This window comes from Perna viridis, chromosome 11 (genome assembly GCF_037379345.1).
Source record: "Perna viridis isolate PV_CMFRI_1.1 ecotype Kerala chromosome 11, ASM3737934v1, whole genome shotgun sequence".
In the NCBI taxonomy this organism is placed as follows: Eukaryota; Metazoa; Mollusca; class Bivalvia; order Mytilida; family Mytilidae; genus Perna; species Perna viridis.
The window spans coordinates 9,829,340-9,973,518 of NC_142455.1; the positions used below are offsets into that span (position 1 = coordinate 9,829,340).

The following is a 144,179-nucleotide window of genomic DNA, read 5'->3' on the forward strand; positions in this document are numbered from 1 at the left end:
TGGTCAAATTATCCAGTATGTGTCATGACTCTTTTTCCTTTAAAATATGAAATAACATAAACTTCCAGAGAACAAATAAAAAATGAAAGAACATTTTTTTATCTGAACATTGATTTCACCAGTGCAGGAAGTTTTTTTTTTGAATTCTATCAAACTTCAGTGGCCTGGTCACGTAACTGAAACTTGTACCTTGGGCTATTCCAGTTCAAAAAGGTCAGAAGTCACGGACAACTGGCTGTAATAGGGTTTTCATAGAATGGTTTATGATGCGTCTAAGAATATTTGCATTAATAGGTAACTTGAATATATCGACAATGAACGACTGGTTTGATCGTGTAAAAAATAGAAACGGACAGATCAGATATATAGCACGCTGTAAAAGTGTTTTATTCAAGGGCTCGACCGTAATAGAAATGCATCAACTTTTGTTATAAGGTTGGCTATATATATAATTTGTTATTTTCTATGACAAAGAAATATGGTTTTATTTCTAATTTTTTTCATCCGCCGGATTGTCATACATCGTAGACACTAAGCTAGTATGCTAGTTCAGAGAAGTGGAGAAAGGTTGAAGAATTAAGAGGCAAAATATGTTGCGTGGTAACACCATTGGTGCCTATTTCTGATAAGCATAGTTACTGGGATCACGGAAATCCTTGTAGTAAAACATACTGTGAAATGAGCCTCATCACAAACAATGTTATGAAAATATCTTACTGTTCTTGTGTTACAGGTCAGTACCCAGGTTGTTTTTAATGGGAAAAGGGGGGTAATTACAGATCTAATACAATCTTCTTATGCCACGTTATAAGACGGAGGGAACTTGGTAGATTTAAGTCATACAGAAGGCGGATCCAAAAAAAATATGGAAGGGGTAAAATTCCAATCCATTAATTTATAATACGGATGCCCCAACCAATCATTTGCCAAATTTTGTCAACATTTCGTAAAAACTTTACAGTTTTATCGATCGAAAAGGGTTTCAAAAATCCGAACCCCTTTGATCCGTCACTGGTCACGTATAGTTGTCTTGCGATAATGTAGGCCGTAACTATATTACACAGAGTTCTTTCTGTTTGGCGGAGGGGTGGGCGTTTCGTAATTTTTTTAACTAAGGATATTTTTTTACCGATTTAATAGCATTTGGTGTAATGTAAAGACCTTTTTTTTTAACTGTTTTTATAGTTCACAAATGAAAAAAAAAGAAAAGAAAATTACTTCTTGATATAATTATTGACACTTATTCAAATTAATTTTACTTAACACGGTAACTTGCCAGTAATGTATGTTTTTGTTAAAATCTTTTTTCTAATTCCATAGACCGGTAATTTTAATTCTTAAAATATTGACTTTTCTAGCTTTAAAGTCATCTACATCGAAATCACCTATTTGACCTGAAGACTCATTAAATTTATACATATTTTTTTAGACTTTCCACCCAATTTTCTTAACATACTTAATATTTTATCCTGCTGTCTATTTGACATATTCACCGTACCCATTCTCGTTATAAATGTAGATATATAAATCCTTGATATATATATATTTTTTTCCAATAGAACCCCAGCAAAAAACTGTTATTGCTTCGCTTTGTCCTTGTGACATATGATTCCCTAGGTTATTAAAGCGTGGAATTCCATTTTTTTTTATGTGCAATAAAAAACAGAAAGACTGTTTGCATGGAGTTCTATAATTTTAGTATGGTTTATTTCATATACATCCTTTTTCATGAAGCTCAATTATGCTTTTATACGGGAAATTCTCTGCTAATGCTGATGTACCTGAAAATACATCAGGTTTTTAACAATCATAACTGAAAGGCTTAACAAAGGGAAATTACGTTCGTTATTACATGCTTGTACATCGTATATCCAGATCAATGAACCTATCGCTTCAACTAGACAGACCTTAAAATGATGTCAAACCCTAAAATTGGATCTCCCCACAAGGTGATCATGCAAACTCTTATTTTCCAAGAACAAGTTCCTCCGTTCATGCACATCTACCCATGATGAAAGAACATTTTTTAAAGTTCGATATGAATGCACAATAGAGCAACTTTTATCACACTAATCCTTTGCCATCATTGTATTGTCAAAGCATCATCTCAAGGTTAAAAGCAATTCATCATCAAGAAACAAAATGTGGTGCATGAAGATCACTATACACTGTTTACTTCTTGGGCAAGGTTTAACAATTAATTTGGAGTGCCTTTTAAGACATTCCTTTTGTGTACATACAGAAAATTCAAAAGATGGGTGGGTGAATGGCATCTGAGGGGGTGCTCCAGTGTCTTTATGGGATTATCTATATATTTTAGCATATTTCCATCACAAAAAGGGATACAGCCCCCCCACAACCACTATTGGTTGGTTTATGGCATAATAGCAACCATACCTAGAGCATGTGGCATTGCTGTTACCAATGAAACAATAAAAACACAGAAACTCTTTTATATAAAGTTAAAGTATCATTTCACTGAAAATCAAATAAAGTAATAAATAAAAAGACTGTACACTTCTGACAGCTAATACAGAGAAAAGAATCTATTTATTACAACTTGAACTTAAAATATGAAAGCCATGACATTAATTTGTCAGGTTCTCATTGTTAACCTTATATATAAATAAGTAGATTATTTTATATCTATATTAATATCTAACACTAAGGTCCATAATTAGAACTTGTATCACAACTTACACTAAATAAAGTCTCCACTATCCACTGGCATTGGATAGTAATTGTTTTGACTTTAGATGTAGGATTCATGTACAATGTTTCCTATAATATTTCATGTTTATATGGTTTAAAAATTGAGATTGATTAAATGTAGTTAATTGAAGAAAGAGGTTTTGTCACTGAGATAGAGATTTAGTTAAAGAGTCTGTGTATATATAAAGTAATCATACATAGGTATACATTGTACTAGTACTTGATACACAAATACATGTACATGAAGTGTAATTTTTAAAAAATGCTGCCATTAATATGAACAATTACATATTTCATACATCAGTAGTTCATGAAGTGTGCCTCTTTCATATGTTTAAAAACTTGGAAACATATGCTTAGGACCAATATGGAATTTTATGATTTTGTGCCTATAAAATCACATGAAAGCAAAAGTTTTCTAAATTATATGAAAACCATACCTTTTTCATACACTAAGTCCTATTGAAGACATATAATGACCACATGACTTTTATTATTTTTATTTTCATGAAGTGTTTGTTAGTGATTTATGTTTTTTTATATAGTCATACGTTTTTCATGTTTTCCATGGCAGTCCTAAACATATCAAAAACATATGAGAAACATGTGTTTTTAAGGTGTTTTCAAAACATATGAAAAACATATGTTGCAATTTTTCCTGTGAATTAATGATGCAAAAAAGTCTTCTTTGTTGTTCTAAGAAAAGACAACTCTTGAGGATGGGAGATAACTCTGTATGCTGATTTTAGCCATAATATACAAAACTAATGGTTTGACTTTCAGGTCAAATACCAGTAAAAACGAATTCTTAGAGAAATAAATTGAGATTACAAGGTTTATTAGATATTGTTTAGATATTTCTTGCATTTTATTAGAGGAGTATTGAATATTTTTTTATTTTTAGCGCAACTAATTCTCAAATATATATATTACAAATTATGACTAAGGCAGTGATTCATGGAAATGTATTTCCCAATGATTTTATTCTTTGAGAAAGACCAGTAAAATTACATATTGTAATTCTCCTATGATAGACTGATTTCTCTGCTCCTAAATCATAATGAGGTATTTCAAATTTCTGATGACTTATTTAAAAAATATATAATTGTGACAAAAATGACTACTCTGTTAATTCAGAAGTTATAAAGAATATCATCCTCTCTAAAAAAAAAATAAACCAGTATATTCTAACTTGGTGGAGAGGTTTCTATGTCATAATTTTTAGACCGTTTAAAAATACTATGAATTTCTGACAATGAATAAATGTGATCAAAGAAATTAAAATTTTGAAATCAGACTCACCCAAAATGGTAGTTTTGCAAATATGCAGTTTTAAAAAAATGTACAAGAATAATGCTGCAGATTCTTATACTAAAAAAAGATAGAAATTAATGTGATATTTTCTTACAGATTGTAAAAAAAAACGTTTTTGACCATTAAATAACTGTGACCTTTCTAACTACATTAAGTTCTGAATTTACAATTTGTCACAGGCTTCACAAGTTTCAAAAATCTACATTGCATGAAATCATAGTTACAATGAAAACATGCTAAAATGTTTCATTTCTATTTACAAGATGACTAAGTTAAAACATGACTTTATGACTTGAATCATGATTCTATGACAATAAATGACAAATGTCTAAGTTCTATGTCAGTCCAAATCGTTCTGCTCTTTTCTGTTTCTTAGCCTGAAAATATACAAAATGTGTTTTATTTATTTATGGTTTCAAAAAAAAATAAATATGATATATTATATAAGAAATGATTTCTGTAAGTCTTTTTTGTAATTATTGGTCTAATATGAATAACAGAAACAAGATTGCTACACGTTACCACAAAACATCCCATGATGCGGTAAAATTCAAATTTGAGCAGCATAGTGTGCATAACAATAATCATAATACCAGTATCTACACTACATTTTCAGAAGACTTAAATGACTAAGGTGTTCTATTCATGAAAAATAATAAAAATTGTCTATAGTTCAAAAACTCCTACAAAATTATAGTTTCTAACTTTAATTTTGTTCATGTGATTTTGTGTCAGTTTATAAGTCCTGAAATATAATTTTGCCCATGATTTTCCCCTCTTTTAATTTGCACTTTGCTATTTTCTATTTCCAAAATATCAAAACAATGCATCCTACTAAATATTTATTGAATTTCAGAGGTGCAGCTAATATATTTTCTTGAAGTTCTGCATTCTCCTATCACGAAACATTTTAAGCACTGTTTTCAGACATCATATAGAGAGTCTAGTGTTGTCATTGATGCTAAACGAGGTATAGATAAAACAATAGTTTAACATTACCTCTAGATCTGAACTAACTGCACTTGAACTTATTGCACCAAATCTCTGTTTTCGTTTCAGTATTTTCTCCTGTTCTTCACTCTGCAATAAATAAAACAAAGTGATAAATATAACTTCAAAAGTGCCATATATGAGAATCATGTGGTTTGCATAATATGATTTTCATACTAACTGAGCATGATATATTAATAATATGCCTCAGTTAACATATGATCATCACATAATTATTAACATTATCATGTGCTTTTCAAAAACATATGATAATCTTATGTTTCCAAACCAACATTAACATATGATAATCATATGACTATCATATGTAAATCATCATATAATTACCATATGATTATTTTATCAGGCACATTTCGTTGTGTAAAGTGTTGAATTATGCTTCTTTGTGAAATTACCAATTTCTACAAATTTTTGACTGTCAAGTCAAGTCTTTACATTCAAGTACTGCATAAAATTTGTAACTTCCATTAATGCATTACGATTTATTCCAAAATTTAATAAACTGCTGTACTTATGCAAATGCATCTGAAGTTCCTCTTTTTTACATGAAAGACCCATAACTTGGAAACAAAAAAAAATAAAAATTGGAGATACCATCCTTAAAGATAAAAATGCAATTATTTTTTTTTAATAAAATTGCTTGAAGCATTTTTTATGTGTGATTGTAAGAGGCCTGGACAAAAAGACAGACAGACAGATTCATAGCAATATACCACAAAACATCTGTTAAAAAGAAGTATGTCAGAAAAACTCTGTCTTCTTCCATATGCCACATCCTTCACAGAGAGAAAGCAATCACCAATTTTAAGTCCTTGGTACACAACCAAATGAGCCCCACATGACAAACAAACATATGATGCTTGATTTATACATTAATCATATGATTCTCATGTTAGTTATGGCTTGTAAACATATAATAATCATATGTTTGTGAAAAACATATGGTTATCATGATTATCATATGATAATCATGCACTAATCATAAATAAACTGAAACATATGAACATCATATCATGCTCAATACATATGATTATCATATGTCTGCAAACTATAAGATCCTCATGCATGGCACCTTAGGCTGTGATGTGGAATGAATCAATTATTAAGGTACTGGCAGAAACAAGTGCTTCAAGAACAAATTGGCTTACTGTACTGAGTGCTGGTGCTACAGAGCCTCCAAATCTTTCAGCTCTTTGCTTTAACTTTTCCATGTCAGATACCTGTAATTTAAAAAAAAGATCAATATAAAATAATCAGAACACTCAAATCTTAATTCTTAAAAAAAATTTCATATACAGTAAAATCTGTATAAACAGGCACCTTAAAATTGGCTGGTTTTAGGAGTGACTGGAAGTAAAAGGAAACCAGACTTCAAGAAACCAAAACAAAATTGGAATTGCTCAATTATATTTTAGCATTTTTGTTTAACTAATCTGCAAATGTCCTTTTTCAAGTGGATTTATGCAGTATGTATGATACAGATGATGATGTCCTTCGGTTGTCAAATCTGCTTTGTCTAAAAATGCAAAACATCTTTCATCAAGGTAATCATTGTTGTTATCTGCATCACAGAGCCAAATGTACCACATGTGATAATTACATGGTACCTGATTTATATGATGATCATATGATAATTACATGATTATCATTTGATTCCAATATGATGATTTTGGCTTGAAAATATGTTTGTGAAGAACATATGATAATCACATGATAATTATATGTTAACTGAAAAATATGATTATCATATCATGATCAATTCATATGATAATCATGTTGCAAACTATATGATTCTCATGTGTGGCATATTTGGCTGTGTATAGGTTCATGGGGGTTCCAAACTCCATACCAATATTACAAAAACAGAATACAAGGTTGCATCTTTCTTTTTTTTCCACAATTGTGCTATCCAACATATAACATTGATCATGCAAACTTTGCTACTTCTTTGTAAAAGAAAGTCCTAAGCTAACAGATAACATTGTTAATTTTGGTGTAAAATTTTCCTCCAATTAAATTGTGTGCAAACAGCATACTTTTCTTTTGGCAACCACTTGATTAAAGGAATATAGTCAATTTTTCAAACGATATTTAACCCAAGAGCTAAATCATGTTTTTGTACATGTTTTGATGACATTATTTAAGACATGTGTGCAAATTTACTCAGTTATTGTAAACATTGCATATGAAATGACTGTTTCCAATTTGTGAAATGAGTTCCATCATCATAACTATTCTTCCTATTTTGCTGAACTGTTGATTAAATGATAAATAGGAACTACTCATGGTCACACTTTCTGAACACCTGATTTTACCCAACTATTAATGGGGTTCATGCTGTTATTTTTACATCCTTTGTGATGTATTTGTAATTTGCCATGATCTATCCACTCAATTAAATTACGTTGGCTGGAAAAATTACCTTAGATAATGCTGGAGCTACTACACCAAATCTCTCTGCTCTCTGTTTTAATTTGTCAACATCCTATAATTGATAAAAACTTAAAATAAAAGTGTAATTTGGCAGTACATGTATCAGTCAAAACTGATCAGGTATAGGGTAGAAAACTGATTGCCATTTTTGATACCGTGATAGGACTTTCATTCATTGGTATCAATTCTCATGGTGGGTGGCCTCGATCTGATATATTTCATCCAGGTGGGTTGTTGTCTCTTCGACACATTCACCATTTCCATTCTTGTTATATTTGTCAAAATTTAGTTAGTTTGGGGAGGTTTAAACTCACAGAATGCAGAAGCACATCTAAGATCTTTTTGGGGGTTTTGTCATACATCCAGCTATCATATTCCTGGATTATTTCTATCAAAGGAGGGAGACCTGGGGTAAGGGACACAAATCTTACAAATCATTGGAGTGTTTGTATGCAGAATTTTACATCAATCTCATGTAACCATCAAAATAACTTGGATTGATTTAATCTGTTTCAATTGAGAGGCTTTGGCAGTATTGAATATAATACACACATATCACTCATTCAAGAGTTATGTCCCTTACCCTAGGTCTACCTACAGAAAATATTTACAATCACTAATTTCAAGGTTTATAAAAGCACAAGATGTTTCCTTGTATTGAACGGATTTTCACTGTATTTTTCATGTTGTTTTGAACACCAAGAAAAATTAAACTAAAGGCTGACAATACTTTCTTTACATTATACTTACAGGAGCGCCACCTGTGGATTTTACTGATGAGACATTGGATGTTTTTTCTGTTAAACCAAATCTACATTATAAATAAACAACATATATGACATATAGTTTACAAACCTATTACAGATATCTCAACAGATAGATCTGTATGATGTTAATTTTGGGACAACAGTACTGAGCAGACACATTTTAAAAGATCTCAACCTAAATCAGTTTCATTACTAACTATGACTGCAGCTAAAGAGCCATCCAATGAAACAATATGGTCACAATGTGAGCACAATCGTCAAACAAGAAGTTGATGTAACTTTGAGTCTTAAAATTAACCCAACAAAATGGCAAACTGTTATAAAACTTCAGCAAAAATATCAGACAGCTGATAAGTAGGTGCAGAGAAAACTGTAATAAAAACAGGAATAAAGAAAGGTGCAGACAGACAAATGGATGAACAGACAAATGGATGAAATGATCACTATATACCGCCCACTTTTAAAGTCAGAATAAAAAGAATCATGCTTGAGAAAATTGTTTCAAAATTTGTCTAAGACAAACAAAACAAGTTAATCATATCTTTTCTCTCTTCATTACACATGACGAGAAAATTGAAGCTATACATGTATTTATCTTAAAGGAAAAAATCTTTAAATAGAAATTATAAAGTCATATAATCTTATCTTAAAATGACACCACAAAACACAGATAAACTTGAAATAGTATCTGATAACAAGGAAGTGGTATGTAAACATATACAAAATTTGATCTTTTTAAAAGTAAGTCAAGATAAGAAACAGATAAGCTAACATAAATTGGTAGCTCAGTTACCTGTGCATGCATGACCCTTTAACATCAAAGCAATATGTATGAAACGCCATAACTGCCTTATGTTAAAAATTTCATTATATGATGGTACTTTAACATTATACGATGGTACTTTGACATTATATGATGGTACTTTGACATTATATGTTGGTACTTTGACATCATGCGATGGTACTTTGACATTATATGATGGTACTTTGACATTATACGATGGTACTTTGACATTATATGATGATACTTTATCATTTTGTAAAGACAAAAAGAATCATGGGAAATAGAAAAAAACAAAATGGAGGAATCACTCATGTTGAGTGTACAAAAGAAGGTTGATTTGAAACATGCATTTGTACATTTTGAAAGAGAAAAGATAACACAAAACATTGTGGGTATGCTTTCGAGACATGAATTAGAAGCTCTAGGAGTTTCAAATACAGCAGACATGATGAAGCTTCAAATTGAGTGTATTAAATAGTGTGGTTTAATAGTCTCATATTTAATACTCAATTCGAAGCAATATCAAAGTACTATCATATGTCAAAGTACCATCATATAATGTCAAAGTACCATTGTATAATGTTGAAGTACCATCGAAAATAATGTCAAAGTACCATCGTATAATGTCAAAGTACCATCATATAATGTCAAAGTACCATTGTATAATGTTGAAGTACCATCGAAAATAATGTCAAAGTACCATCGTATAATGTCAAAGTACCATCATATAATGTCAAAGTACTATCATATAATGTCAAAGTACCATCGTATAATGTCAAAGTACCATCATATAATGTCAAAGTACTATCATATAATGTCAAAGTACCATTGTATAATGTTGAAGTACCAATGAATAATGTCAAAGTACCATTGTATAATGTTGAAGTACCATCGAATAATGTCAAAGTACCATCGTATAATGTCAAAGTACCATCATATAATGTCAAAGTACCATCATATAATGTCAAAGTACCATCATATAATGTCAAAGTACCATTGTATAATGTTGAAGTACCAATGAATAATGTCAAAGTACCATTGTATAATGTTGAAGTACCATCGAATAATGTCAAAGTACCATCGTATAATGTCAAAGTACCATCATATAATGTCAAAGTACTATCATATAATGTCAAAGTACCATTGTATAATGTTGAAGTACCATCGAATAATGTCAAAGTACCATCATATAATGTCAAAGTACCACTGTATAATGTTGAAGTACCATCATATAATGGCAAAGTACTATCATATAATGTCAAAGTACCATTGTATAATGTTGAAGTACCATCGAATAATGTCAAAGTACCATCGTATAATGTTGAAGTACCATCATATAATGAAAGTTTTTAACATAAGGCAGTTACGGCGTTCCATAAATATATATCTAAGTTTTATGTACAAGTACTTGAGGTTTTGGTAGATAGAATTTCCAATAAGGTTACAGACCACCAATTCAACCAATGAGCATTTGGAACGTACGCAAAAATAGTCCTACGCAGAAATTACCCCTGTTCCTCATAGTGCTGTGAAAAAAGTTCTCATCTTATTTAAAAAATTTAAACAGTTTCTGAAAGGAAAAACATTTTTGTACATTTTATAGGTGCATTTTGTTTCTTGTGATGTGAAGCCTAATCTCCACAATGATTTTTAAATATACCCCTATCTTGTGAAAACACTGGGATTTCCCATGCTATTTATAGACCCTTCACTTCCAGTGACCAGTACTGCACTGCAAGTCTGCTAACCCCACATGCCATTCTGAGGATTGTGAGCTGACATATGTAGAATCATGCTGATATATAGTCCTCTGCAGGTTAAAGTTAAGGTAAAGTCCAGAGAAGCCATTGAATATTGTGAAATTAGCATAGAAGCCTATGGAAAGTGGAATTAGTGGTTTTTAGCCTTAAGTTGAAGCCATGGCAAAATGAAAAGTTCCTTGAAATAGCTTTAAACTACTTGAAGATCTTGTTAACTTTGCCATGAGAGGAATACACTACAAAAATCCTTCAAAATATGCATTTTTGTTAAGTTATAGGTCCAAATTATGGAAAATTGGTCTTTTTGGCTGATTTTTATGTCCTATCTTGTAAAAAGTGTAGAAAATTTAGTAAAAGTATCAAATATTAAACTTTGAGGGCTATATTTACCTAAATATGGTGGTAATAAGCACTTGAAATCAAGTTTTGTGTAGATTTGAGCAAAAATTAGGTTAGAAATGAGGAAAAACTCACTTTCATTACTGCGGTTAAGGCCATATCAGCATTCCCCTATGGCAACATGGAAAATCCATTATTGAGTACTTTTTTTGCTTCAGGTGCCCTTTACTGGTCATGTTTTAATGTGAAAACACTGTATTTACAAATTTAAAGCCAAATATATCACCTTTTGTGAAAATTTAAAGATTTAGGATTTTTGACATGTGATCAAGAAAAAGGGGGAGGCATGTCAGAAATAAATTTTTAAAAATAGACCAATTTCTCAGAAAATGATTACTTTTAAAACTATTTCTTCATTAATATTGTTAAAAAGCAAGTTGTGATTGATATTTTTTATTTGAAAAGTCAGAAAAAGTTCTTTGCAAATATTTAATGCATTTAAGTATGGTAGAATATTGTCACTTTTTAACTCGCACAACTTGGTTACCCTATATTTAAAAATCAAATATTTAAAAAAGTGCTTGTCACATTTCACTGAAACTTTGCAAATGCATTCAGCATGTGTGTAGGAAGATACCTGTATAGTTATTTATTTTTTCTAAGACAAAAAGTGACTCTTTAGGTTACAGACCACCAATTCAACCAATGAGCATTTGGAACGTACGCAAAAATAGTCCTACGCCGAAATTACCCCTGTTCCTCATAGTGCTGTGAAAAAAGTTCTCATCTTATTTAAAAAATTTAAACAGTTTCTGAAAGGAAAAACATTTCTGTACATTTTATAGGTGCATTTTGTTTCTTGTGATGTGAAGCCTAATCTCCACAATGATTTTTAAATATACCCCTATCTTGTGAAAACACTGGGATTTCCCATGCTATTTATAGACCCTTCACTTCCGGTGACCAGTACTGCACTGCAAGTCTGCTAACCCCACATGCCATTCTGAGGATTGTGAGCTGACATATGTAGAATCATGCTGATATATAGTCCTCTGCAGGTTAAAGTTAAGGTAAAGTCCAGAGAAGCCATTGAATATTGTGAAATTAGCATAGAAGCCTATGGAAAGTGGAATTAGTGGTTTTTTCATTGTAAACATTTTGTAAACCACTTACCATAAAGAAGTTGGTTCGGTAAGGACAAAATTGGCCTCAAAAACAAAGTCTACATGAAAAAATTTTTATGTTGTTTCTCCAAGTCTTTAATGTATTTTATAGTTGATTTGATTGGTTTATTGTAATAATTTGAACATATACAGTCATATATGCCCTTCAAACTTGACTGAGATTGGGTAAATCTGTTAAAAAGGCTGGAAAACACCAAATTTTGTGGCAGTTTTTCACTCTTTTAACAATGGCCACATGCGTGTTGACTCACGTGCTTCATATATTTTGTGTATAATTGTCAGTTACAACTCATGAAAAAAAATCATGAATCAACAGATGTGTGGCCACTTCTGTTCCACATAAAAACCATCTTAAAAATTGCAGAAATGTTTAAAGATAAAGGATTTTGTAAAAGTTACAAATGTACATGAATGCATACTGTTATTTTTGGAATAACGTCATAAATCTCATCAAAAATTTCTTCTATTCAGTGTTTGTGACCATTTCACTATACTACTACCTAGAAATCAAAAGAATAGGCTTGCAGCAGCGCTAAGTTTGTTGTAAAAGGTGACTAAATAGTGCTCAGAAACCTAGCCAGAGGCTAGGCGCTCTGCCCTCAGAGCAACTGGGATGTGTGCCCCAGGTGGTGGAATGGGGTACCCCTGGTGTGTTACATGCTGGGGTTGTCAGGCTATAATACGGAAAACCTGACCACAAACCATAGTGGTGCCTGTGTTGGGAAGATGCCATGTTCCTCGCATGTTAAAGTACTCCTGTATTCCATAGGAGTAGGAACCTTTGCGCTCCGCCACAGGAGGCTAAATTGCCCAACACTACACATCCCTACCTTTTTCTAGTGGCAATCAAAATTTGTTGACCCTATTATCCTTGTGTCCCATCCCTTTTTTCATTTCATCATCATCGTTTCATTTTTATTTTGTTATCCATTTCATGTTCATCATCTGATTATAGCTGAAATATTGCTGCTCGGATGTTAAACCCCAACAACCAATCAATCAGAAATCAGCTTTAATCAAATTTTCAAAAATGCCCAAATTATGGGGCCAAGAGGGATCTTTACTGAATTTTCTCCTTTGATGAGCATGTACATTCAAGTTTTAAATTAATAATATTATATTCACTAGGAATAAGAATATATCTGTACAGGAGTCTGAAATTTTTTGTGGAACAATTCAACTGAAATTTAATTTCATTTACTGCATCTGAAGCAGTATCTCAATCAAGTGGTAAAATTCATGGAAATCTTGAAGACATTGATTTGATAGATAATGGAACAGTCTACAGGTAAGGAATGCTGTTTAGGTGACTTTGAAAAGATGACATGTAAAGTTCACAAAGGTCAAGAATGCATTTCATTCTGTTTAGATTGTAAATTGACAGTTTGTTCAAAATGCTCATGTCAAATACAAGCAAATCCCAAGCTGGTACATTTGAATAAGCAAACAGAGAAATTGTCAAAAACTCAAAAACAGCATGAAATCGAAAAACAAATTTCTATTTTTGAGGACGAAGAAATAAAGCTGTTGAAACTATTGTTGGAGAAACGTAAGGAGTATGAAAGTACTAGGGAAAATATCATTGTGCGAGAAGAAAGGATTATTTCGGCCGCAAAGTCTCATTCAAAAACAATCTCTGAGGAGCTACTCAAAATGTTCACATCATTAGAGGGTGAAATTAATAATGGACTCTCTGAATTAATTAGATCCAAAGAAAATATGATACAAAATAGGAATCAGATAGAAAATCGTTTGCTAACACAAAACGAAAATGAACTTGTGGGATCAAGTGATTCCCCTTATGAAGAAATACCCCTAAGTTTTCCAAATGGAGTAGCACACAAAAAATACAAGTTCATTCTAGGAGATTTTAATGATTTCAAAGTGAAAGAAATGCTTGGTCATGTTTTTGACACCACCAAACTGAAAAAAGTGAGATCATATCAAACTAACTTGAAAACTGTTACAAAAATGGTTTGCAGTGGCAATAATGCAAAATTGATTGCCAGTTACAGAAGTAATTGTATACAAGTAGTGACATTTAATGAAAGTGATAAAATGGCTGTACAACGCATTGTGAATATTAAAGTATTTGACATGGCTGTGAATGGAATTGGAGACATTATCTTCTCCACTTTGGACAAAAAATTGAAAATATTTACAAAAGACGGAATGATGAAACCATACAAAAGTTTCCCTGGTTTTTTGACATTAGGCATACATGTAAATAAGTATAATGAAGTTTTTGTTGGATTAAGTGAGTCAGGATCTTTGGTGCTTAAGAAAGACAGCATTAGAAAAGTGGTTGTCTTGACCCCGACGGGAGAGATAAAACATACTTATGACTATGTACCAGTCATGTCTCAAAACCAAACAGGGGACACAATGTGTACCTATGAATATGCCAGGGACAATGAGAGAATATTTACAGCACCATGGAGAATTGTAACCTGTCAAGACACTGTCTCTGTAATAGATATACAGAAAGATTCTGGTGAAGGGAGAGTTGTGACTCTGGATTACTGGGGAAATATCAAAGGGGTTTACAATGGGAGAGGGCATGGAGGAGTGGCAAGTTTTTACCCTAAAGATATCACAGTGACATCTATGAACACAATTCTTGTTTCAGACTGTGATAACCATGCTATACATGTACTGACCTCTACAGGACAGGTCCTGGTGTGTAATCAGGTCAGGGACCTGGATGTCGAATACCCATTTAGTCTGTATATTGACAATGAGGGATTAATTTGGGTAGGGTGCTACCCAAAGGATAGTTTTAGGAAAGCTATGGTTCATGTACTGCAGCAGGCTGAAGAACCAACAACTTTATAGACTATTTTGTATATTTGCAAGAGTCATAAATATGGTTAACTATAGACTCTAAAGAGCCTGAATCGCTCACCTGGTTCTATAAGCAACATCCAATTTTTGTAAAAGCTGCCATATTTTTCTTGGATAAATGTTTCTAATGCTAAAACTTAAAGAACAATCATATCAATGTCCAGCAGTGTTAAAGGAGAAGATTATTGTACGAAATAACATTTAAAATAGCGAAAAAATGTTGAAAAAGTGCAATTAATCCAACATGGCTGAACAGATTTACATGAAAATTTAACCACAAACAGATCTTATCACGCTGAACACATGTCCAAATTTGGCCAAACCTAACAGTTCTTGAGACATATGAGAAAAACTTCTGTCTAACCCCTATGTTCTTTTTTTAGTAACAGTGACTATTTTTTTTTTCGATGGATAATAAAAATTTGCTCCTCAATTCTATGCACAATATCCTAAGGAACATTCATAAAAAGTTTGGTTCTAATTGGTCAAGTAGTGCCAGAAAAAAAGAGTTATGAAAAGTAGTTAATGACAATGACCGCCAGGTGAGTGAAAGCAGAAAATAAAAATTCTGGATTTGGAAAAAGTGGAATTTCATTTTAAAGTAAAAATAAAAAACAATCAAAGTGCTGTCATCACTGGAGGTTTTCGAATATTGTGAAAATTGTAGCATGAACAAAATTTCAAACATTACATGATATAAAATAAAATTGTGATCATACATTTACATTTTTCATATTTGATATCAAGAACTCTTTTTTTCCTAATATGTATAATATGTAACGGGTTGTCAATCCATACTTCTGATCCAACTTCACACACATATACAAATTTTGTTCCATTTCACCTGTCCAAAAGTTAAATTGTATTAACATTACAAAAAAACTACAGTAACAGATTATTTATTATACATTTTACTAAATAAAAAAAATTCCTTGACATTTTTATCAATTTGAATTTTCCAGCCAATTTTACTTGGTTAAAATCACTGCTCTTGACTTCCTGTCTTTTAATGATAAACTATTAATTAAAGGCTAGAGAATTTAACTGATAAGTGTGTTACATGCTTAACACATTTTATGCTTCTGACACATTACTGCAGAACTAAATTTCTAAGATACAACTTTATTACTAAATATGATCTTTCAAGGCCAAAAAAGAGTCCCTCAAATCCTCAGTTGATATGAAGACTAGATCTAAATTCTATTTGCAGAAATAATAGAATATTATTGAGCTCAAATATTGCAAGAAACATTTACTGGTTATAAAAGAGGTATTGCATGATATAAAAGGAATTACATATGAATTATATTTTTGTGTAGTGTTCAGAAATAGTAGGGAAGTTCCACTGACAGACCGGCGACATAAGGAATTTTGATAAATCAAAAACCTAACAAAAAAACAAAAATCTCGAAACCCAAAACAAGAAGGGAGATTATTGACAACATATACATAAATTAAAAATGTATTTTTTAAGTTTGGAAAGCAGACAGAGTTAATTGTTTCAATAGTAAAACAGCCACCCCCTGAGCCACACAAAAAAATGGATTGTTTGTAGAGGGCATTGAGGTCAATAAACTTATCAAGTTTTAAAACGTTTCAGGAGTTGATCTTTGATACTTGGCCAACTAGAAGCTTAGATAGCCTCTGACTTCCATCTTAATTGATCAAACGGAACCAAAAGTACATATTTTGTAGAAGCTCTTGCACACATCATTCCTGCCAAGTTTGATTAAAATTGGTCTAGAGGTTTTCATGTTCTCAAGCAATATCTTTACAGATGATGGTCGCAAAGAGATAGCACATGCTCAGTGGGACCTTACGGTCCAGGTGAGCTAAAACCACAAATACAACTGAATTTTATGTGAAGAAATACCTTTCTGCTCTAAGCTTTTTCTTTGCATCTGCACTTAATGCACCAAATTTGTCTGCTCTTTTCTTTAATCTCTGAAAAAACAAAGAATAAATGGTATGATGAACTGAAGGAGAAATTCGAATTTTATTATAGGATTAAACAGCTATTTTCAGTCGTTCATAGATGTATGAACAGATCTCAGAGCTCCCAAACTCAATGAAAGGCCAAAGGCATGGAAAAACAAAAATGCTGTGAGCAAGCTAGCAAACAGAGTACCCCTAGATACTTAAAAAATGGAAGAGGAGTTGCACTTTCAAGGTTTTACATACAAACTTTAAGTTGGATTATCTCCCTTTGGAGTATAAGACAATAATTCATTTCCTCCATGTACAGCTACACATGATATCCAACATTCCTATAGAATTTTAATCAAAATCCTTGAATGGTTTAGGAGGAGTTGTGCCTATCAGTATGAGGCCTTATCATGTAAAACCTGTAAGTTAAATTATCAATCTTTGGAGATTCCAACAATGAGTATGTACCTTCATGCACATTTAAATACATTATATATTACGATGATCAAACTTAGTAGAAAACTTCATCAAAACCCTTTCACCAGTTTACAAAGAATTGGTGATACAAAATCATTAGCAAACAGACAGACATATGGGGTGATTTCTATAAATCCCTAGAAACTGTGTATGCAGGGGTGTAATAAGTTTCGCAAAAGCATGCGATACACCTTTCCAGCAATAACACAGTGTTTCCAAAAATCTGATTCAAAGGCCTCTAAGAAAAAAACCTGAGTACCAAAAAGAACGACCAGCCTAAAAGAACTTTAAAAGAAGGATGGAGTGAGGGATGAGATTGGCTGGTATACAATGCCAAAGAAAACGTAATGACATGTTATTTTAGTATATCTATTCATGACCACACTCCTATTAAGTCCAAGGCATTCAACTCAAAAATGAAATATCGCTCAACTTTGCATTTGAGAAATGATTTGTGTGATCATTAAACTTAAATGAAAAATGCCTAGATGCAACAGCCGTCATTTGTACAAATTTTTAAATAAACATATATTCCTGACAGTATGCACATATTACATAGGTTATATTACATCCCAAGAAGTTTCATAACAAGGCTCCAATCTGCGTAGAAAATAATACGGATGGACGGATAGACAGGGTGAAACCATTACCCCCCAAACTTTGTTTGCTGGGGAAGGGGGCAGTAATAAAGAAGTAAAAGAATAAACTTTATTAGTAATCAAAGAAATAAGTTCTTAAGTGTTAGTCTTTTTAAGAATCTGGCAAAATGGGAAAATCAGAAATATGCATATCAACCTACTGATCTGAAAACGTAATTCCAATCAATGATAATTTCTCTAATTGACCTCTGCATCACTGTATTTTTTCAGAAATTTTATAATATAATGAGAATGGAAATGGTAATTATGTAAAAGGACAAGAACCCTACCAGAACAAAATGTCAGCTCAAGGCCACTTCCAGGTCTTCAATTAACTATGAAGAAAATGTCACAATACAGGGCAGGCTGCAGCTTGTCCCAAAACAACATTATACACAGGTAAAACAGGTAAAATGCAAGAAGAATGAGATTTTTGACAGAGTTATCTGCCCTCGAAATAGTCACTTTCAGTGTATTCCAATGAAACTACACCTAAATATATCTAATCATATCATGGAAAAATCTTTTCTTTTTTTCTTGATTCTGACAATGCAATTAGTCAAATTACACTTTCAAAATGGCATGTTTTTTTCATGCCACGTTTTACCCACTCCCAGATTCTTAAAGAGAATGATACTTAACCAACAAGGAAGAAACACGTAAATATCTTAAAGGTAGTAAATTTGTATTAAAAAAAAACACAGGATGCCAGGTTCCAAATGACAGTACAATAATTTGCATTGTTTGACCAATAATTCTGTCTTGAAATTTGAAAAATTGATTTTACAGGCAAAATTGTAGGTCTGGCAGAATTGTTCTGGGTTTGACATGATTTTCCTTAGTGTCAGACTTATATATACATATCTCTAACAGTAAATTCTAAAGTTTTGCAAACTCTGTATCTCTGCAACAAAAATTCTGAAAATGTTGAAAAACCACGGAAGCTTGCTTAAATATAGACATATATTGCATCCCCGCCAATTTTTTTTTTAAATTGAAATACTTCAAGTTATTTAAATAACCATACATGGGAATACTATGTAAAACACAAAAAACTCTTTACAACCCAAAAATAGTGTTTACTTATATGTGTTTATGTAGTTTACTCTCAAAAGTGTGACAAAAGAAAATACAGTGGATTCCATTTAATCGCATATCTTAATTGCATAAATATTTTTCAAAATTTACTCAAAAATGCACTTAAATGAGTAAAACAACAATATATTGTTAGTGAAATACATCAGTTTTCTAAAGTATTTGGTTTTTACAACAACATTATCTCTATCTTCTGACAGGACACTATGGCAGGAATCTAATTAGACATGATATATGAATATGTGCCAATCAAACATTGAAAATATTAGGTATTTTCCCTTTAAATGATAGTTTCTGTTAATTGTATATGTTTTCTGACTAACAGGCTACGCCATTAACAAAAGGGTATTCCTGGGGAGTGAAATATATATACATATATATATATATATATATATATATATATATATATATATATATATATATATATATATATATATATATATATATATATCTATCTCTATCTCTATCTCTATCTCTATCTCTATCTCTATCTATATCTCTATCTATATCTATATCTATATCTATATCGATATCGATATCGATATCTATATCGATATCGATATCGATATCGATATCTATATCTATATCTATATCTATATCGATATCTATATCGATATCTATATCTATATATATATATATATATATATATATATATATATATATATATATATATATATATATATCTATATCTATATCTATATCTATATCTATATCTATATCTATATCTATATCTATATATATATATATATATATTTTCTATCAAAATTCTTACCTCTGCCTCTGATAAACCAGATAATGAAATCTTCTTTGGTTGACTGTTTTCTTCTGATTCTTCTTTGATGCTTAAATATGAAAAAAAATGAAGTTAACTAGAAAACAGGGTTTCATGGCCAGAGAAGTCCTTTTTTAAAAAAAAAAAGGTGGAGTGGTCAGACAACTTACAATTTTTTTTTATTAACAGTGCATTTTTCTGCTGAAATTTACTAATTTCTGCTCGCTAGAAACTCATCATTTTTCAAATTTCTTACCTTGAAAAATGCATGTCAGCTTACAAAAAAAGACTTTTTATTATTTTCTATGCAAAATTTTGAATTATCTCCCTTTATAAAACTCAAATGTTTAAATTTAAGGCTACATATAATGTGATACCTTTTAAAACAGTTTCAATGGTTGCTAATTTTCAAACATTCTGTCAAATGAACATATTCCTGATATCAATTTCCATTGTTTTAAAAAAATTATTTATATTTCACAGTGCAAAAAATAAATCAATTTTGCAAGTACTACTTTTTTGCCCTTTTGCAAAAATGTGAAAAAATTGAGCTATTCTTCATAAGAATCAGGCAGTGGGTGTATCATGGTGGAAAAAAACCTAAGTCTTTCCATGAAATCATATTCAAAATGTCAACTGAAATGCAGAAATAGCATTCATTTCTTTTTTTAAGAGGCAGTAAGTCCAGGTACAAATTTTATGAAATGCATTGCAAGTTCATCCTCAAAGGGAGATAACGCACTTTCCTCCATCATTCTACAGTAGCTTTAAACTCACTTTTATGCATTCTCTGACATTTCTAAGACAAATGAACCATCACTTTGTCTTCAACAGACCATATACAATATGCCCACATTGTCAAATTCATGTGATTTTTAGAGTATAATTCTTGCCTGATCCTTATAGATCCAAGGCCTTACATACATCACATGTAATATGTTTACAGAAAATAATTTCATTACAAATCAACACAAATTATACAACATTGTCAAACATGTTCTGAATAAAAGATCAGTGTTCCAATATCCCCCCGGAAAAAATGTGAGGAAAACTTTAGATTCACTGAAATTTTCTGAGTCCAAGTGCCATAACTTCCATAAAAATCAACCAACCGTAACCAAAGTCAATCTGTAACTTCTCATAATAAGACTACATACAAAATATATAAAATCAATTGGTTGAAAGCATTACAAAAAAGAGTGAGGAAAACTGTAAATTCACTGAAATTTTCTAAGTTCAAGGGCCGTAACTTCCGTAAAAATCATTCAATCATAACCAAAGTTGAACTTAATCTGTAACTTCTCATAGTAGGACTACATAAAAAATTTAAAATCAATTGGTGAAAGCATTACGAAAAAGAGTGCAGAAAACTGTTGCGGGGAACAATAAAAATTCTTCTTCTTGTCGTTTGCCATTACACTTGAATGCCAGTCTCCTCAACATATCTGGCCGTCTTCTGTAGGTCTTCCACAGGTCCATACAGTTTCTCTCTAATGGGGGTTGGTTTATCCCATACCTTCTCTCTCTATGCCTGCTGTAACTTGCAAGTGTTCTGTATTCTGCTCTGCTTCTCCACAAGGACATATAGGTGATGGTATGACCTTCAAAACTCTGTACAAATGTTGGTTGAGTCTGTTGTGTCCTGTCCTGAGCCTGAAGATTGTAGTTTCCTGAAATCTTTTTAGTTGATGGTAGCTATCTTGCTTCTGAGGGGTATTGTGCAGAGACTTGATGATGGTCTTCATCTCTGTGTAGCAGGCAGGATTTTCATCTTGCTGTTGTTGAGCACCTTCCTTTGCTAGCTTATCTTCTTTTTCATTTTCGTTGATTCCACAATGTGAAGGTATCCACTGTATGGCAGTTTTAAGGCTCTTGATGGAATAAATAGCTCTTTCAAGTTTTGGTAGTTTGTTGTTGGTCAGTGCTTGTATTACGGAGAGGGCATCTTTCAGGAATACTACTTGCATATTTTCTGTGTTTTCCTTGATGTAATTTGCCGCATGTATGAGTGCTTCTTCTTCAGCCTTGTAGTTGGAGCAATGTAAACCTGTCGGTATTGCCATTGACTATTGTTCTCCATTTGGGTATTCTATGTAGATACTGGCCCCTCCTTTTGTTGTCACAGACAATAAAAATGATTGGTAGAGTATTTTAAAAGTTACCCAACACATGTAACATGACATAAATATCAAATTATCTACCATTAAATATTCCTCCGTATAATAGCTTAAATTCTTCAAATGATTGGTTGAAATGTTCTTTTTTTTTAATAAAGAATAGGCACAAAAATGTTGTGTCAGGTGTATACCTATTCTTCTGTGTAGCAGAGGCTGTTTCAGCTGGTTTACTCTCTGAGAGGTTTACATCTTCCTCTACCTCTTCTTCCTCCTCCTCCTGAAGTATCACTTGCTCTACCTGAAGAACAAAAACTAAAGGATTGATTGGCTAATTGAATTATTGCAGTTTTCATTGTTAATAAACAAAAAATATTTTTGCTAATTGAAAATGTCAATAAAGGTAATAAAGATGGTTATCTCCCTTTGCAAGCTTCACTACCTGAACATATACATAATGTCTGATCTTCCTATTATACTATATCATCATAAGTGTTAAGTCTTTGCTGGAACCTCCTGAAATTTCATAAAAAAATTAACAACATCCCTTTTCCTTGCCTGTGTCATAACAGTAGATTACGCCCCATTTGGAAATTTCTCCAGTCTTATCTGAATTTCGGGTTTAAAATGGTAGTTAATTATTTCTAAACAAATTAAAGTGATCTAGAATCTTTGGTAAAACCCATTACTATCATTGCAATTTGTCACCTTTCAGAAGAGGGAATGTCAACCGAAATTGTCTACATGTAATTGAATTTTAAGTTCAGATAAAGTCTGTAGCTAAACATAAAATAATATGCAAAACAAACCTCTGTAAATCTCCCGCTATGAGAAAATTTTGGAAGGGAGATTTCCCATTTCAGAATTTTTAAAGATTAGCACCTATGAAATCATTGAGTGGAAATTACAAACAGAAAGTCAGACAGACAGGATGATTTCTTCATGTAAATGCATATGTGCCAAACTTTTGTCTGCTAGGTTTTAGCAATAATTTTTAAAAAGCAGCCACAACCTAGGGGCAGATAACTGTCAAAATACATAGTATTTCACCATCTATTGAAAATTCCTAATGTCTTCAGATAGGTTTAGACCAAATGGAGATCAACAAAACAAATGAAAATGAATCAGCAGTTAAAAGTAGCACTCCACAAAAGAATCATGCAAAATGTTATTCATGGCAGGAAAGCCTACATTTTTATTTTTGATCTTTTCTTAAAATGTCAAAGTAAACAGAAAGTGACATGTGGTTTTTCATATAACCCATGTTCATACGGATAAAAAGTTACTTAGAATGTACTGTAGAATTCAATATTAAGGGAGATAACTCTGTAAATGACACTAAAATACAATAGAAGCTATTGGATTTTCCATGTGGATTATCTCCTAAGAGCAGATAGATTGGCATGAATAATTATACATTTTATCATATAGACATATAAAGCAACTTAATAACAAAAATAAAAATATGTGGCCTTTTTTAGGTGTATCACATTTTACAAAACTTGCATGATTCTTAAAAAGAGTGCTACTCAAGTAGGTTTCAAATAGTTTGGGTTTTATATAATATTTGCTTGTTGTTTTAAAAAATGAAATTAAGGTATACAACTTTCAAAAACAAACTAACCACTTCTTCTGTTTCTTCTACTTCATCTACTGGCTCTGTAAAATGGAAGAATTTAATAGTATTTTTCCTTATTTAGATTTGTATTATCATCAAATGTAAGTAAAAAAGTTCTTCTATTATACCAGATGTAAATTTTCAATGCATTTTTTGTCTATTTATAAGAGTAGCTACTTTTCATTAATTACACATAGTGCAGAGTTTACCATGGATCAAAATTCAAAAGGGGAGGGGGCAAATGGACCAATTTTCCACATACAAACTCCATGAGATCTCTGACTCAAGTTTTTTTTATACATTTTAGAGTGATGTAGATCCTTTTTTATGGGTTTTGTTTATATTTGGTGATTGATGACAGCAATTTTGCCACTTTCTCGCTTAAAACTGCCAATTAATAAATTTCATTTTATTAGCATACTACTGTCATACTATTTTTCATGGATACCAATTTTCGTGGATTTTGCGGGAAGGCCAAACCACAAATTTTGGTTCCCAATGAAAAGATTTCCACTGATGTGTATACTGAAAACCTCCAAACTACAAATTCAAGAATCCATGAACTTGTGTTTCTTCTCTAATCCACAAAATATGGTATATAAGAATTCAAGTTCTTTTAAAGTATTCAAAATTTAAAGATGAATGCGTAAATTCAGGTGCTGCGCTAGCTAATATAAGGTCAGAGGAGCTCCGCCTTAAAGCCTGTGGTGATCCCTGTTGTGATACAGTGTGAGAAAATGTTTTAGTCATCCATATTGCATAATTCATTGCATATTTGGAAATTGTAAGTGTGCCTTTTAGTATGGGGCAAACTAATTTTTTTTTCAAATCTATGTTTGTGAATTAACATTTTATACCTTCCAATTCCATAGCAGCCTTCAATCTTTTTAAAAGCTCCTGTTTTGAGCCAGTTACTGACAACCCCTTTTCTTTCAACCGTTCTTTCAGATCCACAACCTACAAAATTGAATATTTATGTACAGTTAACTTAATGATTTAAGGCCAAAAAATAATATGTCTGTTTCTTGCTACCCTACATGTACCTACCCTAGTTTTTTTTTTGCTCACCCTTAATTTGGCTAAAGCACTTTTAAAGTCTACATTGTTGCCCTATTAAATCAATATAAATGTTTTTCGAAAAAAAATAATAATAATTTCCCTACCAACCTACCTTGTTTTTCTTGACGGTAGCAGGAAACAAGACTATTTTTTTGGCCTAACATACATATACACTAAAATGTTCTTGATTGTGCAACAACTAGTTTTGGCTCTGTATTAATACTATACTATGTCTGTCATTGAATTCACACCATTTTAGTTTTTTTTATTGGTACAAATGAATAATTTATTTAATACTTTAATCAGACTACTGCTTCACTTATTACTGCTTCTAATGTAAACTAACTTTACCCTGTAATACCGACGCATTTTGACAATGAACAGAATGAAAGACAAGAAAGTCAAAGACTAAATAAAATATTGTTTATGTAAATGCATTAATGTTTTGACTAATAAAATTGTATGTATATGAATTTTATTGTACAAATGTACATGAAAAACATATACCGGTAGTATGTGAATGGGCATGCTGCTTAATGGCAAATAACTAATATACAGTAGATTCCACTTAATCACACAACTGTGAATTTCTTGTTAAATCACATAGGAACTAAAAATAACAAAACCATTTCCCATCTTATTGATGAAACAAAGTCCTCTTTTTTTTGCATACGATAAGACCAAAAATTAGAAAATTCCACTGAATTGCATAGATACTTTTCACAATTAACTGAGAACTGTATCTAAATGGGTAAAAAAAAACAATACATAGATAGTGAAATCCTCCAGTTTTCTTAAGAAATTTGTTATAACATTTTTTGTTTCATCCAATTGGCCCAATAAGTGATTCAGAATGTCACATGAATGTGGGGTAATTTTGGCATTGAGCTGCCAAATAAGATAGTTCCAACCCTGAAACCAAATGGGACTTAAGATTTAAAGGCAAAGAATTAATAAAAATAACATGCATTGACCAGGTAAAATCAATAAAATACACTGAATCGGTTTTCTTAAGTTTCATACACGTAAGCCGGCGGCGGTGACGCCACAGAGAATGTAATTTGTAAGGATGAGATTTTAGTTTGAATGCCTTTACTATGAGATTTATGTCTGTTGCAAGTGAGAATGAAATATTATATTGTGTACTTCTGTAGTGATTTTGTTTGGAACAGTTGCAATTTAACTCTAAAATGTTAAACCTTCAGAGAACTCAAATTTTCCATCGTGTTCGTGTTTTCGTTACACCGGAAATATCAAATATAATGCTCGGTTAGGATCCTGTACGAATATGAAATAAAATCCGGATTTGTAAAATACCATATTGTATATCTGATAAATACTCCTGGCTGGGGTAACACTAAAACGCAATCTGTACAGAAAAAAAACGCTTTTAGTATATGTTTTCTTTTGGCATTTTCAATCGAGGACTAAATTATACACCCAGAGTAGTGCAGACGTAATATTTATGACAAACATCTAGTTATCATAGTGAGAAATCATATCTTATGATAAAAATTACATATGTCACATGATACGGGTTTCTGATATAGGTTAAATGTTTGCTACCGTTGAATCTCATTATGCTCCCTTTGATTTCAACCAAGTATAAGAAAGTTTTGAGTTTTTATTTGACTTATCTTATTCTATGTACTCCTACAGTTTTATCGCATTCGTGCACCAAAAAGTCTGCATGTTCGTGTGAGACGGAGAGTGGGAGCCTGATAGATTTAAAACCATTAGCAAAAACTGATGGAACAGCACTGTAAGTAACTTTTTTTCAGTTACATTGAGTGAATTTGTCTTATCAGATCCCCCTTTGGGATTGAACTTCAGGACTTGTTCAGCTTCGGAAGTTGTCGGGTTATACAGGTGCAAAAATATTCAAATTAATATCACAGTGAAACTTTTCTAGAGCGACATTCTTTTGGACTGAACATTCGGATTTGTTCAGCTTCGGAAGGCGTTCGGTTTCTACAGGTTCAAATATGTTCAGATATAATATCAAGGACCCCCGTAAGGAACTTTAGAGGGGATCTGGTTTACAAATGTTTTCCCATGTTTATTCAGGGTTCTGCTTAAGCATGTTTCATGGAGTGTATGGGGGAGTGTATAAGAGGAAGACGTCACTTGATATTCAATTGTTTTTTTAAGATAACAAAAGAGACAAAAACTTAACTATATTAGATATTCATAAAAGTATATATTTGTCATTGAGTGTTTGAAAAACTACTACACGCGGATCTATCCAAATGAATTTAATATCTAATGAAAGAAAACTACAGGATGACAAGAGCTAGTGGTGAATGGCAAAAATATGACTAGAGAAGTGTTGCAAAAAGAAATGGTGCTATTGATTTTATTGGTATTTTCAGATTTGCAGATATTCCCGACCCATTCACACAGGGTGAGGCGTACGCTTGGAATCCTTGTAATGCATTTTCTCTGAGTGATTGTAACAACGTTGCTGTAAGTATAAAAGCTCTAGGCTGCGACAGGGTACAGAGGTTTTAGTTTAGCAGTAATTTTCAGAGACAAATTTATGTGACTTTTTACGAAAAATCGAAAATCCCATTTTTTTTGCATTTATTGATAAATTTGGATAACGAAAATCGCCAAAATTCACCAAAAGAACCCCAGAAGTATTAATTGTGATTATACTAAACAAAACTACATAATAAGCCATTTTTTAACTGAAGCATAAATACTCTAGGGGTTTTGACATAGAAAAATATGTCGGTTTAAGCGATTTTTCGGTGGTATAGTGACACATTTTCTTTCCTGGGTGTTACCGCAAATTTCTTGTTACCATTGTAAAGCTGAGACACTGGGATACTTGATGATATTTCCATTTGTTTAGTTTGTTCACACATGCTGTCCTAGGAAGGCTAAGACGCTCAAACAATTGAGTCACAAAAATCTTGGCTTTTTGACCCAGTGGGTTACAAATATATTAGGCTTATACTGAAAGGAATCCGAGAATATTCTTTGGCGACAAATTGATTCGGTAATGGGAGTTATAAAGGTACCTAATATCACCATTAAGTTGATGAGTGGGTGGTGGTACACGGTGGACCCTCCCAGGCCATGGACTTCATTCTCACTCATAAATCTTTAGAATAGATCCGTGTAAGAGTTAGGCACATGAAAGTCCTATAGTTAGATTGCTGTTGTTAAACATGGAGATATCTGTTTTCCGAAGAAAGATTTGATCATTTGATGAACATGAAAAGCAAGTGCATATTTTCCAGCCATTTATTACAAACGCCAATTTTGCCATATAATACAAGTACAGCACTTTAAATTATGTAAATGATATGTTGAATGAATCCTAACAATAAAATGTTCCACAAAACTCGGTGAATCACGACCTGCCTAATTCTTATATCTTTTTGCAATCGCTAATTACAGTGTTCGATCAGAAAGGGTTCGGAGATTGGACCCCCCCGCCCACCCTTTGGGGGATGCTTCCTGCAAAATTTTCATTGACAAATTAAAATGAGCAAAAGATAGCCTTGAATACCTTTTATAAATTTCTGGATCTGTTAGGTATATAGGACCTATTAAATAAAATAAAAAGTCGGTTTGTATTGTATAATGTTGGCGTATCCTAGGGACCCTGAGTGGCTCGAGCTATCCTTAAAAATGAAAATTTGTCGAAATGTTATATAAATCAATGTATGTTAAAACATTTAAAAATATCCAAAACATTCAGCAAATTTGTTCATTCAGCGTTGTATTATAAACACAAATTACACGGTGATGTCTTTCAGTATGTTGAGAAAAGATTATCCTGCATGGGTTAAGGATTCCCGCTTCTTATAAATATCTGGACCCACAACTGCATAATAAGTAAGAGCGAATAAAATGAATATGAATTACTACCAAGTGAACTCATTCCGTCTCTCCAATTATCATTTGCTGTAAATGTTTAAAAAATTATCTTTCAAAAAGTACCCCTAAATAATGTTGCAAAGCAAATAACAAGTGCTTATGATTTGTTGTTCCTGAGAAATACTACGATAATATTACTTCTGAGTGGTTAAATGCTGTACAGTATAAACCTTATACAAACTTTTGTTTGCGAGAAACTTTAAAACATGTATAACTAAAAATGTTCCATTTTTTAACAGGTTATTACTGCTTATTGTCTTTTAAGGTGTGTCACGAAATAGCCTCCGGTCCCATCTCTCAGTATATATCTCTGGGCACACAAGACACTGCAGACTTCAAATATGACGGGGATACACTAACGCTATCTTATAGTGTCACTACAGAAAAGAATGATGTTCAGTAAGTGTTTTGAATGAAAATGGAGTAACATTCCCTTTCCCATACTTTTCAAACGTGGGGTTCGCGTTTACTGGTAACCATTCGATTTAGTCAGTTGAGATGAAAAGTAAAATACACCTGCATCGATTGTGAACATAATGAAGAGGACACTAAGAAAAAATGACAATCTTCACGACGAAATCCGTGCTTTTTGTTTTCTGCAAGTACATATACTTTTAACGCTATATTAGAGAATTCGGTAATATTAGAATATATCATGAAGTCATGAAATGATCCGATTTATTTTAGAAAAGCTATTATACGCTTGGAATGTGATGAAGCTCTAACAGTTCCTAGTTTTAAAGCCTTAGGTCAGGATATTCCACCAACCGGCGTATATGTAAGTAGAGTGAATAGAGACCAAGTCAAACATTCACTACGATCATATAAGGAACGTTTGATACTAAAACGTGTAATTAGTTCTTTTATTGCCAGGTATTTTCCTTTTACAGTACATTTTGGTGTTTGCTCTTTTATTATACAGTGAAACACACCTACAATGAACCCCTCCTGGACTAAAGGTTTTATTCGAATTATTAATGACGGTTTACACAGGTTAATTCATTATGTATTGAAACTGATGTGAATGGACTTGAATGCATGTGTACCTGGTTTACACAGGTTTCCGGTTTTCCAGAGTTCGGTTTAGACATGCTGTAACTTGTAGTCTAAGCTCCCCAGTGGATGCATGATATCCGCCGATATACTGCCAAAAGTAGACTAAGTGCATATGAGGAAGAAAGCGGTAGTGCGCCTCCTTATATTTCATATACTTTAAAATGACATGATTTTTTTTCTAGTTTTGCCAATGAAAGAGGTACGAAAGACAGACATATCCCTTCAATTTCCTTCTACATGATAAAATTTCCCTTTTACGACCACACATTTCAGGAAGTTTGGCCCTACAAAAAAAAACCTAGCTTTTTTTGCGCGTATCATACTCATGAATATTTTGATTTAAACTTAAATGGGAATTTTTAATGCCTTACAAAACCAGTTTAACCCAATCACAGACCCGCGTCGGTCCACAGTCAGGAGATGTTGATCATTTTAGTTTTATTGAAGTCATCACTACAGAAGTTTTATGGTCGTCATCATGAACTCGTGCATCGTTGTGGTGTATCCATCAGCACCATGAAGACTGATTTATTCAACGAGTCGTAGTTTTCCTTTCCTCGTTTGTCTACCCCGGAATTGACTTTTTATGAGCAACTCGGCGGGTGTTTCTAGAAAAGCAGAGGACGCTTACCCGACCGGTACACCTGGTCCATGCTCCCAGTTTTTAGTGGAATCCGAGTTGCTCATTTGCTTTTGTTACTTTGTATGTATGATCTTTGTCCCTGTATTACATTCTTTTGATTACCGCTATAACCTTGGTTCCCTTGATTACTCTTTGAAGAAGTGTCATCGTTCTGTTTCCATGGATTTTATGGGAAGCATCCTTTTGTGCCAATGACATAATCTCAGCGTTATCATTTGCGCATAATACTATGTAACATGAATGCATGAAACTTGTATGTTGACAGAAGTATACAAACACCGTTGCAGTCAGGAGCAGACATAACTCCGAGAGAAACAAAAATTAACAAGTCGACAAGAACACGTTTTTTAATGAGTACAAAGTTCCATCACTTTATTTTACAAATACTTGTATTTGTCTGGATTTTTTTCCGGCTTGTCCGTGTATAATTTAACTTTTTATATGTATTGCCATTTGGAGTAAGATATAAAACATGATTAGGATACTTTAAAGATAGAAATCAAATTATTTATTTTACTGACTCACTCCACTAGTTTATATACTGCCTGTTCCAAGCACCTAAAAGTACCGTAAAAAAGTTCTTTTAAAGTGTATCATCATCATCTATCTGGTAATTTCAATGTCATGGACTTCAAAAGGATTTGTTCTTCTTTTTTTCAGTCGTTCGAATTTAGGTCGAAGACAGTTTGCGAAAAATCAGTATTATCGGTTGGGTCTATCCTACTCATTGGGTAAGTCATTATCATGGTGTAGTCAATAGCCACGGTCACTTATCGAGAATGGACATGCATCTGTAGCTAAGCACCTGGATCGGTAGACTCGACTCGACTGCCGGGGGTCGTGGGTTCGATTAAAATCACTGCTTGCACCAAGCAAGCGGTATTTATGGGATAGAGTAACAAATGATTAGCTTGGAGTCAGAATAATGTGTCCGGGTTGGATGACATGCCTACCTGCAAATGTTGTTTCTGTGAGCTTGCAAATTTAAGATCCGGCTCAGCGTTGGATTAGTACTAGGCAGGGTCTTTTCGGTTGGTCAGTGATTCTCATCTTGAATTGCATGAAATATCTTCCATAGGACGTTAAACCATAATCAATCAATCAGTCATATATACGTTATACATGTGTAGAGCTGAAATATATAAAAAATATATTTTAAAAAATCTAATAAATCACAGAAAAGCATGTAAAGGGATCTCCACCAATGTAGCTAGTAGGTGTCAATCTAGATTGGTTATAATTCCGGTAAGACAAGGAATCTACCGAAATGGTCATGTCTCATTTGTGAGATAGAAACTTTATACACTATCAAATTGTGATGACGACCGTAAAACCTCTGTATTGATGATAAAGACTGAACAAACTCCTGATTTAGAAGCTTATTTGACAATACCCATGCTGCATGTGTAAAGATCACGAGCTCTGCAGTAAAGTATCAACTGTGAAGTATATACTCCATGTGCAGGAGGTTTTGGTATATTGTCACCAAGAAAAGAGAATTTTACAACAAGACTGTCAAAATCATTACGTTTGCCATAGTTTCGATTTCAAACGTCCTGCATCATATCATCTTTGTACAAGTAAAGGTCTAGGTATGAAGCAGATGTAATAGTAGACGTATCAGTTTTCTATTTAATTTCAAGTTTATTTGGGTAGATTAGGTATAAGAAATTCTCGAATCTATGCTTATTCAGATTCATTGTTTTATAATAGTGCTACTCAGGAAATCTGGCTTATATAGAAACAGATCGATTAAAAGTGGCGCACAATTTGTTCCCATAGATATTCCAAACCTGCGCTCCAAATTACATTGTCCGATGCTGTTCAATGCGTTTACATACATATAAAATTGTATTTCAGTCTTGCAGGATTATTATTTATATATATTGTGGTTGGGGTACTGGTACAGATATTCATTAGGAAAGAATCTGGAAGACGGATCATACCAAATCACGATTTCTGGGTTGCTGCACCGTCTCTCATTAAGGTATATTTCAAGTATCTCTATGTAATATTGCATGACATATACTTCCGCAAGTCAAGGCTAATAAAATAATGTTCCTCAATCGCTTGCTACAATATCGGTCATTTTTTGATGGTGAAAATGATCATGAAGTTGAGGAAAAACTAAATATATACTAGTAAGATAGTGACAACAAGTGGGATAACATGTTCGCTTTGCTTTTGCCACCAGTAAGCCTCAAAATTCTAAAACATGTACTGCACATCAGATCAAAATTTTTATGTGAACGTAGACCGTTCTTTCTTCAAGTTTACTTAAATCACTTTTAATGTTTTTTTCTTTTGTTTTAGGACGGCACACTTTTTGTTGTCAGACGAGGGAAAACATCAAAAGCATATGACAAAATATAGGCTATCATAAACTTATATTAAGTATATATAGAAACGTAGAATTATTGGTAGTTTGTTATTTAGTTCTGTATTAAAATCTATACAAGGTCGTTTTTATTTATCACTTACTATTGTGCCAATGACTTGTATGGTTTAAAATGATGACTAGTCTACAGAATATAAACTATACCTTTTGATGAATTATGGAGTTCATCTGTTTGCATAGGGCTTGTATAAGTCCTGGCTTGAGTTTCATAAAAAAATCTCAAGTTGAGATTTTCCTCAAATCCTTTAGTTTTTTTTTCACAAATTTTCAAGTAATTTGATTGGTCCAAATTTGAGTGAAGGAAGGATTTGAGGAAAATCTCAATTTGAGATTTTTTTTTAATCGGGCACTATTCTCATATTATTTTAACAGAAATTGTTACCCTTGAAAGCATTCAAAACCTAGGAGTGATTTGTATTTGTGGCAAAGTGTCAGATCTTATCAGTTTATGAAACTTAAAGAATAAATGGTTTTCGTTTATAATATTGTAGTCATACATGTATATATGAAACCCTTAAATCCGGTGCTTTTGAATGGAAGTTGGGTCCTATTCTCGTCATGAATCAGACTCACGTGATAAGATTTACACGCCCTCTGCATACAGTACATAAATTCCAGTCCCGAACCTGAGTGTGTTATGGGCGGCACCCATTTAGAATTCAAATTTTAAATTAATGCTCCTGCTATCCTACTTGTTTTCTCCGACATGTTTGTTACATTTTGTTTCTGTCTTATACTTATCTGTTTTAAACTTTTGCAAAATTCCTTTTACAACATTGTACAATGTTTCCCTGTCAATTTGGTCAAGCAGCCATAGCAGATGACAGTGCTGTATACACGTTTAAGGGAAAGCAAGGAACATAGGATTCGAGCGGTAATAAAAAAGAAATATATCATCAAAGGATGACGAATAGACATGAAAATTACACAAACAACAAAGAACATGAAACAACCAAAATAACACGTACGAGGACACAAAAGTAAATGAGTGACTTGAACTTCAATAAAAAAAAAACTGGGAGTAAGAACAATGTGCACCGGTAGGGTTAACGTCCTCTGCTGTTCTGAGAGTAACACCTAATGAGTTACTTTCAAGTCCATGGTAAAGGAACTAAGACATGGTGAACAAATCATTTCCCATGTCGCCGATGGGTGCACCATAAAGGAAAAGGACGATTTTTGCATGGATATTACGTTCTGATTTTAGCCTAGCAGAAAGATTTAAGCTGTGAAATGTGATTTTTAATCTGTTTCAGCTAATTCATTTAAATCAATAATAATTTAAATACACTCACCAGGGTACTCTTGTTTTTGTTACTCAATTACCATATAAATGAGGATTGTTTTTTTATGGTTTTTTTTACAAGACTATGGTTTCTTGTATTAGAAAAATAGAACAAGTTAACAAAAAAATGTTTTTTTACCCTTTACCTCATTATTGTATAGTTCATATTTTGGGTGCTATATTTAAATCCCGAACTTTTTTTCTATTCATATAAAAAGTGAATGCATCCCAATGCATATTTTTTTAATGTTCAGTGAAATTTATGTCCTGACTTAAAATTTACTTGTATTTATTAAGCACAAGCTCGTACTGAATATTATGCTCTCTCTCTCTCTCTCTCTCTCTCTCTATATATATATATATATATATATATATATCTCTCTCTCTCTCTCTCTCTCTCTCTCTCTCTCTCTCTCTCTATATATATATATATATATAGAAAGGTCTGAAAAATTCCCAACGATGTTACATTCTGAGACGTTGTATAATATTGATTTGTTGTGACATGCATCATTAATTTGATCCTCTACCCTACATATTAACATCTAAATGAACTGTCCCGTACCACCATACATCGTGTACTAAGTTAAATAGATTAATCCTACGAGGAGGAATGACGCGGCTAGCGAAAGCTATTTTTTTATATAGCCTAGTTGGTCTAGGGCGCTGGACTTTGTGCAGGCGGTGTTGCCATAGATGTCACAGCAGTACGAGTTCGAGTCCCGCGGAGGGAACGACCAAAAATTTGCATCGCAAATTTGACAGTTCTAACATCGTTGGGAATTTTTCAGACCTTTATATATATATATATATATATATATATATCCAATATAAATAATGTTTCCTATTCTGATTTTCATAATAAAGGGATGTATATATAGAATAAATAACTGCATGTAGACCTAAAATTCAATCTTTTTTTTTCGTCAGCGATCCAGCTGCAATACTTGATATATTAATATATCATCAATCAGTTCACGGTCATTTCTTTCGCTTTTACATTGTGACGGGGGGTGGGGGTACTTACTGTTTTCAATTTGTTTAGGCAATTTTCGTTTTCATGAACCCGAGTACATGTCTGAGATCATGGGGAAATTGTTAATAACCACAAATATTACGTGGGTTGAGGTACCCCCCGTGCACTCATACTCATCAACCAAAATATGATTTTAAGCAACTCTCATACCTTCCATTTATGAATCCCTTTGTCGCAAAAAAAAAAAAAAAAAAAACAACAAAATACAAAAAACAAACAAAAAACAAACAAAAAAAAACAGACTTAAGCATTTTTATATATTTTTGGCTTCTTTTAATACCTCGTTGTGGCTAAAATCCATTTGTTTACGTTTTTGGATTCTTCAAAATTCTACTTTCTACAAAACAAAGTAAAGTAACATATATATATATTAACATGTAGCCCAATATCGCCCAATGTCTCACCTTTACAATGGTACCAAGAAAGTTGCAGTACCACTTAGGTTTGGAAGTGAAATGACAAAAATGTACCCCTACCGCGCCGAAAAATCGCTTAAATTGACATATTTTTCAATGTAAAGATGAGTTTTAGTTTCAGTATGCTGTGAATGAGAATTTTGTTTGATACTCACACCAGTTTTCTAGGGGTAGGGGTAATATTTTCAACATTTAAAAAAATTCTTTATAAAAAGAGTAATCAAGGGAATCAAGATTCTAGCGGAAATCAAAAGAATGTAATTCAGGGACAAAGACCAATCATATACGGAAAACAGACAAACAAAACATAGAACTTATAATCAATAAAATAATACATACAAAGTAACAAAAGTGAATGAGCAACTCGGACTCCACTAAAAACATGGACCAGATGCATCGGTAAGATAAGCGTCCTCTGCTTTTCTAGAAACACCCGCTGAGTTGCTCACAAAAAGTAGAGTCAGGGTAGATGAAAGAGGAAAGGAAAACTAGTTTTTCGTTGTTTAATCATGTAGAAAATCAAATTATCCATCGAATGATAGTAAATTTGAGACATTTTAGTACAACTATTACTTGTAGCGTCGAATTCATGCGACTTTTTACGGGAAAATCGAAAATCCGATTTTTTTGGCATTTTTCTTTGAATTCTTATTACGAAATCGTTACAAGTCACCAGAAGAACCCCAGCAGTATTAATTACGATAACACTAAACCGGAAAAACCAAATAAGCCATTCTTTACTGATGGATAGATACTCTAGGGGTCTTGACATTGAAAAATATGTCAATTTAAGCGATTTGTCGAAGGGGCACATTTATTTCATTTTACTCCACAACCCTAAGTGTTACCGCAACTTTCTTGCTACAATTGTAAAGCTGTGAGACATTGATGATGCTTATATATATGTAGTTCCTTCACACATACTGTCCCAGTAAGACTTAGACGCTCGAATAATTGAGTGACGAAAATTTGGCCTTTTGAGCCAGTGGGGTACAAATATAGGCTTATACTGAAAAAAAAAAAAAAAGAATCCGTGAACATTCTTTGGCGACAAATTGATTCGGAAATGGGCGGTATAAAGACGCCTGAAAATCACCATGAAGTTGATGAGTGGGGTTGCACGATGGACCCTCCCAGCCCATGGACTAAAACTATTTGCAAAAGCTCATTATAAATTAAGCTTTCTATTTCCTCTCCTAAAAGTCAACGCAGAAATGACAGGGATTTTTTTCCATTTTGCCGCTACAAAAAGTGATAGTTTTCGTGCAATGGGGGATAACTCTATTCCACTCCATGAACAAACTCATCTGGGAGCAATCCCATAAGGTAATAATATTCCTGCATATTTTATCAAGTTTATGACAGTAGGAACTTATAATATCGTTTTTATCTTTCAAAGACGATTACGCTATCGAGGTGAATGAATCATACTTGATGCATCATTTTAAAATTTAAAGTACATTTTCTCTGAATCTTTAAAACTGTACACTTAAAGCTGTACCACTTTTCGAACTATTCTAATTACTTGGGATGCATATTCTTCGTTCAAAAAAGTCGTTTCTACATTAAAAAGTCTCTATAATCATTCTCCTTGGGATTTGATCGTAAGCACCGTGTTTGCGTTTTTTTTTAAATAAGGACCAAATAATGTCTCTGCGAGGATAAGAATTTGACTTATTTTAAATCCATAGAAGGATCCTGTGCTTGCTTAAAGAAGAACTATTTGACTGCCAACATTGAGTTCTGCTATAGCCTACTCAGTGACTAACGGTGCCGTTCAGGTGCGCTTGGCTCTTGGAGCATTTACTCTTGGATCTTAGATAACATAAATGTGGCAAACCTTGCAAGTACAGTCTTAATCAATCTGGCGTGGTAGTTTAATACATGTATGTGTGTTGTGTTTTCAACATATTCGGAGGACTGAAAAGCGTGCCACTTTGAAGCACATTTCGGATTTGACGCACTGTTAAACACGCTTCAACAATCCCAAAGAAATATGTTTTATCAACAAAAATGGGGACCCGCCCAAGTTTTGCCCTACGGTAATAGTAAGCTGTCATCTAATGACTCCTGCAGGGTTAAAGAGTTCACATTTTATGCAAAATCTAGTGATTGATAGTGACCGATTTGTCAATTTCGTCACAATCTTGTAGTTTTTATTGCGTAAATGAAAAGAATGTTTCTTTCGCAATTAAAAAATGTACAAAAACATCGATTTCCACATCAAACGTTCAAAGGATTTAAAAAGATGTTTTGTCAAAATTTTAAAGCCTTTGGCGACATGGTGACATCGAGATTCTTGTTGTTTTTCTGAAATAAATGAAAATCAATTGATTAAAAACTTCCTTTTTCAATTTACATAAGTATTCCAAATCATTTAAGGTATACATGTACGCTCAATTGGGAAATGACAATTTCGCAGTAAAATGACAAATGACTCTAAATAATTGTGACATTACACTTTATCATATTGAAAATACGAATTAATGTCAATACACTTTGTATGGAATACATTCGATAAAAAAAAGTAAAGCCAAGACATTTCCACATGTTTTCTTCAGATAGTGATTTATTTAAATTAAAACATACCAAAATAAAACATATGTTGTGCGGCATGTATCAACATTTCAGCTCGATATTTTATTTTACGTTTTACAGAAAGTTTGTGTCAATATTCATTTTCAGATTAGAAAAAAGGGTATTCACTTAAAAATGATGTGAAAAAAATCGAATGATCAATTAACTTTAGAAATTTTGAAAAGTTTTGTCATCACTTTTCAAAGTCGTTTTTTTATCTCGAGGTTTACGAAGTCCGTAAAAGTTGAAACAACTATTTATTATTCCTAATTTGTTGTGTCAATCTCAAAGTTTTACTCGCATAAATAATGTCTTATGTCAACAATTAGTTAACATCGTATCTTACAATTAATTTCCACCGATTTATTTTACTTGACCGCGGCATACGAACTATTGGCGGTGACCGCCTACTGATTAATTTATTTCCGCGGCGATAATTGAGGAAATGCCCCATTGATGCTTTGTTATTTAATTTTGTTATTTAGGAGCAGCGGTGGTAGATTGTTTAATGAATTTATGAATGATTCAAACGCTAATTACTAAATAAGGGCCTTCACACGCGGAAAGAAATAGATTCGTCTGACGTGCATCTTGTTAACCTTATCACCCCTTCAAGGCAATAATGGATCATTCCACAAATGCCAATATCAAACGTACATATTTACTCCCGAAGGAAGTTGTACTGTACATTAGTGTTTAAGGACAAGATGAAATAAATATACATGTGAAAGTATATACACTCATCCTGGCCTTTAATAAAAACATCTCAGGATTCTAAAGTGCTTTCTTGATTTTGATCTGGATTATAAGTTCGGTATTTCTTTTTAAAATGGATAAGTTATTTCGTTTCAAATGTACTTGTGTTAAAAGAAATAATTTAGAATATTCCTTGATAGTTTTACTTGTGCAAATTTTCGGATTTATAATTCCCAATGTTAGTGCTTTCAATTTGGATTTAAAAAATCCTATTATTCAAAGAGGAGAGACTGGAAGTATGTTCGGATTTTCCGTTGCTCAGCATCTGGACCTTAATACAGGATGGTAAGGAATTAGACTTTTCTAATGTGTGTTTTAAGATAATTTCGTACATTATTTTACATCAAAACGTACATACGAGGAAGGTTCATCATGTTCACTACTTAAATTTGTCAATTATATGATTTCAGCAACAACTTTATAAGAATTTTCCTTAATTATGTTGCCTCTTTTCGCATACTGTACAAAAAAAAAAACATCATTTTATCTGTCATAGCCTAATACATGTACGTTTTCTATAACCCCCCCTTTTTTGTTTCCGTCGTCATACAGTACATGTACATGTAGCCAGGGACGTTATAGTCCCAGATGTGTATCATGTATCATCATACATGTTAGTCCGGATATCAATATTCAAATAAAAAAGAGAGCGGTTGCAGGGTCAGAGGAAATTCGGGAACAACCCGAAATATCAATATCCAAATGAAAAAGAGGAGGGTTGCAGGGTCAGAGGAAATTCGGACTACACAAAGACAAGACATGAATCCTAGACACTAAAAATACCTCAAACATTGCCAAAATCTACATTCTTGCACGATATCTGTCCCTCAATATTTTTTGTGTATAATCTTAGTTCTGTAAAGTTCGTATATTTGTTTCAAATGTACGTGTGTAATTCTGACACACAGTTGGAATCACTCTTGTAATTTCTAAAATGACCTCTGACTTCTGATTCAGTCGATGATTAATTTTACAGCAACTCTATTCCGTAAACATTCAAACCTATATAACACATTTTTTACTTTATTTTGTTTAAACATCTTTATCTTTTTTCTAATTAGTTTCTTATAAAAGGTTCTTTTTACTTAACCTGTCTTCCGGTATACATTCAATTAGCAAAATGTTTTATCGTTCATTCTGAATTCCTCGGGGAGGAATTTTCTGCTGCGGCCAGTTAATGACTGGCATCTTTGTTTACTACTGAAACTGATTACACGTGTTTGTTATTTATAATTGCGTAATCGACAATTAACCACAGAGATGTTACGCTGAAGGGATTTGAGTTTTGAGGCAGTTGAATGACCTGAATTATTCACAAATAGCCAACAAAGTTACTGAATGCAAATACATGTATATATAAAGTAGATAAAACATCTTTTTCAAGTAAATGCACATGTACATGACTTGCTTTTTCATGGAAGAACGTCTCTGAGGTCAAAGGGTGGAAACGAAACTATATCGACTGCGTCGGAAGAAACTTGAAGTACTGTATTACATATACATGTTGTTTTGCAAAGTACGTGTAGTACGAAGGATAATTAAGGAGAATTCTTTTAATGTAATAACCTCACGTCATAATCTTTTGATCCGTGATTTCTTGACACAGCGGGTCTAATCTTTGGATTAACTGAAGATCACTATGATATGGAATGTTACACACTGATCGGAGAAAATGGCCTAATACCTTTTTTTCATATAGAAATCAGAACAAATAATTAGGGCTTAAGCTACCACCCAGCTACTTCATAATTCGGTCTAAGTCCCCAGATAATTCACTATACAAGAGACTGGATTTTTTTTATTTGGATTAAGCTGATACATGTACACTGTAGTTAAAAAAAAACGGCAGTAAAGATTAAAACCTTAGATATGTATTATTTTAATGACCACTACCGTTTTACAGCTAGTAATTAAGTTTCATGTACATTTGTACAGTGGGCCAATAAGGAGAAAGCATATTCAAACCATAAGCATACCAAGAAAAACCATGAACAGTTGCCTGTATTAGACCAATGCGAAACCCATGAAGAAATAAAAAGGGGAAATAAGCTAGTTAAGACCGTGTCAGATCCAGGAATTCCGAAGGGGAGGGGTACAAATTGGCCTAAAGTGGGGAGGATGGGGCTCTAGTAATTTCATTTTTTCCCCTGTATAATCAACCAATTGTTTCTAGCGTATGTAAATATGTAGATGGTATAAAAGCCCCTTTGCATCCGCATATGACAATGTCGGAAGTCTTTACGTTCAAATTACTGAAACCAATACACAAAACAAACATGCTAGTCAAAACCCTCTCCATAAAAATGGGCGACCATTTCCGTTGATCCTCAAAAGTCATTTAATGAACAAATGTTTCCCAGTCGATGTCCAGTAAATCAATTGCCCTGGTTTCCTATGATTAAGTTACGATCATAACCATTTGTAATTTGATACGGTTTGTAGCCCGGAGTCATTGTCCATGCATAGATATCGAATACGATGATTGATTGATGGCTGATCTAAATGTAATGTACATTTGTTTACAAATCACTTTGGTGATAGATGTCCAAGTATGTAATTTTTTTCGTTTTTTTTTATTGACGTATAACAAAACTAGGATGAAAAAAGAAGAGAAGTACGATACATTATTTTTTGTATCAAAATATTGGTTGACCACTTCAAAGCATAATAAAGAAAAAAGTGGAAATGTGGAATGTGTAAGAATAGGAACCCCCCCTTTTTTTTTATTACACTCCCTGTTCAGAAAGACAATAACACTCGAACAGAAGTGAAAGAGTCAATCCATCGGACGGTCCGCAAGGAACGGTCAAAATGTTGTCATATTTACAATTTTGCAGAAAGGTTTACACAAAATGAATAGGCACAAAAGATGAGGTTTGTTTCTGCTCCAAATCTTCCCCTGCCTCTAGCAAATGCGGACAACAAAACTCAACTCAAATATTCAAAAGAGGTTTAATTGCAAAATATGAAAAAAAAATATTAAAAAAAATAAAGAACATTAGACAGAACTCGTAAAACAATTAATATTACAATGTAAATTAATACCAGACTTCTTTTGTTTCCTTGTACGTATCATTTTGGTTATTTTACATGTATGTTCTTTGTTGTGTGTGTTTGTGTGTGTGTTTTCCCTGTCTGGTTTTTGTCCGTGGATTGCGTTCTTAACATTTCCGTTAGAATCTTGGTTCCTTTATTACACTTTTAAGCAGTTACTGGCAAACTTACACCAGTTGAACCATGAGAGTACAAATGTATGATATAGTCTAGATATTGAGCTGATCGAAATATCATGCTTCGCTATGGATACTAATGTATATTGAAAGAACAGTGAATTGTATCATAAGAGGGGCACAAATTTTAATATCAACCACCATACTACATCAAAAACATGATTTTGTTTTTGTTGACTACAGGTACATGTAAATTGTAATTTATATTTTTTCAACGTACAATATACAATACACATACATGTATACCCATGAGTAGACCTGTTTCATCACACTCTATATGTTGACGTACTCCCAAACAGTTAGAGTGGGGAAACGCTGTCGGAACCACGTGGGGTCTGGGCGTAGGCCAGAGCGTCAACACAGCAGCCCAGCCGCTAGTAGGACATACTCTGACTGAGTTTTTCGGTCAGGTATCCCGAAGGCTGGGCTCCGCTACCTCCTACTACTAACCGGCATTACTAACAGAATCCCCGTAAGGGGCGGTCGTGCAAGATCCGTAAGGATAGTCAAGACCGTCAAAACCCCCCAATCATCATCTGTTTCATCACATAAATTACATTTTCAGGGATGGATATTACGTGAAGATGGTTGCTCAAATTGACCTTACTTATGAAAAATACAAAATGTAAGATGAGAAGTTACAAAATTTTACCTATGGGTTGTAACATGAGAAACGTTCCTGAAGTTTATAGCTAAATTTATGTTTTCTATGGAAATTTAATATATGATCAACAATAGAGAGAAAAATCAAAATTGGTATCTTTCATTGTAGCGAGTGAAGTTTCTCATCCCTCTCGCCTCAAACTTTTAATGACAAACGCTCACATACTGATAAAAGCTTTCGAACTACACATGTACTTGCATCATAGCCATCGTCTTGAAACAGATGCGAATTCTGTTAAAATAAACGACAAAGAATGAACAATTTCACTGTAAACGTGTGTACAAGGTCAGAAACCCCCTATTTCTACATGAAATCTTATACAAATCATACAAAAGGTATATCGCGCCTGACTCCATTTGTCGATTAACAAAATCCCCTCTTGGAAGTATCGCTTCTATCGTTCGTGTTTCGTAGTAAGTGCAGTAAGCAATCCAAATACGCTTTACACGTATGTAAATAGAATGTTGACACTTTGTACAAAGAGCATATATGAATTTGGAGATACAAAATGTATCATCGAAGCAAAACAAAACCTATAGCTTCGGAATCCGCGAAATGTTTTATTATCTCTTCTTAATGAATGATGCTTCCTTTCCAAGTAATGGCGAAGTTTATTATTGTCAACGTTTATTGTATACGTGTATTAACAAGTTACTGTGGTTTTACACGCGCCCAGCATGTGTTTATGCTTTATTTGTTGTCATGACTGCGTCAAACATTGATGGATGAATCTCCGGGGTCGTGTTCCTGTGGTTGTTTCTTAGCTGGGTTCCCGTCAGTTTTAGTTACACAAGATGTTAAACGATTATCGGTGATTACGCATGTAATTGTTGTCTGGGTGTCAATTTTATGACTGTCATAATTTGTCGCGTTGAAGATTCATTACTTTCGCATAGGCCCGTTGGCACTGGTCGATTTAAGAATTGGGAAATGAGAGAAAGATATTTGCCTTTAATGATTATCAATTCGTTAAACATACCCGCGCTTGTTTTGGTTCGAAATTGACCAGGAAACTATGATCCCAGTCTTTCTACGACCGCGTGGTAACATGCTCGCCTGTCGTCTACGACGTTTGTTTGAACCTCAGTCTGGATCTATAAGAATTTAAAATTGAACGTCACTGCTTCTCTGTTACGTACGCAGCATACAGAAAGCTAGAGTGGGCCAATTCAGAATGATGTGTCTTAGCGGGGTGACATGCCTTCCAATGGCCTAAATTATCATCGCTCCTGTGAGATAGCACATTAAAATCTGACTTACATGTACATGTAATACAAGTATGTTGGACTAGTACAAAGCAGGGTCTGTTCGATTGATCTGGCGATCTCGTCTTGAAATGCACGAAATTTTCTGCCAAAGGGCTTTTATCTAACTACATCCAATCAATTAGTCTGTAAAGAAAACCAAAAAAGGTCACTTAAAAACATAATCGCAAAGCACGAAAATTGATATATACAAACGTAGCTTCGACAGCATTGCAGTGCAATTTGGGATGCAAATGTGGAAATTGTATTTCAAAATTGCACCCGGTTAAAACGAGAAGACATCTAAAGGTAGTGGTTTAGTGGTATAAAAAGGGATGTGTTAGCTCATCGTATTATCGGGATTGCATATACAATGTACAAAAGTACATGTACATGTACTAAGGGCAATATAGGGAAAATGTTTTCAGTGTAGTGAAAGTTGGTAGCTGTTGAAGCTGAATTAACATACTTCTACATACACAATTACATATATTTTTTGTATATTTGTACAACATTGGGGAACTTGTAAACTTGCTGAAGGGAAAGATTATGAAAATGATATTTTACATTAATAGAGAGGTATAAAGTCGTTATTGTCGCACATTTTTTTCAAATCATACGTATCGTTTCAGTATGATCGTTGACCCATGGGATTGAGTGACATTTATTGATGTAAAATTGCTAGTATGTAAAAGTATATCACCCCAGAACACCTGGGCAAAACGCATATACCTATATCAACTTAAGGTTATCATAGTAAATTATGTAGAATAGAAAAGTAAATGTTACCCAGAAGGGTTTAAGTAGCAATGGAGTATAATATAATTAATCTGCTTCAACTATATCATCCAATTTTACTACTAGATCGCTGTTTTGTGAATATTTTCTCCCCATATCGTCGTTTACATTCCAGTTTTGTGTGAATGCATATAAATGTATATGAAGTTTTCAGAACTCCAAATGTGGGCTACAATCATTGTTAAAACATTAATATACATTTCGATCTCATGAAAGTCCAAGGCAAGGGCGCAGAATTACAAAAGTAGGACTTAAAAGCGTGCATTTTTTCAATTCTATGGATTCAGGTGAGGATTTACAGAATCGTATATAAGGGGTGGAAGGGTGCAAAATTTGCGCAAAAATGTATGGAACTGACAAAATTTCCAAACTATAGGGGGTGCTTTCCAACCGCAGGGCCCTACACCTTCCTTGACCACCAAAGGGCTGTAAAAGTGAAACCTACTACACTTGAACGGGTAAAACCATGAAGTTTCATTCTCGTAGGTAGTACACAATGTATTTCAAATATACATGTACATTTGTATCTTCACTGTTCCTAATGCACAGTCCGCTCGTAGAAACGTGCGTCATTGAGTATGCGACAGATAAGAACTTTGCGGGTTTGAAGACTATACATGTATGTGTTATAGTACATAATGTAAGTATAAGTGATTGTGCGCTCCCAGACCACAGAGGCTTGGTCCTTGGTCACTATCATTTGCTTGAATGAAAACGTTATCAGAGGACGAAGTCTTCATAACTGTGTATTCCACAGGCGTACTCATTAAATATATGACCTTAGAAGCACTTAGAGCCAGATTTTATTAGGAAAGTTTACCTGCACTACCAAGTAAAGATATTTACAAAATATTTGTAGCCTGCATTGTAAAGTTTTGATAAATTATGGAGAAGAAAAAAATAAATCCTAGTTAATGTAAAACTGCAAAAGGCATATTTATAAAAAAATATATATATGTATACAATATATTCAACTCCGTCCTCTTACAGGTTAGCCCAGTACAAAATGTATATGGTAGAAAGAGCAAGCACCTGTGTCCCTCGACTCCACGGTTTATTTGGGCTTGCACATGTAAGGACTTATTTTTTCTGTTGTAGGATGTTAATTGGTGCGCCTAAAGCTCAAACAAATTTACAACCAGGGATTGTAAGAGGTGGTGCTGTATATAGATGTAGTGTAGAGACTCAAAGATGTATTCTCATTCCGTTTGACAGAAGAGGTAATTAAAAAAAATGCTGTCCGTCTCTGATTTGAGTTTACTTTAGTGCCTTCCGGTTTGTGTGTTCTATGCATAAATCTTCCAGATTTACTATGTATCACTCACAATACTCATGTAGGTTATAGGAAGTGTAAAACTTTGTAATGCGAATATACAATCTGCGCAGGAGATTGACCATGAATAGGGGCGGTGATACTGTATTAGAATCAAAGGGTTTCTAACACCTGTAATTGTCCCCTAAATAGACCGTTAACAATCCACAGAAACTTAAGTACATATGGTGACATCATTAATTAAATTTTGTAATGAGATGGTTAAAATGGCTGGGTAGGGATAGGGGGTTTACTTCCTATATAGTTTGGGGTATAAAACAGGGGTGAAGCAAGGATTTCAGTTTACTTGGGCATTAATATGGAGGTAAAATATTTTTAGAGTTATAAGTTGTGAAAAATCAAGATTTCAAGCTAACAAAAGTTCTTTCCGAAATGTAGGGATGTATACCTGGTATGCCCGTCCTTGGATCTGTATCTGGTATATAAAGACCCGCTGTTTGAATTGACTGGTTTTTTTTTCACATTAAATCATATGAAAAGTAATCAATCATCTACATAAATGTACATGAATCAGTGGATGGTAATATTTGGAAACCAAAATATGATTGGGGCGTAATTCTGCTGGCCGACTCACTATTTGTACAAAAAGGGTTCATTATGTCTTATTTACCTGAGACGTGCAGCTTTAATGATTTCTGTGATTTTCTAGCATAAGAGGAGCCTGGCGTCTAACCCTCTTTTTGATCTGAATGCTGGCACATTGTCAGTGTACATTGTAAGATGAAAGACAACTCTTTTCCAATGTTATTTCTTAAATAAAATTAATTTTGTTCAATTTTTTTTTGTAGGAAACAATCAGCAGTACAATGGTACAGACTACCTAGATGTAGAGGACAAATCATATCAATGGTTTGGTGCCACTGTGGTCAGCTCAGGACCAGACGGAGTTGCTCTGGTTAGTATATCCATAAAATCACTGCCCATTACTGTTAGTCATAAAACTGTCGTCTGTTCAGGACCTGGTGGAGCTGCTCTGATAAGTACATGTATTAGTCAGAAATTGTAAGGCTTAAAATGATGCTCATTATTGTTAGATATTAAACTGTCGTCAGCTCAGGACCTGATACAGTTGCTCTGGTTAGTATATTGATAAAATCACTGCTCATTATTTTAGTCATACAGCTGTCATCAGCTCTGGACCTGATGAAGTTGCTCTGGTAAAATTAGATCACTGCTTATTACTGTTGGTCATACTGCTGTTGTCTGCTCAGGACCTGATGGAGTTGCCCTTGTAACTACATGTATATCAATAAAATCATGCTAATTATTGTTAGTCATACAGCAGTCATCAAATCTTGACCTGACAGACCTGCTCTCACTGGTAATATTGTAGACTGAGGTTGATCTGTATCAAGCTGTCATAAATTCATTGGTCTGGTGTGTACAAGAACAATTAGGGAGGTAGACCTAGAGTAAGGGATACAACTCTTAGATATCATTGGAACGTTTATATTCAGCATTTTACATCAATCTCATGTAAGCATAAAGTAACTTGGACTCATTTCATTCAGTTTAAAAGGAAAGCTTGATAGGTTTTGGTGAAATTGCATATAATACAAACATGTCACTGATTTCCAGAGTTATGTACCTTGCCCTAGGTTTATTTCCTTAAGCTATATGTAGATGGCTATTTCAAAATGGGAGTGGACCTGACTTCATGTCTTTTCTGTCCTTTTATCTGTCAGTTTTAGCATTATGTAGTAAATGTATTTTAATCCATGTAAACTGACCATCTGACAGAACACTAGTTTAACTACATGTACAATGTAAGAAATTTTGAACTTCCATTATGTGTACATGTAGGTATCATGGGGATCCAGGATTTATGAAGGGGAAGCTTAATTACACTTTGTTCATGCCAATGTTTAAGTTGGGCTGATAGTAATAAACAAAAAAAAAATAATTACGAGAATTGGTATTAAAGGAAACCAGGTTATGACATGTTTAATGAATGAATATGATAAATTGCTATGTCATTTTTTTGGTGACACATTTTACCCAGTGATGATGACTTCTTATGATTATCCCACTTAATCTGAGACTACAGGTCCTTAAGAACACTTCGAAATAATATACATAGACATAGCCACAATTGTTTGTTATATGAAGAGGAAGCTGTGATCATGTCCCGACATTAATAACAAAAATGCTTCAAGTTCCATTTTGTATAATTTCTTTTTCGACTGCAAAAAGTTAGTGGTTGTATAATTGTATTGTAGTCTCTTTGATTTTGTCAAGTTCATAGATAGTTTGCTGTAACTTGAGCTTAAGGTGGTAGACCTAGGGTAAGGGACATACATGTAACTCTTGAAATCAGTGATATGTTTGTATCATATTCAATTTCACTTAAGCCTATCAAGCTTTAATTTAAAACAGAATGAAATCAATCCAAGTTACTTTGATGCTTACATGAGATTGATGTAAAATGCTGAATACAAACGTTACAATGAATTGTACCACAAGGTTCAAAATGAAAACTACATTGTGTAAACATCTTTGGTCATTTCTGCTACACTTTCTTTGTAACCAGAAATGCTGAGTAGTATCAATCGGGTTCCATACCACCACAGAGGCTTCTTCCCACTATCAAATATGCAGCCCGGCTGGTATATAACCATGAAAAAGGCGATCTCAGATTTAGGGGTGCCTTGCTTTATGCTTTAACTAATTTTTTTCAATATAGAAATGAATATATCTCTATTTACTGCTCAGCAATGACTTGATAAATGGTTAATCTAATAAATAAACAAATAAAATATCAAATACTTATTACTAAATCAATGCTATGATTTTAACATTCAAACTCCATATTTCTACAATTGCTTGGCCGAAAGTGAAAGCAAATGATAGCCTTTCTAAAATGATTAGAATTCTAGATCAGGGCTTACTGACAACCATCCAAAGTGGACATGTTATACTGTTACTTATGTTATAGTAATATAGGTTCTCGTAAGGAAACCAAACACACAGATCCTTGTTTTTTTGCCTAAGGAACTTGTAAAGACCAGTGTTCTTTTTTTACTATTGTACAAGGCAGTGCAACATTATATGTACAAATAAAATAACCAAGTTTATGACCAATACATAATCATTCATTTGTAAACCTCATTGAACTTTGACCCTGTCCAATGCTACCTGTCAGTGACATACTAATGTGGTAATTTTGTGACAGGTTATGAGATATCACTTAATAGCGTGGTCAGAAATGATTGACCAGCGGCTGCTTGTATCATGAATGGGTTTTCCTGGTCTAGTTTTTGGCATAGATATTATTGTACTAAAAGGAAACAATTACAACTTACCAGGGGCGGATCCAGGATGTTAGATTGGGGGGGGGAGGGGGGTGCACAGTAAAAAAATTTTGAGGTTAAATTTTGAAATATTCTTCTACAGGGTGAAATGTGGATATGTTTTGTGGTAAAATTAGTGAGAAATTAAAGTTTCAGCCTACAACCGCCAAAATCTACTCCTGACAACCTATGTTTTGCAAATTTTAGGGGGAGGCACGCCCGCCACGCCCTGGCCTGAATCTGCCCCTGCTTACATGTAAATCAAAAGTATTCATGTGCTGTGTTAATGAGTATAGCAAATTAGAAACTTATTCAAATACCATTCTGTGGCACATCATTTTTCTCAGTTTGGTCTTTTATGTCTTAAATACATTCAATACATCCTAAAGGTTATTTAAAATTATTCTGAAGCATATTGCTTGACTGCTTACAAATGTATGTAGTGAAAAAGTGCTGGAAAATTTTCCTGCCATTTTTCCATAGTGCATTTCAACTAAATTTGACCTATCAATATCTTAAAAAGGCAAACTTAACAAACACTTTGATGGTTGTTTCTGGAGGTCATGAGGTATAAATAATTGGATAATGCCATAAAATCTCTGCGTTTTTTTTCTTCATGTGCCACACCTATACACATTTTGCCTGACTCTTAAACAGAGAAGTACTTATATCTCATTACAACATTTGAAGAATGAAAGTATTGCAACATTTCAAGAATAAAAAGAATTACAACTCATTTTTTTTTTTATTTTATTTATTTTTAAAGTATCACAACACTTGAAGAATGAAAAGTATATAAAATGTAATAAGGTATCAGTAAAAAGGGGGATGACTTGACACAGTACCATAAATAAAAACATTGATTATTTTTGAATCTGAGTTTAAATTCCTTTTAAGGAAAATTATAATGGATTGTTTTAATTTAAAAAAAAAACATCAGAAAACACCCAGACTTTGAATCCAGATTTTGCATTCATTCCATAGTAGTTCTGTCTGTCTGTCTGTTTTCAAATTTGATACAAGGTGAAGTTCTTGTAGTTGTTTCATAGTACAATACTTCAAACAAAAGAGAAGCAATGAAACACAAAAAGCTTACATGTGCATTTATACTTTTGTATCATAAACAAATTTTATTTAATTGTTGTGCACTGGAGGCAATTGAAGCAATTTACAGAATGTTTGCATTTACCCAGATGTACAATGTATATCAATTTGTATAACAGTCCTCTCTTTATGAATGAGTCATTGGTTTAATGTATGTTACATCAACTAGGCATTTTATAGGCATGGTTTATTTTAAGGAGTAGAGTTGTGGAGTGGTATCATGGAATGGTGTCTTGGAGTTGAATTTTATAGCAGTACCTGGTGATGTGGATTTAATATTGTTTTTTTTTAAAATCTGCCATTGACTTATTACATGTATATAAATATATGTAGTTACGTTTTAGAATCTAACAAAAAATAAACAATATATTTAAAAAAACCCTAATCTTCCAATTGCAGTTATATAATGCTTCTATAAAATATATTATACATGTATATCAGATATGAAAAATTTTATTTCAAATTCAAACCCTACTATCAAGTCCAAGATTTTACCATAAATACTTCCAAGACCCCACTCCACAACCCCACTCCATGAAATAACCCATGCCCATTTTACAGTATATTGCCAAAATAACCCTTTTTGACTTACCTTTGTGTAATGTAATTAATACTTCTTTGTAAGGTGTAACCAAATACCATAAAAGTCATTGTAAGTTATCAAGGGGTCTATTTATGACATATTTGATAACATTTCTTATTTGAAATTATGTGCAGTAAAATGCATTCATACTACTGTACCTGTATCAAGTGCATGGGAAACTGCATTTGAGATGTAAAAACTGTGTGTTAGAATGACAAAAATATTTAAAAAATTTCTCAAAATAGTGTATTCCGGGTAGACTGCAATTTATTGTCCGAAGGGACCAGAGAGGTATTTTTTTATTTAAATTTCCTCTAAAATCAAGCTGTTTCCTAAGGGAAATTGAGTTTCATCAAAGTATTAGAGATAGAAATTTTCCCATTGGTAGGATGGGGGAAACTTTAATTAAAAAAGCGAACAAGATCACTTATCATACATTCAATGTATGCTAATAAATGTAATACTATTCCAACATTGAAAATACATGTACATTTAATACTAATCCATTTTAAACTGACAACTTACTGTGAATCAATCTACACCAGGGTTCTAATTGAAAAAAAATGATATGGCCTAAATTTTGTAGCATAGTTAGGGGTAATTTTTTCTTGGAAGCTAAAAAACCCTTTTTTTTTCTCATGTTTAAGTTTTAGGGGAGGCTGGGTGCCAGGTTATACAAAAAACTGTATTAGTAAGTTAAACTTTAAATCCAAACGAAGAAAAAGCATTCAATATTTCTTAATAAGAATATTTGTAGTACGCCTCATTTTTATAACCCTATCACACGAAGTGGCAAGGTTTTATGCGATATTCTCTTAGGGGTTGCATGTCTGTCCATCTGTCTGTCTCCCAACAGTTTCCAGATGATAAATTGAGAACGGATTGATTAATTTTTTTGAAAACTTTGCATAGTTATTTTATACCATAAAATACAATTTAATTTTAACTTTCATCAGAGTCCATTGTGTAGTTTTCAAGTTAAGCCATTTAAAACTTATAACCATCCCCCTTTTTTCACCATTACATGGTGGTTTCCACTAAATGTCCCATCAGCGCCTAATTTTTTACAATTTTAATCTTGCAAATGAGGGTAATTATTATTGTGACATCCATTATTTTGGCTAAACCAAATTAAGAAATACCAATCATAAATATTTCAGATTTCAGTATGTTGTACGCATGTTACATGGAGTAACCTCTCATCAGCAAAATTTGAAAAACAAAAAGCTTAGGAAGTTCAAGATTCAATTTAGTAGAAGTTGTATACAGGAAGTCTGAAATTAAAAACAGCAAAATAGCAAGCCAAATCAAGCACTGATCATTGTGACATTTTTTTTGTGCCTGATTAGCTGAAGGTTTACAATCAGCCCACTTCTTTTCACAGATTATTTTTAATAGCTAGCAAAGATTGACTCATCCATAAATGCACTATTCTAATAGGTAAGCATGGCAGCTGAGTTCAAATGATTATTTCTTAAATTATGCACAATTCTATCAAATGATCAATGAAATAAAATGTACTTGTGGTTTTGTACAATTACAAGTAAGGCTCTTAACAAAGGATATTTTATTTAATTTTGTCCACCTAAAGCACTTCAGTCAAATAATGTAGTAACATAGCTTCCTATACTTGAGTAGTGCAATTAAAATAATTTTTAGTTATGCTTTTCTACACTACAGCTATGGTGGATGATACCTTTTCCACCACATCATGGTGGACACCTTTTTAGAGAATACACTGTAGAATCCAAGCTTTTACCTTTTATATTATGCTAGAAATTAGGGCAGATCAAGGGTTGGCAAAAATACCATAAATGGGTGAGCCAAATCATTAAAAAATTTAAGGGGGGGTAGAATTTGTGATATTAGCATGACTTCATGGACAAAAATTTCCAAAAATTTTAGGAGGGCATATGCTTGAAACAACTTCTATTTTGAAAATATTTTGAAACATATACAATTTCCATGTATGGTGCAAAGTTAAAAGTTTTAGATTTTACGAGTTGAGATCAGTGGAAAATTGTAGATAAGGGTCATATTTTACTAACTACTACATGTACATAGTACATTTTGTACACAAAAGTTTTTCACATAGAAACTCATGTAGAATGTAAATAAGATAATGATTTTTTTTTTTAAAACAAAAGGTTGTATTAAAACTATTTTGACAAATGTGGAAGGTTTTTTGCAAGAAATTATCACTTGGCATTTGCCAGTCAGCCAGTGGTGGTTTCACTCACTGACATCAGCAGATCATTAAAGTCACACTCCTTACTGCTTACACCACTTTGATTAACTTATCTTACAGCTATACATCATTGCATGTCTGAAGGAAGTACCTGTTACTGACATATGGGATAGCAACCTTAAAATCTGTTGTTTTGTTTATGTGATGCTGTCGCTAACATTTCTTTCTTATCTTGTCTATGATGTAATTAATGCATATCTGATTCACTTTGATGTAAATACTGCGAAATGCAGTTGATCACTACTAAGTGTGTTGACCTTTGATGTGCAAAATTTGATTGACCCTTACATGTATCATCATTTTAGCAGGAGACCAATAGGTTTCCCCTTTTTATACTGAAGTTATTAGATATTAATGCAAAGTGAAGACCAATAATTTTTGTTTTTATAGCCCATGGAATCAGTAAAAGCAAATCTAGATGCAGGTCCAGAAATTTTGGAAAGAAAGGGGGTCCTGAAAAAAGGTTGGACTTGCTATTTGCTCATTTTTGTCCAAATTTGTTCTCGTTAATCCGTATTTTGGTCCAACAATTTTTCCCTAAAGCCTGAAGGCAACATGATCAGTTGAAATATCATTTCTGATATGTCTGTAAGATAAAATTAAAATAAACAATTCTAAAACTTTTTCTTGGAAGGAATCGCTCCATAAAGCCTGACAGTTTTAGAAAGTCATTTGACTGATTGTTCATTTACCTGAACTTTTGCAATATAGTATGAATATACAACAGATGAAAGGTTCATCTTTCTTCTTTTAATTAAATTGATTGTTTAACGAATGATAGATACAATGTATATTTATTCAGTCACTTGCTGTTCGCATATACATGTATGAAGCTGTAACCATTGACAGATAAACATGTAAATAAGGAGCAAGGGGATAGCAGAAAAAATACCCATCAAATTTAAATGTATTCAAGGAAAGATTATGTTTTCATTAAATATTTCAATATTTCAATATTATGCCAGCAGCCCTCAGTACCATCAGCACTTTGATTACCAGAATTTACTGTATTGTTGCTCAAAGCACTAAACGCACTTACATGTACATGTATGTACTTCTCTGTCTAAGAGTTAGGCAAAGTCTATATGAGGTGTGGCACTTGAAGAAAAAAAAATACAGAGACTTTTTTGCATTATCCAAGTGTTTTTATCTCATAACATCCAGAATTATCCATGAGAGTGTTTGTAAAGTTTATCTTTTTAAGATATTGAAATATTTCATTTAGTTGAAATGCACTATTGAAAAATGGGGGGCGGGAATTTTCCCTCTATTACCAGTAAGAAAATATCTACATCACAGATGCTTCAGGATTGATTTAAAATAGTTTTTCAGTTGTTTTCTAGATGTATTAAATATATTCCATATTGAGAAAATGATGTGCCACCCATTGCCTGATTCTTAAATGGAATTTTTTGAAATACCTGTTGCTAACATTAAGGATGAGTTTCTGTGCATCTGACTCACACACTTATTTCTTTGTGTATTGTCGATTCTTAGACAACATGTTTATTTTTAGAACTATTTTATCATGATTTCATAGTTCTTTGATGAAGATAACTAAGTGGAAGGTAGGATAGTACGGTCTGACAAGGCATGTCTGTTTTATGATTAACACAGCTTCTTGTTTTATTTATGTAAATAATACTGTGATGATCTCAGTAGAAAAGTTGAGAAAAATTGGCTCTGTTGTAGATGACCTGTAGTATACATATACATGCAATTTTATGTCCAAGTAATTTTAGGTAAGACACAAGTAGAATGCAAGGCAGACAATGACAATTACAATGAAAGGCTAAACAATTTTTGGGGGATAGATTTGTAAAAAAATCAAGGTTTCATAAATAAATATCATAATTCTGGGGATTGTACACCAGTTCTGCCCCTATGAATCTGAGCCTGGCATGTATAATATTCTCTACAACTTCTAATCTCTGTGAGGTAAAAAAACTTAAAAAAGAGAGAAACAACTTTTTGTGACACTGCATAGAAATGTGAAAAAAGAGTCCAGAAGGAGACTTACTTTGGAATGGACTTGTTGATTAACATTATACAATAAGATATTGTAACCCAAGTTTTCTATACAGGACATTTTTATGTAAAATTTTTTTTTGTTTAAAAAAAATAAAAATGTGTGTTTTTTAAGTTTCCATGGCTATTTCAGGTTTTTATAAGTTTCTCTTGCAACCAAAAGTTAGGTAAGGAAATGTACATGTATGTAACCATAAGATTTTTATCAATATCAACCTTGCTTATTAATCTACATGTTAGTGACCTTTAGAGGTCAACAGACAGAATTTTACACTAAGTATCAGTACATGTTTCTTAAGTAATTTTTGATATGCCACCAATTAAAATATCTACAAAACAACTTTTTATTTAAGTGTCAGTCTCTGTAAGGATCAGGTGGTGGGTGAAAAATGGAAGGAACAAAAACACCATTTAGAAAGTTTAATTTGACTTTTTGCACCATCAGAATTAAGGGAAAGAAAACAAGAACTTCCATATCATGTTGGTGCACAGAGTTATAATTTCATTGAAATGCACTGAAAATGAAATTTCAAGGAAAGATAACTTGGTCAAAACCTCATTTTTCTAACATTCCATAGAAAAAGTTCTGAGCAAATCCAATGATGCAGAGATCAAATATGGTCTTTTCAAATAGAGAAAATATCCTTGAGTAATATTACATTGTCAGATCTGTGGGGTTTTGACAAGTATGTTTCTGATTCTTCCCATTTTGCCTGATTCTTACAAACACTTATGCTTAATTACATGTATTAATTACACAACAGTTGATCCTTTTCCTTGATGAAAACATCTCAAAATTCAACACTTACACTTCTAATGGTACTTGTATATCGACTATTTGATTCCAATCAGGGTGGACCTTTGAACCTTTAATTATGTCATACTTTTCAGTTCCATACATAAAGCATTGCCATCTCACTCCTTTTGAAAACCATCAAGCAGTATTAAAATAGTTGTTTTGATTTGACTGTGACATGACTACTAAAGTCAACATTTTGAAAAAAAAAGACTGTGACCTGGCCTTTAAAGTAAACACCCCCCTTAAAAAATCCTGTGTGCTGTGAACTCTAACCATTGTTATGAGTTTCAGATTTTTCATATTTGAAAGTTATGGGACTTCATACAAAAATGTGGTGATTTCCTCTTTTTGCACAAAAACAGAAAAAATGCTTCCACCAAATTTCATGAAGCTTTGGAGAAAAAAATTTGTTGTAGGCCACTATTAAAAGAATGACCGGGTCATGATTTTGAAGACAGGCAGGTGGTTTTTTTTTTTTTTGGTGGTTTTTTTGTGCTTTGGCATTTAATCAACCTCCATATTTATCACTGGAACACAAGGAAAAAAATCACCTGAGATGAAGCGTTTTAGTGACTGCCAGTAAATTTCCGTGTCAGGACCAATGATGGACACAGACGGATTTTCCCGAAAGTAATTTTTTGACCCAGCGACTTTTTTCAGACCTGGTCGGCAAAGGGGAAACAAACTTAATTTTAAATTTGGCCTTGTGGTATGATTGTAAACAAACATACATGTAAATGTTTGTCCTCTATGTACTGTTAGCTATAAACTACTCCAACCTTGTACATGTAGTTCTAGCAAAAAAAAAAACTGTTATTACAGTGTACATGTAGATTAAGGGTATGCCTAAAGATATTCATAAATCTTACATCGATTGGTCATGGTTTATGGAGCGTTCAATTGATTGATCATGGTTTAGGGAGCGTTTGTATCATACTTACAAACTTTGTTTACCACTGCAGGTGTGTGAATTAGGTTTTATGTAGGTGAATAGTACAACATGTGAAGAGAACTGATCATTTTGATGTTTTTTTGGTTGGGGGACAACTATTTGATTCTGTGGAAGGGATGGGGGTAAATTTTGTGGGGGCAAAATTTTTATTTTTCAAATTTTTGTGGTCAGTAGCTTTTTTTCAACCACATTTGGAGCAAATTAATGCATTTCCATTTCTCTGTATGGAGTATCAGGTCTGAAGTCAGAAAATTTATTTATTTTCTAGGAGGTGTAGGCCAGAATATTTATTTCCAAAATCTGCCAATACAGGTGGAGGGATTGCTGTATACTTTTAAAGTATCATTGTTGGTGGGGTACCAATTTTCATGGTTTTTTTGGATAGGCCAAAGCACGAAGTTTAGTTTCCAACGAACAGGAGATTTCCATTGATGTGTATACTGAAAACCCACAAACCACAGATTCAAGAATACACAAACTTGTGTTTCTTCCCTTATTCATGAAAATGGTATCCACAAATTTAAGTGCATTCACGGCTTGTGTAATTTAGTACTAACTTTTGTACAAAGCACTGTGCAGTGGATGAAACATGAATCATAAAGTGTTAGTATTGAATAGAGAGAACATGCAGGGGCGAATCCAGACACTTTGTGAAGGAGGGGTGCCAGCCATGAACTTCAGAGAAAAGGGGGGGGGGTGCTAGGACATTATTTACTATTTTTTGTTAATTTTACAAATGAAATTGACAAATTTTACATACTAGTAAATAGGAGGGGTGCCAACCCCTTGCATCCCCTGGATCTCCCATTGATATGTCCCATGAGTGAAAATATTTATTGAAATTGTCTACCTATAGACATGTATGTTTCAGATTTTAAATTTTGCCTCCTGTATTTGCTCAACCTAAATCTGATAATTGAACAAAGCATTATGTATTTCTCAACTGCTGATATAAGAAACCTTCCTTGAGGTAGATCAAAAAATACCATTGACATTTTGAAATGCTAAATTTAAGATATAAGGTCCATGTTAGATAGATATGAAGTTTTTCCCACAAAATAGCACAATCTTATATATTATTTGATTCATAAAATAAGTCAATTATCTTCTTTAAAGTACTTACACAAGTATTCAGTTTAGATACTGACTGATTTCAACCTCCATTAGAAATGTTTCTTTCTGTCAGAAATTAACAATAAACAATAGAGATCTTTTAATGATAAAGAGGGAAATAGAATCAAGATGAAACAAATGAAGACAAAGTTAGATTTTTGTAATCGCCATAATGAAGCTCTTCAATAATATCTCCGAACAGCTGTTCTGTAAGATTTACAGTAGAATCTGTGTGCTCAGAATCAGGAATTACTGTGGAAGAAATTTAGTTTATGAGGTACCAGTTTTGGTTGCTATGGTTTTTCAGTCAAATTATGAAACCAATTCTCAGCGAAATGGTGAATTTCAATGGCAAACTTTTGAAAAAGTAATAAATTAAAGGAATTTAAGGATTCTTGAAAAAGTGATTTTGACAAGCCATGGATGGTCACTGCGAAAAGATGTAAATACATTTGAAAATTCTTCTTCAGACAGGAGTAGTTATTTCTACACTAAGTAAGGTTTTAATAATCTTTAATCCTCAGCAAGGATGTTAAAATCTAAATTTCATAATTGAGAGTGAATGAGATGGAAGTACAGCTGTTTATTTATAGATTTAGTTACATTTATGTAGGTTGTACTGTAGTGTTTGTATTTTAATGTCTATTCAGCTGTTCAGGAAGCACATCTGGGTCTATTTATGTCCATTTGTCTAATTATTATCTTTTTTCTTGAGCAATAAATTTCTGCATGTTTCTTACTAGATAGAAATCTGGTGATTGGTTAATGTGTTCTTTTATATAGGGTAGTATATTGCAGAAAAGCCATTATTGAGATCTTTCTCTTGTCTTTAACCATGGTCAACTATGTCTTCACTCTATTCTTACTCCATCATATTGAATGAGGAATTGAGATTTTTATAATGACCCCCACCCCACCCCTGAAATCCGAGAATAAACTGAACACATCATTCTTTGCATTTATCAATTTAAAAGTGGGTTGGTTCAGACAGATTTTACTGTATAGTTAAATGGAGACTTTCTAACAGAAAATATGCCATTTTTCAGGTATAGACTAGTTCCGGCCATTTAGGGTCTTTCTTGTAGGTTCAATTCTTATTTACACAGGCCTTTCAATAAGAGTCAGTACCAGGTTATTTTACCCTTCTAAACTAGTGAAAGGTACCTCCAGAATTTGAAAATTTCATACATTTTTATTAAACAAAATGATGAAAAGTACCTCCTACGAAACCAAAGGTACCTGCATTGCAAAAAAAATAATGAAACCCCTGTTTACACTAAGGCACCGACAATTTTTATCTTGGGGATGGAGATGGGGATTTGAAGTCAGATAAGAATTTATTATGCAAATAAATGATTTTTACATGTATTTGTATTTTAGCAGAAACAGAAATAAATATTTCTATTTTGAAATCTGCCTTGTTAAGTAATGGGAAAAATTTAGAATCAATATAAAACTGTAAAAGGCATAAAAATATTAATATATTCAACTTTGTCCTCGTAGGCTTGCCTCGTATTTAAAAAAAAACTAAAAGACTTACAGTCAATATTCTAGACTTTAACTCATGTATAAACTCTCAGCATTTTACTGTTTTCATGTCTGAAAATATTTTTTGCCATCACATACCATAAACATTTATTATAAACTGTATCAGATGTTTACAGGTCCTGAGTATGGATTTTTCGTATGACTCATTCATTGTGCCAGAGCTTACCCTAACTACGTAGACTTTTTGTACCACGCTAGACTTTTTACAATATGGCTTCTGGAAAAAGGTTATATTGATACAAGATTGAAGTCATCACTGCAGAAGTTTTATGGTCATCATCATGAACTTGTGAGTTGTTACGGTGTAACCATCTGCACCATGAGAGAACCCATTTGTTTTACATTTCATAGTTTTCCTTTCCTCTTTCATTTACTCTGGACTTCACTTCTTATGAATAACTTGGCGGGTGTATCTAGGAAAGCAGAGGACTCTTACCCTACTGGTGCACCAGATTCCTGCTCCCAGTTTTTAGTGGGGTCAATATTGCTCATTTACTTCTGTTTTTTTTGTACCTAGTATTTGTTAATTTTACGTTCTTTGTTGTGTGTGTCTGTTTTCCCCGTCGGGTCTTTGTCCTTGGATTGTGTTCTTTAGATTTCTGCTAGAATCTTGGTCATCTTGATTACTCATAGCAGAAGTGTTATTTTTGCTATTTTATGGATAGAATCTGTTACATTTAAAAGATTTTGTTATTTGACAAGATTCACTATTGTGTACCATCTTTTAATGTTTCAAAGATGTACAAGGGTATTTTTAAAACTACAGTGCAGAAATACTACCAATGCATGTATGTATGTTTTTTCTTTTGAATTAGCAGACAACATGTCCTATTTTATTGTTTAATTTTCAGGCTTGTGCTCCAAGATATAAATATCATTCAACACAATTAGATAAAGTTGAGCCTGTAGGATCATGCTACTTGGGACGCCCAGGGTCAACACAATTTGTGGAATATGCTCCATGCAGAAACTGTAAGTCTTTTGAATGAAATGCTAGCGATTGCTATATGTTTTTGAACATATTTGATTAGTTTATATGGATAAAGTGTTTAATATGCAGGTTCAATTTTCAGGACTGTTAGAACAGCTTTAGAATGGCCTCAACAATTTGAAGAAATTGGAGAACTTAGCACTTATAGGTCTCCATATGCAATTATTGTTGGAGATATTGCTTTGCTGTTGTTTGAAATAGCTTTTAAGCTTGCTCTTGACAGAAGTCATGGAAGTATTTGAGTAAACTTTGTATTATTGCTTTGACATACATGTATACTACATGTATATATGACTTAAATGTTGCAAGTATAACTTGTTATGTAAAAAGAGCCCAAAGGGCGAGCCAGTTATTTCTGGAAAAAAAAATCACTGCTTATTTGTATAAAAATGTAATCTGTATAAAATTGTTTTGAGGTCACATGTAAATAAAACCTCATTAATTTACATGTCATTTAGATGTGTAATTTAGATATTATTGCCTGTAATCCTGTGTCAAGATTTGTTGCTTGGTATAAAATTTAAAATGTATCCTTAAGGACATAGACCTAGAGTAAGGAACACAACTCTTACAAATCATTGGAACGTTTGTGTTCAGCATTTTACATCAATCTCATGTAAGCATCAAAGTAACTTGGAGATTTCATTCTGTTTCAAAGGAAAGATCGATAGGCTTTGGTGAAATTGAATATGATACAAACATATCACTGATTTCAAGAGTTATGTCCCTTAGCCTAGGTCTACCTCCTTAATCTCAAACAAACTTTTAATTTAATTTTTAAAAAATTTACAACACGAACTTTAAAGTAAAGTTAATTTTGCAGTTACCATCTTCATTAGGTATTTGTCCACTTAAGCCATCATAAAAAAAATTCCTAGATTCTCATCCAACATTTTCTAAAATTAGGGGCATGCTGGCAAATTTTATTTTTCAACAAATAAAGCTTGAAAAAGTAGAAAATGCTGTCAGTTTGAAAGAATTTGACCTAAATTGGGAAAAAAAATAGATTTAAAATTGTTTGGAGAAGGTTAAAAAATTGGGTTGGGAGGGATGTGAATTTTGGAGATTTTTTATTTTGACCCAATGGAACAAATGAAAATAAGTACACAAGTAAAAAATACTACATTTACAGTTTCAAAAGATATTCAGAAAACTAAAAAAAAATTTTTATCTCCTCAAAAAAGAAAGAATAAAATATATGTTCTTTGTCTTGACTAAGGATTGCTATTCCCTCGCTTAGTTTGTTGCTAGATTTCCATTTTTAGTTTCTTATGGCTGTGAAAAATTGCTTTGTTTTTGCAGTTTTATCAAAAGATTTTGAAGTTTGGAGTAGCATTTAAGGAGTTGTTTGAATTGTGCAGCAATGATTTGTTAAGTGGTGGAAGATTTTGTGCTTGCTCCATGTAGCTGTTGGGTTTAGAGTAAAGCATCTTGACTTTTTATTGAACAATTTTCAGGGTATTATATGATGCCAGCTACATGTAAGGTGTAGTTGTTTGAGCTTTAATCAGTAACATACCAGACTGTATTTGTACATGTGAAGAAACAGCCATTTTAAAAAAAAAATCTTAAATTGATAGAAGAAATATAATTAACTGTTTCGGAAAAAAAATGAATATAATTGAAATTTGTCTATACTGACCCTCTTTTGGAATGTTGAAATTGTTTTGTTTAGGCAGGTATTGATTCAAAATACAAAAAAGATATGTTTCAATGAACCGGAAAAACTTCCAGACAAATTTTGATACATAGTGTATTCAAGGTTTTCTTTGTGCAGCAAGAAATGCTGAAAAGCTCTGAATGGTAAAAAAACAATTTTTTTTTAGTTATATAGGATTTCCCATGAGAGAAGATGATTGTACAGGCAGCATTCAAATGTGATCCACAAATTATTATATGTAACATATCTCATAAAATCTGAGTCACAATGTGCCACCTTTGCACTTGAATCTAAATATATGTGCCCAACAAAGTTGTATAGTGGAGAAAAGCCTTTTAAAATTTGTTAACTTCAGTATATTTTATCCCAGTGTTAACACATGGTAATGAGTTCATGACTAATGTAAAAAAAATAACGAATTTTATAAGCACAAAAATTAACATTTTACAACCACGTTGCTTCAGGTAACAGCTCTGCTTTTAACATTTGGTTCAATTAATGACTAATGTTGAAAATTAACTTATTTTCATATATAAAACAAAACATTAACTTTTTTACAACCATTATATGCTTTTGGTAACTTTCTAGCATTTTATTATTCTACTAATGTGAGAGCCATTTCTGCACTAAGTTTTATTTTGTTTCCCCATCACATCATTTTGAATGATGCTAACAATTAATACATAATAAAGGTTCAGTGACGGATCTTAAAGTTAAAATATAGGGGAATCATTCCGTTTTTATATATTTAACTACCCACCCACTTGATCCACCTTTGATAGTTGGTAATGTTGTTTTAAATTATGGGTCACGCCAATCAAAGTATAAGCGTGAATTTTGCACACTCAAGCACGTTCCTTTTTCTCCCTGAAAGTTGAGAAAACAATAAATATGGTTTTGTGAGATTATTTGTTAAAAAAAAGTAGCATGTGATTTGAGACTTGTTGATAATTTTGTTTCCTCAAATTAGTCTGTTATTGGTATGCTCATGCAGAACAGGGAACTAGGGTTTTATAGCTTTGTTTTGTTTGTAGCGGTTGACAGGCGGCCGGATGATGTGGATCAACATCATAAGCATGGGAAATGTACTGCAGGTTTTTCTGCTGCGTTAAACACAGTAAGTTTATTGTTGTAGCGCAGATCTAAAGGCATTTGTCTTTTAGGGGATCATAATTAAGATATTCATTTCCAGTCCTAAATAATAAAAAAAATTGTTTTATGTTAACATTTTTTAAAAGAATATTTTTTTTATCAATCTGATTGATTTTACATTAAAAATGTTTTGTCCTAAATAATAAAATTTTTTGTTTTATGTTTATACATTTTAAAAGATTGTTTTTTTTTTATCAATTTGATAGAATGTTTTGTTTTTGATTTGCTGATTTAAGGAGGGAGACCTAGGGCAAGGGACATAACTCTTGAAATCATTAATATATTTGTATCATATTCAATTTCACCAAAGGTATTCAAGCTTCATTTGGAACAGAATGAATTAAATCCAAGTTAAGTTGATGCTTCCAAGAGATAGATGTTAAATGTTGAATACAAATGTTCCAATAATTTTCCAAGAGTTATTTCCCTTACCCATGGTTTACTTCCTTAAAAAAAGGAAATTCAAATCTTGAAAGAAGGTACATTTATCAATGAGAAGGAAATATCTTTAGATCAGATTATGATCAGAATTTAGAACTGAAATTAATCACTAATTTGACAGAAGATACTATGTAAGAAAAAAGAGACACTTCTTGGTATTGTGCAAAATCTGTAACTCTTTGTGGGAGCTGTGGTAAATTTAATGATGTCCCCTTGTTCATAGCCTGCTGATGTAAGAAAAAAAGAACATGACTCTGAGCTTTAGTTTTTTCACGATGACAAAAATTGCCAGAACTAGAAAATTCCCTGAAAAAAAGTGCCATTACCAGTAACTGTTGCTGTAATTGTGAATTTCCCCTGCGCAAAGTGGTAATTGGATAATCCACTTGTGTTTCAGTGTAGGATAGGGATTGAGGCATGTTTTCAACTGTTTTCTTTTTGTTGAAATTTTTGCACAGTCAATGCAAATTGCTTCAGTTTTATATTTCCTTTTAAATTGTTACACTAATACAGTAGTCAAATTTTAATTTCAAATTATTTATACAGCTAAATTTTGGTGTTTTTATTTTCAATGTTTTATTTTGCAGTTAATATTTTTACTTTCATTTAATTTTTTTTTAATTTAAATTACAATTTTGTTTGGTTGATATTAGATTAGGGACAATATCATTCAAGACTACATTTCATTTAGGTCCTATCTTGGGAGGGGTTCATTAAAAAAGTGCTTGAATAACACTTATTTTAACTAAAATGTTTTAATAAAAAAAATCACATTTTAACTAAAATATATATTACTAACTAAAATGTAACAATTTAATATTTCAATTTAAAAATTTGGGTCCATTCAAAAACATGTGCATTTTAAATTTGGAACTGGTTCTTTACTTTACGTACTTCATTAAAAAATATAGTTAAAGAGCTGGGATTGGGAAGTTGTTAGGTGTGGTGAAAATTAAGGAACTACTAGGGTAGGTAGCACATGACAGATGGAACTCTGACTAGGATGTATTATTTCTAATTTATTGTCTAATGAAAACTCCATTTAGAGCATGTGCATGTCTGAAGAAGTATATTTTCAGTTATACTTGTATAATATAGCATCTTGATTTGATTTTGCATCATGCATATTCCAAATGCTTTAAATGCACCGTTCATTAGTTTTCTTTTTTTTATCAACAAACTTTTCTTATGTGTAGGATCCTCAAGTGGAGATTTAATAATAGAAGGTGTAGGTGTAAATGGAGACCTGTTGTTTTTTTATGTGGTTTTTAGGGAAAACATTTAAATACTTCTCAGTCTACGAATCAGGCAAAATATGTATAATGTGTGGCACATGAAGAAAAAAGGCAGATATTTTTTTGCATTATTTATGTAATATACCTCTTATGTTCACATCCTCCAGAACTAACCATCAAAGTGTAAAGTCTGCTGTTTTAAAATATTGATACGTGAAATTTAGTTGAAATGCACTATGAAAAAATGGCAGGAAATTTTCCCTGCACATTACCCCAAATAAGGAGAAAATACATTGTAGATCTATGTCACAGATGCTTCAGGTTATATTTAAATAGCTTTTCAGTTTGTTTTCTAGATGTAATGAATATATTTGAGGCTTAAAAGACCAAATTGGAAGATAATGTGCAACCCATTGCCTGATTCTTGTACAGAATGGTGATTTATTTTGATTTATTCCACTTCGTCCATGGGTGGACATAGGGCGATTACAGTTTCTCTCCATTCGCTTCGGTTTTGGGCGATGGTGTTACAATTCTTCCACGTTAGTCCTACTCTCTTCAGTTCAGAGTTCAAACCCCTCCTCCAGGTGTTCTTTGGTCTTCCTCTTTTTCTTTGCCCTTGGGGATTCCAATCTAAAGCTTGCTTTGTAGTGTTTTTATTGTTCTTCCTTAAAGTATGACCAATCCATTTCCATTTTTGGGTTCGAATGGTGTTTTCTATTGGTTGTTGTTTTGTTCTTTGCCAGAGTTTCTTGTTTGTTATTTTTTCTGGCCATCTGATATTCAGTATATTTCTTAGGCACTTGTTAACAAAGACTTGTATAGATTTCATGGTGTTTTCTGTTTCTCTTCAGGTCTCGCAACCATATAACAGGACAGACTTAACATTGCTGTTGAAAATTCTGATCTTAGTAGCCGTTCTCAGTGTTCTACTTTTCCATACTGGCTTTAGAATGGAAAAAGCCTGTAATGCTTTCATCTTTCTGGCTTGTACATCTTCGTCAGTGCCTCCAGTTGTACTCATGACACTTCCAAGGTACATAAATTTATCTACATTCTCTATCTGTTGGTTATTTACCAATATTGGATCCATCTGGTTTTGTTGGATTCTCATGGCTTTGGTTTTGGCTGTGTTGATATACAATCCTGTTCTTTTAGCTGTTTCTTCGAGATGGTTGACCTGGTGTTGGGAATCTTGAAGACGATGCGATAGTGTGCATATGTCGTCTGCAAATTCGAGGTCTTCTAGACGAGATGTTAGTGTCCATTGTATACCATGAGGGTCGTTGTAAGCTGTTGTTGCTATCCAGTCGATGACTATGAGAAAGAGAAGGGGAGAGAGAATGCATCCTTGCCTTACGCCAGTTGTTACAGGGAAAGGATCCGTCAATGTACCAGCATGTATGACCTGACAGGAGAATTCCTCATACAGTAACTTAATCATGGAAATAATCTTAGGTGGAATCCCATAGTGTCCTAGGATGTTCCACAAGACCTGATGATCTATGCTGTCAAATGCTTTCTGGAAGTCAATAAAGTTTAGATATAGGGATGACTGCCATTCGATCGTTTGCTCGATAATTATTCTGAGTGTAGCAATCTGGTCGACACATGATCGTTCTTGTCTAAATCCAGCTTGTTCATCTCTCAGCTTGCTATCAATCTCTTCTTTCATTCTTTGTAAGATTATACTGCATAGGATTTTACTAGGAATGGACAAAAGAGTTATTCCTCTCCAGTTGTTGCAATTGGATTTGTCCCCCTTTTTAGGTAGTTTTACCAAGAGTCCCTTTTGCCAGTCTTTTGGAATTTTTTCTTTTTCCCATATTTGGTTTAATAGCTCAAGAAGATATTGAATGGTAGTGTCATTCATGGACTTGAGGGCATCTGGTGGTATGCCATTGATTCCCGCTGCTTTCCCATTCTTAAGATGTTTTAGGGCTTTTCTTACTTCATTTTCGGTAATTTTGTCAGTCTCTATGTTAAGTGTTGGACCTTCTTCAAGTATTGGTGGATTTGTTGATTTTATACCATATTTTTAGGAAAAACATTTTTAGGAGAAGGGGGCTGTGTCTTGAAGACATTGGTTTGAAAATTCTTTGTACTTCTTGAGGACTAATATCTTAAAAATTTGGAGGTTGTATAATTCTAATCATATCACAAAAGAAAAAAATGAATTGGTACAGAAAAGTAAAATAGATACAAATGTCAGGGCCTAAGCTAGAGGGAGAAATGGGCAAAAACTTCTCCTTGTTTGTGCTCACTTCTCCCATTTTTCTTTGAGAGGGAGAAGTTTTATTAGGTTACATAAACTTAATGTCAACATTGTTATTTTTCAAACATAATTTACAAAAACTTCTCCTTGTCATCAATATCTAGATTATGCCCTGAATGTATTAAGAAAGATGTCTTCTACAGTATTAGACAATCTGAAGATGGATACTGATAAATAGAAAACTATGTGATATCAGCTTTTCCACTAGAAAATAGAAAAGTTCAGACTATTTTCAGTTGGGCATATTCTGCTATTATTATCCTGAAAATAAAAGCTGGTTACAGAACTATAGAATTCTAATCTGACACTAGAAAAAAAAATTGGAATTGAAAGTATGTCTGTTTAGTTGTAAGAGAGTAAGAGTTCAATAAAAGATTTATTTCACAAAGTAATTGGAATATGGCTATTCATTTATATTTCTTGACATATCAATTAATTGTATATGGTACGATTTATTGCTTTTCTCTGTATTTGTCTTGTAGTTAGTTAGTAATTGGATAATGTGTTTGTTTACTTTTCACAGTCAGTTTTGATATGTACAAGTGTTTTGTTAGAGCAAAAAAAATCTTTTTTAAATTACTCGAACACATTTCATGTTGGAGTAAATTTAATGATCATCTCTTGAAAACCTAGAAAATAAAAAAAAAGAATATTTTTTTTAAACATTTCTTGACCACAATGTTGCAGCAAAATTGTACAAAACCTTCCTATTTTATAGGTCTTGAATATGAGATGTCTATTAACCTTTTAAGGAATAACAAAAAAAAACTCATCAGGTGACAATTTAAGAAAAAAAAAATACTTTGACTCAGTATGAAGGAATTTTGAATTTAAGGATTAAGGACCAAACAAGTGCTACTCTAGATCTGTACTGTAAAGTCTTCGTGAATACTGAGGAGCACCTGACATCTAACTCTTTCTGTCCTTGCCTTATTCTGAAGTTGTGGCTACTTGTGTGTGTTTGCGTGTGTGTAAATGTGTGTGCTGCTTTGAAACATACTGGTACATGTATTTATGGAACAAATCTGCAGCACTTTTGCAATAGTAGTGAAGTTAAACTATGAGCCCATTTGTTAGTTTGTTGATTTTTATTGCCGTGGATCGTTACAAGTTTCAGCACAGGAAGAGCCAAAAAAAAAAAAAATGGAAACATTCAGGCAGTAGGCTAGCAAACTGCTTCATACACATTATTGAAGTGAGACATTGACATTATTTTATTCACTTTTGTCAGAAAAACAAACCAAGATAAAATTGTTGTTATTGCTATGATATATTAGGTGCTTACTGATGATTTATAAGAATTAATGAAGTCATATGTGTCACAACCTTTATGACACAATGGATAAAAAGTTAACAAGTTTGTATTCATGTTTAATGTAATATTTGTTGTGTAAATCTGTGTTTTATGTCTTATACTTCTTGTGTGTTTTCATTGTAACCAAGATTGTGTGTTGTTTTTTTTTTGTGTTTAGTTTTTTGATGTGATTACTTTGTCACTATTGAACAAAAAACAAAGAAATTTTTCTTTAAATCAAAGAAAAAAAAAACAAAATATCTAGTAAAAGCTCCATTTATCTCTTAATGAAACAGCTTGTCTTTCAGTGAAGTGGTTTTATCCCAAGGGAGATAATTGTTTGTTGTTTAATAAAGTTGCCTCCCTTTGTGGTCAGGAACATTGGAAGATATTCTATATTCTAAGATAATTTAAAAATGGCATGATCCTATTAGCACAAAATAAGAAAAAAATATGAGTGTATGTAGAGGCATGAATAATCAAAGACACTCATGAACACATTTTTATTTAAAACACTTTTGAAAAGTTTGGTAATATATTTAGCTTTGTTCATATTTCTTTAAAAGCTTATTTTGTTCAAACCAACCATGAAAATAATAAGATTTTTCATAAGCTATACATGTCCATCACAAAATAAGGCTTTTTAAAATAAAAAAGGGGGGATGCCAGCTACATTTGTATATACCTCAATTATAATTGCTATAGATTTTTGTCTGAAAGACTTGGTATTTATGCTGCATATATTTACAAATCTTGCACTCTGAAGATATATTTAATAAATACACATATTAAAATGTTTAATGAACACCACTATAGTAACTGCTTTTTTTCAGCTATATTTCTCTTTTGTCTTAGGCGCAGTGTATACACATACATCACTTTATCAGTGATTATTTTGCCTTCTGAACTGCATAAGGCATGTTCAAGATTACATTGGAATTGACACATAGGGAAAACCATGCTAGCGAGCAGAAAATTAAAAAAAAATTATAATGGAATGCTCTGCTTTTCTCTAAGGATTGCAATCCTTCGTGATGCTATGCACTATTTAGACAGCCATTTCTTATTTTTTGCTTAGTTAATTAAGTTACAGCCTCATACAGTGATGATATTCAGGGAATAGGGATGTTTTTCCTCTGTTTTAAAGACAATAACCTGATAGACTGTCTTGGGAAAACTGGATCATCTTGAGTTTCTATCAGGCAATTTACCTGCTGACAAATTCCATATATTGTACCAATGTACAGATTGTATTAGAATCCATGCCTGTTAAAAGTTTAAAACACTTTCTCAATTGTCCAGTACACTATCTAGGGCAGTTCATTAGATATTTGTCATTTGATCAGGAGAAGATCAACTCTATTCCTTGAATATTATCACTACATGCGCTGTAAAATTTTGAGGCAAACTAATCACTGCTATAGCTCTAGTAAAAATTTTGCAAATTATTGATCTTGAACTTCATGAAATCATGCTCAAACCTCATTACAGCAAATGTTTGAACTTTATACAGTCATGCTAGAAACTCATCATGCCTAGTTTCATGCAGATTTTAATCTGTATGAATGTAATTTATATATATATATATATATATATATATGGTAGATCAAAAGTGCCATTGTGCTACATGTGTTGTTTATGTGAATGAACCAGAAAGTCCAATTTACAGCTAATAAAAAAAATCAATAATTGATAGATTTAAGCAGTCACTTTCCTCTTTCTTGCAACTTATGAAAAATCTTGATTCTATAGTGGTAGATCCTGGATTTCAGGTTAGGGACATTAGTATAATGGCTGGCAAAGCAATACAATTTTCAGAGTTGAATTTGTGAAAAATCAGGATATGCTAAGTAAACTATTTATTCCCAATTTAAGAGTGGGGTTATGTCCCAGGTCTATATCTAAATTGTGTTTCATAAAGTTTTGAATGATTTAGCTTATTTCTGTTAGAAACTGTTGTGGTTTGCATAAAATCAATACTATTATATGTTTGGCTCTCTGAATAGAGGTAATGTAAACCAGGAAATTTTCATGCTGTCTTTTTTTCGCAATTTCTGTGATCAATCTTAACTTTCGTGCAGCTTTAAATTGCGGATTGTTCCCTGAATCACATTAGAAAATATTCATGACAGTTTAATTTTAAGGTTACAGGTCTTACTGAGAAAATAGCAGAAATAAAACTGCCATGAAAATGTCATGATTTACAGTATTACTATTTTTTTCTGTAAAAAATTCCACTTGAACAGAATATATTCATGAACATTCATTATTATTACTTATTTGTGTACTTTCCTACATTGGAATGCCATTTGCACATTTGAACTCATTCTGTATTCTTTTCAAAACATATACTGGTACATGTGGCTGAATGAAATTAAAATGTAGCAAACTGAATCTGATTGTCAAATACTGTTTTCATTATCACATGTCAATCCCCAAATTTCCATATCATCTTCTCCCACAAATCCATATTGAAATTCCCACAACTCCATTTCACTATTCTATTTCACTATTCCCACAATTCTATTTTACTTCCTGTGAATGAACTTTCTGGTTGTCTGTTGTCTATACATTGTATATCCTTAGTTAGATCTTTAGTATAGACCGAATGCTCCTTCTTTTTTCAGCTAATTGGGGTTTTCATAGACAAGGATTTTGTCAAGCAGGATTCAGTGCCACCTTAGCAAATGTGAGTTATTTTCTCCTTGTAAATTATGCCACATTTTTTTGGGATATGGGTAATGAACTAACTATATCTGTTTTATAAGTTTAAATAGACATTTTAGTTTTTTAGTACTAATATTGTTTTTTTCTTCTTTTCAGTTGGGTTGAGTTATTACCCTTTAAAAGTTGTTACTTTTGACTGCTTTCTTTCAATTATGTTTTAGAAATAATCTGTTATGTGAAATAATGTTTGAATGCTGAAGTTAAAAAAGTACTTAAGGGCATTTGTAATTAGCTTTTTGGCCACTAAACATAAATTTTCTGTTTCCCTTTCAGAACAGCTTTCTTGTAGCATTTTACCAAAGCAAATAGTATCTTTTTCAATATCTTATAAAACTTAGAAAATTTAGTTCTTAGAAATTTCTTTTCAAGAGAAAGTAAAGGAATAATATGATTGACCCTAGATATGACCTTCTTAAAAAGTTGACCTTTAACCTGTTTGTTATAGTGGTAAATTCTTACCAGCTTTCTCTTCATGTTGAAGGACATGACCTTATACTGTTACCATTATCTGGACAATTTCAAAATTACCTTTCTAGTTACATATTGATGTCCTTTTACCTAGTTTATCATCAATAGATATAAGAGAATGTGCCTTTTGAACTATACAACCAACAATGAATAGAAGAAAGATGCCCTAAAACATGACCTAATGACCTTTCATTCACTGATATTTTCAATAACATGCCCTTTGACCTACTTGTAACTGATGGGTTCATATCTCCTACCTCTTGGCCAACAATTCACATAAGCAATAATGAATGGATAAAACAAAGAAGGTTATAAGATAAAAGAGATAAATGTTTCTGTCTATCATCAAAATGTTTATAGAACAGGTGATAAGCTAATTACTAGGCCTATACACATTTTGACATAGGGTAAAATATGGACTGGTGCCTAGATATGAAGTTGATTGGGGCATGGGTGAAAATGTGGTAGGCATGGATTGGTTGCCTGGGTATAAATTAGATTAATCAAATCTGACAATGCTGGATTAGTTTATATAAATATTATTTTTGAATAGTGAAGGATTCAAAAGGGGAAAAAAAATTCTTCCTTGAAGTACATATATGTGACACTTAAAAGCACCAATATCATACATTTGTTAAATTTACTACCTAAAATAGGGCAGTGAAATATTTAATACATGGCATTTACTGTGCTTAAATCTACAGTGACAAAATAAGCATTCAAGTTGATATTAAATAATTTTTTGCCATAGCTGACATGACATCAGACTGCTTATTAAAGCCCAAAAGGCCTGTCAAAGGCAAACTTTGCCCTATTGAAATTAATTGTCCTATAAGACCCAAGCTCAAAGTAAGTTTATTGTCCAACCACTTCATCAATAACAGAATATGATCCTGAAATTTGCTGCTGAAATTTCACCTACCTTAAAGTGTATATTCTTTTCTTCAATCTTACATCATTCTAATGTATAAAATAATAAAGATGTCTACTTAATAACAATTTTGCTTCAGTAACACTAGTGTACATTTTTATCTTATTTTATTTATCAAAACCAGAAATACCTTTTGACAGAAGTGATGAGGAATGTAGTCTTTGATGACTACAACACCATAAAATACTTTTTTCATAATTACATAATGATCTTATTTACACATCAAAGTATTTATTTACAAATAAAAGGAAAAGATCCATGAATAGAAAAATGTTTTATGTAAGATATCAGATACCTGGATCAAAAGGTCGGTATTTCATCTTATGATTCTGTCTATACATGAAACATATGGAGATTTGTCTGGGTTTCTAGTGAAAATTCTTTCTTTCTATCTTTCAAATAAACAGAGTAAAGGCAGATTTTGCATAGAATTGAAGTATATTTTTTGTGTTTTTGGCAAAAAAAGATTATTTTATGATAACTGGAGCAAATGCTGATTTTTAATTTAGAATGAAGAGATTTTTGTTGCAGATTTACAAATTAAATGTAAACATTTTCATCCTAATTGCTTAAAGTCAGTTAATCAGTCCTGCCAGCTGGCACCCAAATGGAACACATGCATATTTCTGCATTAATTCTTACATCTAAATTTTTGTTCTTGATACTGGCATTAAAAATACAAATCTTGTATTTAAAGTATCAATGTTTAAAAGGTAGTGATTTTATAGCAAATAAAACAGTAAACTTCAGAAGATTGAATTGGTCTTCTTCTAATGGAATGACCATCACCTAATTAACTGTAGTATATTGGACTCTTTAGGAAAAGATTAAAACTCCACAGTTGTCTAGTTAACTACAGTAGGCAGTCTATAATATAATGGTCATTCAGTCAAAAGAAAACCAACTCTGTCCACTCTTTACTATTTCATTTGCTGTAATCTTTATTACAAATTTAAAATTGTTTGCTCTTTCTTAAAATATACTCTGAAACTAAACTAAGGTACCATTTTTTCTTGTTTAAACATTGTTTTATTTGGTAAAGGTCATGACATTAATGTATGATTGCTGAACTACATTGCAGGCAGGGACCAGAATGTTGATTGGTGCACCAGGTGCTTTTTACTGGCAAGGTACTTTAGAATCATCTTGTATTAAAACTGTAATTAGGGTCTATGATTATATATTCATATGCCCCCTATTTTGGTGTTTAAATAAACTACAGGTGCAGTTACATAGATTGGGAAAAATGGGAGGGGTTCAAATAAGCCATTATTTAATAATTTTTGCCTAAATTTTACACAAAATTATTTTGTAATTTTGCATCAAGACTTGACGAGGGGTAGGGGTTACAATCAGGTGAGTCAATGGGTCTGCACCTTATTGTATATGTCACCTGCAACCTAAGAAAGTACTTCCTCATGAGTACTATGCTGAAAATTGTGTAATTGTCGTATTATGTGGTATCTAAGATTAGGGCATTGTTCTAAGGACAACTGATTGACAAAGCAGAAAATCAAATAACAAATAATAAAGGAAAAAATTGCTTTTAAAGAAGACACAGAGAAACTATGAACAAAAAATGTTGCCTTCAAAGAAGGAAGAAAGGAAAATTTTGTATAATGGAATGTTTCATTTTTTATTCAAGCATATCATACAGCAAATTTAACATGTAATGAATTTAATTTTTGATGACTAAACTTTGAAAATTAGCTTTATTCTGTCGAAAAGTTACCCACTTGTGTATTCCAGAGTAAGATTGCTGCAAAACTTTGCCATCATCATTAGCAAATGTTTAAGATGAATTCCTTGTGTTCAATCTGCATATTTATAATGATTTGTTCCCAATATTTTTCTCAGGACAAGTATACAGTGTATTTATTGATAGAAACAACCAGGGAGTTAGTACAAATGAAGGAGGCATGTCAGAGGATGACTCTTATAGAGGTAATGATATAAATAACACATTCTCTTCTTGAATTGAACAATTATCTGTTTGTTTTGTCAAGCACAGATTGAGATCATATAGGATGGGATGATATATTCTGAAAGAACTTGTTTTTAATGGAATTGAACCATTAGTTTGTTGGTTTTTAAGGAGGTGGACCTAAGGTAAGGGACACAACTCTTAAAAATCATTGGAAAGTTTGTATTCATAATTTTACATCCATCTCATATAAGCATCAAAGTTACTTGGATTGATTTCATTCTGTTTCAAATGAAAGCTTGCTAGGCTTTGCTGAATTGAATATAATACAAACATATCACTGATTTTAAGAGTTGTGTCCCTTACCCTAGATCTACTTCCTTAAATTTGTACGTTTTTCAAGAAATAGAGTTGGTCTTTCTAAGATTGAAAGATCATTACTTGATAAATGGGATAGGTAACTGTACAATTGATGAAGAGATTTTTTTTTATTAGACTATGGAATGATTAAGAAATAAATCTTTTTGTTAATTGTACAGTTACCTACCTAAGGAAACCCAGCATGTAATGGTCATTCACTCAACTCTATTTCCTGAAAGAATCTACAAATTTTAAAACCTGCAAAGAAACACACTAATTCTAAACCAGGATTGTTGAAAAACATGAAAACAAATACTTCCAGAATATGCTATCTTATACAATCTCAAATCACCAACTCTATTGCATGAAGTTTATAATTGTATTTGCTGTAAATTTCAATGAAATGGAGTATATGGAAAAGAATCAGAGCACCTTAACTAAGAGTATTCAGTGGTTTGAAACTTTACTTTAAACTTTACTGACATACAACATTGCTCATTTTTTTGCTGAATTTGCAAATATTAAATGGTGAATAACCTTTTAATGATAAGAGATTTACTTGACAATTTGTTGATAAAACAGTTTGTCTGAGGTCATACAGCATCTTCGCTGTACAGTTAAACTTGTGTTTCAGCTATTATATATTGTTGTTTTAATCTTTAGAAAGTCAGGGTTAATTATCAATCATGTGTTTGAACTGTACTGAGTGTCTTTGTATAAATCTAGTACAAAGAACATAAGTTCAGTGCTCTACAACTAAAAGAATTCTTCATAGGGTGCAGCTTGATGTGGCTGCTGAGGTTGTGCAGTACAGTTTTGGACAAGTATGCAAAAAACATTCAAACGATATAGCTTCAAATTTGGATACTTTTTGAAGATTTAATCATCAAATTTGTCATCTTCATGGAATGTAAACGAGCTTTTAAATACCACTCCAGCTGAGGATCATGCAAAATGTGATTCATGGATAAAAAGCCTACATATTTTTATTTTTGATATTTTGTTTGAAATGTCATAGTAAACAGAAATTAACATGTGGTTTTTCATATAACCCATGCTCTTAGGAGATAAAAATTGTATAGAATACACTGTAGATTTCAAAATTAAGGGAGATAACTCTGTAATTGACGCTCAAATACTATAGAATCTACTGGATTTTCAATCTTGATTATCTTCTAAGAGCAGGCAGATTGGAATGAATAAATACATATTTCATAGTAAAGACCCATAAAACAACTTAATTACAAAAATAAATATATGTAGCCTTTTTTAGGGTGTATCACATTTTTCAGATTTGCATGATTCATACTAAGACAACTACTTAAAATGATTTACAGAGTAAGCTATGTAAAGTAAGCATGAAAACTTGCTTTTCATATGGATATTTCAGTTATATGTTAAATTAGTTGAATCCTAATTTAATGAAAAGGGCAACTATTTTGCTGTAAATGTGTATAGTGATGATTTTGGGCCAGCTGCAGCCTGCCCTGTGGTGTGAGGGTCTGAAGACCAATGGATGATCTTGGGCTGACATTTTCATCCTGTTGGGGTTGTTGTCTTTTTGACATATTTACCTACCTATTCTTGTTACATTATTGGTCAAATTTTAAGGGAGATGGGAGGGGAGAAATTTTTTATCTGGAAAATAGGTAGAAATTAGAAATTAGACCTGACCTGAGTGCCACAAAACTTAAAATATATTTAGTAAAGTAATAAAAGTCTGAGATCATACATAGCTGAACTTAATGTTCCCCTTGATTGGACAAAAGCTTATTTTGATATTAATTAATTTCCATTTCCAGGTTACTCATCTGCTGTGGGAGATTTCGATGCTGACAATACTACACAAGGTTTGTTTCTATACATTGCACTAACAGTACAGCCCAGCAGCGGTTAAAATTTACTTCTAGAAGTGAAAGATCCTGGACTATTTTGCATCTTAATCAAAAAGTCCTCAATAATACTAAATGTTAAGTATGGTAGGCCCAGGACCTAGGTACATTAAATATCAGTAGTCCTGCATTAGGAATTGAGGGTACGGGACCTCAAACCATTGCTAACTTCAACCCCTGATTCCTATGTACATTTTATGTATCTGTAACAGGAGAGCCTGATTTGACTCACAAAATTATACTCTGCCACAGAGATTCGAACCCTAGACCGCTCGGTGACAAGCCAGCGACAAACCGGTTAAAGAAGTTAATCCTTCAGCCAAGTCAATGAACTGGCTGTTTAAATCTCACTACCTACTACAATGCAGGTAGATCGCCGTCAACATATTATGTACTCAACAATTTGCTGAGAAAATTTCACTTCTTGTGGCTGTAGAACTGACCTAAATGTTGCCTTTAGGGTTAATGGGTGTAGCATCACTTAAAAAAAGTGTTATATTGGGATTTTATATAGGGTTAAATAACTAACACTGGTAGTTCTAGATGCTATGAAACATAATGTCAGACATAAACAAAATTTATACATCAATTTCATTGATTTTTTTTTCAATTTTTATTATGATTTTTGATTTTCTTTATATTAGAATAAGGTTGAAATAAATGGAGTTCAATATATCAGAAAACTTACATAATTGCCTGTTATTCAGTCAGTGTACTGGGTTTCAGCTTTCCCATCACCCTGGGCAAATGCAATTTGTGTTGGAAAGTTGTGTATTATGTTATACTTTGCGTTTCGCAAGTAGAAAACTTGAAATTTTGAAGGATTTGTTAAGTTCTGAAATCAGACTTTAACTGTGGGAAAAGTAATCCTTCTTTGGGGTTTTCAGAGAGTCTTTGAATTCACAGTAGTCTAGGAAATTTTTATTTATGGTTTTTGAAGTTATAGTACATGTCAATAAACACATGCTGAAAAACAAAATGCAAAAAAAAAAGAGTTCAAAATTTGATGCAGGGACTTTAGCACTTGAAAAACTTTTTAACTTTTATTTTATCTGTGTTTTACAGAATATGTGGTAGGCATTCCAAGAGCTGAACAGCTGAAAGGACAGGTAAATAAAAAATGAGAATCATCCTCAGTGTGATAAAGGATTTGTAATGTTTTTGCATTGAATTCTAAGAAATATGTCTAGTGTCTTGGTCTATGGGAATGGTAATCCATTCATTCAGCAAAAGTTTGCTATTTCTTTTCAAAGTCAAGTTGTAGGGACCAGGCAAAATAATGAGGTTATCATGACACTTGAGGTCAAGTATATATTGATCTGTTATTGTTTCTGCATTTTTATCTACAAATTTCGTGTATTTTTTCACAAGTCTATTCAATTAAACTTAACTGCATGTATAGATCTGCTAAACACAACACTCGTCGATACATTTTATGGGTTGCAAGGTAGTGATTTTATAGCAAATAAAACAGTAAACTTCAGATTTCAAAACTTTAACAAAGTTGCAAGGTAGTGATTCTATAGCAAATAAAACAGTTAACTTCAGATTTCAAAACTTTAACAAAGTTGCAAGGTAGTGATTTTAAAGCAAATAAAACAGTAAACTTCAGATTTCAAAACTTTAACAAATACCAATAATAGATTTATTAGCTCAGTTACAATAAGTGACAAAACGTCTCAACTTTGATATCAATTCGCAAATCACAGAATATAAAATTCATATTGAAAATTTCAATGAATTAAGAAGAAAATCTATATAATAAATAAGATAATCAATTCGTTATCGTGAATAACCAAAATATTATCACTCGTGCAAAGAACGCTTGAGGATTTTACTCGTGTGCGGAACAAGTACAGCACACTCGTTAAATTTAGGTGGTCTTTGGCACTTGTGATAATACTTTGGTTATTCACTCTTTCCAATTAATTATCCTATTTATAATATTGTATATATTAAATATAGATGTAGATAGTACATGCAACTTAAACATCAAAGTAGATTGGATGAATGTATAACCAATGTAAAAAAGTGTGAAATAGTTTCCTTAATTCTAGACACTGTAAAATTAGAAATTAGAAGACATTTTCAGAATGCACCAAAGTTTATTATTTAGAATTATATTTGTTTTTTGTATATTGTCCTTTTTATTGTAGATTTTAAAGAAAAAAATATTTTCTGATCTAAAATATCTTCCTGTGTTTTGTAACAGCAACAGTTAAATATAAAATGAAATTAATCTTCGACAGAGACATTACATATTTGACATGTTCTTTCTGCAATATAATTTTCCTCTTTCAATCAATAGTTGATACATAAGAGGTAGGCCATGTAAAAATCGGGCAGATCCTACGATATGGTTTTAAAATGACAATGGATGGCTCAAAAAAATGATATTAAAGTTCCCTAACAATGCAATCAAATTTTGCTCTAACTAAAGAGTTATCTCCCTTTCTTCAAAAATTTTCAATGCTTTCTATGTAATTTATTTTTCTTTAATCATTGAAGTTAATAAAAAACAACTTTCAACTTTGAGAAAGGGTGCATGAATGAAAATTTTAAAGACAAAACTTGTGCCCACTGCCTGGTTTTTGCATGGACACCCTCATAAATAGTTATTGTCTTCTATTGCATGATTCTTAGGTGGAATGATATTTTCAAGAAGTGATAATAATATAATGTTTTAACATTTGTACTCTCACCAGCTGTCATGGTTGACATTTATTAAACAATTTTCCAGATGATCTGATTTTTTGTATTTTTGTAGGTGACCATCTACACTCAAGAACTGTCCGTTATCAAGAACATTACAGGAGAACAGGTAAGTTATGATTTAATCTTTAAACCTGTATAATCCAGTCATTGAATCCATATGATTCGGTCATTGAACCTGTATAATCCAGTCATTGAACCTGTATAAATCAGTCATTTTACCTGTATAATCCAGTCATTTAACCAGTATAATTCAGTCATTGAACCTGTATAATCCGGTCATTTAATCTGTATAATTCAGTCACTTTACCTGTATGATCCAGTCATTTAACCTGTATAATTCAGTCACTTTACATGTATAATTCAGTCACTAATCCTGTATAATCTGTTAGAGGTCTAATGTCCAATCTTGCCATTGATAAGTTTACGTTCTTGATAATATTTTCCCAAAATGGGAATATTTTCAGCATGAAATATACTCTGAGTACTGCTAAATCTATGCCAACATGACTGCTTCATTGTTGTTAGAGTAGTGTTCTGGCTTCAAGTGTGGGAGGTAACAGATTGGACTCTTGGCTAAGTCACACCTTAAAAACTGGAATTCACTGCTTCTTTACCAAGTAGGCATCATATATCTTGGAGACAAATTGATGAATGCTTGGCTCTGAGTCCAAATAATGTGCAGGGTCGGGGTAGTGCCTGGAATGGCAGGCATGGCTAGGACTGTTCCAATATTTTTTGTTAGTATGGCACATGGGTAACCTAAAGTTCTTGTAAAAAAAAATTAAAAATAGAGTATTTTACAAATGCCTCCAGAACCCCTACCAAGGCTTCTTCTTGCTGTACCAATCCAGATTTGGATGATACACATCTGATGTATGAGTGGAGTGATATGCCTACATACAGACTGTTCTTGGTGTGATAAAGATATGGCTCATGCGAGTACAAAACAGGGTCTGTTCTATTGGTCAGATATTCCTGTCCTGAAATGCATGAAATATTACTTTAGGACATTAAGCCACACCTAATCAGTCAATTGAACTATGTTATCATGAAACCTTAATATTGGCTTGTGAAGTCACAAATTGCATGTAACTAAATTCCCTGGCAACAAACATGTCAGAACTAATAACCATATACATGATGAAGGCACAGAAACATAGTTAATTAACAGAACGTGATCACAATGATCTAGGAAACAAGAAAACCACTATCTTCCCTCCTTAGGCAATTAATTATACCATTGGTCAGGGCAATTTATCAAACCACTATAGAGAAGGATGACTGCTTCATTACTTACCGTGAGTAAATACGACTCCAGATGAGTGGCAGATATAACATGGAGAAATGTTTCTTCCTCTGTTGGCAATTAGTTTTATAATTGAAAGTGTCACTTGGGTATTGATTGGGATTATAACTTATGTCCTGTAAAGAGAACTATATAGACTGGGGAGGGAAACACTGAAAAAAACCTTTGTAGGATTTGAATGAGAGCAAGAATACAGGGGAAAGGAACACTGAAAGAAACGTTTGTAGGATTTGAATGAGAGCAAGAATACAGGGGAAAGGAACACTGAAAAAAACCTTTGTAGGATTTGAATGAGAGCAACAATACAGGGGAAAGGAACACTGAAAAAAAATACCTTTGAATGGTTGATTGGGTTCACATTAAATTTAGTGTTTTGAGAGCTCTTAAAGACAGATTGAGAATTTCTAGTTGTAGGGAGGGGTGCTGGAATATTTACAAGGGGCACATATTTTTGTAGGCATTCATTGTCAATAATTTGCAAATTTAAGGAGGGATGCACACAATTTTAAGACCCTCACATCTTTGGAGTGCTTTGTTAATTTTAGGGGGCAACTGCAAAAGAAAAGGAAGGTTTTCAAAATTATCTGATTGAATTCTGAATTTGTTTATTTTGATTGGAGCTTTTTTAAACCTTTGATTAAAAAATCTGAAATAGTCTTACATTGGGTTGATCTTAATTTATGTATTGTTATGGGAGCTGTAAAAAACATTTTTTAATTGGCAAGCTATTAATTATATGTCAGTCAATTTAAGATTCAGGTAGCGCAGAGGAAAACTTGGTAATAAAACAAGTGATGGTCTAAATTCAATTCAAACATTAAGAATCATTTAAAAAACTATTATCATATCAGGTTTTTGTGTCATAAACAATTTGCAAATTTTTTTTCTCAAACCTTCTGTTTCAAATTTGGATATTGGTCAAAACTTTGATTTGAGAAAGAACTCAATTTTATTATTTTAATGAAACTTGGCCAATTAGGGGTTTTAACTTGCAAGGTCTTGTTATAAGATGTTGACCTGATGTGTACTTAAGCTTGCACTGAATTAAAAGTTTTTTTAACCTTGTAGTTGAGGGTAATTGAGGTTAGATTGTATGTTTTTTCCAAGTGATTAAGGAAATCTATCTAGTAATTTTAGATCACAAGGTCACATGCTTGACTTGGTCATATGTTACAAGCTGGACTGGTTCCAAACTGTTATTTTTTTAAATGAGTAAACATCTTAAGATCTGTCTGATCAATATCAATCAAAATTTTTATGACATGATTTAAATATGATACACAAAGGCAGTTACTCATTTTTATTATAGATAATGTTTTTGGCACTTTGTAATGCTGTTTTATTTCTCATTATGTTATGGTACATCTGCACTTAAGTATATGCATACATGTTAACATACCACATTAATAGGGGGGAGAGACTCCCATAAAATCAATGAAAAATTTAGAAATCACCTATATAATAGTATAAAATTTGTGAGTGGGTTTTTGTTAAAATGAATACATGTATATTTCATGTGAAAAATACTAAATATTGGAATTTTACATAAAAAATTTGCTTTTATGTAAAAATCTCCCACGTAAGACTGACTGTGTCAATTGGGAAGAATAAACTGTTCCAAAGGATAACTAGGAATGAACACTGACTGATCTCTATGATCTCAGGGTAAGTCACTCTTCACCTTAAGTGCTGGAGGTTGTTGGTTTGATCCTCAAGGAGTCACACACAAGACTTTTTGTTTATAGAAAGCCTTGAACTCCATTGATTGAAATTAAATTAGGCTAATTGCGTCATTTATCACTTATAAAGCATTTTAAAGATTATTGAAAATCTGAATATCATTAGAAATGGACCATTCTCAAAATTTAATTTCTATTATTTATTATTACTGTCATATTTTTGTTCACCGCCCCAGGTTTGTAAGAAACTGGGAATAATAGTACAAAGTTTGGCATCCACCTAGCTTGAAGACTCTGAGTGACTCAGCTATGATGCAAGACAAATACCTTTTGCTATTTCTGTGATTATTATTGTATAATACTAGTATTAATATCGTAGCAAAGCTATTATTAGCAACAATTCATCATCAAGCAGAAGAAAGATACAAGAATTGCAAAACCCAATCTTGGCAGCAATGATTTACGTCAAACTTGTACAATGCCAAAACGTAATACATGTACATGTACTATTAGAAGTTTCATCTTGAATTAAGCATTTAGCTTTTTGAATGAAAACAAGGCTCAGTTATCTCAAAATTAAGTTCAGTGACCTATGTTTTTATATTAAATTCAAAAGTATATTTATTCAATGAAATCTTCCAGAAAAACTAGGAAAATTTATCTACTAGAAATATTATGTATGATCTACCTTAAAACTTTATTTGCATAAGGAGTTTCATATATTTTTGTGTGACTGTTTGTTGAAATTTTATGATGTTTAAAACCTGAGGCTTGTAGAAAGGTAAGATGGAATATTTTTTTGTTTTTACATGCAGGAAGTGCACTTCAAATGACTAACATCTGTGAATATGATGTAAATAAACTTTCGGTAATGGTGGATTCGTTTTATCAGCTGATTGGCATTTTTGTTATGTTTATGTGTTATTACTCATCAATAAATTGCAGATAATAACATTCTGGCATAGAATTGTATTTTAAATTGCTTTTGTTTTTGTGTTTTATAGGTTTATCTACACCTCCTTAAAAGAGGCAGGTAGCAGTGATATGAGTTTTTTTCATACAACCCACTAAATAATGATATCATTCTGTCATTTTCTTTGACGTTGTGTTTTATCAGTTTTTGACTCTCTTTTGTTGTAAGGGGAGGACCAACAACAGGCTTGAATGATATGGAAAGAAATACAAAACTGATTTTTTTTTTTATGTTTAACAGTTTTTTGGCCATTACTTTGTATCTACTGTGCTTTTAAAACTAATTTAAAGAGGTAGACCTAGGGTAAGGGACACAACTCTTTAAAATCATTGGAATGTTTGTATTCAGCATTTTACATTAATCTTATGTAAGCATTTAATTAAATTGAATTCATTTTAAATTCTGCTTCAAACGAAAGCTTGAGAGGCTTTGGTGAAATTGAATATAATAAACATATCACTGATTTTATGAGTTATGTCCCTTACCTTAGGTCTAAATCCTTAACAATAGCCTGATTCTTACTAGGATTTGTAACATAAATGGTTCAGCCAATGAGTAGTTCTATTTTTCTGTAATTACGAATTAATTGTTGAAACAAATATCAAGTATATTCCACAATGAGTAGTACTAATTTTCTTTGTCATTTTTAATGATTATTAATTGTGGAAACAAGGTATAGTGACCCATATCATACTAATGCCAAATACATCTACATGTATAATGTCAAAATAATCACCATTTTCAGACAAAAATCCCTTCCAGTTGGGAAATGATTTCAATGGATGATAATTGTGTATAGTTATGTAGCAAAATCTGTTTTTTTTGTTAAGAGTATACAGCAGTGATTGGGAATAACATTTTAAAAATAGGCTATTTTTGATGATTTCCTTGATATTTTAAATGTGATGAATGCTCTGTAAAAATAAATAATTCCAGTCACCATACTGTATACTTATCTTATTAGAAATTGTCTGCTTTTTATTGGACTGGCCACAAAAAAAAATTCACTCCTTTAATGGTTTCATGCTGTCATCATCTTTGTCAGCCTCAGCATCATCATTGTCTTCCATCATTGTCAGGGTCCATAGATATTAAGTTTCCATACAATAACTTGTGTATGAGCATATAGCACACAGTACTCAGTTGAGATAAAAAAGAAGGGGCCATGTGCTTTTAATCATATTTGTCCCATTAAAATCTGAATTTTTTATAAAGAATGTTAAAGAATGGCCCATTGAAATTCTAAAGAACATGAAAAAAGCCATATTCCCCAAATTTTAATCCCAATCACTAACTTACCACACCATTAGGATTGATTTAGGGGTTGTGACTGGAGTAATCTGGAATGAGGGAGCCAGAACAAGCATTTTATCTGAAGTTATACCATAATTTTAAGAGTGCTGTGCATGCAAAGAAAGGCTTTTATTGATTATAGGGTTGTATCTGGAACCATTTTGGAATTTAGTCTTTGATTCTGGGAACATTTGTATCCCAATGAAAAAAAAATCAGAGCTAAATCAAGCTTGAATGGTTCTGTGTTAATGAGAACCATAGCTGTTTAAGAACAAATATTTTTACTTTTGATGTACACAAGCTTAGGCATTTAGTGGAATGGACAATTATTACTCACATGAAGTCTTTTAAGTAAGAGATATTTAAACGGAAAGTCATCACAGTGTATTGGAGGGACTCTTGTCATGGATTGAGGCCCATTGTTTGACTGTCTGTCGATCACAGGTACTCTGTGACAATATTAGATTTGTTGAAATTTTGTTTGATGACCCTCACACATTATTTCCAAGGTTGTATCACATAACCACATGATTTGACAGATTTTACCAGAAATATTGTGCTTCAAATACAACCAACACATTAGGTGTATAGTAATCTTGAAAACCCTTGGTTTTCTTTAAATCAAAAATGTACTTGAATTTTAGTTTATTTAAGAATTGGCTATGATAAAAATTTTGTCTTTTGTAAAATAACAAATTTTCCATGTGCATATTGTTTATTGCATGAAGTGCAATAAACAAAATATGCACATGGAAAATTTATGTTATTTTTCAATAGACAAAATTTTTATCATAGCCAATTCTTCTAAATTAATTTGAAAAGATATTTTTATCTTTAAACATGAGAAAAGTAGCTCTGAATTTAACTGAATAAAGATGTGTCAATATTTTTTTTTATCCATTGAGATATAACAAAATTATTTTAACCAATCAGATTACAGTACTTATCTCAAATTAATTTAAATCTTTTTTTTTGCAGTTTGGAGCCTATTTTGGATATGCTATTGCTGTACAAGATTTGGACAATAACAAGTAAGTTTGAGTACATTCCAATTCCATACAGTATTTTTTTAATTAAATAAGTTTTAAAATGGTAGGAAAATGCTATGAACAAACTTATTTTGTAAGCAATTTGTTTTGGCAAATTTGCCAGCAAGAAACAAATGCAAAATAAATTGCTGCAAATAAGTCTCTGTATAATCCGCAATGTGTAGTTTTACAAAATGAATTTATTTACAGTTGGGCTTCAGAAATTGGACAAACAAGTTAAAAAAAATTAGGTTTTCTTTAAGTAAGTTAATTATTAGTTTGAAGAAATTTTCTATCTTATGTGATTTGAAACTCATTTATTTCTCAAACTGGTTTCCTGTTTACTGCTAATCTGAAAATATCATCTTGTTGTTTTCATAAGCTATGAGATTTTGTTCACTGGAATAAGATGCATGTTATTTTTTAAATTTTCTCAAGTATCAAATGTACAAACAGCCATTGCTATTGGTTATACATGTACTTTCTGGAATAAGAACACTTGATTTATAATTGATAGTGATGCTCCACGTTCCTTCCTAATTGATTAATGCAAACTTCCTAACCATCCAAAAAATTGGCAGTTTACAAGGCTATACAAATTTCTGTGTGCTTTATATCCACTAGAATCTCTGGAAATTACATAATGTCAAAAAGATAGTGCTGTAAACAATCTACTTGTGTAAAATTTAGGAAAATTGCTCAAAATATTTGAAAAAAGATATTGTTAACATATTGATTTTTGTGTATTCTATTTAATGGGCATATTTGCTGGTGTAAGTTTTTGTTGTTTTGAAACATAATTGGGGTTTCATAGTATAACAAAACAATTTTGTTGGTTCTGTCTTCTGCACAAGTATTGCACCTCAATAAAATATGTGTAGCAGAAATAAACACACAACCAAAATCAATATGTTTTTAAGTAGCTGTCTTTGTAAGAATCATGCAAAATTTGAAAAATGTGACACACCCAAAAAAAGGCTACATATTTTTATTTTTGTAATTAGGTTGTTTTTATGGGTCTACACTATGAAATGTGTAATTATTCATTCAAATCTGCCTGCTCTTAGGAGATAATCCACATTGAAAATCCAGTAGATTCTATTGTATTTGAGTGCCATTTACAGAGTTATCTCCCTTAATTTTGAAATCTACAGTGCATTCTATATGATTTTTATCTCCTAAGAGCACGGGTTATATGAAAAACCACATGTTAATTTCTGTTTACTATGACATTTCAAACAAAATATCCAAATAAAAATATGTAGGCTTTTTACCCATGAATCACATGTTGCATGATTCTTAGATGGAGTACTACTTAAAGCAGAAGAAATCCTTTAGTTTATGATTTGTGTTTGAAGATTGGTATGAAGATCTTCTTATAAATTTCATTTTATCAAAGCTCAGCTTGGAATAGTATTTCATGTTCACAATAGAAAATCTTCTGAAGTGTTTCTCATGAAAGTATTTTCTTTACTATCTTATCACAAATTAGTTGCTTTACATCTATGTGGTCTTTATTATGGTTGCTCATCATAATATTGACTCAGTACCTCAGTACTTTGAAATTAAGAGGGAAAGTAATTTCAGGAAGGGTTTTGTTTTTGGTAACTTTCAAACTGTGGGTAGTTATCTTGTTCCATGTCAGGATCCACTAGACTTAAATAGTTTTTTTTAATGTTAAGGGTATAGGTGTGATACCTATTTTGTCAGACTGGTATATTAGTTATTTCAGAGGTCAGCTGAAAGTTGACTTCAGGTCAATGAGGTGTGGGAAATTTTTTACAGGTTATTAAATCACAAAAATTGCCTTAAGCAGTGCATTTTTTCACTGTATGGTAGAGTTATTGTCTCTTTAAAAAATTATCTCTTTCCACTTCCTTTTCTATGTCATCTTTTGAAATATTTCAGAACTTTTTAGGTTGTAACTGTAAATACACAATTTAACAGTTTTAATTTCATGCTTGCTCTGTCTATTATCACTTCAGAAAGTTATAAACTGCTATTTAATTGGAGGATAATGTTGGAATGTAGACATTCTATCAATCTACAAATCAATTTTTTCACAGATTACATAATTTTCAACACATGGTGGAACCATTAGGGGAGTAGGCTAATACTTAAACAATACGTTTCCTGCTGCTTTCTCATCCTCATGTGTTTTATATTCTGGTTGTTGAATAAAAAGAGCTGATTTCTAGAGTTTTTATAGGCATGATTTTTGGTAGTTAAATTATAGAACTAGCTTGATATGTTTGTCAAAATTAAGATAAACAAGGAAAAGTTTCTCACGCTTTTTAGAACCAACTTTTTTTCATGGAGACTTATTTTCATGTTTTCTGATATCAGTTAGATTTCTCTGCTATTCATAGTGCTTTCCATAGTGAAGGGAATTATTTGTGACAGTTTTTTTTTTCACAATTTAACTTGCTCATGAAATTAACAAAAAATAAATGGCTTGCAAATACTAGTTGGTTTACAACTAGTTATATAATGCTTTAAATAATCCAATCTTCTTTAAAAATGAACATTATTATCCCACAACGTAAAGAAATTTGATGGGATGTATAGGAATCAGTCTGTCTTTCTGTCATCTGTATGTCCATGCTTCAATATGCCACATTAATACAAATCCTACATTGTCGCTCAAGTATTTTCTATCAGATTCCTGCAATGGGAGGTAACCAATTAATGAGGTAGGCCTTGAAGAAGGGACCTAACTCTTGAAATCAGTGAAATGTTTGTATCATATTCAAGTCCACCAAAGCCTATTAATCTTTCATTTAAAACAGAATAAAATCAGTCCAAATTAATTTGATGCTTACTTGAGATTGATGTAAAATGCTGAATACAAATTTTCCAATGATTTGTAAGAGTTGTGTCCATTATCTTAGGTCTATCTCCTTAAAGTTGCAGAGGTGTTTACTTATATGGATTCTCCCTATTTACCGGAAAAGTTTGACTGCGTATTGCCTTGTATGGATTGTTAATACATGTATCTCCGTAGTACCAATGTTAGAATTTCACAAAGTTCAGGATTTTACGGATCATTTCCATATTATATGGTGAAAAATTTGGATTGTCATCAAGTAATATAATCATGTCTGAATTGATGTATTTCAGTGAAGAAAGAAATCCAAGATTTAACCCCTGTATTTTATATGAGAAAAAATGTGCGCCTGAAAAGTATTTGCTAACAGGGTTTGACACTAACTTAATTTGTTTGGTGGTCAGCAGGACTACTTCAGAGATAAAACAGGTAGTCCACAGATGGTAATAATGTTTTTGGTCTTAGATCTTTTGAAAAAATAAGGCAAAATTTAGATAGCACATAGGACATGAACATTTTTCAAATAGCCCTCTTCAAAATTAAATTGGCACGGGACTACTGGAATACTGTTAGTGTCAATCCCTGACAAAGAATTAAATTGTATTAAAATTGTGTCAAGTACTCAGTATTTGTCTTGCTTTCAGGCTAAAATTTCAGGAAAAATAAAGTATATATTATTTTGTATTTATATTTTTCAGGCTTGATGATATTATTGTAGGAGCTCCATTGTTCTCCAACTATTCTTCTAAAACTAGTTTCGATACAGGGCGAGTCTACATTTACTACCAAAACAGACAGGTATTATAGATACACATTAGAAACACTGTAAATCAACTAAATATAGTGCTGAATTTCTAAGGCCGTAGCCAGGGGGTGCGATGGGTGCGATTGCACCCCCTTCTTAGCCTGTAATTACAGAGAAATCATAGCAGATAACCAAGTCAAATTGCTTATCAGTGATCAATTTGCACCCCTCATTCAAAAAATCTGGCTACGGCCCTGTTTTCTCTTGACATGTCATGCATGGATTTGAAAGTAAGAATACTGTTTAATCCACCTGAAAAAAGTCTGAATAAGAATTTTGTACTGTGCAGTCTGCTAAACTCTTTTACCTGTCTTACAATTAAAAAACGTGATAATCTTCAGTGACAGATCCAGAAATTTTGAAAAGAGGGGTTTCCAGAAAAAAGGGGGGTTCCAGCTATTATTTCCTTACTTTTGCCCAAATTTAGCACAAAATAAAAAATTTTCCAAACCCCGAAACCCCCGAAATTTCCCAAAGTGGCATTATTGTGATATATTGACTGTGTAGTTGGTGATGCAATGATAATACTTTGAGCTGCTTGCTGGGGCATTTATCAGTGTTGAGGGCCTGCAATATTCCATAGGGCAGTTTGTTTATCAATAATTACCTCAATCTAATCTAAAATAAATGTGAAAAATTAGCTTTAATAACATATGACAGACCAAGATTCAAAGAATAATTAACATATATGATAATGACTTGTTTGTTCACACTTTTTTATCAATAAAATTTTTTTTGTAAAACCCTGCCTGATTCTTAGTAAGGACAACTACTTAAAACTACTTCACCCTTCCTATTTTGAAGTATACAGATGTTTCTACAGGAAGTAGCACTAATAAAGTCACTTTCAGTTCAGTTTTAGTCTTTTGTAATTGGATCAAGTTTTCTGTAGGAGTGCAGTTCATCTTTTCAGGATAGTTGACCTGAGTCATTTGAATGTTTGAGTGTTTTTCTTGTAATTCACTAAGTGTATTTTCTTTGCTTTAATAGTTTGACATCTTAAAGAGCTTATGGATTTATTTTTTATGAAATGCAATTTTACATGGCTATAAGTCATACAGGTAATAAGTAGACAAAGTTGATTACAATCATTGATCCATTAAGACATTCCCCCGATGGTTTACACAACTTTATATTAAAGACATGAACGTGGTTGTCCCATTGACATCCCTCCTTTTTACACAAGACAAAAACATGTGGTTGTTCCATTGACATCCCCCTTTTTTACATGAGACATGAATATGTGTTGGTCCAATGGACTATTTCCCCTTGTTTTATATGTCTTTACTGTACTTTACTTAATGTCCTATTGACATTCCCCCCTTTTTTGCACATCCTTAATAAGACATAAACATGTGGAGCTTCATGTTTTTTTTTTCAGAGGGAGTTTCAACCAAAGAAGAAATATGATATACTAGAAGGTTTTGATGCCAAGTCACGATTTGGGGCTGCTTTAACCGGTCTTGGTGACATTAACTTTGATTTGTACAAAGGTAAAAATAGAAGTGATATTTACACTGCCATCTCACTTCAGAAATTATTTTATGGAGAAAACTTTAATGCCATGGCACCATAGAAAAACTTGAAAAATTCTATGATTGTTCGTAGTACTTGTAAACAATGTATCAATTTTTTAAATGAAGATGGCAAATTTCCTCTTTAAAATGCCAAAGTACTGCAAGTATTGATGTTATGGAGATTTATAATGGTAAGAAAGATAAGTCTGACGTGCTATTGTAAATTCTTGAGACTGAAGCTATTTCAGTCAATAAGAGATTGCACTGATGTCATGAATGTTGACTGTAGTTAATGGAAAATTGATGATAAGTCTAGAAACAATTTTTCCCTATTAAAATAAAACTCTACTTTTTTCATTCAGGGTTTTTCTTCACAACTCATATTTTTATGATTGATGATTTCTGTTTTTTCTTCATCAGTACAATAAAATCAGTCTAAAAAATCGTCTTTTTTATTTTGTTTAAAAATTCTTGTATTTGATTTCATTCCTACAGATTTAGCAATAGGTGCTCCATATGGAGGTAAAGAAGGGAAGGGAGCAGTGTATATCTATCATGGGTCATCGTCAGGGATATTAACCACTGTCTCACAGGTAATCCTATACTTTATCTCCTGTTCACAAACCGATACCTGTTTCGAAATTTACTATGTACTATTTATAGCTATACAGGGCATACCCGAGTAAACCTGTTCCTTCTTAAGCAGTGCTTATTGCAAATACGACTGACTAACAAGTTACAAATGTGTTCTAAAGAAGTGGGATTTTATTTTCTGTGTTTAAAGTATTTGTTACATGAAGTATGTATTATTCAGCTACCCTGGGCTGTAAGGGATTTCGGTGTTATGCAGGATTTGTTGATAAATTTATGTATGGAAAAAAAATGTGGTACAATTATTCATATCTTTTTTTTCATGTCAATTATGAATTGTTAAAACAACAATAGACTTAGTTGTTTGGTGTCTGTAGTGTCTTTATTCTTTTGTTTTTTCCCTATTTATTGGGGGAAGTAAATCTGAAAAGAAAACTTTTCATGGTCTTAGTCCTTGAGAAAAATTTCTTAAAGTGTACTTAAGATGAAGTACTAATTGTGTAACTGAATGCCTTATTGTTGTTTGTTTAACTGAATGCCTTGTTGTTGTAAGTTTCTATTTAATTTTATTGAGGTCAGGCTAGGATGAACTTGCCTGTTAACCTTTGGAACAGTTCATTTGGGAAATTCTCTCCCACTGACACTGTCTCATGTGAGTTATATTTACGCAAAAGCATTTTTTTGATGTAACAATTCAGTTTTTTAGTATTTTTCACAGAAAATTTATTAAATTAAATAAAAAAAACGTGCAATTCGTAAAGAAAACCCTGTTGTGCTTACCATGGGATAGTTGATGAGCATGCATTGAGCATGCTCAATATACACTTCCACGAGCAAAATTTTGTTCTACCATGAAGCCCTACCTCCTGGAGTGTATAGTGCTCATAAAGTTACCACAAAAAGGTCTATTTTTATGGGGGAGATTCTAAATTTAGAATAGAGTTGGTCTTCTGTTGATTAAATTACTATCACATAATGAACTTCTTTAGGTATATTGTTTAACTGGACAATTGAGAAGGAGATTTAAAAAGGCTGGATGGAAATTGAAAAAAGTTGGGTTAAGTTTAAAAAAAAAATATTTTGAATTAAATACAGTGGTTGGGAAGGTAGGGGGCCATGGGCCATTTGTCCCTTCTGGCAGAAAATGGCCTGTTTATATAAAATAAATTTATATGGTTTGTTTAAAAATTGTCCCTTTAAATTTAGAATTTCTCTCAAAATGTCCTTCCAATCAGTCCACTTAGAATACAATGAAATATAAACAAGTCATACCAGAGATTATGTAGAGATTAAAATATTTCACTCCTCCCCCAACTAAAAAAAATATGAAATGATCCCCATATTTGTTTTGTGATACATGCAATGTTCGAAATTGACATTATTCAGTTCAATAGCAATATCATTAGCTAACATGATGTGATGTGCACAACAAAAAATGCCACACATCAGAATAATATGTTTTTTTTTTCACCATATGATTTATGTATGAACAGAGGGTGGTGTGATTATCATATTTTTCTGTTTTCATATGTTTGTAGCAACATATGATAATCATATATTAATCACAAACATGATTATCATAGATTAGACTTCATTGAAGGAGATGTGATACTTTTCTGATTTTCTTCATATTTTTTTTCATAGCTGTTAAGTCTCCCTCCAGATATTTCATAAAAGTTTCAATAATATCCCACTTAAGTGCCTGTTTCAATGCAGGAGGTTTAGCCATATTCCGAAATTTCTCCCGTCTGATTTCAATTTTTGGCTAAATATTGTAATGAATCACTTCATAGTTCATGTCTTGTCAATGCAAATTGTTCTTGAACTTATTAAAACGACCGCAGTGATTTTATTACCCTTTTACTGCAACCAATTAGCTGTTCCCCTTGGAGACTTTTCCCAAAATGTTGAAAAATATTTTTTCCCAAGGGGAGGAATTATTTCCAATTGTCAGGCATAATTTTTTGAAAACCAGGTAAAGAAGCCACTGAAATATTCCTCAAAGTGTGATTTCTTGTAAAGAAGCCACTGAAATGTTCCTCAAGGCGTGATTTTTTGTAAAGAAGCCACTGAAATGTTCCTCAAGGCATGATTTCATGTAAAGAAGCCACTGAAATGTTCTTCAAGGCATGATTTCATGTAAAGAAGCCACTGAAATGTTCCTCAAAGCATGATTTCTTGGCCCGGTGCTTTAATTGTTCACTTCTGGTGAATGTTTTTTTTTCATAACCTAATGAATATTTGTCAGTTTGGTATTGGTTTTCATTTCTGGATAAACATATGAAACATTTCTGTCCCCTGCACCATATACCCTCCTTATTTTCCCAATGTGTTGAAGATATGACAAAAATTCTCCAAAAATAAAGGGTTGGGCTTTTTGTTACTGAACCATTAATTTGCTATCATTATATCATAGTATAGGAATCTTTCAGGGGAGGGGCTATCACAAAAAATTGTCACAGCAAAATTGGCTTAAGTTCAAATTAAGATCTGTTGCTCAACATTGAACTTGTCACAAAAACAAAACCATGTCAAACTCCTGTTTATTATTTTCTGAGATTGACACCTATGCAGGTATTTGAAAATTTCTAAACAGAATGCCTTGCTTAAGTAATATATCCCTAAATAAATAAATCTGAAAAAAGAAAATGGAAACTGTGAAAAAGTTATACTGAGTTACTTCTCCATCTGATTCATTGTTCTGCTATTGTAGATTATTCATGGAGCAGATTTCCAATCCATACAGACTTTTGGATTCTCTCTCTCAGGTGGTACAGATATGGACAACAACCAATATCCAGGTAACACACTAATCTTACCTTTTGTAGTGCCAGATGATACTGAAAAAATGATTAATAACTTAATCTGTAAAGACTCTAGGTGCACTAATCGTACCTTTTGTAGGGCCAGATGATACTGAAAAAATGAATAATGAATTAATCTGTAAAGACTATGGGTGCACTAATCGTACCTTTTGTAGTGCCAAATGATACTGAAAATAAATGAATAATAACCTAATCTTTAAAGACTAAGGGTGCTTTAATTGTACCTTTTGTAGTGTCAGATGACACTGATAAAAATGATTAATAAATATTCTACGTGTATACAAATACAATTTCGGCTTAAGAAAATAATTTCGTTGATGAACATAAGATTTTCCAAAAGTAAGCATTTCCATCAATTTGAATTTCCTTTCCTTTATACTTGATAAAGATCCCTGCTCTCCACTTCCTGTTCGTTTATCTGATAATATACAATGAAAAATTTGCATTTAGGGAATTCATTTCTTGAGTATTGTGTTAAGAACCATTAAATGTGTAAGCTTGTTCCATTGAACACAATTATCAGTTCATCCTATCAGATAAACGAACAGGAAGTGGAGAGCAGGGATCTTTATCAAGTATAAAGGGAAGGAAATTCAAATTGATGGAAATGCTTACTTTTGGAAAATCTTATGTTCATCAAGGAAATTATTTTCTTAAGCCGAAATTGGTTTTATTTTAGTATAGTGTAGGATAATACTCTTAAATGTGATTGGAAATTAACTTTTGGACAGGGTAAACAAATTTGGGGGGAAATTTGAAACGGAACAAAATTTGTAAATGAGTGTGAAGTTGGGTACTGTTTAAATATTGATTACAGTTTTCACAAGATCAAAAAAATCCAGTGCTAGCAGCACTTTGATTTTTGACCAACCCCTAAGCCTCATACACATACAGGCTTTTTTTTTTCGACAAACCTTATTTTTGTATATACATACACTTTTACAATTTTTTACTAGTGAAGAAAGGTAAATTAAGTGTTTGGAATAAAACAAAAAAATCAAGGGTTTGAGGTAATTACCAACATGAAAGGTTTCTGAGTGAGGGGTGTCATCTCAAAAACAGATTTTCACAATCCTTATTCTATACTATTGGTCCAATTCTGTGTAACGAAATAAATGTACGTACGTAAAACAGGAAATAACCTACAGAGGTCACCAAAAGGTCATCCAACCGGTATAAACACAACTTAAAGTAAGCTAAGAGTAATTAATCAACGGAAACAGAATGAAGACAATTCCTCATAAAACTAAAAAGTAATATAACGACACAAAGACATGTTAATGACTAACATCTCCCAACTGTGATCAGAAGATGAAACCTGCAGTGGGGTTAAACTATTTGTTAGGAAAAACCTCAACACACATTAACTTATAGACAGAAAGATTTACTTTATGATGAATTTTTTGTTGTAGATTTGCTGGTTGGATCATATGAATCTAATGCTGCCCTACAGTTATGGTAAGTAGTTTTAGTTATCTTGATGGAAAAATTGGTCATAAATATTTAAAGTAAGCTTTGTATGAAACTTGTTTTTAAAACAATATTTTCTCTTTTCTTTGACTGTGAACACTGATAAAAAATAAATAAGGCCAAAAAAAAAAAATAAGGCCAAAACATATTAATTATTAGATTATCATCCCCTCCCTCCCCTTAAAAAATGACAAAAATAAAAAAAAATAATAAAATAAATAAAAAAAAAAAATGGATTGGAATTTCAAAATCAGGATTTTCTAGTATTGAGGTACTTTTAACACACAAATCTTTCATTTCTTGTTGACTAAAATGATGTTCTTCTCTGAAACTGATATGGTTATGAATGTATAACATATTTATACTTCAAATAGCTGAAATTAGGCTAGCAAATAGCTGGTAAGAAATAAAAAAAAATGAAATACTACAATCCGCCCCATATTTTTGTGAAGGTTGGATGAAAATCTACAATTAAGTTTACTTGGCTTTACAGTAAGACGTTCAAGAATTGGCAATAATAAAAATTTTGTCTATTGAAAAATAACATAAATTTTCCATGTGCATATTATTTATTGCGCGAAGTACAATAAACAAAATATGCACATGGAAAATTTATGTTATTTTTCAATAGACAAAATTTTTATTTTTACCAATTCTTATAAATTAATTTTAAAACATATTTTTATCTTTAAACATGAGAAAGTAGCTCTGAATTTAACTGAATAGGGGTGTGTCAGTATTTTTTTATCCATTGAGATATAACAAAATTATTTTAACCAATCAGATTACAGTATTTATCTCAAATTAATTTATTGCAATATATAGTGTATTCCCTTGAAATGGTAATTTCTGTTAATTGCATAAAATTCTCAAACAAATAAGCAATGCGATGAATAGGAGTCTACTATACTCACATGTATAGTACAATCTTCAATTTGGATTTCAGGGCCAAACCCATTGTCAAAGTGGCAACAAGCCTTCAGTTACATCCACAGACAATTGACTTGGATGCTCCCAAAAGCTGCCCTGTGACATGGAGTGATAAAAAAGTTTTATGGTAAGTTGGACATATAGACTCTATCATTGTTATCAGTAGATTACCGGATCATCTTCTGTTTTGTTATTACAGCTTTAGTGTAGGAACATGTGTCAGATATAATGGTGTAAGTTTACCGATCTTCTTCTGTTTTGTTATTACAGCTACAGTGAGGAACATGTGTCAAATATAATGGCGTAAATTTACCAATTGTCTTCTGTTTTGTTATTACAGCTTTAGTGTAGGAACATGTGTCAGATATAATGGCGTAAGTTTACCGGATCGTCTTCTGTTTGACCTTTCCTGGGAATTTGACTCGCTGAAGAAGACCAACAAAAGAACATTCCATGCCACAACACCATTAGAAGCTAAAGAATTTCTTTACAGTAAAGAACTTCTCAGGGATCAGCCGTTCTGTCACAATTCATTTGTTTATATAAATGTGAGTATATTGATTTTATATGACAATAAAAAATTGTAATTGTATGTTGGTGTGGCTATATTGTTTTCTGTGTTGTTTCTATCGTCATCTGCATTATTCCAGTACAAGAAATGTTTTTTTTTGTTCAAAATTACACTAATTTATTATTTTTGACATATCTTTTTCTAGACTTGCTCCATAAAACTATCATTTTAACTACAAGTTCAATGTTTGTAGATATTTAAAAATTTCCCAGTTAAAAATAATGCTTATTTTTTTCAATATAAGAGGATGAATTACCTTTGAAAAAGGCCAACAATATCACAGGTGTCTGAATCTGATATTGATTGATACTTGAGTAGCAGTCTTTGTAAGAATCATGCAATTTCTGTAAAATGTGATACACCTCAAAAAGGCTACATATTTTAATTTTTGTTATGAAGTTGCTTTATAGGTCTATATAATGAAATGTATAATTATTCATTCAAATCTGTCTGTTCTAAGGAGATAATCTACATTGAAAATCCTTCAGTTTCTATTGGATTTTAGTGTTATTTACAGAATTATCTCCCTTAATTTTGAATTCTGCAGTATATTCTATATAATTTTTGTCTCATATGCACAAGGGTTATATGAAAAACCACATGTTACTTTCTGTTTACTATGACGTTTTAAACAATATATCAAAAATAAAATTCTGTAGGCTTTCCAACCATGAATCACATTTTGCATGATTTTTATGTGGAGTGCTACTTAAGTGCAAGAAAGGAATTTAAAAATTATTATGATAAAATTAGATCTGTTGTTATCTTTCTTTTGTAGGCTGAAACTGTTAGAGATAAGCTAACCCCCATTCAAGTAGAATTCAACTTTAAGCTTGCCAATGTGGATCTCCCTGTGATAGGTGGGAGGAAGAAGAGACAAATACAGCTTGGTCAGGATCTAGAACCAGTACTGGATCAGTATACACCAACAACTGTCAATGCTGAGGTACAGTATTTCTATGATGTAAACTTCCAATTCATCCCATTCCCTATTTCTTATTCACTGTCAGTGCCAAGGTACAGTAGCTCAATGGTGTAACCTTCAAACTTATCCCACTTACCATATCTCATTGCCCCCACCTACATGTACAGTACTTCTATGGTGTAAACTTCAAACTTATCCCATTCACCCATATTTCATTGATCCACCTACAACTGTCATATTTAAATTATACTGTTACATTTCATTTTTCTCTGTATGTTTTAATACTGATTTCACTAATTCTGCTATTTTAATGGCTCTGTAAAATCATGTCTTTATCCCATTGCTCTAATTTTACCATCCTCAATTACATCATCTACAACTCATACTACACTCACACAAATGATTAATACATTGAAAATGTTTTTAAAATCCACATAGCATTCACACATAAAAAAAACTAACAATGAATTTCAAAAAATATTTCAGCAGAAATGCATTGTGGAAAACAAAATTAATTTCCTTGTTAGTTATCCAGTTAACTACATGTACCTAAGACATTTCATCAGGTAATGGTCATTTGATTAAGAGAAGTCATTCCCATTCCCTGACGTTAACTGTTTTACTCGCTGTAAAACTAAGGTATACTCATGTGCTTGGAAAGAATTATCAAATTTAATGATACGGTTTGATTTTTCAGGCCAGTATTCTTAAAGATTGTGGTGAAGATGAAGTGTGTATCCCCAACCTGTCTGTCCTGCCTTACTCGTAAGTAGTGGTAACATTCTCTTGTAAACATATTATTTTTTTTTACAGTTTTTCAATTTTCCATGCTGCCAATTTTTTTTCTTAACATTTGAAAAAATATAATACTCATATGTGCAGTTTTTCATATGTAGTAAAAAACATGTCTACCTATTAAAATGTTACTAATCCATGCCTTGAAGGATGTTTGATCTTCATTTTAAGAATAACAAGGATTTCATAGAGTTGTGAAATCTTTCAATATTTTTTAGGTTAGAACAAAATACGTGGAAAACAATTGTGGGTCAGTGTGCTTGATTTTTAGCAGGGGCGTAGCTGCCTATACGCAAATACGCAGTTGCGTACTTTCGGAAAAAGTAACAAAAATAAAAACACACATTTTAAAGATGAAATAAAGGCTTTATGCAATGACTCACTGGGGGCCTTGAGCGAACCCCCCCCCCCAAGACCCCTCGCCGTAATTTTGCATACAAATAAAACAGGCCTAGCTACACCCCTGTTAAGATATAAGCATTTGAAATTTTGGCCAGCGAAAGATTTTTCATCGGATTTATCTTCGTTTGTTTTATCAATTAAAAACCTGGAAGAATAAAAATAAATTGATAAAAAAAATCTTCTCTGATAACATTTTAAGGTGTGTTAAATGAAATTATTAAAAAAGAAAAGTGGAGGTCACTGGGCAAAAAATATTGATGCTATGAAATAGATAAAACCAGACGAGTTTCGAAAACTTACAAAAACGACTAAACATGAGCAGAGAACATCCTTAAAAAGTGTCTGTTTTACACAGATTTTTGGTTTATTTAGGGTTTGCTTTAGACAGATTTCATTGTATTATGTGTGGCTTTGTAGATTTACTAAGAAAGTAACAATGGGTAAATCTGATAACATTGATATATTGGTGAACATTGCCAACCATGGTGAAGATGCTTACGAGACCCAGCTTATTGTTGATATGCCCATTGGCATAGAGTTCAAGGAGATCAGGAACCAGGTTGTAAGTATCATTGCTTTTTTTCCTGATTAATCAGTGCACATCCAGAAATTGAAAAAGGGGGAGGGGTGCACTGAGCATTTTTTAGCATAGGGGAGGGGTATCCCATGGACACTTATGCTAATTATACCCCAGGCAATGAAGTTGCAGAGGTCGTTACATTTTTCACATGTTTGTTGACTTCTGAAGAGAATTTTATGAAACTTGGTATGTAGTAAGATCACAATATGCGGTTGTGCTTATTACTAGAAAAATGTGATCTCCAAAACTTCATAGGAGTTTTACTTACTTATATATATATATATATATATACATATAAAATGAATTTATAATGCACTACTGAAGCATCTAATCAGTGCAGCTCCTTTTATAATAAAGCCAAGGGCAGATAATTTATATTTATTTTTTTATTATTTTATTTGTATTATCATTTTATTACAATGATAGGACATGGTCTATGTGAAAGTGCTCAGACTATTCTTTCATTATAGTAAAGGAAATCTACTCTTACAAAATGTATATGTTTGGTATATTCAAGATTCTGTTAACACAGGTTTAACTGTATATCATATTTTTATTTCAGCATTACACAACATGCGATTGGTATGGCAAAGACAACCAGACATTTAACTTGGTTGTTTGTGATATTGGTAACCCTTTTAAAAAGGATGCTAAGGTAAGAAATAAACCTATGAAGAAAACCATTATCTTCAGACAAATCTGAGCTTGCTGGTGTTATTTAAGAATTGGCAATAATAAAAATTTTGTCTATTAAAAAATAACATAAATTTTCCATGTGCATATTGTTTATTGAGCAAAGTGCAATAAACAAAATATGCACATGGAAAATTTATGTTATTTTTTAATAGACGAAATTTTTATTATTGCCAATTCTTATAAATTAATTTTAAAACATATTTTTATCTTTAAACATGAGAAAAGTAGCTCTGAATTTAACTGAATAGGGGCATGTCAATATTTTTTTATCCATTGAGATATAACAAAATTATTTTAACCAATCAGGTTACAGTATTTATCTCAAATAAATTTATATACTGTAAACATATTAATTTTTGTGGTTGCTATTTTTAGGGGATTCTGTCATGTGAACATATTCACGGTTATCATTTTTTGAAGATTAAAAATAAATATATTGTTAAAAAGTAATTTTGCGGCTACAGTTTTTCCCGCTTTTTTTCACCAGGAAAAACAGCGTAAATTGGTATGCCACGAAAATTAATACTTATACAGTATTTTCTTTCAAGAGTTTAAGGTCCTTGACTTTATACTGTGTTAGTATTATTGTTTGCGGTATACCGATTTTTCATGGTTTTTCTGAGTTTGGGAAAGCACAAAATTTTAAATGAATTTGAAATTATTAATTCACATATTTGATTGAAATGTCAAATTCAAGAATTCAAATATCAACAAACTGGCCTGGGTTTCATAGAAAAATCTTAAATTGAAAATTTCCTCAAGTTCTGTGTTTCAATCTTCAATTTCAATTGAGTGAAGTGTTACACATCTTGCAATAGTACAAACATTCAGATAGAATAGATTAGGAGATAAAAAAAGTTTGCTTATTAAAATTGTACTTTTGTCATATAAGCATGTCTAATCTTTAAAGTATGCAAATTTTTATGGGTGAATGGGATAAAGAGTACCTGCTCTTCTTTACAGACAACCTCATAGGTCTCATGGTCGTGTGTTCACCTTGATTTAGGGAGCTTCTGGGTTCAATCCCTGGCAAAGTCACATCACAGACTTTAAAATTAGAACTCGCTGCTTTTCTGCTTTTACCTTGGCTTAATGACTTAGGAGATACAGCAAAGACTGGTGACCAGAATCAAAATAATGTGTGCGAGTGGGTTTCCATGCCAACCTGCAGGCTGTTGTTTCTGTCAGTATCTGTTCTTTTGGTCAATCATTCTTCTAAACTGCATCAAATATCTGCCATAGGGCATTTAATTTTAATCAATTTATTCACAGACAAACTTTACCATCAGGGTGTATTCAGCTGATGTAGATGGATCAACTGAACATTTGGAGTTTGATTTTAGAATAAACAGGTATTTAAGTAGTAGCCTTTGTAAGAATCATACAAATTCAATAATATGTGATGCATCCCCCAAAAAGGCTACACACTTTTATTTTTGTTATTAAGTTGGCTTATAGGTCTATATGCTGTTATGTATAATTGTTCATTCCAATTTGTCTGCTCTTAGAAGGTAATCCACATTAAAAATATAACAATTTCTCTTGTATTTTATTGTCATTTACATAGTTATCTCCCTTAATTTTGAATTCTACAGTACATTCTGTATAATTTTTATCTCCCAAGAACAAGAGTTATATGAAAAGCCACATATTAATTTCTGTTTACTATAACATTTAAAAGAAAATATCAAAAATGAGAAATATGTAGGCCTCTAACCATCAATCACATTTTGCATGTTTCTTATCTGGAGTGTTGCTTAATATGCAGTAGGGTAGCTTGTAAAAAGAATAAGTTGAAAGATATGGAGGCCTTTTTTAAAGATATGTCACTAATCATAAGTTACATAATACTTTTATGTAGTTTTCTGTGGGTTTATTCATTTATTATGTAAAATATAATGTCAGACAAAAATGCAAATTTTATTGTCCTAAATTACCTCCCTTTGGTTACGATAAAAGTTATCTCCCTTAGTATCTTTTAGTTTACTAAAACTTCAATTGGCTCAATAAACATTAGTATGAAATGCTTCTTTTATTCAGTAAGGTATACTTCTTAAGACTTCTTTTTCATAAGTTAAGTTTAAAATGTTATTTTTTTTTCAGTACAAATCCTGAGAATAATACATATGCTGACAACCAACAAAATGTCCACATTCTGTTACAGCAGTCTGCAAATCTTAATATGTTTGGGTGAGTTAAGAATAACTTATTAACTGGGACAGAAAGCTGAGCGATAGGAAATAGACTTTCTTAAATTGACAGTAATGAAGTTTACATTTACATTTAAATTGTCATTGATTCCAAAGCCATTGGTCTTACTTAGAAGTTCCGATTTTCACAGATTATTGGTAATTGTATTTTTTTCCTTCGATCTTTTTGACAAATATTTTTCTATATCGTACATGACAAGAGATTAAAAAATATCTGTCAAAACATAAGGAGTGATTGTGACATCATAAGAGTCTTCGATAGAGTTTTGAATGAAAATGACGTCATGCACCGACAGTTTCAATTCATACTACTAGATTCTTAAAAAAAAGTACATTGAAAAGATAAAAAATGCAATTATTGGATAAACAGAATAATATTTACTTTTATTTTTGGTATTGACAATATTGTGTGGAACTTCTCAATTCATGCTCACAGGCTTGTTCAGATATCCACATGAAATTGTCAGTATCAAAGAGTTATCAAGGGTACCAAGGTTCTAGCAGAAGTCAAATGAAATTAAGCCAGGGACAAAGACCAAACATGGAAAACATGACTTACACAACAAAGAACATTAAGTTACTAAAATAATACATACAAAGTAACAAAAGCAAATGAGCAACTCGGACTCCACTACAAATTGGGAGCATGGACCAGGTGCACCGTTAGAGTAAATCTCCTTTGCTTTTCTAGAAACACTCGCCGAGTTACTCAAACAAGTCAAGTCCGTGGTGGACGAAAGAGGAAATAAAATAATAGGCTTCCAGATTATTCTGGGTTTTATTTAAATGGGTTTCACAATGTTATGTAAAAACTCTTTTTTTTTTCTTTCCAGGCGTATGGTAGGACCCTTGGAACAAGTTATATACAATGATTTATTTGTTAAGAAATACAAAGATACAGAATTCGGTCCGACAGTGATTCATGAATATGTTGTAAGATTTAGAATATTATTACAGCAAATAAAACAGTTGACTTCATGAGATAGAATTGTTTTTTCCTTGGTTAAATAACTATTACATGAAGAACTGCATTAGTTAATTTACTAGGAGATTGAAATTTTCTATCAGATTTACATGTGGATTCAACTGCCTATTTAGTTATAGAAAGTAAAAATCTTGTCAATTTTCATTAAGCTACCTTAAAGAACTTTCATCAAAAACAAACCAACTTCATTTCCTGAAGTTAAATATTTTACTGTTTTTTTTATTGGTACACATGAATTTTTTTATCAGCAAAAAATATGAACTGATATTCATTTATAGAACTACTAAGGTATGTCACAGTTATTCATAGTTGCATTGTCAAAATGAAATAAAAAATTCTCAAAAAAGTGGTGAAACACACTTATTCATATATACTGATTTAATACCAGTAGTTTGTAGTTGTTGCTACTACTGATTGTGAACTTCTTATTTGATAACTTGTGAAATTCAGTTGTATATTAGGGGATAGGGGTTGCAGACAGTTGAAGATCAGAAATTCTGTAAAGGGGGTCCTACTGATTAGCCAAGGGGTGGGGGCTGATTTAATTATTTTCATTTTTTTTCTATATATTAGTCAAATTTTTCAAGGATATGGGGCCAGTGCCTCCTATTGATCCACCTATTGAGGAGTAGAGTTCGAAGGCGAGAAATGTGAATATAGTTGAGTGAAGTGGGAGGAATGTGGAAATTGCTGATCTGAATTTCCTCCGTTGTCCACCTCAACTATCCTCTTTTACTCATTGTCTCATAAGGCCTAAATACACTGTTTTGGTCTCAGCTTGGCTGCCAAAATTGCTGTCATCCAACTACTCCAGCTGTGTTGAGATCTATCTTGCTCAGTACTTCTTTCCCATGTTGTTTTAGCTCAACCATCTTCCGTTCTAAATACCATATGTAGTTAGTTTTCATTTTTTTTTTTCAGTTAGAAAATGTAGGCTTCAGTGACATAAAGTCATCTCTAGTTCACATCTACTGGCCCTCATTTGATGACACAGGGAATAACTTGCTGTATTTAAACACCATTCCAACAGTCAATGGAACGGAGGGAATATGTACTGAAGAGGTTTACACACCTGCTAATAGCACAGTAAGTATGATGAAACCTCTCTACACTGGAGGGGATATCAGATTAACACACACTTTCTAATAGTACAGTTAGTATATTGTAAATTAACCACCAAAACAAATTTTGAAGCCTGTCCGCTGTCTAAGAATTATCAAGGTCCTCTCTTGTGGTACCTAAAAAATTCAAGACCCCCATTTTTTCCTCCCACCCCACCCTCTTTCTCTTTATAAATTAACTCCACCATTTTAAAGTAATAACATTCTTACTTTTTTTCAGTTGTTGATAAAAGGAAGAGAGGATGAAAATACTGGGGCATATAACACAAGGACGAAAAGAGAAACAAAATCATTGGATTCTACAAAGAGAATTGTGAGTCAATACGTTTACATTAGTTTCATTGTATATGTAGATCATCTCTGTATCCGTTAGATACTACAAGAGAATTGTGAGTCAATATGTTTACATTAGTCTCATTGTGTATTTAGATTGTCTCTGTTTCCGTTATATACTACAAGAGAATTGTGGTATAATTTTTATATTAGTCTCATTGTATATGTAGATGGTCTCTGTTTTGTGTATTAAGGTTTTGACCATATTTTGGAATTTTGATGTATTTGAATCATCCCACTGCTGATGGTACATTGTCTCTGTTTAATGTGTTCACGTTTTCTAAAAAAGCAGAGGACGCTTACCCTACTGGTGCACCTGGTCCAGTCTGAGTCTGAGTTGCTCATTTGCTTTTGTTGCTTTGTATGTATTATTTTAGTTACTTTATGTTCTTTGTTGTGTGTGTCTGTTTTCCATGTCTGGTCTTTGTCCCTGGATTATATTCTTTTGATTACCGCTATAACCGTGGTTCCCTTGATTACTCTTTGGCCACGTTTTGAAATTTTGACATATTTGAATCATCCCATTGCTGATGGTTCAGTATTCTTTCACTGTTGCTCATTTATTTTTGTTTCTTTTTTATCTGTTTTTTTGTTTTTTTGTTTTGTTCTTTTCTGTCTGCTTTACCTGTTTAGTCTTTATACAGTCCTTGAACCGATCCGTGCAACAATTTGATGCATTGATGACAGCTAACTGATTGATCACTGATGGATCAATAACAGATGATTGGTGACCGAGCTGATTGCAGTTTTGTTATGTAAAATGACTGATGATCTATTTAAAATAAAAGAATTGGAAATAAAAGTATAAATTGATGTTTAAATCTATTGCATATGTAAATGTAAAATTGTTAATGAAAACAATGAAAACCGTAAAATGCATTGACCACTCTGTTGTCACATGACGCGATCACCAGTTTAATGGATGAGTTTGACAGATCAAAAACTTATCAGTGATCGATGACTGATCACAAATTTTGTTGCACAGATTTGTTCAGGTACTGTACTTGGAACATATTCTTTTGATTTCTGCTAATCTTGATTTCCTTGATCACTTTTTTGCACCCTGGAAACTGTTTTGTTGATGAACATTTATATAAGCTGGTCAGATAGACTTAATTTAACTGACTTCCCTTTACCTAGCACTTTTGATGTACTCTCCAATATGCATGCATTATTTTTCAGGCAAAATTTTTTTTGTGAATTTCATGTGAAGTTTTGATACAAAAATCATGTGAAGTGAATTTTATGTGATGATCACATGAATTTCATGTTAAGTTCATGTGAGCCTCAATTTATATGAATTTCTCTTGAACAATATCTTACTGTGTTTAGTTCAAACGGTCAGTATGTTTTACAGATTCTGCTGTTTTCTTTGTCAATTTACACACATTAACATAATTCATTAGATTTAAACATCAATTAATACTTTATGTATATATTTAACATTTGTTTTATTTTTAACAGATCATCCATCATTTTACATAATGGAACTACGATCAGATCTGTCACTGCTCATTTGTTATCATTCGGTAAGCGATCAATCAGTCAGTGATCATCGATCTGTCAAATTGTTGTGCGAATCATTTCAGGGACTGTATCCAAACATCACAAGTCATCTCTCCTGAGCTGTGCAACTTATACATGTACCTTTTTTGTTGTAGACTTGTACCAAACAGTGGTGTACTAAGATTATTTGTAAACTGCTATATATGAAGTCCCAACAAACAGCTGTCATAAAGATCAGCTCTAGAATATGGACTGAAACTTTAGTTAAGGTATACAGAGCCTAATATAGAGGGAGAAATGAGCAAAAACTTCTCCTTGTTTGTGCTCACTTCTCACATTTTTCCTTGTCAGATAGATTTTTATAATGGATAATGTATGTAGACTAAAATGTCTATACCGTTATTTTTCAAACAGAATTTACTAAAAGTTATTCTTGTCCTTGATGTTTAGATAAGGCCCTGGGTATAATGAATGCATGATGAGAAACTTTTTTTCTATAGTAAAATTTAAAGAAGATGAAAAAACAGTTAAATAACTTTCTAGTATGTTTATTTTTTGTTCATGTAGCTTTTTTAGGGGAATTCTCAAACACAGGTTTTTAATTAAGTAAATGATAGGCAAATGTTCAAATTTGAATGTTACACTAACTTTTTGGATAAGTTGTGGTTTTAGACCTTAACTATTAACTTAATTGTGGGAATTAGCCTCCCTATTACAAGATAAAAAAACAAACATTTCTTTCTGCTTTCTTGACATTACAGATCAATTAATTTGACTTAGTACTGAAAAAATGACCAAACTTTTTGACTGCAATGTTCAGAAAACAGTAAATTTTCTGTTTCTTCAGTAGAACTGTAGGTAGGTTCTCATTCTAATAGAAATGACCTACCATCGGTTGGTTCATATGAATACCCTTCAGGAGGTAGGCCTAGGGTAAGGGACATACCTCTTTGAAATTAGTCATATGTTTTTATCATAATCAATTTCACCAAAGCCTTTCAAGCATTTCTTTGAAACAGAATGAAATCAGTCCAAGTTACTTTGATATTATATGAGATTGATGTAAAATGGTGAATACAATCATTCCAATGATTTGTAAGAGTTGTGTCTCTTACCCTAGGTCTACCTCCCTAATTCTCAAAAAAGATTTATACAAATTTTATATTTGTAGAGAGGGTTAAGTAAAGAACCATTTAACTTGGTATCCCAAGCTGTAGCTCAGGTAAAAGAGATGCCATATACACTACCAACATCACCAGAGACATTTAAAGTAGTTAAAAAGGAGGTATGGTGTCTTTCCTATCAAATTATGCTCAGTGTGTTCAACTAGTGCAAAGTAGGGTCTGCTTGATTGGTCAAATTATCTCTTCTTGAATTGCATGAAATAATTGACAAATGACCTTGGATCTTTAATCAATCAATTAGTCTTCACTGCAAATTTCATTAGAGCAAAGTTAATCTTTTCTCACTCTGTTGTTTTAAGATACAAGTAATCCAAATGAAGTTTTTAGCTTTAGAGTAGTGTTAACAAAGAGAATTTTAGGAAAATTTAATGACTGTTCCATAAACATAATTTTGTAAACCTTTACCTTTTTTCATGAATATATTCCATTTACAGTAAAACCTGACTAACCAAAACTAATCCTTATAGTTTAGACATGTGTTGGTTTATCAAGGTTTAAAATGTATTTCAATTTATTTTAAGGGATTTTGAAATGATAGGTTTTTCAGAGTATTCAGTGTTCTGTAAGACAGGTTTCACAGTTCTTATAGAGTAAAATATTTGGCTGATCAATATTACAAAAGGACCACACATAAAAAAAGGACTCTTTAGTCGACAGGCTTACAAATGACCATTCCTCTCAACTTTAAAATTTATTGCATGAGCTTCGACAATAAACTACTTCTAATATTTTACAGATTGCTACCTATGTAAGTGCAGAACGTCTGAATCCTATACCAAAGAGTGTAGAACCATGGATTATAGGTGTGGCCATTGCTGGGGGTCTACTTTTACTCTTACTATTAATAGTATTATTGTGGTGGGTAAGTACATTTTATGGATGTGTAGGTACAATACACTACAAAACAGGTGGATTGTTTCTTCACATACTTTTGGTGACTGTATACACATTTTACTACAATACAGATGGACTCTGTTACTTCCACATACCATGGTGGCTGTATACACAATACAGTACAATACAGGTGAACTCTGTTACTTCCACATATCATGGTGGCTATTTACACAATACAGTACAACACTGAGGGATTCTGTTACTTCGACATACCATGGTGGCTGTATACATAATACAGTACAACACAGGTGGATTCTGTTACTTCCACATACCATGGTGGCTGTATACACAATACAGTAAGATGCAGATGGATTCTTACTTCCATATATTATGGTGGCTGTATACACAATACACTACAATACATGTGACCATACCTTGGTAGCTGTATATCCTATGCACTAAATTTGGGCATAATTCTCTTTGGGAATGGGACTGAAATTCAGACTCCAAAATAAGAGTTGGAAAATCATTGTTTTATTGAATTGATTAAATAATTGAAGGTACAATGATTGAAGTGGAAAATTAATTAATTTCAATATTTTTTGTGAAATTATTTTAACTGTACATAGAAAAATAAAACAGTAAAATTCAATCTTGCTTTAATTTATTATAAGGACAAATATAAAAACCAAAAGAAAAATTTTATGAAATGTACTGATGGCAAAAAAAAAATTGCCTTTTTTAATTTGTGAAACTCTTTTTGTTTATAGTGTGGATTTTTCCGAAGAAAGAGACCAGAAGAACAGCAAAATTCTGCCTCTGCCAAACCACTGGTTTACAACAATGGTAATCAGGCTGCACCACACAGTGGGAGTCAGGTTACTTATGGAGCACCCCCATCATATTCAAATCATTCTCAATATGATCCACCTAAAGATTTTATGTCACGGCCATATGAATAACATTGCATTGTAAATTTACCATACTGATCATAAATTTATCATTTCTTCACTTGAATAACAGTCATGAAATTGATCAAGGAAATTCATTATATGGTGGTATTTTGTTGTGTGCATTTAAGGGAGAACCTGCACAATTGTAAATTTTACAAAGAGGATATTTAAAAATCTTCAAATATGGCCTTTTGAATTTTGGCCAGTTTGACATCAAGGCCATAATCACTGCGGCATGGTTTTTTAACCCACATAGCTTACGCCATCACTTGGCGTCCATCGTCGTCGTCATCAAATTTTAAAAAATCTCCTCTGAAACTACTGGACTGATAGGTTTTAAACTTGGCATGATTGTTTCTTAGGGTGTTCTGCACAAAATGATGGTTGGGATTTTTGATCCATGAAAAAACATGGCCACTGTTACTAAAAATAGAACCTAGGGGTCAGATTGCAGTTTTTTGCAAATAACTCAAAAAGCATTGCCTTTAGTAAATTTCTGGCAAGGTAAAATTGTTCAGCATCATGAGATGGACCTATGCCAAAATTTTCAAAACCATTCATTGACTAATGTAGGAGTTACGACCCCTGAAACAAGTTTTTTTGTTGTTTTTTTTTTCACATGTACAACTTTGAAAATCTTCTTGTCTAAAACCATTTTAGATCATTGAATGAAAATAAGCATAATAGTTCTTTAGTGTATTGTGATCAAAATGACTGTTGTGATTTTTAGTCCGTGAATAGATATGGCTTTCTATACTAAAAATGGAACTTAGGGGTTATAAGACAGGTTTTTGAAAAAATTCCAAAAATTGTTGCCTTTAGCAAAATTCTAGTTCAGGTCATGAAAATGCTATGAAAAACATTTCCTGCATTTGACAATTTAGTTGATTTTAACTTAGCCTGTCTCATTCCTCAAGTTTTTCAAATAAGCAAATGGATAACCAGGTGAGCAATTCAGGCTCCATTGAGCCTCTAGTTTACCATTATGTGGTGGGGTAGTACTTAATGTTACATTAATGCCCCAATTTTTTTATAATCTCCCAAGACTGATAATGTTCGTATAGATTTTGTCAAAATCTTGTAGGGGGAAATTCTTCATAAAAATTTGCTTACAATGTTTATCTGAGGTCCATGCTTGATATCAAAGAGATTGTAAAGAAAATTATACCCAATGACAAAGCATTTTTATAATACATGTACATTGTATTAGTACATGAATTAACCATTATTTCTCATCAAAATGAATCTTGATTTTTTAAATCACTCTAATGTAATAAAATGCTGGTGTCAATTTCACAACAAGTTGTAAGTGTGAAAGGAGGTAGACCTGGGGTAAGGGTCATAAGTCTTGAAATCAGTGATATGCTTGTATTATATACAATTTCACCAAAGCCTATTAAGCTTTCGTTTGAAACAGAATGAAATCAAAGATGCTTACTTGAGCTTGGTGGCAAATACTGAATACAAACATTCCAATGATTTGTAAGAGTTGTGTCCCTTACCCCAGGTATACCTCCTTTAGGCTTACACCATATGTGAAATAAATAACAGTTTCTGAAGAGACGAATATGACCTTTATTGCCAAACTGCATCATATGTGAAATGAATAACAGTTTCTGAAGAGACGAATATGACCTTTATTGCCAAACTGTATCATATTGTCATTTTTTTTACTAGCATTTTCATCATTCTTCAAGGCAATGGATGTAGGATAATATATATAGTTTATTATACTCATTTTTCTTCTCACCATTACGTACTTGTAATGTTAAGTAGCTATCTTTGTAAGAATCATGCGAAATCTGAAAAATGTGATACACCCCAAACAAGGCTACATATTTTTATTTTTGTAATTAAGTTGTTTTATGGGTCTATATTATGAAATGTGTAATTATTCATTCAAATCTACCTGCTCTCAAGAGATAATCAACATTGAAAATCCAATAGATTCTATTGTATTTGAGTGTCATTTACAGAGTTATCTCCCTTAATTTTGAATTCTACAGTGCATTCTATATAATTTTTATATCCTCTGAGCACAGATTATACGAAAAATCAAGTGCTAATTTGTGTTTACTAAAGCATTTTAAACAAAATATCAAAAATAAAAATATGTAGGCTTTCCAAGCATGTATCACATTTTGCATGATTCTTAGCTTGAATGCTACTTAAAATCCCTTTTCCAGATTTATATTTTTTGTAATTTTTCTTACCCTTTTAATATATTGCTTTGCATCTATAATAATAATAGTGTCAAGTAAGAAATTATTGTATACATTTGATAAATCTTCAGACAAATTTCACAAAATTGAGTTTTCATTATTAGAGTTTACTGTCAACCAGACCCTTTTGCAGTGGTTAATTCATTGCTTTATATTATTTCTGAATATTCAGTATATGATATTCTGTGAATTTGTTTAACTTTTGTCAATTAAGAATGAAGTGTGATATTAATTAATGTACAACAGAAAAAGGTGTTGTGTTTAAGTAATGTTAAAGACCTCATTTTAGATGTTACTAGAATAATTATTGCCTTTTCATATTTTTATTCTTTGTAATTCTGCATATTAAATACCTGTCATTATAACTCAAAAGCAGTAATTCTAACAAGCTGTTAATGAGCAGGGGCATAACACCTGGAATGGCAGGTACTGCTGGAGCAATACCAATAATTTTTGTTGGTGTGCCATGCAGTACCTAAAATTCTTGTCAAAATTAAAAAAACCTATGTATTTTACTTAGTAACTTATTATGACAAATTTATAGATAAGTGTTCATTACCCCTACTGTACCAATCGAATTTTGGGTGCTACGCCTCTGATGGCTTAGTTGCTAATATATCATTATTATTCAATATTTTTTCCTTTTTATTTTTGCATGTTATGATAGGTATTTCTTATGAGAATAGAAAAAAAAGTTATCAGTTCTTGTGTATTCCACTTTAAAAAGGTATGAATTGCCATTTGTATGATGAATTTATTTGGAATAAGTCAATCTAAAACTATAAAAAAAAATCATGAATATTACAATTTTGTACTAATTTTTTCTTACATCACATGATGTAAAATAAATCTGAATAATTGATATAAGGACATTTTGAATATATGTTTCGGTTGTCACTTTGGTTGATGATTTATAGTAAACCACAGGAGGGGCTCCCTCAATGGTCAGTTAAAGCCCCTCCTGGAATATCTTGATTCCCACTGTTACAAATTATCAGCTTTAATTAAATCACACAGAAACAAGATGAAAGATGAATTTTTTTTTAAGGGAGATAACATAACCAGAAGGTATAAAATGCAACCAAATTGTTATTGAAATAATAGCCATACTGATATTTAGGTGTATTGTGACTACATTCTTGTGTGTTAGTGTTGTTTTAAGTAGCAGTCTTTATAAAAAAAAATCAGACAGGAGGTGATTCATGTATGTCAAAAACCCCATCAAATATCTTCTAATTCTTATTCAGAAACAGTTCCAAACCAAATAACCAGTCTTAGTTTGTCATTTGGTTGTTGCACTCCTGTAGATTGTGTATGAAATTGAAGCTTTGCAAGAATTGTTGTTCTTGATTATGGTTATATCAATAATACAGATCTGAATACAGAATGGACTATCATTACATAAAAATACATATGTAGACCCGAAATTGAGCATTTATTCTGTGGGTTTTTCTAAACCAAGAATCACCTCTACCATAGGCGGTGTCTGAATTTTATATGGACTGGTAGTTAAGTTAATGTGATAAATTTTTTTAAGGTTGAAACAAGTATTGATGTTGTGTCCACATTTATTATGTGTATATTTTTCATGTGAGAAATTATATTTATTTGTGATGGATTTTAAAATGAAGTTTGAATGGAGTAGATTTTATGCAATCACAACTATGCAATGTGATATATACATGTAGCTCTGTTCTGATTTTTTTTATGTTGTATGGTCTCATATTATGAAATTGCAAATATTTTATGTATCAAAATTTAAATGACAGAACATGGATTGTGGTTGAATTACTTTAGATGTGTGATAATTTTTTTCTGTTTTGGGGGGGGGATTCTTAAATAATCCAAATAAACCTGGGCATCCATGCATTGAAATACTGTCTATATTTGTGCCATGTTAATTGTTTACCAATTTTGTTCTGTTTGTAATCATCTGTTTAGTTCTCATGATTGTGTATGTGAGAGATTTATTTTTGTGGTGTGCATGAATTGTGTGGTGAAATCAAGGTGTATACATGTATTTGCAAAGTACATGTATTGAAATCATTGGGCTTGTGATTAAAAAAACAGTAATTGTACCTTTTGTGAAATCCAAAGTATTTTACTGTGTTGTTAAAATTTTAGAAAAATACCTTGTTTGGAAAAGAAAACTGGTGTTCATTTTGCCCGATTACTTTAAAAAAAGAAACATGCTTCGAGTGAGAGGAAAGTGATAAAAACTTGTTTGAAAAAGAAAGATTTTAAAACAAAGTACAAAGTCTCCTCTTAGACTAGGGGAATTTTTAATTGGCAAAGAGCAGTTGAAACTGAAATAAAACTATTTTCAGGGGTGGATCCAGGATTTTATAAAGGGGATGCGTAAATACGAGAATCAGTATAAAAGGGCATCTTTAATGAATGAATATGATAAATTTCCATATTTAATATAATATTTAGCAGATTACAGTAGTTTTTTTTTTTAATTTTTTTTCCTTGAAAAAAAAAAAAATAGAGGGGCATACACCCTTTACGCTATCACCTGGACCCGCCCAAGATTTTGAAAGGGATTTTTAATTGCCTTGCTTAATTTCACTTATCCCGAGAGGTTTTGGTGATTCTGGATGAGAGTGAATTGTTTCATTTATAGTGCTGTATATATTTTCATTGTGACGAGGATGTTCATACGTCATTGAAAAAAAAATGTGCAATACACATATACATGTTTTCCATTTGTATTGATATTATGTAAATGCTTTTTTACAGTCAATTCAGAATAAGCGTGAACTTTCTATAGTCTCATAGTATTCATGTATGTACCAAGAGTTTTAAGTATTACCAATATCCTTCTTAAATATTTGTTGGACTGATCATGACTACCAATTACACAAGGTAATAGAGGACAAAGTCCTCATAATGGTTGTCAGATTTAACCTTGGACTTTAGAAGCACTGATTTCAGTCCGACAGGAAGTTAACCTGTAATACAGAGTAAGGATCTTTACTTGTTTAGGTATCTAACAAAAACAAAATGTTTATCAATCAATAGCTCACATATTAAGGTTCTGTTAAATTATGATAAAAAATAAATACTATCTGATGTAAAACAGAGAAAAACATAATTATTTTTTTTTTAAATATCAATATATTTAACTTTGTCCTTACACAGGTTACACTTGCCTCGTATTGAAAGTTCTTACTTTAGTAACTCAAAAGTCTGAGGTTAATTTGTACTGATTGTGTATTTTCATTGATATATGCAATTTTGTGTTCAGATTTCATCATTATATATGGTGGAAGATTTTGTTATCAGAGACTTTATAAGATCAAAAATGAATAAAAACTGTTCAGGTTTTGCACATTTATATTTATAGGCTGTGTAAAAATCTATGCAAAGATATTTCCAAAAAGTCAATATGCAATAGTACAACAAAGGCCAATTCTCTATGGGTTAACTCCCTTCAGTTCAGTATATTGTCAGGAAATGGCCTAGGAAGGTTGGCCTTACAAGTCACATAGAATTCATATGATGCCCATACATTTTGAATCTGATTTTGCAGTGTTTTCTCAGATCCATTGTTGTTTTCTCTTTGATCCTTCAACATTTTTGCAAAATTTTAAATATATTGACAGCCCTGGAAAGGGTATTTAATTAGCAAGATCATTACATTTGACATTTGAAAGTCTGTCTGTATTAGAATATTGGTCGAGTGTTTGTAGATATTATTTTGAATAATCAAAAACCGTTTTAAGCATAAGGACAATTTTTCCCCATTGCATTTCTTGAGCTACCGGACATACTCTAATGAAACTAATGTGTATAGATGTGTACATAACTGTAAATTAGTGATATTTATTTTAATGTATTTTTGCACTAAATCAACAGATATGTGCGTGAAAATGTGTCATGCAAGTCTTCATAGATGAACTGATAAGTATGTTTGAATTGTGAGATGTTTTTATACTTACATTTTGTGCTATTTTGTCAATCTATGCAGTATTTTTGTCTTAAAATTAAAGCTGTAATAACAAATTTACAATTTTTATTATCATTTCTATCTCCACTTAGGTGGGAAGATGCATTGTTTTTGATCTGTCCGTCTGCCTGACTGTCTGTGCATCACACTCTTTTAAGCACAACTCCTCGGAAACTAAAACTCCGAATTTCATGAAACATTGTAGGTAGCTAGGCCATGATATACAGTTGTGCATATTACTGGGAATGTATGATCAATTGAATTTTGTGGAAGTTATATACCTTTGAACTTTGAATCAGGTGCACCTGGTCCGTGCTCCCAGTTTTTAGTGGGGTCCGAGTTGCTCATTTGCTTTTGTTATTTGGTATGTATGATTATAGTTACTTTATGTTCTTTGTTGTGTATGTCTGTTTTCCATGTCTGGTCTTTGTCCCTGGATTATATTCTTTTGATTACTGCTATAACCTTGGTTCCCTTGGTTACTCTTTTAAACTGGGGAGACATTTGTTTTTGGAGACAAAAACAAACTTTAATTATGTTTAATCTTTTGTCCACTGATCTTATCGAAACAGGGTGACTATGTAGTCAGAGGATTTAAATAGAAATTATGGCATCTGGCAAACTTAAGGTTTTAGTATAAGATTTGCAAGTTCCATAATTTATACATTTAATTTCTTATGGACTACATGATGAGAAGAAAGTTAAAGAAAAAAAATATATATGCATCATGAGTCGTGTTTTTTTTATAGAAAATTCATTGGGTGGAAACTTGAGTAAAAACTCATTGATATCTTTAAAACTGTAAAAGAAGGTGCCATACCAGAAATAGGAAGGCTGGGATTGACGTTGGTGTGTCGTGTCAAGCTGCGCTTGCGAAGCATTTTATATTTTTCTACTATCAATGGCTTTTTGGTCTAGTAGTTATTCTTCTGGTTACTTCTATGGAATAAATGTTTTTGATATGTATCTGTAAGACAACTTGACAAAAATATCCGGGGGGAGTTTCTCAACATTTCATGAAAAAATTAACATTTTCCCGATTGTGTGCCCATGTTCGCATTCGCGGAAATTCCTCCCGTCTTATTTGATTTTTTAGCTTATAATCGTAATAGATAACTTCAATTCCTGTCAAAAGGTGTCGTGAAAACAAAAACTCGGCAAATCTCCCGCTTCGAGAAAATATTGAGATTTGCCCATTTGCTTTTGTTACTTTGTATGTATTATTTTAGTTACTTTATGTTCTTTGTTGTGTATGTCTGTTTTCCATGTCTGGTCCTTGTCCTTGGATTACATTCTTTTGAAAAGCTAGAACCTTGGTTACCTTGATTACTCTTCCAGCTTTAGATTTTTTTTTCAAATTTAACACCTATGCCGTTAAAATTTAGCTGTCTATTTATACGACTGCAAATAAAAAATTGCAGCGCTGCTATCGTTGTCCATAGCTAGAGTAAAAGTGTATTGATCTACACATCCATGGACAGGTGTGGAATGGAATTAGGGGTTGTAACGTGAACCGTAATTACTATGAATTAGAGGCAAAAAGGGACAGCTAGACTAAGCATTTCTTTATGTCCGGAGAATAACTGAGTAAAAGAGTATGCATCAATCTTGAATTGTAACGCAAGGTGTCTTTCTACCACAGGAAGACTAGAATGGGTTTGAAAGGGATTGAGGAGGGGAGGGTGCAACTTAAATTGTATGAAAGGCACCAAAAACAACTAATTAACACTGTGTAGTCTGCTTCATCGTCGTTATTTTTGCACTAGCTTCTTTCTCCGACTTCAACAGCATTACATATTATGCGCAAAACTTAAACTAGTAGATAAACGCAACATTTAACAACCCACAAAAATTGAAAATAAAAGATAAATGTATTTGAAACCATCAATATAATTTTCGACCTATGTTAGCCTTTTGGAGCATTTAATAAATAAAAACTTGACGTAGCATGCAGGACTGAACTTCAAAACAAAACGTTGAAACACAACCCACTGTCATTGATTGATTGATTGATTACACTTTTAGAAGGGCATTGGATTAGTTTTTTTAAGAGCGTAAAAAGTTTTGAGAGATTATATACATCATACCCTTAAAACAGTGGCAGATATAGCGATTCTGAAAAGTGGCCCACTGGCTGGCCTAAGGGGGAGAGCTTTTGTGATTTCTACAGTTTTTTTTTCTACCGGATCTGCCTACTCGGGAGGTTTAATGAACTATAAAAACCTGGTTTGACCCGCCAATCCTATCAGAAATGTCTGTAGCAAGTCGGGAAAAATGCGGTTGTTTTCAACTTTCCGGTTTTCGATATACATTCGATATACGGACTTTCATTTTGACTATTCGTCTTGTCTTATGCATAGATATTATCAGTTTGGTAATTAATTTATCAACCTTCATGCTTATAAAATACAAATGTATCTATTGTGCTTGGAATAAACATCGTCAGACGGCAATCAGAACACCTCAGCCTTTCTAGTCACACAAAAGAAAACATCGGAGGCACAAGGCGGAAGAATCTGTGCGGAATTTAACCGATCCGATTCGAAAATCATCGTTCTACTGGTTGAAATTTTTACCATTTCTTTTTTTCTTGCTCCTCGCTTCTCGCCAAAATTCTTGACAGAGTTGTAATTCTTTATTTCTCGTAATATCTAACCAAATATTTTAGGGCAACCTGGTGTATAGAACTTCTTTCAGTCGCGTATGACTACGATTCCGGCAACTTTTTCAAGAAAAAATTCTCCTTCCGGCATCGGAGGTTATTTTTAGTGTAGCGGAAATGGCCGAGAAGTTCGGACTGCGTCGGACGCGTTATCTATCGTCAATGGGACGAGTCTGCAAAGCATTTCGCGAAATCTGGATAATGGCATTCTTGGGTGTCGATGCCTTGGCACTTTCACGACGAAGAGATTATTATTTCAAAAAAACTCATGTAATGATGCGCTGGGGGAAAATATATTACGCAATGGTCTTACAGAAATTCGCAGAGAAAAATATGCAGCATAGAAATTTATACACTTACTCGAGCTCGAATTGCACACAACACTTACATACTCCGGGCATCTCCATCCACTTATGTTCGTTTATACACATAAGGCAAAAGATGTTCTTAAAGTGTATTCTTGCGTTATAAACATCGTTTTTAAATGCAAATATGAAATCACAGTAAATAAGTAACGCATCATTTTCATTTGTTTTTATCATGAAATTACCATAATTTCTACGCAATTTGATGTTGTTGACGGAGTTAATAGGGTGTCAAAAACAAATGAAATCATGATAACAATTTCCTCCTCGGGATTATAATGTATCACATTCAAATGCATTTACATTAGCTGATAAATGTACATATATCTATAGCTTAAAGCCGTGTAAATATATACGCACAATGAATCTAAACTAGTTAATCTGACGGAATTTCTTGGATCACGTGACAATTTACTTTGCCATTGGTTATGATGAAATATCTTATGCCATAGTATTGGATGTGAGAATATCCATATCGCTTTAACCACAACTTGGTTTCATTCCATTGCATTTTATTTTAGTAATGACCAGCAGAACTCGATATATAGGAGAGGCAGCTGTGGTGGTTTTTCGGTCTTGACAACCCAATTTGGGCTTTGCTTCACCGCCCCTTACATGATTCTGTTACAACGTAGTAGCTGTAGCTGCCTGTAGAACAAACCATCCTTTGTGGAGGACCCTAGCCTTCGAGGCAGCTGACTGAAGAATTCGGTCATAGTACAATGTAGTCCAATTAACGGCTTTGCCACTACTTGGTCTACTCCCAGTCCCCACGAATGGGATTGTTTCTAAACTCCAACCGTCTTTGAGTTACGCAAACTGAAAAGTCCGTTTAGGAGTAAGTAAAGATGTTTTCGTTCCTTCATGAAATTCACACACACGTACCTGCCCGGGACACAGCCCTACCCTAGATATTCCGAAATATCCCCTCCTGACCGAAATTTTAAGAATAAGATAGTTGTCTTGTGAAAAAGCCATTTGCTTTTAATTTTCGACTGACAACTCTTCTACAGTGTAATATATGAAAATAAATTTGACAACAAAACAATACACCCATAAATTAAGATAAAATCTAAATACATGCATATTAATAATACACCTGTGATTTTTATAATCTTATAGAATAAAATGCTCAATAACACTCAGTCTGTTGACTTGAATAAGGTGTCGAAAGGAACAAAATAACTTCTTACGGTAGGTAGAAACAAGTTACATAATAAGCTAAGGCACAGACCATTTTCTTCTCGGAAGGTGGGGTCGTGGGACTTTATGTTGAGTTTGAAATTTATTTATTCAGCAGCAGAGTGAGTTATTTTTCAAAAATTTGAATAACATTGTAAAGTAATGGGGGATATATTGAGTCAAAAATGTGTTTCTGTCTATTGCTGAATACATTTTTTGGGGGCTCAAATTTGGAATAATCTGATTTAAAAAAAATAATCCTAGGCCCCCTCTCAGAATAAAAAAGTCAACGCCTAATATCTTTAAGAGAATTGTTTTGCTAAGAAACTCGAAAATTGTTTCATTTAGATTTCAACATGATTGTTTGAGTTGTTTCTATTTTATTACTGTTTGCGTTTTGTTTTGTAAGTTTGCTTAATTTTCTTTTTCCCTCGCTGTGTTCATTACACTGATGTATCATATCATAAATGCAACCTTTCTAAAAGTTAAATGTTGGTCTTTGATTAAATGCATCAGTTAAAGAGAAAAAAATACACAATCATGTTTGATGTATGAAATTCGCTTTCTTGTTAAAATTGCAATTTAAAAAGTCATAACACACACAGGTTGATAAAACCCAAATTTGGTATGTACAAAATTTAAGTACTTTTATGTTTGACGTATGAGTATGGACAAAATTAGAAATACATAGCATAGATAGTTATAATGGATTCTTAGAAAGATATCGATGACAAGGAGAAATTCAAGTAGTTCTGTTTGAAAAAAATTACATTATTGACATTTTTGTCAATGTTATCTATAACAAGAACTTCTCCCCGTCAAAGACAAATGAAAGAAGTATAAAGCATAAATACCAAGGAGAAGTGTTAACTCATTTCTCCCTCTAGATTAGGCCTTGATGACCTGGTCGTTGGAAAGAGTTTTTGGTTACTCTTCGTACCTTCCCGGAAGTGTAAAAAACCGTCGCTTCCCAACGATTATGTAATTACATATGAGTGTAATTAAGAAATAAATCACGGAAACTCCATTTTATTATTTACCACGGGATGACCATTTCTGATAGAACTAGTTTCTTCATATTTTTTTTAATAGACGCAGCCTACGTGTTGCGTGAAATGTTGGTCATATGTTTATCACTTTTTTAACATCTCTGTGATCTAAGGAGCTCTGAAGCACATCATATTAAAAAGGGCCTAATATAAGAATTCGTCCTTCCGTCACTATTTTTTAAATTACTTTCAATTGCAGTGACCAGAAAATGTTCAAATTTACATTGATTGCCGTTTTTACCTTGGTGTCATCAGAAAATCTCGAGAAACGAGCCCACAAAGGTAGGTAAATCAAATGTTAAAGATATTTTCACTGTTTAAAAAAAAAAAAAAATAAGGAGATAGACCAAGCGTAAGGTACATAGCTCTTGATAGCGGTGATATGCTTATGTCATATTATTCAATTTGACCAAAGCCTATCAAGCTTTCATTTGAAACAAAATGAAATCAGTCCAAGTTACTCTGATGCTTACACGCGACTGATGTAAAATAGTGAATCCCAATGAATTATAAGAGTTGTGTCCCTTACCCTAGGTCTACCACATTAAAGAAACGACATTCGCTGTAAATTTGCATTATAGCTTCGTTAGTGTTGCATGGTTTCATGGTTTGGGCTTGATTGTCCGCATAAAGATTTCTAATTTGAAATTGCAAATTATCATTTTGAGCAATCGAGCATTTGTCGAGTTAGTCATCTTCTTGAAATCAACTGGTGAGAGTTCATGTCACATTCTAAATACATTATATGGTAGAGGACCTCTATAATGTTGTTAAAACTTGAGTCCAATCCTCTTATTTGTATTTTTGAGCAAAATAATGTGTTTAAACTAAAATATATTATATCATATTCTCGCATTGCGTATGAATCAAACTTACCGGGTATTCATATTCGATACGCAGAATAAAAAGGGAGATATTACAGCAAACATTTGCCGTTCCCTTTGCTCCTTCATACGGTGTGCTTTGGTGTCCGACCACTGTCCCAGGTAAGGGGAGGGTTGAGCGCTCACAAACATGTTTAACTCCGCCACATAACTCATTTTCCTGTTCCAAGCCAAGGAATCTGTATTCTATTGGTTGTTGTTGTTATTTATGTTCTTAGTTATTAGTTTTGCGTTTTTACTATATAGACTATGTCGATTTCCATCTATTCTGAATAGTTCCACTTTATTTGTGTTGGGGTTTTTCATAGCTTGCTTTATGATATGGGTTTTGCCCATCATTGAAGAGCGTATGGTGACCTGTAGAAGTCAAATTGTTCGTTGCCTGGATTTTGGCAAAGAACAGCCTGAAACCCCATTCATTAAACTCCTCTTGGAGTCCCCCTCTCTGGATGAACCCGGTACCTTGAGCTATTTCAGTTTCACACTGTCAAACGTTTTCGCTATTTCTAATTACAACGTATATCACAATTATTTCCCTTACACTCCTTGAGACGTTCACGTTTCCCATTTTAGCGTTCGTGCATCGTTTATCGTGAGTTTACACATCGTTTTGCGTTCGTGTAAAGGTACGATAAACGCACGATAGAAGTGTTATTTTAAACGCACGATAGAAACGTTCGTTTAAACGCACGATAGAAACGTTCGTTTATTTTTGTACTTTGATTATTTTCTTGATTTAACTTTTATTTATATCATTTCATTTCTTTATTTTCTATTTTTAGTCTTCATTATATGTCAATATTATTATTTTTCGTCGTTCGTCTATCGTGCGTTTAAACGCACAATAGAAGCGTTCGTTTAAAAGCACGATAGAAGCAATCGTTTATCGTGCGTTTGGTGAGCGTTTATCGTGCTTGCGGGAAACCTAAACGTTTCAAGGAGTGTATATACAAATGTATGTCTATTTTCGCAGTTTCCCACGTAGATACAGAGGTTAGCTTCCGTATGGCTCTATTAAATGAAAGTTATTTAAAGCTGATTTTACCTGGTCGTGATGCGGTGAAGAAGTCAATATGTGATAAGGTTAGTAGTTATCTCTTATTGATCATGCGCAGTAAGTACTTTCGCGAAATAAATACTAAAAGGGTTCGATCAAATGCATAGCTGAAGTTCTGAGCATGTCAAGACGAAAGTGTTTATTGTGTCGTCTGTATTTCTATATTAAACTCGTGTTAATTGTTGCAGCATAAAACAAACAATGTTCAAAATGCATTTTAATAGGCTATGTTAGTCTCGACACTGACTGTTGTTTCTCGAAAATGGTCCTCAAACTACCATTCAAATGCATGGAAATTTCTAATTTCTGAGCGTTGAGTTGACCATCAAAAGAAAAACATCATTCTGTGTAAATATACCTATATAATATGACAAATGTCTAATTTTAAATTATAAAAGTGTTCAGAGAAGCCAAAAATAGAAGATTTTGCGTTGCAATGCAGCGTTTTGAGATACCGGAAGTAATCAGTAAAATGCAGATCGGTCTTCAGATTTTAGTACGTTCTACATCAGAAATTGCGATAAAGGAAATGAAACTAGAACAAGACATACAAACCTTATGACAAATAGGGCACAGTTTATACAGAGTTTGGTTTAGAGAAGTTTCATTGTACAATACTAATCTCTAAAGAATACGTATACAAAATAGTAACACTGCCACTCCCTTGAAAAACAAAAATGTTATTCTTAAATCTTTTAAAATTGATTGATACAAAGTTTTTGCAATACTTGTACTTTTAGATAAAAGATATTGCAAGTAATTTTCCATCTGCAACCGAAAAACCGTTTGGCGTGGAAAGTTGTGAAGTAGAAATTCTAGAATACAGGTAAGATAGTTTTAATAAGAAAAAAAACCCTTAGATGTAGGAATGATAAACTTGTCATATTGAACATGTACGTACCGATATCAAGGTATGAGATAAATAATTAAAAAAAACCAAAAAAAAAAAAAAAAACCAAACAAACAAACAAACCAAAAGTAGCAGTATAAGAAATTAACCCAAAATATTTCATAAAAACAGTAAACAGAACCACATTTGAATAAATTTCATTCTTGCTTGTGCAGGGGAGTATTCAGGCAGGGGCGTGCGCCCCCTCCTAAAATTTGCAAAGCATGGGTTGTCAGGGATAGATTTAGGCGCTTTTAGGTTGAAACTTTAATTTCTCGCTAATATTAGCACAAAAGATATCTACAATGTATCCACTCTAGAAGAATATTTCAAACATTTGACCTCCGCTCGGCGAAAGTTTAACTTTGCGCCCCTTCCTAATCTAAAATCCTGGATCCGCCCCTGAATGCTGCAATTGTTCCTTACAGTTTCTTTATTCAACTATTTGTAACAAGTAGTTTCAAAAAGTTAATTTCGGTATTGAAGGATTCCCCATCATCTCCCTCTTTCCTTCAGTGTATTCCTACTCACATTCTCTCACCTTTCTCTCTTATACTCCCACTTCCATCCCCAGTATTTAAACTTCCTTCTAAAATGGTCCAGTTCTAGATTCATTTTCGTTTCCGGAATTTCCGATATAAGAACTTATTGAAATCTAAAGACCGATCTGCATTTTATTATTTATTTTTCCAGGAACTCGAAACGCTGCATAACAATGCAAAATCTGCCATTTCAGGCTTTTTAAAAACATTTTTATTATTTAGAAAAGATTTGTCATTTCTTATCGGTAATTTTGCAGGAAAAGATTGTTTGCTTTTACTACTGAAACCACGGAGTCACGGGACAAGACTAGTTATCACGTACTTCTCATTCCCACTTCTCATCCGACCTCCCTGTTGACCGGTCAAAGATAGTAGCTTTATACCTTTTCGTTTACAATTCACGAATGTTTTCTTTTGCAGTGCGTCAGAATTTAAAAACTTTGAAAAAGGTGATATAAAAGTCAAGGTCATGTTCCTTGGGAAATACAACTCAGAAGGTCTTCAATACGTCATGCATGGAATGAAACACATTGTGAAAGACTTGCCAGGCGGAAGATACTTGTATGAATTGAGCGGCATGCTTTTCACCGAGTTAGAAGCCTATAAAATATTTGTTTATGTAAATACTCACGAAGTCCCTAGGGATAGAAGAACAATGTCCGGTATGTTATTGTCTCGTATTTTTACAGAGAAAGCAAAGTAATGCAGTTCACTGAGTTATAAACATATAACATTTTTGTTTATATAAACACACACGAAGTCCCTCGAAACAGAACAACTGTTACGTCTGGTTTGTTATTGCCTCATGACAATACTTTTGACAATCCTATGGAGTTTTCATTTCACAAATCATACACTTATGCCAGTGCTTGCTGTAATTACGTAGACTTTTGCATCCCGCTATAGACTTCTCACAATTAGGCTTCTGGAAGCCCGCTATAGACTTCTCACTACTAGGCTTCTGGAACAGGGTTTTGCTGTTATGAGTTTTAAGTCATCGCTACAGAAGTTTTATGGTCGTCATCATGAACTCGTGGATCGTTACGGTGTGTCTATCTGCACCATGAGAACCGATGTGTTCAACATGTCATAGTTTTTTCCCTCTTTCGTCAACCCCGGGCTTGACTTTTCAAGAGAAATGGCATCGACGGATGTTTCTAGAAAAGCAGAGGACGCTTAACATATCGGTGCACCTGGTCCATGCTTCCAGTTTTTAGTTGAGTCCGAGTTGCTCATTTACTTTTGTAGCTTTATACGTATTATCTTGTTTATTTATGCTCTATGTTGTGTGTCTGTTTTCCATCAATTGGAACTCCTCAGCCTTTCTAGTCACACAAAAGAAAAACCTCGGAGGCACCAGGTGGAAGAATCTGTCCCGAATTTAACCGATCCGATTCTAAAATTATAGTTTTACTAGTTGAAATTTTTACCATTTTTTCCCCTAGCTCCTGGATTCACACCAAAATTCTTGACGGAGTTTTTGTTTTTTATTTCTAGTGATATATCTCGCCAAAGTTTTTTTTTATCGCTATCTAATGGATAGAACTAATCTGAGTCGTGTATGACTTCAATACCGGCGAATTTTTCAAGGAGAAATTCGCCTTTCTGCATCCGAGATTATTGTTAGTGTATCGGAAATGGCCGAGTTGTTTCGATTGCGTTTTCCATGTCTGGTTTTTGTCTCTGGATTTCATTCTTAGGGGACCGGCATTCTTATTCTCGGAAATCACTTTAGGGCCCCACCCTTTTTAGGTCTTTTGAGCATTTATGAATCCGCCACTGCAAAAGGTCTTTAATCGCATAACTCGTAAAATTATAACAAGTGTTGTACATAAATATCTATTTTTAATAGCTTTATGAACACGGAAGAATTTTGTATTTACTACTATATTTTGAAGAATAAATATATCACGTGACATAATTTCGTCGTTATAAATTACTTCAAATTTGTGGATTTTTAAAATTTTTAGGTAGGTGTTTTAAGAAATTTAGTAAGATTAACCTTCGAATTCATCAACAATCTGAACAGTTTGACATGATATACATCAATGGTACGAGGAATAAATATTAGAATAAAGATTGGTGTACGGTTTTTGGAGGCATGAAATCCCTGTCCCCTGAAAATTACAGAAAATATCATATATTGATATTAACATTTTATGATAAATTTTAAAAAGTTACAAAGAATATCAATTTTCAAGACGATATTTCTTAACTTTAGGTTTGTAATTTGAAGATAAATTAGGTATTTAAGGAGGATAGTTTAAATAGGATCCACTTTAAAACATGGTATTCATACTCTTTTGAATTTCCAACAGTGTGTTTAAAATCATCACTTTTTTAATTTTAGATATTGAAAGACAGATTGCAAGAATCCTTCTCGGTACTGATAATAACATGACAGGAAATGAGGAGAGGAATACACGACAACAGCTGTCAGAGATCTCTACGTTGGATGTGAACAGAAGGAATCAGAGAAGGAACAACTTCTACTTGAATCTAAAACGATAGACACGAATGTAAATAAATCAGCGTTACTATTTATCGATTATTTTTTATCTTTGGTAATGTTTCCAATGAATTAGGTTGATTTTTGAGCTGCTACGTTTAATTTATGAATTTTTTATTTCCATGTTATTTATAACAAGAAACTTTGTCAAATTAAATGAATTTATAATTAAATTAAAGCCCATTTGTGAAACGCACATGGAGTTGCTCCAGTTTTGTTGGTGGCCCCGCTAAAAATGTGACCCCACCTTCACAGTGTGTTTTTGTAGCTAGACTCCTACCAGCAAAATGACGAGTGCTGCTGGTCGGACAGGACATGCTTACAATTCCGGAACATCTGATGTCCTTCCAAATAGGTAATTCATTTTGCACATGTTTGTTAGTTTTTTTGTGATGCCTGTTTTCTTATCTTCATTTTCTGATTTTTTTTCCTGTTCGCTAAATGCTATAGATAGTTTCTATTTGAAAGTAAACATCTGAACTGTGCTATGATTGCCGCCTCAGTATTTTATGCCGATATTTACAAATTGACAATAGTGGTTGAGTGGTCTATCACCGTTGTAGATTCGACCAACTACAACTATAAGGATGGAAGTATTACCATGTTCAGTTTTCTACTTTCTCCACCACAAAACGTCCCGTTTTAGACCTATATTAAAATAGTATCGACACGTCATCAGAAAACATATTTTATCGTTCCAAATAACACCTAATATAACATTTGTTTTTTTTTAAAATAAATTTGGCAATCATGGTTCTTCAAAACACCCTGACGGTCAATACAAAAAAAAAAACTATAAGACTACAAACAGAAAAAAGAAGGGCTTCATAGCTTACACAGACGTGAACACCACAATGTGATGCGTAATCAAAATTTAAAATGTTAAACATTCGAGCTCCACATTTAACACCATCCTGGTGTCCAATACCCGTTGTAATTTTCTGGATTAGCAGCAGGGTCAGCTTTTTCAGATAATGGTGGAACAATATATTTCTTATAATTGTCTAGTCTTGCTTTCATTGTCTTGACTACTTCCGGTTTCTTCAAATGCAGGTTGTTGTGTTCATATGGATCATCTGCAGGAACAAATAATTCAAAAACGATCTGAGTGAAGAAAATTTCGTCACAAAACAAACTTCATACGATTTGGGCTCCCCTTTAAGTAAACCTTCCTACTTCCAGTAATACCCCCTTCAAGTACACGAATCTTTCTTATGAATCCTCACGAATTATTAATTCTTAATCATTTGCAAGCAATCGTACTTTTTTTAAATCGGAAACAATGCGTAGATATTCGTATGCATTCGCATTGATTCGAAAAAGGAGATAAGTGAACAATATTTACACGAATGTCCACGAATCTTTTTTGAACATTTTAAATTGTAAAGAGCTCGCAAATCACTCTTTACACGTTCAACGTGTCATAGTTTTCGTTTCTTCTTTCGTCTACCCTGGACTTGACTTTTTCTTATCAACTCGGCGGATGTTTCTAGAAAAGTTTGTTTTGTTTGTTTGTTGGGGTTTAACGTCCGAGCAGCAATATTTCAGCTATATTCAGACGATGAACATGAAATGGATGATAAAATGAATATGAAATGAAAAAAAAGGATGGGACACAAGGATAATAGGGTCGACAAATTTTGATTGCTACTGGAAAAAGGGGGATGGGTAAGGTCGGGCAATTTAATCTCCTGTGGCGGAGCGCAAAGGTTCCTACTCCTATCGAATACCACAGTAGGGTTCTTTAACGTGCGAGGAACGTGGCATCTTTCCCAACACGGTGCACCACTATGGTTTGCGGTCAGGTTTTCCGTATTATAGCCTGACAACCCCAGCATGTAACACGCCAGGGTTACCCCATTCAACCACCTGGGGCATACATCCCAGTTGCTCTGTGGGCAGAGCGCCTAGCCCCCGGCTAGGTTTCTGAGCACTATTTAGTCGCCTTTTACGACAAGCTTAGCGCTGCTGCAGGCCTATTCTTTCAACACCCGGACCTGCACGGGGCTTCTAGAAAAGCAGAGGACGCTTACCTTACCGGTGCACCTAGTCCATGCTCCTTGTTTTTAGTGGAGTCTGAGTTGCTCATTTACTTATTTACTTTTGTTACTTTGTATGTGTTGTTTTGGTTATTTTGTGTTCTTTGCTGTGTATGTCTGTTTTCCCTATTTGGTCTTTTGTCCCAAGATTACATTCTTTTGATTTCCGCTAGAATCTTGGTTCCCTTGATTACTCTTTACCATTCGTACGGCATCGTTTACTGATCACAAGAACTGTTTGGATTGCTATTTAATATGATGAATTTACGAATTCATTTACGAATAATTGCGATTTTTCGATGGATTTACGGATAAACACGAATTCAACCAAGCGCTTTGCGAATGTCTACGAATGATTTGTCTAAGACGATGAGGGTTAGATTGTATTCTGAGAGGGAAGAAGTTGAAAGAATTTTCGGTATAATATATATAATAACTTATTTCTCTCACAAAACACGTCAAATACTCAATTGAAGAATGCGCGAGGCTGTATGGCTTGAATTTATATGACGTAATGCGACCCTATTGAATAATCATCACCGTTCGTAAACCACTCGTAACTAAACCGCAAGCATTCGTAAATTGATCGTAAACCATTCGTTAATTATCCGTAATAGCTTGGACTGTTTTGTTTATTGCTTTGTTTTAAACATATTTTATTCATAATTATTCATAATCATGAATAGGATTGGATAGCAGGCTAGGCCTACGTATAGATCGTAACAATTCGCATAACACTCGAAATTATTCAAAACAATACCGTATGCGTCCATAAACTGATCGTATTTAATTGCAATGAACCGTGAACTGTTATCGTAAACGTATCACAATCATTCTGTATATTAGTAAATGGTAATGTGATCATTCATACTCGTAACCAATCGTTAAGCACCTGCACATCAGTCATAAAAGGGGCTTCATTTGCGAAGATTCTTGTAAATTTCGGAGAATTGCAAGGATTCGTTAGAAAGATTTGTGTATGTGAAAGGGGTATAAGTGTCACATCAACCATAAGAGACACTATTTGGATATTACATTAACTAAAATTAAACCATTTAAATGAAGGAAAATACTTAATTTAACAAACCAGTTCTTACCTTTTAGGTTGTATAATTGATAATAACCCACTTCCGGCTCGGTTACTCTGGCCCCTTTATCCTTTGTAGGAACAGGGTACCAGCCATTATAATCGCCAGCAAAGCCTTCAATCAATTTGTAATCTCCCTTCCTAAAAAATTAATCATCCATAATACCTTTCCTTTCCTCGTTTGTCTACCCCGGACTTGACTTTTTATGAGCAACTCGGCGGGTGTTTCTAGAAAAGCAGAGTCCGCTTACCCTACCGGTGCACCTGGTCCATACTCCCAGTTTTTAGTAGAGTCCGAGTTGCTCATTTACTTTTGTTACTTTGTATGTATGATTTTATTTACTTTATGTTCTTTGTTGTGTATGTCTGTTTTCCATGTCTGGTCTTTGTCCATGGATTACATTCTTTTGATTACCGCTATAACCTTGGTTCCCTTGATTTCTCTTTTATATAGGCACGTTTTAATTTGAGAAGTTATTTTCTAAACAGAGTTCTTGAACTGCTGACTTGGCAGTGGTGCTTTTTGAGTTCGGATCCTAGGGAGTTAGCATAAAACGATACTATTATGAACAAAATATACCTACAATAAATTTAAACAGACAGGTGTCGATTTCACAAAAAGTCGTAAGTGTAAAATTGATCGTAAGTAATGACGTCACAACCTAAAATAGCATTGGCTACAAGATACATATATGTACCACTTCTATTTCGATTGTATTTCTATTCTTTAAATTTATGAATTAAAAAGCTAGGACTTACAGCGGGTTAAACAGTTAACTTCAGGGGACGGAATCGGACTTCCCTTTATAGAATGCTTATTATTTAATAAACTGCTTTAAGTAGATAACTGGACACTGGTGTAGGAGATATAATTTTATGACATATTTTCAAATACCCATGGCAGTATAAAAGTTTAAATCTTCTTGTTCAGTAAACTTTTTACGGCATTCACCCGGTAATGGTCATTCATGAATGGAAGAACAACTCTATTATCTGCAGTTACTAATTTACTCACTGCAATATATTCGTGTTACCATAAAGGTACTTTTTACCTTAAAGCGGCATGTCCGACTATCGGAACGGTGGAATCGTCCAAGTTATAAACAAACTCATCTCTAGGACTTGGGGTAGTCTGATCGCCGTCACGGAGACTCGGCCACGCATTCAAACCATCGATGTCATGATCTGGATATAACATAGATATAACGAATGGTAAAATAAATTCTGTTGAAAAATATATCAGTCCAACAATCTAGCTTAAGTAGGCAGACCTAGGGTAAGGGACACAATCTTAAAAATCATTGGAATGTTTGTATTTACCATTTTACATCAATCTCATGTAAGCATCAAAGTAACTTGGACTGATTTCATTCTGTTTCAAAGGAAAGTTTGAAAGGCTTTGTTAAAATTGAACATGATACAAGCATATCACTGATTAAAAAAGTTGTTAAAGCCTCACAAGTAACTTACATATTATTTGAATAGTTAATAATAGTTTTACATTGGTGTATCGTAAAATGGAAGCGATATTAATGTAGGCAAATATTTTACATGCATATACAACTTTAGATGTTTTATGTATGTACAATATACCTGTATCTTCACCGCCAGCAGCAGCAATTATAGTTGGCATCCAGTCAACAGCGTGTATGATGCTGTAATGTTGAACAAAAGCAAGGGAATTATTTTAAATTGACAAAGCACAAATGATTTCATATGCTGAATTAAGAATTCTTGTTCAAAATTAACAACAAATTAAAAAAAACACAAATAGACTATTATAGCAAAGCAAAAAAAAAACAAAACAAAAACAAAAACAAAAACAAAAACATAAAGAAGAAAAAACAGAAAGCAAATATACAATAATAAAAATGAAACAAACCAAATCGTTTTGACCTTTGAAAATACAAGGTGCAGTCTAGATGCTTTTACATTAAATTTATTGGAAAGAGTTTGGTAAAAACTTAAATTAAAAAGGGATTAAAGGACATCATTAATTTGAGCTTAAAATGAAACCGTTCTCCGAATTCGCAAACCTTTTTTTTTATTTTCATTATTAAAAAGGAATATATAAATATATAATTAAATCAGTATGAATTTAGAAATTCGAGTGTAATTTGTCAATCAATATTTTACAAAGAGGAAAGTGGGAATCGAAGTGAAGTAGTTTGCAATCACTTAAAACTGCTATGAACTTATTTACCCATCATAAACAGATCTGGGTTTCTTCAAACCAGCCCCATACACAAAAGCTGCAGCACGTGTACCTCCTTCATAAACGGTAGCCTTTCCTCCCCGGAGAGGGTAGTTATTACCAAAATATGTTGTCCAGCCGCCATTCTGAATGAACGGAAATAACACTTAAATCGTAAAACAAAATTGACCTCTAAGAAGTGTCACTATTGTCCGTTTTGATATCCGTTTTGCAAAGAGTGTACACGAAATGTACAATTATCATCTTAGATTATAGAAGAAGTTAAATGATTTTAGATGAAGGTTCCAGTAAGCAGAAACAATCTTTATTGCCCGATATTTATTTTATTTCATCAGAGATTTTAAGTAAAATTTTAGATCTGTGGAAGAAATTCAATGAAGTTTTTTTAAACACATGAATCGCGAAAACAAAGAACACTGGACTACTTAAAAATTATTCCGACCAATGCCGGATATGAAATAAATAGCTGACATTAAGCTCAGCAAGAACTCCCTAAGGTCGAGTAGTGATGATTCATTTGAAAACAATTTTCGAAATCAATAACAGTTAAGGTTATTACACAAAGTGTTCTAGATTTTTCTTTATTAAATTGTTTAATTTTTAAGAACCTACATCAGCTGTGAATATAATAAGTGTATTCTCAAACATGCCGTTCCGCTTCAGTGATTCTGTCACATTTCCGATTGCTTCGTCCATGGCTGTAACCATTCCTAAAGAAAATGTTAAGAAAAATAACTAAACAGGGTAAAAGTCAAAATGCAAAAAACCTCAAATGACCCAAACAAACACAGAATACAACATATTATCATATGACAATCTTAATAGATTAAAATCATTGCACGTTGACAGAGTACTGTTATAGTGCTCTTTTCGTCGATGAGTACATATATCGTTGGAACAAAGTCGTCTCCAGAATAAGTGTAACATGCTATTCAGTAGGTATGCATTAATCTGTCTCTTTTTTTACGTTGCTAATTCATATTAGTTAGCTAAAAAAGGCAACTTGCAATTTTTAAAAGACCAATTGTTATTATGTTAAGTATACGTATCAAATAATGAAAGTAAACTATTCCTAAAAAAATAAAACATCTTAAGCGTTTTTGTTCATGTCATAATAGGTAAAAAGACTTAAATATCTGACTGACAAAAATAAATTGCACTAAACTGCATGACGAGCAGATTTTTTAATGGTAAGTAAATTTGTGGTATTTCACAAGTCGATTTGCGTATCCGACAAGTGCAGTTGTTTACATGAGAAATCACTAAATGTATCTTGAAAGATACACTAGTCCAATTGGCAGAAAAACAAGTACACTTATCATTTAGTTAATTAAGACTATTCCTTAGTGACATATAAGTACAGTCTTATGTCACCACAACAGTGTCATTTGAGAGCTTATTATAGTTTGCATTGTTATGGACGGTGAAATATTGCTGAAAACAAACCTGAATATTTTCTCCTTCCTTCATTTTTTATGTTCTTGTACATATTTTCATACGATTTAGGAACCTTAAACAAAACAATGGGTTATCTGTTAAATTCTTTTCAGCCTGATTGTTTTTGAATCGATTACACGTATCTCCTACGAAAACGTTTATTCTATTACTTATCTGACATGCACAGTTCTGAACTCCAAATTTTAAGCAAATTTGTACAGTGCATCAAAATGTAATTTATTTTAAATCTATGTAGAACATTCTTTTACATTCAAAAACTGAAAACATAAAAAAATTTATTTTGATTTCAATTAATGATTGAAAGAGTAATCAAGGGAAACAAGGTTATAGCGGTAATCAAAAGAATGTAATCCAGGGACAAAGACCAGACATGGAAAACAGACATACACAACAAAGAGCAAAAATTCAAGTATACAAAATCTGATTTGGTTAAAGTGCGATATATAATCTAAGGAATGGTTGAAACTTTATAATCTTATTAGTACCCTCTCATAAATAGTTTATATACAAGGTTATTGCTGATATGCTCGGTTGCCATGGTGACCAATATACTTATTAACCGTTTTCTGCGCAAAAATCAAAAAAAAAAAAAATAGGCATATTCCCCTATAGATAACACGCATGCGCACTATTTCTATTCAGTAGATGCTCTTACTTTTAAAATACATATATACGTTCATTGAGTGTGCCCCTCCAATATATTACTTGTCCAAATTAAAAAATGTCCAATATTTTATCCCGATTTCTCAGAAAAAAAATTAATATTCATCATTCTGTACTGGTATTCATGGGTATTACCAACAAATTTCAATCAGGTAAATGAAAAATATGTTTTGGCAATTCATATCCATAAAAAAAGAATTTCATTGACTTTATCATTTTTAAACATAAATTTTCACCGTGTATAGTTTATATATTATACCTGTAATAAACATTGAAAACAGTTCACAACGGAAAAAAATGCAAAAATGTATCACAAAAACAGATAAATTTAGTCTTATTCATTATATCAGATAGTATTCTGTTTAAATTATACAGATCAGTAATTGTAAAGTAGCTGGCTTTTCTTGAAATCATATGTTAAAAATAGCTGATAAAGATTTTTTAATACTCTAAAGCATAAGGTGGTAGACCTAGGGTAAGGGACATAACCCATGAAATCAGTGATATGTTTGCATCATGCTCAATTTCCCAAAGCCGCTCAAGCTTTCGTTTGAAGAAGAATAAAATGAATCCAAGTTAATTAGATGCTTACATAAGATTGATGTAAAATGCCGAATACAAACATTCCGACGATTTTTAAGAGTTGTATCCCCTAGGCCAACCTCCATAAATTAATATATCCATATTTTCTAAAGATTTCTAATTCATTTCTTTGCCTACCATTTATATCACATGATTATCATTTAGGTTTAGAGCCTATTATATTTTGTGTACATATTAACATATTTATACCTCTATTGGTTCATGGACCGACTGAAACGGTAGATATAGAAACATTGGTTTACTGGTATCGTGCTTGGATATAATCTGGTCGGCTCGCCGGGCATAGGCGTACTGAAAAGAAATTTCACAATTAGCGCATATTTGTTGTATTACATGAATATTATTTGTAAAGGTTTATTAATTAGTACACATGCTCCAAGTAAGAAAACACACGAGAAACAAGTTTCAAGTTGTACTTGCAAGCAAGTCACATACAAGTCCCCTCACCTTCCCCAATTTCACAGAAAAAAAATTAAATTCAGTATACAATTTTAAGCATGCCAAGTTTTATAAAATTTGGATGAAATTTCTACTGTTTTTCAGTGGGGTACCTTATTTTAGATGGCGGCCATTTACAATAATCCAAAAGATGACATTTATTCACACTTGGATGGTTTTATATATCTTTTAGTTCTGATGAAGATATCTAAAGTCATTTTTCCTACATAAAGGAAAAACATCTGAAACATCATAAAAATCAACAAAAACTTTCATTTTGTTCGTTACCATAGCAACACATAAAATTTCAATTCACTTTTTTAGTATAATGTTATAGAGATCATTAAACTCTACCACCACACCAATTTTCAGGTTGATGGCTACTTAGATTTACGAGATATAACGATGTCCTATATTATAACATATACCCCTTTTCGACCGAAGCACCCCTTCTTTTATTTGTTTTGTGAAGTGTACATCTATGGGTTAATATTCCCAATTGAATTAACCATGAATTTTAAGCCTAAATATCAAGTTTTATAAAATTCTGATGACATTTACACAAATTTCCAAGGGGTACCTTATTTTGAATGGCGACCATTTTAAAATGATGGCCATCTAAAATAATCCAAAATATGCATTCAATCACATTTATACAGCTATTAAGTTTGGTGAAGATATCTCTCATTTTTCCTACATAAAGAAAAAAACATCTGAAAAAAGTTCACGCACCCCGAATATTACATTTATGAACAAATTATAAGTAAATGTCTGTTTTAAAACACAGTTAAATAAATATATGAAACATAGGAAAAAATCTCAAGAAAAAGGGTAATGGCTGACATATTGCCAACTTAACCACGGGTCGTTAAATTGTGAATGAACATTGTTTAAAAATATTCAAGGCACTTACTGTGAGGTCATGATTTACCAAATTTACTAATTGTCAAATACTTAAAATCATTATTTGCAGAGAGTACTAACGGTCGAATACTTGAAATCATGATTTATCAATTGTACTTACGGTCGAATACTCGAAATCATGATTTATCAATTGTACTTACGGTCGAATACTCGAAATCATGGTTTATCAATTGTACTTACGGTCGAATACTCGAAATCATGGTTTATCAATTGTACTTACGGTCGAATACTCATTTGGTTTGATTGGGTCTTTATTGTCACGGAAATCAGATCCTCCTTCTAAAGGATTAATAGAATCACTTTCAGAAATGAATGATTTATTTTCTCTTGCAAAATATCAATATCAATTTACGAGAATTTCAAAAGAAAAAAAGTGTCGACTTCCCGAACAGATAGAAGTAGAAAGAAAAATATAGGTAAGACGGTATAAAGAATGTTCAAAAATGATTCTTTTAATTGTGGGTACTTATTTTCGTGATTTCATAATTTGTTTGTGTTCGTTAATGTTATATTTGTGGATTAAATTATTCTAAATGTTAAAATTTCTATGGAAATTTGTGCTTTCGTCAAATTACAAAAACCACGAAAATGGATCACTCACTAACAGTATAGTTATAGTAGTCCTCCTGACCATTGTAATATCCATAAAATGTATCAAACCCTCGGTACGTTGGTGTACATTCCCACTTACACATTCCAAGGTGCCATCTGAAACAATTAACGAAAGCAATTCAATTCTACAGTATACAGGGAGCTATTTCAACAATACAGTGGAATTTTTATGAAACAAATCCCTTTTGTACAAAAGATTACGTTCAGTTTAAACTGGTGTACGGATTACAAAATGTCAAACTGCATTCAACTTATATGTAGGGACTTCAAAAAGTATCAAGTGTAGACAAATTTCCAGTTTATTCAGGGTTTGGTTTACACAGGTTTCATTTTATATGATTGTTATGCTTCGTAGTATATATGGTATGTAGAACGTAAGATACAGTCAGCTATAAAACAGTATAAACTAAGAAAAAAAAAGCGGTAATTGTGATCTCGTAAAACTATCAAATAAGATATAAACGAAAAAAAAGAAAGAAAACAAAACAAATTAACAATAGATAAGAAATGTAACTCAATATATAATACAAGATGCTTAATAGTTAAACATTTTATTCTTAATACTTAAAGACCTTGTGTCTTTTGCGTGTTAGTTTTTCTTCCTGTTTTTTAATCACTACGTTTTGTGTACTGAAGTCATTTGCATAATATTGTTTTATATAGTAATAGGTGCCACACATGAGAAGCATATGGACCGAATGTGAATATGGTTATCTTTAATAAAATCAACTTTACAGGTAATTATAGCATAATAATTTAATTTCAGAAGTAACACGTCTTCTAATTAGGTAAAAAAAAATGTTATCCACCATCTCGTACACCAAATTTTGTTATGTGACTTTGACGTCATCAACGTTTTTGTAATAATTTACTCGTGGAATTTTGATGTTAAAATTAGATTGTAAGGAATGACTGATCTATTTGAAATAAACTCAATGCCCAAAACAGCAAACTTAAGAAAACACTGCTACGTTGGCATTAAGTGTTCACAATGTGACTAAGGTAATTTACTCATCGAGCGTAAAATATAACTTTTCTTAAGAAGGTAGACCTAGGGTAAAGGACACAACTCTTGAAATCGTGATGTGTTTGTATCATATTAAATTCACCAAGGCTTATCAAGCTTTCATTTGAAACAGAATGAAATCAATCCAAGTTACTTTGATGTTTACATGAGATAGATGGAAAATGCTGAATATAAACGTTCCAATGATTTTTTAAGAGTTGTGTCCTTTACCGTAGGTCTACATCCTTAAATGTACTCTTGATAAAAGTACATTTTTTATTTATCAAGGATTGTCAATGTTTAGCTGTGACAATCGAACGTTAACCATGTGATCTAGATATCTAGTTTATCCTGTGCATATGGTAATCATGTGAGAGTCACATGAGTTGAATATCTAGCTTATTACACAATTTACATATGACAATTATATGCGATTATACGAAATGTATGAATATTTTATCGTGTGATTAACATATGAAGCTAGCTATGTACATGTACCATGTGAAGCACATTTAGATGTTTATGCATGATTTATTTTGTCTGATTGGACTATATTGTATTGAAAAGTAGCTTCACATACAATTCATACAAAAACAGACAATACGAATTCATGTACATCGTATATTAAAAAGAAATGATTTGAGCCGACAACTTTCAGAATCAGTTATTGACAATGTTTTCAAAACGTGAACGTGTCAACAAAAGTATGGCGCAGAACATATTGACAAAAAATTCGAGAATTTCTCGCCAAAATTTGCACATAATTTTACAATTTATTCCATAAAAATTATTAGTGATAAACAGCATCGTTACAGGAAAAGATAGCAGGAAATATTTTAGGGATCTATTGTACGATGGAACCAGTCTAAACCTTATCCATGTTGGACTTTCATTAAATGCAGGTGTACGGTTTTCTATTAAAAAGTATTAAACTACAGAAAATGTCTGATTTACACAGGTGTTCGGAGTACGGGATTTGGACAGGTTTAGACAGGTTTCACTGTATTGGCTACGTTGATGATGAATCATCGTCTGCATGACTCTCAAGCTCCAAGCTCTATGCCGCGACAGACGTCCGTTCCGTCTCTTACTAACCGCTGCATACAGGCCTTTCGAATTCCTTGGACACTTTCCAAAAAAAAAAAAACAAAACAAAAAACAAAAAAAAAAAAACAAAACAAAAAAAAAAAAAAAAACAACGTCGCATGACAATCGGATAACGTCACGCGAAATAATTTATAATTTACTTTTTCCGACTTTGCAAAATTTTTGCATCTTTCTAGAGGGTTGGCTGCAGCGCCTTGAGTAAATTGCGGACGTCAGACGCTGGTTCGGAGCTTGCGTGACTCTTAGACAGAATTATACTCAAAACACGTAGCATTTTACTTTCCAATCATATGCGTCGAATATCCAAGTTGTTTCAGCTTCTGAGGTAAAAATGTTCTATTCAAGGGTGCACATGATGGTGCCGCGGGTAAAATAACAAAATTCTGAAATAGATATTGACATTTAACGATTAGTTCATGCAAAAGAATGTCTTTCGTTATTACCAGAGATTGAAATCTTTGAAACTGCAGAAACGAACTGAGCTTGCATTTTGTTGACAAAAGTATCCAAAATTTACACATAAAACAAATCTTAATGCAATTGTAAGATACACTTATGTCTTGTTATCGACAATCTTGTCAAACGTTTAAGACAACGAACAGCCTTTCATGGTCTGTCCTCGAAACAGAGCAAAACAGAAAATCAATATCTAAAAATATAATAAATTGAGAGATTGCATCATTACAATATTTACAAGACAGAAAAAAAGTCCTAGCCAAAAATATAAATGTGGTTACCATAATATCTGAAAGAGTAATCAAGGGAACCAATGTTATAGCGGTAATCAAAAGAATGTAATCCAGGGACAAAGACCAGACATGGAAAACAGACATACACAACAAAGAACATAAAGTAACTAAATTCATACACACAAAGTAAAAAAAGTAAATGAGCAACTGAAAAAATGTTAGAAATCATTACGATTGGTTTTATAATTACACAAATTTTCGGCATTAGGACATCTTTGTTATAGCTGTTTTAAAGCAACTTCGAAATCATTCCTATACACACCAACAAAGCGTCGTAAGATGCTCCTTAAATTAATGCTTAAGTATGTCTTGTCTGCCAAAGGACTGATTTGAAAACACGGTTCATTGTACATATGTAGATTATCCAAAAGTAACCAGTTGTACATTGTATCTTGTATCACGAACATAATAAATATAGTTGAAGACAAAAATGTTGATAAAGTTTTTGTTTTAATAATAGGCAAAATATTACAAAATATTATTAAAAGATTTGCGACATGAATAAACATGTCAAATGAATGAACATTTGAACGATAATCTACATAATTCTTACCTGTAAACCTGAGCGGAACGGATAGTATCCTGATAAAAATGCATTTCTTGACCTGTAATTTGTGATATATAATATAAATTTTTAGTACGAATACTATATGATATATAAATGAATAACATTACAACAATTTTCCTAAATATGGAAAATTAAAAACAAAATAACAAAGAAAAGAAGAAGATACAGCCAATAATAATTTTTATTTTTTTCCAAAATATCTAAAACATAGTTTGAAGAATTTGGCTTAACGAAATTAACACTTCAAGTATGTAAAATAGCTTGTGTAAGATGTACCATAGTGTTAACAAAATTACTAACCATCTGCAAACAATAATAATAATAATAATAATAATAATAATGATAATAATAAAAAAGCACATTGAATTAATTGAAGTTCACTAAGGTTATTTCATTACAGTGTATTACGATCTCCAGTAATTGGAATAAACCAATTGATATAAAATATGAATATCCAATGCCAGTAATGAAAAGGCGAAAAAATAAAAAGAAAAAGAAGCATACAAATAATAAAACAAAACAAAACAAAACAATATTAACAAATAAAACAATGCTAAAATACTCTTTTACTTACGGAGAACATACTGGCTGTACATACGACTGGTTGAGTATCATACCATTCTTAGCTAGATAGTCGATGTTAGGGGATATGATATTAGGGTTGTGAAATCCAACATCATTCCAACCTGTGGATAGAAATTAACAATTATCGGAGACATCATTTTGCTTATTATTATGCTGTACAGATTTATTATTTCAATAATGAAATTTCACGCAGGTGGACGGAAATAAATTTGAAATAGATTCGTACATAATGGACAACAACTATTTTTATGCATGTAACAATGAGTAATCAAGGGAACCGAAATTTTAGTGGAATTAAAAAAAAATGTAATCCAGGAGCAAACACTAGACTTGGAAAAGAGACATACATGTACCATGTTGACAATAGGTAAACACAAACCATTGCCCTTTTTCGGACCACCTAATCAACGAAATTGTAACCCCTGCAAACAAAATATGGTCTTAAGTACACTTTATTGAAGAAGAGGCCAATTTTACGGATATAAACTCAAGTGTTCTCCTTAAGAAACACTTCCACCCATTAGTCGAATGTTTTTATGTATCATACGATTTTTGGTGCAGAGATGGAGACCGTTCTAAGAAATATGCGTATAAAACAAAAACATAACGACTTGCCTAGATCATCCGCCACGATGAATAGAATATTTGGTCTTTGATTTCCACTCGCCACAAAAACTGCAAACGTCAATAGAAACAAAACGGTATCAAATAACACTTGTGTTTTCATGTTATGTCACTATACCCTGATTTGACAAACTTGGTATTGTTATCCTTATTACCAGGGATTGATTAGAGTATAACACAAATTATGTTTAGATAAATTTTGATAATAAAAGGTTAATTTGTAGGACACCAATACAGGGTATGTGGATAAAACAAAATCAAAATTTGATGCTAGATGAAGAAAATATAGATACTTATATTGAGAGAAATTAATAAAAAGAATCTGAATACATAAATAACAGATAAATGAATAAAAGAAAAAACAAAGAAAATGTGGTAAACAAATACAAAATACAGAAATAAAAGTAATACTCCTGCCTTAAACATTTATTTCGAAGAAGATATATCTGTGAGCAAGCTTTTTTGAACTTCAATCATGTTAAAGCCATAAGTTGGATAAACTAGTTTAAGAAGAATTTATCTGCAATTGGATTATCTCCATTCGCATGTATGCATTTGAGAACAATTATCTCCTCTTGTATAAACAACATACAAAGTCCAATTCTCTTACATAACTTCCTCAATATACATTGAACGGTTGAATAGGTCGCGTACACTACATACATATGGCGATAGATAAACGAATAATTTAGAAAAAAGACATGCTTTTCACGAACACTCGCAAAAGTAAAGTTTTAAAAGAGAACGTGCAAAACATAAAATTGCTATTAAAAATTCATTTTTTAAATTCATATTATGTCTATGTTTGACAGTAAACGATTTGATCTAAACGAGTGAAGTTACATGACCTTCTCATTCTTTTAAAGTCACTAACAATGGAATATTTATACAGATCAAATTCAGTTTAGAAATTTTCTCTTCAAACATTAATGTTTTGCATTGGCTCTGGATAATATACACCATACACAATACTTTAAACCAACATTATTTGGCGACACAAAATTAATTAACCACGAGATTGAATGAAATTTTAAGTACTATTCCACATAAAATTCAGACTCTACCAGTGGTACAGTAATTCGTGGTGTAAAAAAACCCGCCAAACGAACGCTCTTTCAGTCTACATATGCTATACTTCCACAGAACGACAACAATTTCTGCATTTAGATCTGCAATTTTTGAATTTATACATTCATCTTCAACTTAAATCAACCGACGAAATTAAATCAAGAACTCTTGCAAAGTGCCAATTCCATTTATATAAAAATATATATAAAATATAAATATATAAAGTCTGTATAATTTTTATCTCAAAAACGCAACGACAAAATGAAAAACTAAGACAAGTTATGTGATCAGTAACTGTTTCTGAACAAGAAACAAACAAAATTGAATGGGGGAGGGGGGAGGTTGACATGCGTGAATATATATTTAAAGAAACTTATTTGCGGCGATCTATTTTCAAGATTTTATTCTTGCTATTGAAATAAATGAAAACATATAGCTTGCGAAAATAATTGACACGAAATTAATTAACCGCGATATTGGAATGAAATTAGAAATGATTTTAATCAAGCAATTGAAGGAGAGACTTGATTATTATAAAAAATACATTGTACCACCGTTAACACATAAAAATGATCCTGCTTCAAACCATTCTAAGTTCGGTGGATATTGGACGCCAGGCTGGTGCTGACGTAAACTAAAACTGGTCTCGATTTCACAAAAAGTCGTAAGTGTAAATTTGATCGTAAGTAATGACGTCATAAACTAAAATAGCATTGTGACGTCATGATTTACGATCAATTTCACGCTTACGACTTTTTGTGAAACCGACGCCGGATATCTGGTTTTGATTTTTATTATATTATTTTATCCTAGCTAGTCATGATTTATTTACCTCAATTACGCTACTTTTCATTTTGTATCAGTGGTGTATGTAGCTAGC

General features: G+C 32.5%; 6 protein-coding genes across 11 annotated transcripts; 4 read left to right on the forward strand and 2 right to left on the reverse strand.

Moving 5' to 3' along the window:
- Window positions 1-2,437: 2,437 nt before the first annotated feature.
- LOC148602915 (uncharacterized) lies at window positions 2,438-26,301 on the reverse strand. Of its 3 annotated transcripts, none has more exons than XM_088551701.1 (11): window positions 26,162-26,301; window positions 24,643-24,742; window positions 23,792-23,826; window positions 22,362-22,468; window positions 20,054-20,123; window positions 17,019-17,089; window positions 8,218-8,278; window positions 7,457-7,519; window positions 6,183-6,254; window positions 5,026-5,106; window positions 2,438-4,403 (listed from the first exon to the last, which is right to left on the reverse strand). In XM_088551701.1, exons 1-11 carry the CDS (start codon window positions 26,162-26,164, stop codon window positions 4,362-4,364), a joined length of 705 nt encoding a protein of 234 aa, XP_088407827.1. In that variant the 5' UTR covers window positions 26,165-26,301; the 3' UTR covers window positions 2,438-4,361. The 3 variants fall into 3 exon arrangements, with proteins under 3 accessions (XP_088407827.1, XP_088407826.1, XP_088407828.1); XM_088551700.1 differs by having other exon boundaries at window positions 26,044-26,184; XM_088551702.1 differs by lacking the exon at window positions 26,162-26,301 and adding an exon at window positions 25,991-26,084.
- On the forward strand, window positions 13,402-15,869 carry LOC148602916 (uncharacterized). Its single transcript, XM_088551698.1, has one exon. The coding sequence runs from the start codon at window positions 13,574-13,576 to the stop codon at window positions 15,134-15,136; it is 1,563 nt and encodes a 520-aa protein (XP_088407824.1). The 5' UTR covers window positions 13,402-13,573; the 3' UTR covers window positions 15,137-15,869.
- A 23-nt stretch (window positions 26,302-26,324) lies between the features above and the next one.
- Window positions 26,325-32,896, forward strand: LOC148602917 (uncharacterized). Its single transcript, XM_088551699.1, has 7 exons — window positions 26,325-26,606; window positions 27,217-27,310; window positions 29,001-29,134; window positions 29,423-29,513; window positions 31,095-31,165; window positions 32,295-32,421; window positions 32,748-32,896. Exons 1-7 carry the CDS (start codon window positions 26,425-26,427, stop codon window positions 32,805-32,807), a joined length of 759 nt encoding a protein of 252 aa, XP_088407825.1. The 5' UTR covers window positions 26,325-26,424; the 3' UTR covers window positions 32,808-32,896.
- A 5,899-nt stretch (window positions 32,897-38,795) lies between these two features.
- LOC148602918 (integrin alpha-8-like) lies at window positions 38,796-112,351 on the forward strand. 3 transcript variants are annotated; one of them, XM_088553716.1, is made up of 32 exons: window positions 38,810-39,187; window positions 45,937-46,058; window positions 46,960-47,066; window positions 60,688-60,808; window positions 63,522-63,604; window positions 71,512-71,573; window positions 74,092-74,140; window positions 74,868-74,954; window positions 77,097-77,144; window positions 78,252-78,295; window positions 79,954-80,007; window positions 86,131-86,183; window positions 89,706-89,805; window positions 91,194-91,305; window positions 91,825-91,922; window positions 94,634-94,721; window positions 96,158-96,203; window positions 97,162-97,272; window positions 97,486-97,693; window positions 98,495-98,662; window positions 99,339-99,406; window positions 100,256-100,400; window positions 100,981-101,073; window positions 102,387-102,466; window positions 103,218-103,304; window positions 104,158-104,257; window positions 105,231-105,395; window positions 105,651-105,743; window positions 107,425-107,538; window positions 108,441-108,554; window positions 109,190-109,315; window positions 110,058-112,351. In XM_088553716.1, exons 5-32 carry the CDS (start codon window positions 63,571-63,573, stop codon window positions 110,247-110,249), a joined length of 2,739 nt encoding a protein of 912 aa, XP_088409842.1. In that variant the 5' UTR covers window positions 38,810-39,187; window positions 45,937-46,058; window positions 46,960-47,066; window positions 60,688-60,808; window positions 63,522-63,570; the 3' UTR covers window positions 110,250-112,351. The 3 variants fall into 3 exon arrangements, with proteins under 3 accessions (XP_088409839.1, XP_088409841.1, XP_088409842.1); XM_088553713.1 differs by lacking the exon at window positions 71,512-71,573 and having other exon boundaries at window positions 38,796-39,187; XM_088553715.1 differs by lacking the exon at window positions 63,522-63,604 and having other exon boundaries at window positions 38,796-39,187.
- An 8,172-nt stretch (window positions 112,352-120,523) lies between these two features.
- On the forward strand, window positions 120,524-127,749 carry LOC148602919 (uncharacterized). Its single transcript, XM_088552661.1, has 6 exons — window positions 120,524-120,635; window positions 121,872-121,954; window positions 123,530-123,639; window positions 124,354-124,439; window positions 125,465-125,706; window positions 127,395-127,749. Exons 2-6 carry the CDS (start codon window positions 121,882-121,884, stop codon window positions 127,553-127,555), a joined length of 672 nt encoding a protein of 223 aa, XP_088408787.1. The 5' UTR covers window positions 120,524-120,635; window positions 121,872-121,881; the 3' UTR covers window positions 127,556-127,749.
- Window positions 127,750-127,893: 144 nt separating this feature from the next.
- Window positions 127,894-142,367, reverse strand: LOC148602920 (arylsulfatase B-like). 2 transcript variants are annotated; one of them, XM_088552660.1, is made up of 14 exons: window positions 142,223-142,367; window positions 141,597-141,708; window positions 141,008-141,059; window positions 139,985-140,088; window positions 137,582-137,688; window positions 137,201-137,259; window positions 135,808-135,909; window positions 134,341-134,404; window positions 133,507-133,604; window positions 132,883-133,019; window positions 132,273-132,334; window positions 131,732-131,864; window positions 130,690-130,820; window positions 127,894-128,201 (listed from the first exon to the last, which is right to left on the reverse strand). In XM_088552660.1, exons 1-14 carry the CDS (start codon window positions 142,332-142,334, stop codon window positions 128,167-128,169), a joined length of 1,308 nt encoding a protein of 435 aa, XP_088408786.1. In that variant the 5' UTR covers window positions 142,335-142,367; the 3' UTR covers window positions 127,894-128,166. The 2 variants fall into 2 exon arrangements, with proteins under 2 accessions (XP_088408786.1, XP_088408785.1); XM_088552659.1 differs by lacking the exon at window positions 127,894-128,201 and adding an exon at window positions 128,229-128,629.
- Between the last annotated feature and the right edge of the window lie 1,812 nt (window positions 142,368-144,179).

Bases quoted from the DNA above. Each gene is read 5' to 3' on its own strand.
- LOC148602916 (XM_088551698.1), top strand. From the start codon at position 13,574: ATGGAACAGTCTACAGGTAAGGAATGCTGTTTAGGTGACTTTGAAAAG.
- LOC148602915 (XM_088551700.1), bottom strand. From the start codon at position 26,067: ATGGAAAATTTGAGTTCTCTGAAG. The intron at 24,743-26,043 runs GTTTAACATTTT...TCAATTTTGTAG, and splicing joins AAAATTTGAGTTCTCTGAAG to GTTGTGGATCTGAAAGAACG. The intron at 22,469-23,791 runs GTTAGTTTGTTT...TTTGTTCTTCAG, and splicing joins TAGAAGAAACAGAAGAAGTG to GTAGAGCAAGTGATACTTCA.
- LOC148602917 (XM_088551699.1), top strand. From the start codon at position 26,425: ATGCTCCCTTTGATTTCAACCAAGTATAAGAAAGTTTTGAGTTTTTAT. The intron at 26,607-27,216 runs GTAAGTAACTTT...TGGTATTTTCAG, and splicing joins AAAACTGATGGAACAGCACT to ATTTGCAGATATTCCCGACC. The intron at 32,422-32,747 runs GTATATTTCAAG...CTTTTGTTTTAG, and splicing joins CTGCACCGTCTCTCATTAAG to GACGGCACACTTTTTGTTGT.
- LOC148602918 (XM_088553713.1), top strand. From the start codon at position 38,976: ATGGATAAGTTATTTCGTTTCAAATGTACTTGTGTTAAAAGAAATAAT. The intron at 47,067-60,687 runs GTTAGTATATCC...TTTAATTTTCAG, and splicing joins GACCAGACGGAGTTGCTCTG to GCTTGTGCTCCAAGATATAA. The intron at 91,923-94,633 runs GTAATCCTATAC...CTGCTATTGTAG, and splicing joins TATTAACCACTGTCTCACAG to ATTATTCATGGAGCAGATTT.
- LOC148602919 (XM_088552661.1), top strand. From the start codon at position 121,882: ATGTTCAAATTTACATTGATTGCCGTTTTTACCTTGGTGTCATCAGAA. The intron at 121,955-123,529 runs GTAGGTAAATCA...CTATTTTCGCAG, and splicing joins CGAGAAACGAGCCCACAAAG to TTTCCCACGTAGATACAGAG. The intron at 123,640-124,353 runs GTTAGTAGTTAT...TTGTACTTTTAG, and splicing joins AGAAGTCAATATGTGATAAG to ATAAAAGATATTGCAAGTAA.
- LOC148602920 (XM_088552659.1), bottom strand. From the start codon at position 142,334: ATGAAAACACAAGTGTTATTTGATACCGTTTTGTTTCTATTGACGTTT. The intron at 141,709-142,222 runs GCAAGTCGTTAT...TTCTATCCACAG, and splicing joins CATCGTGGCGGATGATCTAG to GTTGGAATGATGTTGGATTT. The intron at 140,089-141,007 runs GTAAGAATTATG...TATCTATTTCAG, and splicing joins CGTTCCGCTCAGGTTTACAG to AATTTTGTTATTTTACCCGC.